Here is a 144,179-nt window from a genome sequence, read left to right as displayed (position 1 = left end):
TGGCCTAGGTAGGTATACCATTCTAGGTATGTCGTGGTCATGATTACTGAAAAATTCAGTGTCATGATTACTGAAAACTTCAGTGTCTTCTCCAAACAGTAGTGTTTATGGTTTGTTCACAAGATTACACATTATTTTTGACTGATTTGGGGCACCTACAACGTACATCTCTAAATGTTCAAGCTTTTATTTTATTCCCCAATTATCGAATGAATGGATTCAAAGATACAACTGTGAATCCAATCATTCTCGTTCCTGGTTCATTGATGAATTGAATGGGTTTTTTATATCCCCTTTTCTTCTTTGCAAATCCATTAACCTCGAATTTCTGTTCCATGTTCCAGGTTTCTTCACATGGCTTAGAATCAGCAATACCACACACCAGTTACAAAACATCATCCTGAACGCAATAGCAGCGATTAGTGCAATCAAACCAACAACCATACCAGAACAGCCTCGTACTTACCTATGCAGACCTATTACTTACCAATGTATGCAGCTCGGATTAGACCTTACCTTTGGCGTGGAGATTTCAAAGCATGGCTTACATGCAATCTACAGTGCATGTATAGGAGAGAGGGGGAGTTAGAGTGTAATGTGAGACCAGGGACGTATTCAAGATTATACCTAAGGATTTATTAGGAGATTGTGACCTCAAGATTTATACCTGATGTAGTTAAGATTCTTAGATTCATTACATGAGAGGAACCAGGCTAAAGGTGGAATTGAAACCGACAGGCCTTACTGTCCTCATGCAACAGGGTAACGAGTTACTTGCTCAAATCTAGACCTGTCATGCAAACTGTTGAGTAAACTCTTATCCGCTAATACCTAGTGTTCTCTCTTCATCTTTATTATTATTTCCCTCTTTATTCTTCTCTCCCTCCTCCCTCTATTTCTCTCTCTCTGCTCTTTTTCTCCCTATTTCTCTCTTTCTCTTGCCCTCCCTCTCTATATATCTCTTTCCTTCCCACCTTTACTCCCTATTTCTTCCCCTCTATTCTACTTCTCTCTTTCTCTTCCCCTTCTTTCGCCTCTCTCTCTCTCTCTTTCTCCTGTCTTCAAGAAAGAACCACTCTAGAAATGGTTAAGGGTTGAGGTCGCAAAGGTATTTATGGTGATAGAGAAAGGGAGCAGAGAGCACTCACTTATAAGGGAAGAGTGGCATTTAAATTCACTCACTTAATATTTATCTACAGTCCTAGTATTAGGAGAGAAAATTGTAATTGTGATGGACGTTCTATTCAAAATTCTGGATGTGACGTGGGATGGGTATGGGTACCACACCCATATGGGTCTATGGGTAACAGTAAGACGTTGGTATGTATTTACTATGAGACAAAAATCATAGCTACAGCGGTGATAGCACGTTGAATTCACCAGTTCCCGTCTCATAAATCACTGAAGTTAAGCAACGTTGTACGTGGTAGGTAACCAATTGAGTGACCATCTGGACAATCGAGTGACCAGTCCGGTCCCAATCAGACTGAGTGTGAGGAGCCTAGTAGCTTGTCGCCAAATGGATAGTTTCGCCTTTCACTAAACTCAAGGACACTCGCGGAGTGAAAAGGCCATTTTGAAAGCAAAGAGTTGAAAATTTCCCGAATTAGGAAAGCAATCAAGAATAATCCTTCGAGCGAACATTTCTTCAACTTTTCCCACTGGGTTTTGGGATTTCATTTTCAAATTCCCCACAGTTCAGAGATGCACCACATCATTGTCACAGGGTGCTAGGAAAAGTGAGTGCCAGTTGTATCAAAATCTAGGGATAGAGATCGTGCATACGATTAAAATTAAAAGAACGAAGGAAAATTCGTGTCTCACATAACTATAGTCAGATATGTGAAGAAGCTGAAGAGCTAAGTGAACCTGGGAAAATTTAGGCCTGTCTCAGATTGGAAGCGTGCAGTCGAGCAACTTTAAGTAGCGAGGAGTCTCGCGATATCACCTGAAAATCTAAACCTATGAAAATGATACGGTCAAATTAGGTAGGCGTCCACAACCCTAGCCGGCGGCGGTCGATGGTCAAGGGTCAATGGTCCATGGTCTAAGGTCCCCGTTGAAGACGCGCGCTAGGAGACCTAAGTGACGACTCCAGTGTGAGAGGTCTCTATCACTCATTGTCACAGGGTGCTAGGAAAAGTGAGTGCCAGTTGTATCAAAATCTAGGGATAGAGATCGTGCATACGATTAAAATTAAAAGAATGAAGGAAAATTCGTGTCTCACATAACTATAGTCAGATATGTGAAGAGGCTGAAGAGCTAAGTGAACCTGGGAAAATTTAGGCCTGTCTCATATTGGAAGCGTGCAGTCGAGCAACTTTAAGTAGCGAGGAGTCTCGCGATGTCACCTGAAAATCTAAACCTATGAAAATGATACGGTCAAATTAGGTAGGCGTCCACAACGCTAGCCGGCGGCGGTCGATGGTCAAGGGTCAATGGTCCATGGTCTAAGGTCCCCGTTGAAGACACGCGCTAGGAGACGTCACGACTCCAGTGTGAGAGGTCTCTATCATTTCCATAGATTTGGATTTTCAGGCGGCATCGGCATCGTGCGACCACGCTTCTAATGTGCGACAGGCCTAAATCCATTAACCTCGAATTTCTGTTCCATGTTCCAGGTTTCTTCACATGGCTTAGAATCAGCAATACCACACACCAGTTACAAAACACCATCCTGAACGCAATAGCAGCGATTAGTGCAATCAAACCAACAACCATGTACATTCCTGCTTTATTCGGGACGACACAACTTTGTGAACAATTTGTTGCCTGAGGGAGAAAGTCTAGAGACAGCAAACGTCAGACAAGCTGGAGAAATTTGAATATAAATGATGTTTGGAAGGGTTTCGAGAGAAAATTGATGGTAAGGACAAAGAAGGAACAGATAGGAGGAGAAGAAAGGAGGGACTTTTTAAAGATTCTTCGAATTGTCCTCTCTCCGAAGTTTTGGCAATGTTTTGTCCGAATTTAATTTTGGATTTGGAATGGCAAAGAAATCGACAGGACTTGGGCAATCATGCTACAGATTAGCAATAACCGGAGGCGCGTAGCGATAGCACGTTGAAATCACCATTTCTCAATTGATCACTGAAATTAAGCAACGTTTCGTGTGGTTGGTATCTGGATGTGTGGCTATCTGGCCAATAGAGCGCTGCTGGCTTTTCCCGACCTCACTCAGGCTGGGTGAGGTTAATATGAGTATACTGGAATTTATCCATAGGCGAGTATAGCTTGTCACCGAATGGTGGGTAAAACCCCCGCCAGTGACGAATAAGACGACAGTCAAGTTTTCTCACAGAGGGAACTATGACTGCTAAGGTCTTATCGTCCTGAAATCGAAGAGAAGGAAGATAGGATAGGAAAAAGTCAGCCATTCCGAGACCGAACATTATCCGTATATCCGTTCAGGATAAAATCCGCCCCGGACAGAAATGGAACCCGCTCTCAAGTCTCAAGTTAACATGTGGACCAGGCTTTACAATCATTTTGGAGCAGTATAAAATATAACCTTTTGCTAATTATTATCAGCACAATATTCTTATTTATTGTCTTTGCTACACCAGACCTATTACTTACCAATGTATGCAGCTCGGATTAGACCTTACCTTTGGCGTGGAGATTTCAAAGCATGGCTTACATGCAATCTACAATGCATGTATAGGAGAGAGGGGGAGTTAGAGTGTAATGTGAGACCAGGGACGTACTCAATATTATACCTAAGGATTTATTAGGAGATTGTGACCTCAAGATTTATACCTATGTAGTTAAGATTCTTAGATTCATTACATGAGAGGAACCAGGCTAAAGGTGGAATTGAAATAATTTACAATAATTTCAAGGAATTTCTCAATAACCTCAATAAGAAATTCCTGTGAAAACTAAATATTTGTTAAACTCGTACAGAATTGTCAGTCCTTATTAGAAACTATTTATTTTTCAAAAGACCCTATTCCTAACATCTGCATCAGAAGAAAAAATTTCACCCTTAGTTGGGGAATTTTTTAAAGTATATTTAAATTGTAGTTTACATAGGATTTCCAACAATCTTCTTTCGCGTAGGTATTTCCTTGATGGAAATCAATATGTGGTACCTAACAGTGAAGAATTTAAACCAGAACTTGAGCCTCTCTATAGAAGGTCCGGTTCGATCCTCCTGAAAGTCAGGCCTGCTGATTGAGAACTCAACCATTATGATGTGAACTGAACCGTAAAAAAAAACATGTAATCCTTACATAGAGCTATAGGTATAATACTCATAAGTGTATATTCTGAACATGAGTAATGTAATATGATATACGATAGATTACATTTTTATGTAAATAGTACATAGGTACATACTATGTGTTTTATGTAGATAGCATAGATATATTATGTACTGGGAGGCGGGGTTTATATTGAGAAATATTGCTGCCTGAAAGAATTAACGCCATAAGCACATCATTACAAAAGCTTCTTTGCTTGTTTCATGAATAGCAACTCAATCTGTCTCATTTTGCCGATGTTAATTTAGAAAATTACAATTTACAACCTTGGTAATCCTTGTTAATTATGTTAACTCTAAAAATCCATTGTAGCTGCATATTTTATAGTGAAAACTTGTAAGAAAAATACCTACCTTTCCATCTAGGTAGGTACAAGTTTATTTAAGTTTAGAATACATTACTTTGGACCTACCAAGTAGATAACAGTTGTAATCACAAAAAAATATTTGTTGTACTTTTTTAGTCGTCCGTTAATTGATGAAACAAGAAAATAGTAAAAAATTACCCTAGAAAAAAAAAGTTTTATTGTATCTAAATTCGCTTTAAATGAATACTTCACTTTATTCTGTCATGTTTTACCAGAACTTGTACAAGTTTTGGGGTCCTCCTTAGATAAATAAAGAAGAGAGAGAGAGAGAGAGAGAGAGAGAGAGAGAGAGAGAGAGAGAGAGGAAAAAAGAGATTTAGAAATATGTAATGATAATAATAAAAGAAGTGAATAGTCATCTCCACTAATAAAAGTTTTCTCTTTTGTAATAGGTGTTACATCAGATCGTCAAACAATGGGCCACGCTTGGTCTAGTGATAACGCCCTTCCTTGTCACCTTTTTGGTGCTCCTAGTGAGTGTGTCCAACGCTATCCAACTGTCCATACAATCTAATGAGGGACATATTACGGAACAGGCAAAAGTATGTGGCAAATTGACACAGACCTGTAAAGTCCAATATAGCAAAGGTTTCATTTCCACAAAATAAGCAACGAGAATAGTCAATTTTTATAGGAATTTAGCTAAAAAGGCATTAATCATTAATCAAGCTATTTTCTAATTATTTTAAACAGCATTCTGATACACCCTCTACAAGAGGTTGACTACAAGCAGATATATTATCTTTGTAGGTACCATGTACCTCATGTACCTTTCTATACTGACTGCAACTACTTATACCAAGACAACACATCAAGACAGGTGTCATAAAATAAACAACATGAAGAAATACCATCCCATGAACTACCAATGATGAGCCCTATCAAACTACTTGCTACTTTTTTTTACTACTTAGTAAGTAATTTTACTGAAATATTCAGGGTGGAGAAGAATATAGAACTCGGTCTCTTTTAGTGACACATTATTTTCTAGATATGACAAAAAATGTTTGGATGGGTACTTATGTCTTCAGGACCTTCTTTCAACTCATTAGGAATACATGACTCAAGCTACGAGTAACAAAGCTTGTAGGATAGCTCGTCTACCTTGTATGCGTGTGCGCTAGGTCGCAGGTTTGATTTGCGGATTTTATCCTCCTTACCTAAGGCTTTCTCGGAACGGCTGGCTTTCTCTTATCCTGTCTTCTTTCTCTTCGCTTTCGGGATGATAATAAGACCTTAGAAGTAATTTTACTGAAATATTCAGGGTGGAGAAGAATATAGAACTCGGTCTCTTTTAGTGACACATTATTTTCTAGATATGACAAAAACTGTTTGGATGGGTACTTATGTCTTCAGGACCTTCTTTCAACTCATTAGGAATTTATGACTCAAGCTACGAGTAACGAGTAACAAAGCTTGTAGGATAGCTCGTCTATCTTGTATGCGTATGCGCTAGGTCGCAGGTTTTTAAAGGTTTGGGGGATACCTTTTTTTTTTTTTTGGTTTTGGCGTGGGGGCGGGTTTTTTTTTTTTTTTTTTTTTTTTTTTTTTTTTTTAAGAGATTTGACAGAGGGAACTGTAACTGCTATGGTCCTATCGTCCCGAAATCGAAGAGAGAAGGAATACAGGATGATTTGCGGATTGTATCCTCCTTACCTAAGGCTTTCTCGGAACGACTGGCTTTCTCTTATCCTGTCTTCTTTCTCTTCGCTTTCGGGATGATAATATGACCTTAGCAGTTGAACGTAGGTTATAGTTCTCTCTATCAAACCTAAAAAAAAAAAAAAAAATGCCATCTATTATTCTTCATTAAGTTTTTTAAAATAAATTTTTACCAAGACAAGAAAAAGAAAATTCTTGTTAAGTCATCCTGTATACACCTGAGGTATAACTTTGATATTGGAGATATACTTTACTCATCTTGTTAAACACAGTTTACTTTTGCATTCAACAAACTTGTTGGAAATAATATTTCATTTTATTTGCCTGCTTTTATTACGGGTATTTTATTTTGAATAAATATTACGTTAATTTTATTTTAATTAAAGCTAGTGAGTTACGTCATACAGGGTGTTTAAACAGTAAACTGCATAGATAATATTCGGTTTTATCTTATTGCAAACTATTTTGGGTCACAGGCAAGTTATACATCAAAGATCCTGAAACAGATTTTTGTAAGACTGCGGAGCACCACGTGAAATATAAAACATGTTAAACAAATCAAAAAAGTACATGTTGCGATACATAATGTGGTGTACATTGGTACAAGTATGTTACGATATTATGTACAACATAGCCGGGACAATTTAGTACATGTGTAATAAACTAGGGAGTGACTTGTGGACTGCTTTAGGTGGATTTTCAAAGTAGAGAAACTAGTTCTGGACCTTGTCTCTTCTAATAAATTGATTTCGAAAATCAAATAAATATTATTGAAATTAACAAGATCGTTATTAAGGGACAGAAAATGAAAAGGAAAGACGACATGAACAGGCAAGGTATACATCAAAGATCCTGAAACAGATTTTTGTAAGACTGTGGAGCACCACGTGAAATATAAAACATGTTAAACAAATCAAAAATGTACATGTTGCGATACATAATGTGGTGTACATTGGTACAAGTATGTTACGATATTATGTACAAACATAGCCGGGACAATTTAGTACATGTGTAATAAACTAGGGAGTGACTTGTAAACTGCTTTAGGTGGATTTTCAAAGTTTTGCCAATGGTCAAGTTCAAAGTGACTCAGATTACAATGACGATGGTTTTAATCTTTCAATGAAGGAGTGAACACTTGAATGTGTACACTTTTCCGTATTTAAGATAATAAATTGAAAAATCTCATTGTCAGATTTTGGAAAATTCATATGTTGGTCAGTCTTGCAAACACTTTCCGGTCCAAAGTTTGATAATTAAGGTAATATATGTAGTTACCTAAATGTTGTAAATAAATAATAAATCAGCAGTAACTTTTTCGTTTTTTACTTTTTTCCATAATTTTGTTCAGCGTTCATTTCTTTATTTTTTTGGACTATGTTATAAGTGCCTAGGTCCTTTTTTTAGGCATAATGGTGTTTTGTCCCATTACATAAATGGTTTCAATAACTGTAGCTATAACATTTCACCTTTTCAATTGGAAGTAGTTTGCTGTTGTATTGTATTTACAAAATGTTCCTCGAAATTGTTCATATTAGTGGAGACGCCAAAATTCGTATGTGTTATTGGAGACGCCTATTTCCTATTCATTACTGGAGATGATTATTCGTTCTTCTTCTGCTGCGGTTTGAGCGGTTTTAGGTTACCATGTGGTCCGGGTGTTTTTCTTTTCTGTTGAACTCAATAATAATTCAATAATTGCCTATCTAATTAAAATCATAGTACATATTAGTAATATTTTGCAATGTTGTGTGGCTAATTGATAAGCAATTACCTAAATACCTAACAGTCAAATTTTATGAGTGGTGAAAATTCAGATCTCTTTTGGTACCAGGGAGTTTCAAAGTCATTAATTGCCAAGTACGTAGATATTAGTAGATAAATACAATTTAAAATAAATGAAGTCGTCATGTGAAAATAGTGTATTGTGTTTCATTTGATACGAAAACCGTAATCACTTCTATAAAATACCAACAACGAATATTAAAAACCAATTGTGCAAAATGTAGGTACTAATACTAACAACGAATTTCTAGTTGATTGTTCCTTAATTTTAAATTTCTGGATCTCATCATGACGTTGATGCCAATATTTCTGCATCCAGGAGATGATCACCGGGATTTAAAGGTAAGTAATGATCGCTGATTTATTATTTATTTACAACATTTAGGTAACTACATATATTACCTTATTATTAAACTTTGGACTAATTTTCCAGGCACCAGATGTTCCTAACGCTCTAAGGGACAGCCTATCAACCCTTTGCCAGTTAAATATTTGAATAATGTAAAGGGAACATTCCCAGTACCTATTGAACTTCTTATTAAATTTAATATTTTGAACGATTTATTATGCTTTTTCAACCCTTTGGATTTCTTCTGAAAATAATGTACCTTTTACAGGGTTCAAATTTGGGGGTAGATTTGCTGAAATCTTCACTTAACCTGTATCGAAATTTTCGTACGTGAAATAAATAAATTTATTGTTTAGCCTGATTTCTGAATACAGAGTCAGATTTTTGATCCGATAGTACTTTTCTGAATGGTCGAATATTGTAATTTTGTCTTTTACAATCGACAAATTAATAGGTATATTCCGTAACATATCGAATACTTACTAATGGAATGTTTATTGAAACTATCCGAATAGGGCCTGTGGCACAGGTTGTAGAGACTTCAACAAAATTCATTTACCTACCTACCTATACCTACTCACATGGGTAAAATACGAAATGTAAAAAAGTGCATGTGATATCTCCACTAACAAAGTTAAGTTCGTGATGTTTGATAGCAAAAACTTCTACTAGGACCAAAGGAAATCGATTAGGAATTTCTTAATTTCATCATCGATATATTTTATTCCCTCAAATTCCCTGATACTGACTCACACCACAGCACTGTTTTTCACACCATCACTGTCTCCCCACAGTCTTCTTCGTTTTCTCTTCAGGCTTTCATTCTCTCCTCCAAATTCTACTTATTCCTTCTTCATCTTCATCTCCTCCTCCTCCAGTTTTTCCTTCCCACTAAATTCTTCCTCTCTCCTTTCTTTTTTCATTCTATTCTCTCCTACACTTCCCAACAATACTTCCCCATTTCTTTCTCCTCTCCCCACAGTCTTCTTCGTTTTCTCTTCAGGCTTTCATTCTCTCCTCCAAATTCTACTTATTCCTTCTTCATCTTCATCTCCTCCTCCAGTTTTTCCTTCCCACTAAATTCTTTCTCTCTCCTTTCTTTTTTCATTCTATTCTCTCCTATACTTCCCAACAATACTTCCCCATTTCTTTCTCCTCTTCCCTCATTCTTCTCCTCCTGTTCCCTCCATTAAACGAGAAAATGTTGTATTAAACCGCCTTAAACGAAAAAATGAGCTGGTCCCTTGGATTCTCGTTTATCCAGGTGATGGACAACGGTGTTGAAAATTCAGATCTATCAGGAATTTTTTGTACCTACGTGCTCTCTTTTGAATTTTCCTATGCTCATGAACATACACATACACTGATAAAAAAAAGTAAAAAGTGAATTAACTTTGGTGTTTGGTGTTTACCTGTTTACAAATAATTTTGGCGCGGTTCGTTAAATTTTAACTATCGACTGGTCAATATACCAGATGGTTTTCATGGTTCACCTTCACCGCTGCTCTTTCATCCTTCCTCTTCTCCTCTTCCTCCATTTTTCAAATACTTTTAAGGTAGGAATTTTCTCAAACTAATCATGAAGCTTGAAAGCTTGAAACTTAAACTGAACAAGAGGTATAATTTAAGTGACATTTTTTGAAGTCTAAAATAGCAAATTTCACAAGAAAAGGAAAACAAATTTCCATCGCATGTTGGAAATTTTCCTCGGGAGTTCTAGATTGACTGAAATCATTTCCACCTCTTTGTGTCAGTGAACCAGGCAATTGGGCAAAGGTGCTCTTCTCACAAGTGTATCTAGTAAGATGACCACAGATTATTTGATTTCAAAGATTCCGTGTATTATGCTATTTCTAGCAAGTTGCCCGTGCTTCGTCACACAAAATTGATCATAACTCGAGACAGTTTTAAATTTCAGCAAAATTTCTCTCCTATGACACATCTACATATGTGAACATATATGTAGAACATATGTACATAGAACAGATAAGGAAAATTCCTACCAAATTTTAGATTTCTAGATGTTGGGGTTCTGGAGATAGAGCGATCAGTGTTGCCATCAAACACAGGACATTGAATTTCATTTTTCAGGTGTGTCCACACATAGGCGACCGACCATCGATCGATGTAGACTAAACCGTCCACACAGGCTCGATAACAGAGATTCACCCCGTCGATCGACGACTGGTCGACTGTGTTTGGACAGATGGACATACCTTTAGACTAATTGAAGGAACCCCAATGGTCAGCGAAGAGGTGATTTGAAGAGGAATGTGACCATTGGATGTAATAATTAGAGGAAAATTGCCGTTTCATTTCCATGCAAATAGTTTCTAATGGTTACTGATACCGTGTAGCATGTACATTGTCGTTATTAAACGATTGTCCTCCCCTTTTTAACAGAGACGAACTTCGAATTTACTGATAATGTAGAATCCAACTACTCATTCTAGTGAGCAAAATCGAACATTACTTATTGTTCCGAAAGAAGGACTCAAAATTGTAATAGCATGTTTGTGGAAGAATTATTCAATTATGTAAGTATCGGTATGATTCTAACGCGCCTCCCGGATCGTTTATATTGGTGCAATGGTCATATCCTCTACTGAAGTTAAAAATCTTTTACAGATACCTATCTACATTGGTATTTTATGTTGATCTTTCAAAGCGCTTGTGTGGGGTTTGCCTGACGGTTCCCGATGGGGCCCCTCACGCCATTTTCAACCCCGGGTTGCCTCCTGACCGTCCGCGTCTGTTTACTGATTTCGCTCAGATAAGGTACAAATAGAGAGTCGGTATGGCTCTCTCTCCCAGGCAACCAATGTCTGGGTTTACATTGTGTTCACCTAATAGGTTTCGTTGTGACAATTCGCGTGTTGTTCATCCCAAAGTAGTAGAACACGCGAACCGGAAGTTGTCATGGCGTTTTCTCTACTATTGCTTGATATGGGGCTTTTTGTATTGAAATTATCTGATGTTGGTTTTAATGTTGCTTTTTGTTGGTTTCGATGTTGCTCTTTAACCTCCAATAATCCATTGTTTCTTACGTGGTCTGTCTCTCAATCTGTCATATTGTATGTCTTATTGAACGTCAGCAAATCTGTCATCACCCTCAGCACCTTTCAAGTTTTTCTCAACCAATCATTCATTTCAAGTTCAAGGATTTTCAAGTACAACTTGTTGAGGTGACAATGGGCGCCATCATCATTCAAAACTCAACTCCTTTCTTGTAAAAAAAAAAAAAAAAAAAAGTTGTATTCGAAAACCTATAGAGAGTGATTTAACTGAGATTTGAACCTCAATGTTTACCTTACAATTCATTCAGGCAATCAGGCATGATTCTGTGAACAGAGGGACGTCTTCACTGCCCAAAGTCCATGGAATAGAATTGAATTAAATAAATAATTTCTTAAAAGTCCTCTTAGCCATAGTGACTTTGGTATGTTTGAGAAGGAGATGGTAAAGAAGCATCAAGACAAAAGATTCAGGAAATATTGGGGAGATAGATGAATTGTACCTTGAACATTTGATCTCTTCCAGGGGAACTTTAGAAATTTTAGGGAGTTCTCCTTCAAAGGGCAACTTTAGAATTTCAAGGAGTTCTCATTAAGAGCACATATGTTTTGAAAAGTGACTTTTTAAACGCAACTTTTTTCCTTTTTGTCGTGAACGTGGGTGATGTTTTTCTCTCCTTTTTTTATAATTTTAAATAGCTGTTCGCTTGACTTGTCAACCGTTGGAAACACATGTGATTGAAGGGAAAAAAAAGTTGCTATGCATGTTTTATTAAAATTTAATACTCTCCTACTTTTTCCTACATTATACTCCCCTTCATGCAAAGTTCTTCTTTGCTGAACTTTCTTCCCATACCTATTCATTCTCATTAAGGGGGGGCTTTAGAAACTGATCAGGATAACCGTTCTGATGTATCAAATAACACCGAAGACTCTGAAAAGAGAACGGATTTGAGTTTGAACTTATAAACCATCATGTCCCCTGAACCAGATAACATCTTCATCTTTCATTTGGAATTTAATTAACTTGCTCTTAATTATGGAAATGAGGCTTTGGATTGTTGTATGTTTGGTCGTTCAGAAAAACTATGAATGAAATAGTGAAGAAGAGGAAGAAGAAGGGGAAGAAGAAGAAGAAGCAGAAGAAGAAGAAGGAGAAGGAGGAGGAGGAGGAGAAGAAGAAGAAGAAGAAGAAGAAGAAGAAGAAGAAGAAGAAGAAGAAGAAAGAAGGCGTTGATTTTGAAGCAAACTTAAAAACACAGATCTTTTTTGGAAACAAAAATCGAATTAAAAACCCTTTAATCCATCATTGTATTGACAAGATAGGCAAGTCTGACGAAACAGGCGTCATGTCGCCAGATTTGTTGAACACGAAAGTCAAAGCCAAAAGTAAAATGCTCTAGAAGGGCAGTGATTTCACGACTTGACGCTAAGCTTGATAATAGTTGATAGAAATTTCATACCTATTCATATTTTTTTGGAGCATAATGTTTGGTATTTTCGATGGTCTAATTTGGTGATATCGTCTTGTCGTGGCTTTGGTTTGGTTCTGAAATTTCGAATAATTAGTGTTGGGATATTGTTCTTGATATTTTCTCCATTAACAGCATAATATTCTCTCTTGCTCTTCGTTTTAAATCACCGAAATATCCACACAAGATATGTATTTGCCTTTCATGTGGATGCTAACCAGATTTCATAGATGGCCAGAACATTACCATTACCAGCACAAGCGCTAACATGGCCGTGGCCAAAGCTATCATCTAAACATGAAAGTTAATTCCACTTTACTTAATATTGCATTTACCAGTTCATTAAAATACAAACAAACCATTTGAAATAATCACAATACCATTATAGAGACCAAATCGTATTTCCTGCAAGTACATTCCAGCGTCATGTTTGGCTCTCCAGGACCAGAATAGCACCAAACATCTCAGCACGGGGTTGCTCTTTATGGAGTGTAACCAAATGGTCGTAAAAAAACTGCGGGTTCTGAATAGGGACATTACATTTGGTACTGGGTCGTATATCAGAACTTGGCTGTAGTGAATCATGAGAAGCTCATCAAATATTGTAATGAGTTGTTTATTGAAGAGGAATATGCTTACCACAAGAATAACATGATATCCTTTTGTTTTCAGTTAGTAGACTGCCTTAAGACATCGGGAGGTTCGTCACTGGAAACTCGTCTTGGGGTTCACAATGATGTGGTGTCCCACAGGGAACTATGCTAGGTCCATTACACAGTTCACAATATTTATGTCGTCTCGAGTTTTCGTGAATCAATGAATAAGCAAAGAATGAATGAATCCTCATTGCTCTTAGATTTTAAGTTCAATTATTCAAGGTTGTGATTATTATACGTATACTGGTGGAGTAGGAAGGTGATACTCGGCTTTCAGCAAAGCGACTCGTATTTTGCTGGTAAAACAAAATAAATAGCTACATATTGTACAAATCCACTCTTTCCAAAGAGAATTAATTAAACCAGCATCATAATCCACAATGAGAGAAAAAGAACCTGTCAATCCCGTCATGGGTAAGTGTCATTATTTTGACATCGGATTTGCCAAATCAAATGACCATTTCATGTTACGAGTGTCAACTGCTTGTCATTATTTCAGTGGCTTAACTTTGCTAAGTCTTTATTTCAACTTTTGTTAATCTTTGTCAAGGATTCTTTGCTGTGTTGAACTTGTTAATTTGGATCCAATTAGGTAGGAATTAGGAAATGATTCACCTGTTTGGTGGATTAGTGAAATAGTGAGCTTTTCTTTGTCGACAGAAGGAATTAGTCGACTTCAAGAAATGAGATAATTTAATTTTTGAAGGATGTTGAGAAACGTCACACTATTTTTTTGAAATTGGTCTAATTTAAATATTTCTAGCTTCTAGGTAATTGATTCTAATTTTTAAAAACAAACAAAAAATAAGTAAGTGTGGTCAATATTCATAGTTCCAGAAAAGACCAAGAAGTCAAAAGCATTCTGAGAACAAACTATCTGTAGGTATCTTGAACATCAGCTGCTAAGGACCCAAGTTCAACTGGCGCCCAACTTTCAAACAAGACCTCCATTGAAGAATACATTAAGAATCGTAGCATAATTATTTCATGCAGAATACCTAATGGATTTCTAGTTTGTCATACTATCAAAACGACTGATCTAAATAAAGACAATCCAAAAAGTCCAAATGTGCAAATTATTCTTCGAATTCCCAATGGTAAACGTTTTACAAATTATCTGATGTTGGTTTTAATGTTGCTTTTTGTTGGTTTCGATGTTGCTCTTTAACCTCCAATAATCCATTGTTTCTTACGTGGTGTCTCTCAATCCGTCATATTGTATGTCTTATTGAACGTCAGCAAATCTGTCATCACCCTCAGCACATAAATATGTTTTGAAAAGTGACTTTTTAAACGCAACTTTTTTCCTTTTTGTCGTGAACGTGGGTGATGTTTTTCTCTCCTTTTTTTTATAATTTTAAATAGCTGTTCGCTTGACTTGTCAACCGTTGGAAACACATGTGATTGAAGGAAAAAAAGTTGCTATGCATGTTTTATTAAAATTTAATACTCTCCTACTTTTTCCTACATTATACTTCCCTTCATGCAAAGTTCTTCTTTGCTGAACTTTCTTCCCATACCTATTCATATTTTATTGGAGCATAATGTTTGGTATTTTTGATGGTCTAATTTGGTGATATCGTCTTGTCGTGGCTTTGGTTTGATTTGCTACTGAAATTTCGAATGATTAGTGCTGGGATATTGTTCTTGATATTTTCTCCATTAACAGCATAATATTCTCTCTAGCTCTTCGTTTTAAATCACCGAAATATCCACACAAGATATTTGTTTTTCATGTGGATATGTCAGGATATGTGAGATGCTAAATAGATTTCATAGATGGCCAGAACATTACCATTACCAGCACAAGCGCTAACATGGCCGTGGCCAAAGCTATCATCTAAACATAAAAGTTAATACCAACTTACTTAATATTGCATTTACCAGTTCATTAAAATACAAACAAACCATTTGAAATAATCACAATACCATTATAGAGACCAAATCAAAAAAATTTAAAAAAGGAAAAAAGGGTTTTTTTTTTTTTTTTTTTTTTTTTTTTTTTTTTTTTTCTGGAAACTCAAAGTGGGCCGACCGGAAATGTCTGATCAAATAGTCCCGAATCTGTTTGTTCATTTCACCTCATCAATTTTGTTCATTAAACAACAGGGGCGTAAGCATTTTGTAACTCGTCACAACTCTTTGAACTTTTTCTTTAGAACGGCAAATAAACATTGAATTTCCAACTTCTTAAAGTTACTTTTTCGCAGTTTCGACCTAAGTTTTGGATTTTTTACGACTTTTTACGTAGAAATCCACCTTTTCTTCATAATTTTTACCCAAATGCAACTGCTCCATTGTCACGAGGCTAAGTGAATCCCATTGAAAAATCGTTTTAGCGATATCCCTAAGATTCAGACTCGCACCTCTAGGTTGCTAGGGCAGTTTAAAACCAATTGGAAGCATGTAAGCTACAGAATTTAAATAAAGCACTTTACAAACACACAATCTAATGTCTGTTTGGCTAGCCTCTAAACCTCTAATACACTCTAATGCATTGGTCTTTGAAAACAAAGATGGCTGTATCTTATCAACTTAAAGAGCCATGTTCCTGCAACCCATTATCAGTAAGTACCTCTGAAATTAACGCGCAGGCAAAATAAATGTAGTGTAAATAAATAATTGTTACTTTTTTATACCTAATGCTTCTTGGTACCTCTTTAAATTGTACACCTTCCTTTGCAAATACGACATTTGTTTCCATTCAACTGTTTACAATCATTGGTCTTTTTCTCTAAACCATTTACCATATTGACAAATAAGATCCTCTTTGTTTTTTAAGTCACTTTCGATAGAGGATCTGAAAGAGATCCCCCAGTGTTATCCAGGATGGTTAAACATTATGTTGACTTTGTTTATGTCCAATATCTTTTTTAGGTGCCAGGATGCTAATTTCGGAGTTTTGGGATGTTTGTGTTGATGTTTGGTGCTACTTGGGAGGTGATGTGATCATTTGCTTCATTTTGTTCTTTTGTTGAGGTGCTCTTGACTTGTCATTGTTTGGAAATTGGTAGGCTTTGCTGGTTTTGTTTTCTCTTCCCTGTTTTTGTAGTTTGCAGTCATCCCAGTCTCAAATAATCATTTGTTACTCGTAATAACAATTACTCTTGGAGCTCACCTAAGTTCTAGTCACAAACTTAGGTAGATATATGGCGGATATTACAATTTTTAACTTACCTGTCTAACAAAAAATACTCGTAGGTATTCAACAAAACTTCTCAAATGTTACTTTAGGTTGTTCATGCTCTGGCCCTCGCTCTATTGGGTAAGTGTTGTGCTAGTAAATCCGTCATCCCATTTCCTCACATTGAACGGAAAATAGAAGAAGATTTATGTGGTTTTCTCGGATTTAATGTAATAATTAAGAACCTGCAACCCCCTGCATCTAATATTTTGGGTGGCACATCGATACATCATTTGTGTCAACATGGATTTCTATATCTCTCAGTGACCCAGAGTCTCTTAGTGGAATTATCAATCTGGAATCGTCTCTACAGTGTCCAGTTTATTGATTAAGATTGCAATTTTATTTGACATTTTAGTAGTTCGGTTTGAGTAGGGTTTATCAGGGGCTTGGCAACTCATTTTCCGAATTCAATTTAAGAGGCATCTTCCAAATTGATGAGATCTGTGAATTTAAATCACTTGTATGTTAGAATCGTTTTTTACAAGCAAAGCTATAAAACGCCATGCCTTACCTTGCACTTAACTGACTTAACGAACTTGACTGACAAATGAGTATCGACTGGATACACTCAGGAACTTATTTTCAATTTGAGTCTAATATAAAGTTATTCGAAACGATTATCTGGTTGTTTATGGTCCTTAGTTATCTTATTAAAAATACATTTGCACCGTCATAAAAGTCCGCTTTTTTTATGACACGTTTTGCTTTTATGCTTACTCTGACCGAACGATTTCGCCATGTCCAAGCTTACCTTGCTTCCATCAATCTAGGAATGCATCTTTATTTCATTCTAATAGAGCATGTTTTGCAAGCAAGAATGTCTCTTTCGAACTTGATAAAGAAATGGCTTTTCAGATAAAAAACACAACTTGCGCTGTTGATAGGATGATGTTCTTTTTATCTCATCTCCTGAACAACTTTAATCGACTTGAACTTAAAACTCTAGCCAGACATTTGACAATTATCACAAGGAGATGTTCTTTTTATCTCATCTCCTGAACAACTTTAATCGACTTGAACTTAAAACTCTAGCCAGACATTTGACAATTATCACAAGGAAAGACCTTGCCAATATGATGCTATTACTCGCATCATCAAAGACCTGAAATTCTGCAAAATGGCAGGGCTTCAAGAAACGCCACCATAAAATTGGAACCCTTAATGTGCTGAAAAGCCAATTGGAATAAGTATGTGACATATTTATGTGTTTGAAAATGACATAGAACATAAAGTCCATAATATGGAGTCCATATTCTTGTGGTCAACATGTGTAGTTGGGATGTTTTCCTTTTCACTTGGATTTTAAGAATATTTTAAGCTAGTTAGGGAAATGCTTACAGTAAATTGTAAATAATGGGTCCGGCCGTCAATATTGTTAAAATAAAATAAATAAATAAATAAGTTTACAAAATAAACGCCAAAAAAAAAAAAAATCACGTGTAATTCGGATTTTCAAATTCGGGAATTGAACAATATTTTGTTTATCCCTGAAACCCAGTAACAGTAACCCAAATCCACACCCAGGCAGTACACCAATGTCACCTACGCCGCTGAACGCTGGAAAAATCAAAGTTGCTACGCCGAGAGAGAGAGAGAGAGAGAGAGAGAGAGAGAGAGAGAGAGAGAGAGAGAGAGATTTGAATATTGTTTTATTGATGTTTCCCGTGTTAAAATTAATTTATTTTTTTCTTAATTTGGTACATGATTTTGCCATTAGGGGGCTTAAAGTTTGAATTCTTGGGATCAGTTCGATCCATTGATTTCTTCTTCTTTGGACTTGGCCGTCAGTGGCGAAGAGCTGGTATTATGGTGGTGTTCATGGGATGTACAGTGGCTATCTATAATATCGAAGATGGATGTAGCTACTGGTATTATGGTGGTGTTCATGGGATGTACAGTGGCTATCTATAATATCGAAGATGGATGTAGTACTTCTAATAGTTTCACAATGGGCTGGATAACTAATGTTATCTTTTGTCCTTCTTCTTTTTTTTTATTTTTAAATAAATAAATTTATGGATTAAATAAATGAATTGACCTTAGTGTTTATGTACGTACAGCATACGAATAGCTACGTAGGTATAAGGGAATTTTATTCTTTTGTGATCTGAACAGTTTTAATTTATTGTCGAAAATAAGAAAATTACAATTGGAACCCTGCGGTATTGCGGTATTCGCCACTGATAAGCTTTTATGTGATGTAATTAATTGAAATTTTCGGGATATGTTTTACTTCTACGTTCCTGAACGTAATAGCCCCGTATATTGATATCTGATAGGTATAATGAATCAGGGCCAGCTCCTATGGGATCTAATTATGAGGGGTATGCTCCGGGGTTATGAAAGAGTACCCGTGAATCACAGTGATGCGTTAGGGTAAGAAGGGTTGAGCCTTAAATGATCTTTTGAATCTGTTAGGCTGAATCAGGGCTAATTCGCCTTCACTTGAGCTAGTCACGGTCCATCAAAGCCCCTAGGCCCTTCTTCCTTTTTTTTTTTTTTTTTTTTTAATAAATGAGTAATTTTATGGATTAAATAAATGAATTAACCTTAGTTTTTATGTACTTACAGCATACGAGTAGCTACGTAGGTATAAGGGAATTTTATTTCTTTGTGATCTGAACAGTTTTAATTTATTGTCAAAAATTAAGAAAATTACTATTGGAACCCTGCGGTATTGCGGTATTCGCCACTGATAAGCTTTTATGTGATGTAATTAATTGAAATTTTCGGGATAGTTTTACTTCTACGTTCCTGAACGTAATAGCCCCGTATATTGATATCTGATAGGTATAATGAACCAGGGCCAGCTCCTATGGGATCTAATTATGAAGGGTATGCTCCGGGGTTATGAAAGAGTACCCGTGAATCACGGTAATGCGTTAGGGTAAGAAGGGTTGAGCCTTAAATGATCTTTTGAATCTGTTAGGCTGAATCGGGGCTAATTCGCCTTCATCTGAGCTGGTCACGGTCCATCAAAGCCCCTAGGCCCTGGGGAGTAAATTCCTTTATTTAAAGTTCCTAAAATCCCCCCTGCCACAATCCTCAGTTACTTAAGGGCCGAAGTTTGAATTCATTAATTTTTTATTGACAAATAATAATATTTATGTCTTCGAATGGAAATTAATGTTTAACAAATGGACATTTTGTAAAAGTATAAACACTTTTAATTTTCATTCCAGTTTTATTATCGTTGATTTAATGGAAATTAATGTTTAACAAATGGACATTTTGTAAAAGTATAAACACTTTTAATTTTCATTCCAGTTTTATTATCGTTGATTTTACGTACATCAGAAAATATATTGTGTAACTTTTTCGTTTTTTACTTTTTTCCATAATTTTGTTCAGCGTTCATTTCTTTATTTTTTTGGACTATGTTATAAGTGCCTAGGTCTTTTTTTTAGGCATAATGGTGTTTTGTCCCATTACATAAATGGTTTCAATAACTGTAGCTATAACATTTCACGTTTTCAATTGGAAGTAGTTTGCTGTTGTATTGTATTTACAAAATGTTCCTCGAAATTGTTCATATTAGTGGAGACGCCAAAATTCGTATGTGTTATTGGAGACGCCTATTTCCTATTCATTAGTGGAGATGATTATTCGTTCTTCTTCTGATGGGATTTGAGCGGTTCCCATTTCTCTCTCGTTCTTGCCAAATCCTTCCTACTCTGTCTTTCCCACCAGTTGCTTGACCTATGGGGTCTGTTTAGAAGATTTATTTACACTGAGTGAGAGACAGAGAGAGAGAGAGAGACTCTATCCCGCAGGATTGGGTAGGACATTTGAGTAGGACATAAGCTACTTATGTAATCAAAAGAAGACATCATCCTAGGGATATGACCTTACCAGTGTCCTGTATAACAAGGTGCCACGGTAAATCCTTATTTATAACGTCATAATGGCCTTTGCTTTTATGTTACGTAGGACTTTGCTTTTATGTTATACGTACGGGTTTGCTTTTATGTTACGTTTGAAAATGACATAAAACATAAAGTCCATAATATGGAGTCCATATTCTTGTGGTTAACATGCGTGTAGTTGGGATGTTTTCCTTTTCACTTGGATTTTAAGAACATTTTTAGCTAGTTAGGGAAATGCTTACAGTAAATTGTAAAATTTTATTGCTCACAGTAAATTGTAAATAATGGGTCCGGCCGTCAATATTGTTAAAATAAAATACCTAAATAAATAAGTTTACAAAATAAACGCCAAAAAAATCACGTGTAATTCGGATTTTCAAATTCGGGAATTGAACAATATTTTGTTTATCCCTGAAACCCAGTAACCCAAATCCACATACAGGCAGTAAGCCAATGTCACCTACGCCACTGAACGCTGGAAAAATCAAAGTCGCTACGCCGGAATATTTTTCATTATCAAAACAATATTTTATTCATAAAAACTCGGGGAAAAAATCTCCCAAGTAAGGAGAAAAAAGAATGAGAGTGAAAAAAGAAAATGCAAAGAGAAAAAAAGTAATTTCTTAATTCTACCTCACACTCACTTTCGCTTTCAAGCTGTAATCAAGCTTCGAACGGACGGACGAAAAAAGCTGTTTTTTTCTATTTTTCCTTTGATAACAATTTTCACGCAGGTTTTTAGTGAGTTTGTTTACATTTTTCAAAAGATAAGGATACAACTAGTGATCTAGTGCGTTTTTCACATGTAAATAAATAGGTTACCATGTGGTCCGGGTGTTTTTCTTTTCTGTTGAACTCAATAATAATTCAATAATTGCCTATCTAATTAAAATCATAGTACAATAGTGAAAAAAGAAAATGCAAAGAGAAAAAAAGTAATTTCTTAATTCTACCTCACACTCACTTTCGCTTTCAAGCTGTAATCAAGCTTCAAACGGACGGAGGAAAAAAAGCCGTTTTTTTTTTTTATTTTTCCTTTGATAACTATTTTCACGCAGGTTTTTAGTGAGTTTGTTTACATTTTTCAAAAGATAAGGATACAACTAGCTAAGGGAGAGGGAGAGAGATGAAGTTACAAGTGTTTCACAAGAGCTCTACAATAGATGAACTCTTGAAGAGACATTCGCTCTCTCTCTTTCTTTATTGAAACACTTCAATATTGAAGAGTGTGAGTGAGAAAGAGAGAGAGAGAGAGAGAGAGAGAGAGTGAGTGAGATTGGGAGAGAGAGAGAATGAAGATGATGAAAGTTATTTCGGTTAATGAATAAAAGTCCTCTTACATACCTAAATAACCATGATCGAGGAAGGTAATAACCTACATTATTATAGGTACGAGGTAAAATAGGTATAGGTATAATAATAATATAATTCTATTAATAAATAAAAACTCTTGACTTTTAGTTTAAATTTGTAAAACTAGTATTGAAAGTTTTACCAAGTGTTATTTTGGTCTTCACATAATATAAATAATATAATTATTATTACGAGGAGGTAAATATTGTTTATTATCAAATTTCTAATACATCAAACCTGTGTACAACAACAATAAAATTTGGAAATAAGAATTATTGGCATTTCATTAATGAACGGATTTCAAAGAAATTGAACACATCCACTAATATGTTGACTTTTGATCAAACCTATTGATACTTATTCTTTTACCAGCCGCCTCAGAGGTAAATTAGAGAGCAAGTTTATACTGTAAGTATTTTGGTAACTTCTTCAGATAGATAGACATTTTAAACTGCAAGTTCACACGTGTTAAAACTTTCAGTCCCGACATACACATCAGTTTTTGTGCACAATATAAGGGAGAGGGAGAGAGATGAAGTTACAAGTGTTTCACAAGAGCTCTACAATAGATGAACTCTTGAAGAGACATTCGCTCTCTCTCTCTTTCTTTATTGAAACACTTCAATATTGAAGAGTGTGAGTGAGATGGAAAGAGAGAGAGAGAGAGAGAGTGAGTGAGATTGGTTATTGGGTTCATTATTGTACAGGATGGTTTGGTTCACTAAGAGTTTCATCAGATCGACCAGAGTGCATTTTGAGGATGGGTTCATCGAGCCTCATTGGTCGAGTTCGATCCAGAGTGCATTTGGTGTCTCCACTAAAACTGGTTAGTGCAACAGAACAAGAACCAATCCCTACGAATCCTATTAACTGAGATCTTTTGGCTGGTGGGTAAATATTGACGATTAAATACTGACGCCATATTTGTTATGCCTTTGGTTGGGACTATGAAACCGGACATAAATCGATAGAAATCTCTCGTATTCAGAAGATGGGTGCAGGAACACGGAATGGGTGCCAACCCTAGTGCTTTGGAAAGCTTTCCTGAACCAAACCAATGGAGTTTGCTAGACTTCCAGAAAGCATTTGATATGGTCCAATATACCAAGTGGACATTTTCTTTTGTCGCCCCACCACCCTGTACTTCCCAGGGAACATCATACGCATTTGGTGTCTCCACTAAAACTGGTTAGTGCAACAGAACAAGAACCAATCCCTACGAATCCTATTAACTGAGATCTTTTGGCTGGTGAGTATAAATATTGACGTTTAAAGACTGATGCCATATTTGTTATCCCTTTGATTGGGACTATGAAACCGGACATAAAGCGATAGAAATCTCTCGTATTCAGAAGATGGGTGCAGGAACACGGAATGGGTCCCAACCCAAGTGCTTTGGAAAGCTTTCCTGAACCAAACCAATGGAGTTTGCTAGACTTCCAGAAAGCATTTGATATGGTCCAATATACCAAGTGGACATTTTCTTTTGTCGCCCACCACCCTGTACTTCCCAGGGAACATCATACAAGTAAACTCAAGTTCAGAAACTGTGGAGAACATGTTCCTCTCGAACATTTTATGTCCCGTGTATTTTATTTTGTCTCTTGTTCAGCAAGGAGGACATGTTTGTTTGAACTCTCCCGCCATTTTATAATTTATACGGCCTGATGAGCTCCGATATTAATTAAATTAAGAATTTTGAATGGGTTTTCTCTTGATGTGTGATCGAAACTGTGGGTTTTTATGTGAGGCCTGCGTGTACCTTGACATGTAATACAATATGAGATGGGAACATTTTAATGGGCTTTTCCAAACCAGTCCTGTCAAAAGGATGTTTGACATTTAGGCCTCTCGACTTTTGTCATTGTGTCGGGTTTAAAATTTTGGATGATGTGTGATAAAATGTTAGAGAGGAACATGATCATAATGCTATTATTTTATACGCAATTACATTAACTTGAATCTTTAAGTTTGATCTTGGGGGTTATGGGATTCTTGATTGAAGACTCTGTTATTCGCTTTTTTTCCCCTGGCGGCGGAAAGAGGGAGGCTGGCAGGGCAAACTGAGGGCGGTTATTGGATTTTTATTGACGGAATCAGCAGATTCTTTGCTACATAAATGAAATCAATATTAATAACATGACAATACTACGAAAACCTTTGGCAACCGACTGACCAACTCCTTTTAGAAACCTCACTCATGTTGTAAAGGTAGTAAACTAGATATGTATTAGGGACATTTAACTGATTTAATATCCACTGTACAGTGATTATGCAATATGCAACAACTAACTTTTAGCTGACTTTCTACTCTTTTTCATAAAACACTGACGAGGTGGAATCAAGTTCACAATCTCACCTTCATTTGAAACACCACTACGAGAGTATGTGAAAGAACAATATACTCCTCTTCCACAAAACACAAACAAAGACTCCCCCTCCCCAACTCTAATAGCGGCATCATATTGGAAGCTCGCCCAAGTGTTAAACCTAATTAATTCCATTAAACTCAGATATATTTCCATTTAACCCCGGAAAAGGGGAGAGATTTCGAGGGTGGAGGAGCTTTGGAAGTGAGAGGAGGGGAAAGGAAGAAGGAGATGGAGGAGCTTTGGAGGTGAGCGGACGGGGAAAGGGAAAATGAGATGAGAGGGGGAGAGATTTCCAAGGAGCTGGAGAAGGTTTAGAGGCGAGAGGAGGGGAAAGGGAGAAGGAGATGAGAGGGAAAGAGATTTCCAAGGAGTTGGAGGAGCTTTGGAGGTGAGGGGAGGTTGAAGGGGTAGAGAGGAGGAGGTTGCGGAAGGAGAGATTGGAAAAGAGAGAAGGTGAGATGGTGAGGATGGGGTAAAAAAAGACCACAGAGAGGAGGTGAGGAGAAGTTGAGGAGAGGGTAAAAAAGGAAAAGGAGAGGTTCAGGAGGGTAGAGATGAAAAGGTTTCCCCCGCCACGTACTTTTTTGATTTGTTTAACATGTTTTATATTTCACGTGGTGCTCCGCAGTCTTACAAAAATCTGTTTCAGGATCTTTGATGTATAACTTGCCTGTTCATGTCATCTTTCCTTTTCATTTTCCGTGAGCGGTTTGATCCAACGTTTTATCGTATACCTTTTCATGTTTTAGGGTTTGATCTACATTATCATGATCAATTAAATACAAGTACCTAGTCACCTAGAACAGATTTTGTTTTATATCCTAAACTTTAGAACTTATCAATGGCTTGTATCTTCCTATATCTTTTCTAAAGATTTGGGGCGGTCTCTACTTAGTATTTCTTTTAGAGGTATTTTTTATCTGTGTAAAACCAGATTTTTACCTTTTTCCCTTTTCTGTCCCTTAATAACGATCTTGTTAATTTCAATAATATTTATTTGATTTTCGAAATCAATTTATTAGAAGAGACAAGGTCCAGAACTAGTTTCTCTGTTCGTCTCATGTGTCTCGGATATTATTGGGTTCATTATTGTACAGGATGGTTTGGTTCACTAAGAGTTTCATCAGATCGACCAGAGTGCATTTTGAGGATGGGTTCATCGAGCCTCATTGGTCGAGTTCGATCCAGAGTGCATTTGGTGTCTCCACTAAAACTGGTTAGTGCAACAGAACAAGAACCAATCCCTACGAATCCTATTAACTGAGATCTTTTGGCTGGTGGGTAAATATTGACGATTAAATACTGACGCCATATTTGTTATGCCTTTGGTTGGGACTATGAAACCGGACATAAATCGATAGAAATCTCTCGTATTCAGAAGATGGGTGCAGGAACACGGAATGGGTGCCAACCCTAGTGCTTTGGAAAGCTTTCCTGAACCAAACCAATGGAGTTTGCTAGACTTCCAGAAAGCATTTGATATGGTCCAATATACCAAGTGGACATTTTCTTTTGTCGCCCCACCACCCTTTACTTCCCAGGGAACATCATACGAGTAAACTCAAGTTCAGAAACTGTGGAGAACATGTTCCTCTCGAACATTTTATGTCCCGTGTATTTTATTTTGTCTCTTGTTCAGCAAGGAGGACATGTTTGTTTGAACTCTCCCGCCATTTTATAATTTATACGGCCTGATGAGCTCCGATATTAATTAAATTAAGAATTTTGAATGGGTTTTCTCTTGATGTGTGATCGAAACTGTGGGTTTTTATGTGAGGCCTGCGTGTACCTTGACATGTAATACAATATGAGATGGGAACATTTTAATGGGCTTTTCCAAACCAGTCCTGTCAAAAGGATGTTTGACATTTAGGCCTCTCGACTTTTGTTATTTGTCGACACAAATGACAAAAGGTTTAAAATTTTGGATGATGTGTGATAAAATGTTAGAGAGGAACATGATCATAATGCTATTATTTTATACGCAATTAGATTAACTTGAATCTTCAAGTTTGATCTTGGGGGTTATGGGATTCTTGATTGAAGACTCTGTTATTCGCTTTTTTTCCCCTGGCGGCGGAAAGAGGGAGGCTGGCAGGGCAAACTGAGGGCGGTTATTGGATTTTTATTGACGGAATCAGCAGATTCTTTGCTACATAAATGAAATCAATATTAATAACATGACAATACTACGAAAACCTTTGGCAACCGACTGACCAACTCCTTTTAGAAACCTCACTCATGTTGTAAAGGTAGTAAACTAGATATGTATTAGGGACATTTAACTGATTTAATATCCACTGTACAGTGATTATGCAATATGCAACAACTAACTTTTAGCTGACTTTCTACTCTTTTTCATAAAACACTGACGAGGTGGAATCAAGTTCACAATCTCACCTTCATTTGAAACACCACTACGAGAGTATGTGAAAGAACAATATACTCCTCTTCCACAAAACACAAACAAAGACTCCCCCTCCCCAACTCTAATAGCGGCATCATATTGGAAGCTCGCCCAAGTGTTAAACCTAATTAATTCCATTAAACTCAGATATATTTCCATTTAACCCCGGAAAAGGGGAGAGATTTCGAGGGTGGAGGAGCTTTGGAAGCGAGAGGAGGGGAAAGGAAGAAGGAGATGGAGGAGCTTTAGAGGTGATAGGAGGGGAAAGAAAGAAGGAGATGAGAGGGGGAGAGATTTCCAAGGAGCTGGAGGAGGTTTGGAGATGACAGGAGGGGAAAGAGAGAAGGAGATGAGAGGGGGAGAGATTTCCAAGGAGCTGGAGGAGGTTTGGAGATGACAGGAGGGGAAAGAAAACCTAATTAATTCCATTAAACTCAGATATATTTCCATTTAACCCCGGAAAAGGGGAGAGATTTCGAGGGTGGAGGAGCTTTGGAAGTGAGAGGAGGGGAAAGGAAGAAGGAGATGGAGGAGCTTTGGAGGTGAGCGGACGGGGAAAGGGAAAATGAGATGAGAGGGGGAGAGATTTCCAAGGAGCTGGAGAAGGTTTAGAGGCGAGAGGAGGGGAAAGGGAGAAGGAGATGAGAGGGAAAGAGATTTCCAAGGAGTTGGAGGAGCTTTGGAGGTGAGGGGAGGTTGAAGGGGTAGAGAGGAGGAGGTTGCGGAAGGAGAGATTGGAAAAGAGAGAAGGTGAGATGGTGAGGATGGGGTAAAAAAGACCACAGAGAGGAGGTGAGGAGAAGTTGAGAAGAGGGTAAAAAAGGAAGAGGAGAGGTTCAGGAGGGTAGAGATGAAAAGGTTCCCCTCTTTCGAATAAGCTTTCCCCCGCCACTTTGAGATACCTAAACTGAGTTTTAATTCAATTTATCTTGATATGAACAAAACAATCGACACTGTAGTTACGGACCATCCTATCGTCTACGCTCCACTTCTAGCAATAATAAAAACTCTGAACTTACGATTAAGTACTTTTACAAAAACTGTCAGCATTCACCGCAGCGCAGCAGCACCTACCACGCCGAGGCAAATTATAACGAACGTATTTGAAAACAGCGTTCCACAAGGTTCTATACTGTTTACGCAAATGTGAGAAGTGAGCGGGGACTCACAAACTCGAAGAGCTGTTTAAACCTCGCTAAACACACACAATGGTCAATTTGTACAGCTTCTAGAGGTGTCAAAATTTGTTTAATTTGATCAAAATTTTCAGTTTTAACCATTTCTGTGACCAAAACGTCTGTTTTTTGACGGGAAACATGTCAAAATTATTAAATCTCTTCTCGGTTATTATAACAACGTTGACTTCTTTCTTCAATTCACCGTATAACATTACGTAGAGAGTGTTGAATGAAGAATAACTTGATTGGTGCCTCGTACTCAATCCAAGGCGGGGTTAAACAAGGAGATTTAACCAATCCTCGTTTGAAAAGCACGGGGCAACGTTTGTTTGTTTACGATTTTCTTTGCGTGAAAAGAGGGGAAATTATTTTCTCGTCTTTATCTACATGGAAGGGGAAAACAGAGACAATCAGTGACGTGGTTGAAGATGCGTTTTAATAATTTTATTATTTTCATATTGATAATGATTCAATTAATGTTGGTGAGATATTAATTGGAGTTATTAAGGACTATATTCCATGAAGAGTTTAATGACAACGAACAAAGTTTCTATCCGCTGTGAGGCGATTATTGAATCCATTAAAAACTGTGATAACTTATAGAGATCTCTAGTATTTACCTAATAGGTAGATAGAATGATAAATAATATTTGTGTATCAATATCAATGACTAGATTAATTAATGTTTATATTTTACCAATCGAACATTTTTAATTAATACACAAGCAGGTAGGACCTTTAGTTTAGAAAAAAGGAATGGTGAATTCAGCACATCCACTAATTTCCTAAAATTACAAATGTTAAAATATTTTATTGGATGTTTGTTAGATGTAGCGTGTAATTACTGTAATTTATTATGATTTCTTCAGTACTGGATGCAGCGATTGAAGCAATTTCAACTTTCAACCTCTTTCAGTCTTTCGAAGAAAGTTATCCATAGTTTAGCCGCTATGTAAGTATACCTATTCATGAGGCTCTTAAAATACAGGTATATCACACTGACGGCTAATTCACAGTCCTTTTTATCAGGCCTTATTAAAATATCTTTAATTATTTATTATTTCTCAATAATTAACTTTTTAAGTGTCGTATATTTTAAAAAGTTACACATTTTAATAATTAATTAAAAGAGGAAATTATTAAATTATTTACTTTATGTTTGTGTGTTTCAATAAGTTCAATGAGTTACAACATTGACAATTATTTACAATAATTTTATTAGTTAATAATAAAATTGATTCAAACAAATTTATCTGTCGATAATAATCAACTGGTGAGTGCTTTGAGTATAATTAAAAACATTTCTTTAATGTTATGTTTATTTTTTGACAATGTGTTTGTGAGTTTTCTAAGTAGTATCTAAGGTACCTTTATAACATTATCATCTTCAATCATGTCTTGTTTAGAATCCACTTTTATGTATTTTGTTATTGTAATGTAGATCAATTTCATATTTTGTTTGATAGATAGGTAGGTTTGGTGTGATGTTTTTGATTTTTTTAGAATCTTTTTCAACAAGACGTATTGTGTTTCAACAACTTATCTTGTTTCAACAACATTGGTATAAGTACCTAGGTACTAGCCTTTTCAGTATATTGATCATTAATTTGATCATTTGAATTGGAATTTATAGATTCATTCTAATACTTTATTTATTATTATGAACTTCATATGAGTTTAGATGTACAATTTATCATTAGAAGCATCATGGTTATGATTCTACTATCTAATGTCATTGATGAATACGAAACACTATTTGATGATGAACTTTCATTATATTATTTATTATTATGAACTTCATATGAGTTTAGATGTACAATTTATCATTAGAAGCATCATGGTTATGATTCTACTATCTAATGTCATGGATGAATACGAAACACTATTTGATGATGAACTCTCATTATTATTACAACTATTACAATAGTATTACAACTATTATAATATTATTACAAGGATTATCACTATTATTACAAGTAGGGGAAACTATTGAGGAGTTCTGCAAGGGGATCTGCCCAGCCATTCGTTAGAGAAGTGGGGACTAGCTCTATGCTACAGTGGCGTATAACTCGACTGTACAACAGATTTAGCTAATCTAGCTCTTCTGGCGTTACGGTGTTGAGCTGTTGAGTGGGCGACGTTAGACTGTGTAACTCAGGTGAATATGCGGCTACACTGGTAAGACTGATATTGGTTTAATGTCGTTGTATAACTGCTATAAGATTTTGATTTTGAATGACGGGGGTTCACCTTCCTTTCGGCTACAAGCTAGCCGTCTCCTCCTCACGGTATTGTGTTTCAACAACTTATCTTGTTTCAACAACATTGGTATAAGTACCTAGGTACTAGCCTTTTCAGTATATTGATCATTAATTTCATCATTTGAATTGGAATTTATAGATTCATTCTAATACTCAATTAGTTGTATGATATTTTCCAGTAAGAAGTGTGAAACTAATAATGTGAAGAAAATACTAGTGTGAAATCAAAGAAAGAGACCAACTTATACTGATAACGATAAGAAATTGGCAAACATGGTGTATCTAACCACATGTCAGGAACAGATAGCTAATTATAATGATCTGTAAGATTACTCCATATTTAATGGATAAACTCACACTACCTGTCAGCCTAAATACTCCATGTAAGTAGATAAGATAAGAGACCTCCTCACGTGAACCTAGCCTGAGTGGGCTCGGGAAAGGCCAGCAGCACCCGATTGCCCAGAAGGTCACCAATCCGGACACTAACCAATGTCAACTTTGCTCAACATCAGTAATTCCTCAGGAACTAGTGCAGTCAGCATGCTATCGCCGCGCCTCTGCGCTGGCTTCTGGATAAGACTATATCCAGAAGGCAGCGAAGCGGCGATTTTTAGGTCAGTCCCTTTCTAAAAATCTAATCTAATCTGCGCTCCAAGAAGTTGACGAGCACCACTTGAATATAATAGATGATATATAGACAAAGGAAAAGCTGACATCATCATTATTTCCTCTGTAAGCGCACACTTATTAGATCCACATTTAGATGATAAAAATTATTCCAATGACGTAGGAAGTGATCGAATCAAACTCAATTAACCACTAAATTAGATATTCATGTGGACTATAGTTACATACCTACCTAAAGCGAAAATACGAGCCTTTAAAAATATCTCCTGCCAAATCTTGGTAACAAAAGTGAGCATATTCAATAAACCACAGACGCAGATTTGTCTAAAATAATGGACAGACGAATCCAGATATTCCTTTTCCAAATCCAACACTGGCCGTCCTCCCACACTCTCATTAACAACCTGGACTAGCAGCTATCTATACCGATCATGTAACTTGGGTGCTGGTGTCGATATTGTGGAACTTCTGGAACAAGTTCAGAAAACAGAAATAATGTTCTCATTTCTAGCAATCTCCTTTGCTCAACTCACTCTCTAATCTATGTGTGAAATCTTTGTGGCGTTCTTGTTGCAATTGTAGAGTAGCTCAAAAGTACTAGTAATTAGATGGAACTCCGAATGAGGGTGTAATGTATGCGTGATTTTCAGATGGCTATATATTTTTTTTTATTTATTATTAATTGATTTTCCATTTTTTATATTAATTTACAATAAATATGTAAGTAGTAGATTATAGGTCTTGATGGAAGACTCAGTAACTTTGTGAAGTTCCTTAACAATAGATGTAAAATAAATAACTTATTGGGTTAACCCAGTGAAGAGTATAAGTTATTCTTTTTTACATCTATTAGTAGATAGGTATTACCTATTAGATATCTATTGATTATAATTATTGAAAAGGTCTCCACTAAATAGCCTTAATATCAGCAAAAACGCTCTAAAATCATTGGGAGTCCATAAGAATCGCTTTATTTTCCTTTTCTAGTGGAGATGTCAAATGCACTTTTCCATTCTGTACGCACTACACAACCAAAGTGATAATGCTGTTGCGATTAAAGTAAACAAATGAAGGTAAGTATGCACACTAATAAGGTATTTTTAATATTTAATTTTTACAAAGTTATTTTGGATTTAGGTAGGATTTAAATTCCTACAGCAAGCTTTGACCCAAATAGTTCTATGAGTGTAAAAACGTTTCTTTATTAAATTATTACTACAAAAATTATCTACATTACTGGTACTAGGTATGCAACAGCTTAGCACCAAAGTTCAAAAATAAAATGGAATTATTAGAGCTCGATCTCCTCCCTTAAAATTGAGGATGTGGTCATTTAAGGCATTCAACTGATGCTGTCGTCCAAATAAACGCATATAAAGCAATTAGTGGAGATGCCATGTACTCATCAGTGGAGATGTCATTTATTCACTAGTATATCATTGGTTAAACCCCTCATAAATTAACTCAGATTGCTTAATTTAATTAAACTCCATCTTGAAGTGCAGCCCTTGACATTAGTTATTAGTGGAGATGATACTAGGCAAAACCCCTCATAAATTAACTCAGATTGCTTAATTTAATTAAACTCCATCTTGAAGTGCAGCCCTTGACATTAGTTATTAGTGGAGATGACAAGTGCACAATGAATACATATTCTGACAAGTCCACATAAATTAAATAATTTAATTATAGCTTCACCTTTACAAATAATACAAGATATAGATTTTGTTAGATATAATTTGGTACGATTCGTACGATGAATGGTTCAGATTCAACACTGGTAAAATATAAAAATAAACTAGTAAATAAAAACAAAAATCAGCTCCCAAAAATAAATAAAATAAAAACAAATCAATCAAATATAAAATAATAAAAATCAATACATAGAATAATAAAGATTTTCTTTGGCTGTTAGGTATACCTACACGAAAAGAGACAAGTGTAAAAGTGTGACATTAGCAAAAGGGTATATACAGAGAGACGAGAACAGGGTATAAAGGAAAATGTAATAAACATTTGAGGTGACAAACATCTGAAAGACGGAAAAAATCATGGGAGGGGTGGAAAAATGAAATTAAAAAGAGGAGAAATAGGGAGGCAGGGAAAACGCTGTGAATGGAGGAGAAGAAAAAATGAGCGAAAGAAAAAAGAAGTGAATATTGTACATGAAGAAGTGACAAACAGCTGGGCAGAACATCGCACAATTCTTACCCTTATGAAGATGCTTCTGTAGGACAATATTGATAGGAAGGTTGATAGACAACTATAAAAAAATATAGGTATCATCTAACTTTAATTCCATTATAGGTACAAACAAATGAGGATCGGTAAGGAAAAGTGAAAAATAGTGGAGACGCCAAACGCACTTTTCTTAAAATCAGTTTCAAGGGTAGGAATCGTCGATGATATTTGTGTTGAAATCTCAACTAATAAGCCATTAGGCGGAAAACGACTTCAGCGAACAGCGAACGTTCAGATCAGTCATGGTTTTCATATTCCACACATGAAGCAATGTTCAGTTTGTTTTCGTTCTGAACTCGTGAAGTGAGCAACTGAATATCACAACTACTTTGTGCTAGAGAGAGGGGAAATGATCGTGTTTATTGTTACAATGTGAAGTCGGTAGTTTTTATACAATCTACCTTCAAGCGTAATATTACAGCGCAGCGATCGTAATTTCTCCCACCGTTACGGGGAAAAAATTACGGAAAGTTACGATTAAAAAAAACTTTTGATAACCCCGCTTTTTTCTGTCTTCTATAACCATTTTGTAAATATATTTTTCCCCTTACTTTTTTTCTCATTGTGATAAAAAGATTCCCCACACACAAAAATTTATATTTTTCTAACCCCCACTTTCGTACACTTCTTTTTGAAAAAATTCTCGTTATTACATGGCTACTGTGTTAGTTCCCACCCACTGAGTTTGGTAAAACACGCGACAATTTAACTTGTATCTTCTTGTATAGTTGCTACTGATTTGCAAAAATCACAACACGTTGTTTTTTCCGGATAAATTACAAAATAAAAAATAGTCAAAAATTTTATCTAAAAATTATAAAAAAATAACTATCAATTAATAAAAATATTATTTTTATTTATTTATTTTTTCTCAATAATTAACTTTTTAAGTGTCGTATATTTTAAAAAGTTACACATTTTAATAATTAATTAAAAGAGGAAATTATTAAATTATTTACTTTATGTTTGTGTGTTTCAATAAGTTCAATGAGTTACAACATTGACAATTATTTACAATAATTTTATTAGTTAATAATAAAATTGATTCAAACAAATTTATCTGTCGATAATAATCAACTGGTGAGTGCTTTGAGTATAATTAAAAACATTTCTTTAATGTTATGTTTATTTTTTGACAATGTGTTTGTGAGTTTTCTAAGTAGTATCTAAGGTACCTTTATAACATTATCATCTTCAATCATGTCTTGTTTAGAATCCACTTTTATGTATTTTGTTATTGTAATGTAGATCAATTTCATATTTTGTTTGATAGATAGGTAGGTAGGTTTCTCGCATTCTGATTGGTTCTTTCATTTTGGGTCGATGACTCCTTGCTGCCATATTCATCTGGATGAATCATAGTTGTATGATATTTTCCAGTAAGAAGTGTGAAACTAACCACCGTTACGGGGAAAAAATTACGGAAAGTTACGATTAAAAAAAACTTTTGATAACCCCGCTTTTTTCTGTCTTCTATAACCATTTTTGTAAATATATTTTTCCCCTTACTTTTTTTCTCATTGTGATAAAAAGATTCCCCACACACAAAAATTTATATTTTTCTAACCCCCACTTTCGTACACTTCTTTTTGAAAAAATTCTCGTTATTACATGGCTACTGTGTTAGTTCCCACCCACTGAGTTTGGTAAAACACGCGACAATTTAACTTGTATCTTCTTGTATAGTTGCTACTATCCAATTCTATCTTCTGAACTGTTCTCACGTGGTAGTAAAGACACAAATGTTACTAACTCTGAAACTTTCACCTCTGTAATTATGCACGTTGAACACCTCCTCTGCCAAATCCTGTTTTGTTTAGTCCGAGATTTATGTGGTCAAGCTTTGTCCACAGGTGGATAATTCAGTCAACAATCTAAATATTCTGAATGAATGTGTAAATCTGTCTGTCTTGTGATCTACAATATTCATTTCGGTGTTGATAAACTCTCTAGACAGTTGACACCAAACAACAGCATTTTCCTGTTGGAATAAACCTAATTGAAACAATGCATGCTTGCATAAACATGACCAAACAATTTTTGTTTAACATAGAAATGCTTTGAACTCTGGGCTCTACATTGTACCTAAAAATTGTCCGTTGTACCTATTTATCGTCTCATTAACACCAAACACAATACAGGTTGAAATTCAACAACAAAATGTATGTATATGTGTCTGTGAACAAACGGGGAATTAATTTCACATGTGCTGTGTTTTCTGTCTAGATTTAACCTTTGTCATGTACCTACTTTCCAAAATGAATTTTGAATCGGGATTTTGTGCTCATGTCTATTTTACATGTGAACAATTTGAATTACAAATTAGGTTAAACACATATTTCCCAACTATAGTTTTGTGTTACAATGCTCATTCACTTTGGTGTCACCTCAGGTGAATGTATGGCATTTAGTAGATATCAGGTACTTGTGTCAGGTGTGTTCGATTGTTATCATTATCAACATCCAAGAAACAAATTGAGTACCACCAAGAGATTGTCAAGGGAATTACAAGGTATATCAAGAATAGCATGGTGATTGTCTTGAAGGATTTCAGAAGTCATTGTGGTTAGTCCTTACACCAGAAGGAAAGGTCTTTGAAGAATACACATGTATGTACCTATTTAGGAGAATTTCCAAGTATACATAGAATTTCTTGCTTGGGTTAAACACATATTTCCCAACTATAGTTTTGTGTTACAATGCTCATTCACTTTGGTGTCACCTCAGGTGAATGTATGGCATTTAGTATCAGGTACTTGTGTCAGGTGTGTTCGATTGTTATCATTATCAACATCCAAGAAACAAATTGAGTACCACCAAGAGATTGTCAAGGGAATTACAAGGTATATCAAGAATAGCATGGTGATTGTCTTGAAGGATTTCAGAAGTCATTGTGGTTAGTCCTTACACCAGAAGGAAAGGTCTTTGAAGAATACACATGTATGTACCTATTTAGGAGAATTTCCAAGTATACATAGAATTTCTTGCTTGCAACTTGTAAAAAATATCTGTAAATTATCATTCCACATCTGAAAAGGAATCTATTCTGTTTCAAGGAACTCGTGCACTGTTACACACAAGTGATATAAGACTTGGGTATGGAATGGAAATTTTTCAACTGCCTCCTGTGGAATATGGATGGGTAAAGATAAAAAAATGACAAACGTTCATGTTCATAAAGTCCATAGGTTCTTGCTTGCAACTTGTAAAAAATATCTGTAAATTATCATTCCACATCTGAAAAGGAATCTATTCTGTTTCAAGGAACTCGTGCACTATTACACACAAGTGATATAAGACTTGGGTATGGAATGGAAATTTTTCAACTGCCTCCTGTGGAATATGGATGAGTAAAGATAAAAAAATGACAAACGTTCATGTTCATAAAGTCCATACTTTTATTTTATGACAAGCGAACTACATCCAAAGATAAAAATGGATGTCACTTGTGACCTCTTCAGCAATATTGATCTCGGTGCCTCTGCAATTGCTGTACTCTTTGCTGCAGGCTTTGTAACGGATGGGCACACAACAATAATATTGAAGCAAATACTATTCCAAAGATAAAAATGGATGTCACTTGTGACCTCTTCAGCAATATTGATCTCGGTGCCTCTGCAATTGCTGTACTCTTTGCTGCAGGCCTTGTAACGGATGGGCACACAACAATAATATTGAAGCAAATACTACGTTCTCGTACATGGCCAGTGGTTCTAGTTGTTTCCACCAGGTCAAATATTCCCTTGGTCCGGTAATAGTTTCGAAAGCTCTTCCTTTGTATAAGAACTCAGTAAAACTGTCACATCCACTAATAGAGGTTTACCATAAGGTAGTACTATTTTTACTCCAGATAATTTTTGAAAAGCCCCAGAATAAAAGAATTTAGTTAGTTTGAACCTAATAATCTTACAAACAATTCGTTCTTTCAGGTTTAGAAATTCAGAATTGGACTTAAAACATTTATTCTGGACACACAACCGAATATGCTAGAAAGGACAAATTTAGAATTTGAAACACTCCAAAAATAGCGTATTAAACCCATTTGAATCTGGTGTAAATTAGTTTGCATAATTTAAACAGCACAGAAATATTATTATAATTACATTTATTTAGGTTAGTTATGTTCAGCGTTACTGTAATATTGTTGTTTGATATTGATTCAATTTATTGAAATATACAGGATGTTCGAATAAAATGGGGTTTCAAAAGTTTTTCAAACAACTACTTGTTTCTTACTTACAACAATAATTTCATTTCACCAATAAAAACTGGAGGCTTAAAAGAATATTTAAAAACAATCAGGAGTGAGCACCTCAGTAGTTTAAAATAATTATGACACAGCTCATGATTTGGTGCGTTTATGAGACATGGAAAAAATTAAGGGAGAAAAAACAGATTAAGAATAGATTTCAATAGATAAACTATCCCAAACCTAGGGTCTTCATCCAGAAGTTCTTTATTGGTAGGTAACCAATGAAGAAAAGCTTACATTATTACTTTCTAGTTATATATTTCTCTGAAGTTTCTACTTATTATGAAGTGTGAACCTTATCCTGTACGTTTTGAATTTATCCCCAACTCTCTCCACCCTGTAGACAAAGTCTACTGAATGTGTTACCCATGTCGATGTCGGTATGTACACCTTTATTACCTGGAATGTCTTTTGTCTCCGCGTAAGTAGTCGGGTTAATTTGTCCCGCGTTGCGTCATATCTTGTAAATCTGGATCCATGTAAATTACGACAGAATATCTCGTTCATTAGGCATTACATTGGAATTTTATTGTGATGTGTGTTTTTTAATGCTATTTTAATTAATGTGTGTTACCCATGTCGATGTCGGTATGTACACCTTTATTACCTGGAATGTCTTTTGTCTCCGCGTAAGTAGTCGGGTTAATTTGTCCCACGTTGCGTCATATCTTGTAAATCTGGATCCATGTAAATTACGACAGAATATCTCGTTCATTAGGCATTACATCTGGAATTTTATTGTGATGTGTGTTTTTTAATGCTATTTTAATTAATTTTTTATGTTTGATTGTCTGCGCGACAAGTTTTAGGAACAGAATGGGTGCCAGTTTAGCAAGGTGGTGAATGTATAGCAGAATTCATGTCTTCAACTTTAGCAGTAGTAGAAACAAATTCTGAGATCAGACATCAAGTTCCTAGGTTGTGACGAAATATACAATATTCAGCTTGAACATTTTCAGATGAAGTGGGTAAATTCTCGTTGACGCTTTCCCTCCCCTTTATACAGGACTCGTCAATGTAACGATAAGTGATTAATTGTTACCAGATAAGAGGAATTGGTACAATCGAGGATAGAAACCATTCTATTGCAAAAGTGGTCCTAAATAACATCACTTAGTCACATTATACACTTTAGGAACCGAACTTAATTGTTCATATAATATTAGAATTTCGTTTTGAATTATATATTATCTATATCAATTAATTTATGTAAAATATTACTTATTTTCATTTCAATTCCTGTTCTGTTTTCTCAAGGTTTTATGTATAAATTGTTCGCTGAAATCTATATGTTAAATGATTTTGTAACTCTTAAAAAACGACTGATACCCAGTCATCAATCATTGTTGACAAACTATAAGTTTAAATCCACAAGTTTGAACTCGAGTCGTATTCCGGTTTGAAGCGAACTATTGTCAATATTTGAAGGAAAGAGAAATCGTTCCAATAAAGCTCTTGTATAAGATGCACCTATGTCTTCTTTGATACGATTTGAATATCATGTCAAACGTTGCTACAAGAGATACAGCCAGCAGTACTAATATAAACAATATATCACAGGTAAGACCTTTTCAATACTGTACTTTGGTATGACTTTTCTAACGTTTTGCATTTTTGGATCAGTAGATTTAAATAAAATTGGGCTTATGCAGTAGGTAGTTTCCAAACCATCCAAATTATAGGCAACATCTTAAACGTGATAAGTTAATTAAATAATATACCTACTTACCTGCTGGAAAGCTTGGAATAGACATAAGACAAGTATCTCTTAATATAGCAAAAAGACCTTTCCATAACCTGAAGTAGGTAGAATGTCATCAAGCCAATGTATAAGTTATACAGATATGTCATCACAATCATCTGAAAACTGATTGTAAAATCATCCTCAATTCATTGATTGTTCCCATTTCATCGATACTAACTTGATCCAATTCTAATTGTTACCTACCTACAAAAACATAGAAGTCAGTAGTGAAACCATTACAAATATACATTGGGTAGGCTTTAAAATTAGGAAATTACAACTTGTAAATACAGAAATGGCGGTCGGAAAAACCGGTTCTCGTAATAAAAGCACGTAACATTGGGTTTTATCCCTCCTTGAATGTAATTTTCGCCAGATCCCTTCCCTTTGTTACCCCCCTACCCGGGCTGTGAAAAATTCAAGTGTCAAAATAGAAACTTGAAAGTTAATAGTGCGCAAAGTCGGAATTGATTTCGGAGTTTTACAGCAGGATTATTTGAGTTTATAATTTTTTGTAAAAAATTTGAAGGAATACCTTTATGGAAATCCTCCGGCAAAAAGTTACGTTTTAGGATCCTCAGCAGAATTTTCAGCGGTTTGTAGGAAATGCCCTTCGAAGTCAGAAAATCGAACTTTGTTTATGACATATTAAAGTAAAAAAAAAAAAAAAATCGTCCCCTCTTTTCAAACATCTGCCGCCAGAGAGGAGAGGGGGGCAGCTCCTCTTAGTTCCCCCCTCTTTTTAATACACCATTGATAATTTTATTAGAAGAGATTAAATACACAAGACTCTGTCTTTATCCTCCCCTCTCTGCTTTAATGGTAAATAAAGCACTGGTAGAATTGATATTATATTTGAGTACTGGGGGACAGAAGTTGTGGCTCTTGTCACTCAGATTGGAAGAAAATTGGCTGCAAGTTGAGACCGTGATAGAAGTGAGTTGACCAGAAAAGGAAATCTGGAATATACATAGATGCCAAAAGTGAATTCGAAAATATGTACCTACATAATAACGTTTTTGTATGAATATGGATCTAAATACATAGATCAATAAACTACAACGTCTACAACTTACTTTTGTAAATCTGGTAGGAACTCCACTAAATCTGCAGAAAAATAAATCCTTGAGCCGCCCCATTTTTGTCAAACATTACACGAAATAGTTCTTCTGCTATATTGTCATTAGTATTGCCAGGATCCAGGATGATGTTGGCAAAAAGCTACAGGATTTGCAGGATGTGATTTGTTCTCAAGGGTTGTTTGATAACTTGTTTGGACAACAGATACTATTGTTTAGTAGGTCTATTAGGTTTGAGCTTTGAAAATTCAAGATGAGTTCTTTTAAATGTTTGGTATTTAGGTTCATCTTGAATTTTCATAAGTAGATAGTAATTGACAGTTCTTTGTATGAGGTACATCAACTAAATAGTCCTTTCAATTTAACGTTCATTGGTTTGAATTTACCATACCTTAGCTCTAGTAAAATTTCTTCATGAAATCGTCAGACTTGAAAAATACTAGAGGTAAGTATGCTAACATTGGTAACGGTAGTTGTTTTTACATTATTTAGTGATAAAACATTACAAGATGTTTCAACCAAAAGAACATTCTAACCACACACATACAGGTCCAACGATCATAAATATTGGAATTTGAAAAATATGGATAAAAATATCGTCTACTCTGGTTCGATCTGTTTGCCAGATAAAAACCTCGACTTTTGATGAAATAGTTGAGTTGACAAAGTTCCCAACGAATTTACCAAAGATTGGTATGTCATCTTTTTTGGTCCTACTGGAACTTTATGGAATTAGCTATTCCTCTCGTCGAGGTTTCAACGTGATACAAAATCTTAGTCCGAGCCTGTCTGATCCGCAAAATTCAAATACGAATATCAACGGAGATCGTAAAAAAATATTAGTAAAAATATTATTGAGCATGTTTTTTTCCCCTAGTTTTGGCCAAGATTGGTATCAACATAACATGAGAGACTAATGACGTGTCCACAGATCCGCTCTTTGAGATTTGGATTTGGGAACAAATTTGAAACATTTTGTGTCAATTATTATATTCATTTTTTGCCATCACTCAATTTTTTTATTGGTTTTGATTTAGAGACGTTAAACATTTAGTTTTGGGATATACAGAGGTAGAAGTATTTATCATATTCACCACTCAAAAGTATGATGGATACGTCAAGTTTTATTACTTGTTCAGGAGATGGTATCATCAAAGGAAAAAACAGTATGTCCGTCATTCTCTGTGACTTATGATCTTATGAATCTTGTAGGATATTCAGATGGAATGTGGGAACTTGTCTTTTATAATATGTATTTACGAAATGAACCACTGATTCTATTGTTCAAATGTTCACAGTATTGTAGATAACAACCACGATTTGTACTTTGGTATAATGAAATCGACAATGTTGTAAGTACGAAATATAACACGTTATTAGCAGAGTCAGGTCTCAGCACTCAATTTTTTTATTGGTTTTGATTTAGAGACGTTAAACATTTAGTTTTGGGATATACAGAGGTAGAAGTATTTATCATATTCACCGCTCAAAAGTATGATGGATACGTCAAGTTTTATTACTTGTTCAGGAGATGGTATCATCAAAGGACAAAACAGTATGTCCGTCATTCTCTGTGACTTATGATCTTATGAATCTTGTAGGATATTCAGATGGGAACTTGTCTTTTGTGATATGTATTTACAAAACGAACCACTGATTCTCTCTATTGTTTGCAGTATTGTAGATACAACCACGATTTGTACTTTGGTATAGTGAAATCCACAATGTTGTAAGTACGAAACATAACACGTTATTAGCAGAGTCAGGTCTCAAGTGTCTGAGGATATAAACACTAATCTTATCTGGCAACTCGCCCAGCGAATATCATCACGGCAATAACGAAGATATTCATCAAAGTCTCCACTAGACAGCCTAATGCTGTGACCAAGATATGAATATTCATGCTGAAAATCCATGCTTTGATAAGTAATTATTATTGTCCGTATATGATAATGCGAGGAGCTATCAGTCACAACACCAGAGATGTTGAGCTATTAGAAGACCACCCAATCTTATCTGGCAACTCGCCCAGCGAATATCATCACGGCAATAACGAAGATATTCATCAAAGTCTCCACTAGACAGCCTAATGCTGTAACCAAGATATGAATATTTATGCTGAAAATCCATGCTTTGATAAGTAATTATTATTGTCCGTATATGATAATGCGAGGAGCTATCAGTCACAACACTAGAGATATTGAGCTATTAGGAGACCACCTGAAGATAGTGAGGCACATGCCAGACGCATGTAATGTTGGAGACATGATAACATGATCTAAAACTATCTGGAGAGGAGTGAGGCACATGCCAGACGCATGTAATGTTGGAGACATGATAACATGATCTAAAACTATCTGGAGAGGCTCTTTTAAATGACACATTTTTGTCTCTTTTAAATGACACATTCCAGAAGACCAAAAGTTGTCCGTATTTCCTTTTGTGGGGATAATTTTCAAGCTGTCTGCGCAAGTTACACATAATTAACACGTAAATACAGGTTGTAAACAAATTTGTAAACCTATGTAATAAGCTCACTATCCTTCATTTGTTCAATATCATACATTTATATCAACTGGTAAGTGACAAGTTAGCTAATTAGATATTATACCTCTTACCTACCTTGTTTCTTATCTTAAAATCTACTCGGTGCAACTATTAATAATATAATTATCCACTTGATCAATAAAATTAATAAACCTACAATTACTATACGGAGATGTAAAGATAGCCTTGTTGGAATCGATTTCATATGAATAATTATCCACTTGATCAATAAAATTAATAAACCTACAATTACTATACGGAGATGTAAAGATAGCCTTGTTGGAATCGATTTCATATAATTTATATCACTGGGCAAAGTCCTTGATCAGCGTGTCCTAGTCCTAATGATATGTTGCTATCAGTAACCAAGTCCACACTTGATCTGAATGATAGCAGACTGCACCGTGTACAATTGTACCTTTGAGGACCGAAATCAGGAATATTGTAAGGAATTTGGAAATTGGTCAACAATCCAACACATGCTTTGTGGATTTTTAAGAGACCCTTTTGAACTTTTAAAGGGACAAACACTTATCGGTTTTTGTTTATTAAAAGTCTTTAGCTCTTTGGGTTGCTTGATCTCCATTCTATAGATTTTGTTCAGCATTTACTGATCGACATTCATTTGCTGATCCACTAATGTGAACAAGTCTACATTTTAGGCTGATTCAAAGGCATGCCTATTGCCTAGATTAAATTCAGTTAGATTGATGACTGATGAGTTGATGACATGCTCATGGCTGATAAATAATTATTGAATTCGGACCTGGCCTCATTTTTAATGATATGTATATTGGATATGTAATTTTGCACTTCTATTCCTGTTCGAATTAAACGTCTACGTAAGCGACATGCGTGTTGAATTACAATTCAATGATTTGTCTAAAACGATGGGTTGAATTTTTGAATCAATTATTCGACACATCTATTTGACTCAAGTGAGTCTTGCTATCAATTCAGTAAACACAGTGTGCTTTGCACTTCTATTCCTGTTCGAATTAAACGTCTACGTAAGCGACATGCGTGTTGAATTACAATTCAATGATTTGTCTAAAACAATGGTTTGAATATTTGAATCAATTATTCGACACATCTATTTGACTCAAGTGAGTCTTGCTATCAATTCAGTAAACACAGTGTGGATTGGACTTAAAACATTTATTCTGGACACACAACCGAATATGCTAGAAAGGACAAATTTAGAATTTGAAACACTCCAAAAATAGCGTAAACCCATTTGAATCTGGTGTAAATTAGTTTGCATAATTTAAACAGCACAGAAATATTATTGTAATTACATTTATTTAGGTTAGTTATGTTCAGAGTTATTGTTATATTGTTGTTTGATATTGATTCAATTTATTGAAATATACAGGATGTTCGAATAAAATGGGGTTTCAAAAGTTTTGCAAACAACTACTTGTTTCTTACTTACAACAATAATTTCATTTCACCAAAAAACTGGAGGCTTAAAAGAATATTTAAAAACAATCAGGAGTGAGCACCTCAGTAGTTTAAAATAATTATGACACAGCTCATGATTTGGTGCGTTTATGAGACATGGAAAAAATTAAGGGAGAAAAAACAGATTAAGAATAGATTTCAATAGATAAACTATCCCAAACCTAGGGTCTTCATCCAGAAGTTCTTTATTGGTAGGTAACCAATGAAGAAAAGCTTAGATTATTACTTTCTAGTTATATATTTCTCTGAAGTTTCTACTTATGCTTACAATACATTCCGTACTCATTGTGGCCGCAGGTATTTCCCAATGACCAAGTGTAAGCTATATCAACTACTGTTAGCTACATCAAATGTAAGCTACACTGGGTGAGTATTTATCTTGACTATGAATGGACAAATATTCTAATATGGAGGCTAGATATTCTCTCAACATGGTATTTTATTAATTACAACCTGGTTATTGTACATTGGAGTCCAATTAAGTAGCACATATTTATCACCAGGAAAGGAACTCGCTGCGATTCTGACAGTTATAGCACAGAAAGGTGCTGCGGAGAAGAATTATTGTTCGAACCTACCACAGTCACTGTGATAGCATGATCCATGGTAGCTGGAAATGATTGTATCTTCGATGAAGTTTTCATTGAATGTTGTCTCACGCGTGAACAACATTGAATTAAAACGGAATCCTAGTGGACTTCTTCTCTGAAACTGAAGATTTTCTGACTATTTTTGCCATAGACAAATTTAGTCGAACTGACAATGCTGGACAGTTGATGAAATTGTATACGTTAGGTAATAGGTACCCAAAGACCCAAATACTTTGAGGTTTAAAGAGACCATTTAGACCGGGAGGATATTGGAATGGTAAAGTTGAGCCCAGCCATTCTCGCATCAGGTAAACCCACTTCCTGATTGTCACCTTTAGCGCTCTCTGTAAGCTGGAAAAGAACAATGCGACAATTTTCCAAGATTTATTCCATGCCCGCATTTTAAATCGCATCTCTAAACTTCTCCTAAAGTTGCGTACTACAGGATTTATTACCCCATGAGTTTTCCGTACAAAACTGTTGTCTCTGGGAGCGTGTACTGTTGTTTCAGACTTTTGGTGCAATATTGATGGTACTTGTTAACTTCGGGGTAAGTTCTGTTTAAAATTCATTTGACAATTTCGAGAACTTTGTGATTTGTTTTATTGTTCAACTTGAGTGGAGTGTCCCAGAGGAATTTGCATGAGCTTCATCAGCAGTGCAGCAGCATTTGAGAATGATTTTGAAACACAATGCACTCCTACTGCTCTTTTAAATGACACATTCCAGAAGACCAAAAGTTGTCCGTATTTCCTTTTGTGGGGATAATTTTCAAGCTGTCTGCGCAAGTTACACATAATTAACACGTAAATACAGGTTGTAAACAAATTTGTAAACCTATGTAATAAGCTCACTATCCTTCATTTGTTCAATATCATACATTTATATCAACTGGTAAGTGACAAGTTAGCTAATTAGATATTATACCTCTTACCTACCTTGTTTCTTATCTTAAAATCTACTCGGTGCAACTATTAATAATATAATTATCCACTTGATCAATAAAATTAATAAACCTACAATTACTATACGGAGATGTAAAGATAGCCTTGTTGGAATCGATTTCATATGATCCTTGATCAGCGTGTCCTAGTCCTAATGATATGTTGCTATCAGTAACCAAGTCCACACTTGATCTGAATGATAGCAGACTGCACCGTGTACAATTGTACCTTTGAGGACCGAAATCAGGAATATTGTAAGGAATTTGGAAATTGGTCAACAATCCAACACATGCTTTGTGGATTTTTAAGAGACCCTTTTGAACTTTTAAAGGGACAAACACTTATCGGTTTTTGTTTATTAAAAGTCTTTAGCTCTTTGGGTTGCTTGATCTCCATTCTATAGATTTTGTTCAGCATTTACTGATCGACATTCATTTGCTGATCCACTAATGTGAACAAGTCTACATTTTAGGCTGATTCAAAGGCATGCCTATTGCCTAGATTAAATTCAGTTAGATTGATGACTGATGAGTTGATGACATGCTCATGGCTGATAAATAATTATTGAATTCGGACCTGGCCTCATTTTTAATGATATGTATATTGGATATGTAATTTTGCACTTCTATTCCTGTTCGAATTAAACGTCTACGTAAGCGACATGCGTGTTGAATTACAATTCAATGATTTGTCTAAAACGATGGGTTGAATTTTTGAATCAATTATTCGACACATCTATTTGACTCAAGTGAGTCTTGCTATCAATTCAGTAAACACAGTGTGGTTATTGTTGGCCAATTATGTATCTATTATAAGCGATCCGCAAACATGTCAGTCTTTGTCAAGTCTGGGATTTCCTCAAATTGGTGAAGAATGAGTGAGTTCGAATGAAAACTCACTGTTTTATTAAAATAAATGGAATTTTATTATTGTTTGTTACTCCTATAAAATCCATTCTATTCGTTTACATACATAAAATCCCTACTTGAGTCCATTGCAAGCACATTGCTGGTTGTATTTAGATATACGGATAGAGGCAGGTATGGGACTTGACAGCTTCCATTCTCATTACCATACCAGGAACATTCTCATAAAGTCCTCAATATTCTCAACACAGGCAAAACATACCAACGATTCATTGTACACAGGTCTACAATTAATTACCTTTTACAATACACTGTAGCTTACAATACATTCCGTACTCATTGTGGCCGCAGGTATTTCCCAATGACCAAGTGTAAGCTATATCAACTACTGTTAGCTACATCAACTGTAAGCTACACTGGGTGAGTATTTATCTTGACTATGAATGGACAAATATTCTAATATGGAGGCTAGATACGAGTATTCTCTCAACATGGTATTTTATTAATTACAACCTGGTTATTGTACATTGGAGTCCAATTAAGTAGCACATATTTATCACCAGGAAAGGAACTCGCTGCGATTCTGACAGTTGTAGCACAGAAAGGTGCTGCGGAGAAGAATTATTGTTCGAACCTACCACAGTCACTGTGATAGCATGATCCATGGTAGCTGGAAATGATTGTATCTTCGATGAAGTTTTCATTGAATGTTGTCTCACGCGTGAACAACATTGAATTAAAACGGAATCCTAGTTGACTTCTTCTCTGAAACTGAAGATTTTCTGACTATTTTTGCCATAGACAAATTTAGTCAAACTGACAATGCTGGACAGTTGATGAAATTGTATACGTTAGGTAATAGGTAGCCAAAGACCCAAATACTTTGAGGTTTAAAGAGACCATGTAGACCGGGAGGATATTGGAATGGTAAAGTTGAGCCCAGCCATTCTCGCATCAGGTAAACATAAGCGATCCGCAAACATGTCAGTCTTTGTCAAGTCTGGGATTTCCTCAAATTGGTGAAGAATGAGTGAGTTCGAATGAAAACTCACTTTTCATTAAAATAAATGGAATTTTATTATTGTTTGTTACTCCTATAAAATCTATTCTATTCGTTTACATACATAAAATCCCTACTTGAGTCCATTGCAAGCACATTGCTGGTTGAAATTCAGATCATCTCTGTAATTCTGGCTATAATTCTTTATTCTTCACCTGACTTGGATTTTTCCTGATAGAATGTTGAAGTTCACTATACATAGTTCATCTAGTTGCAGACCATCTCATAGGTCTTTATCTTTATTGGCTGTGAGATAGTAGGCAACACGTTGCATTGCATGAATTATGTTAAATAGGTATCTCCTTCACACATGAAAAGTTCTTTCAGTTTCCTCTCTACCAATCTACTTTCTGCTCTCCCAAAATTTCTCTCTCCCAAAATTTACTTAATTCTCTTCTTTTCCTGGTAAACAGGAGGGCGTGGGTTCAATCCCAGCTGAGGTATGGAATTTTATCCTCAATATAATTTGAGAATTTGACCACAATAATAGTAGTAGCCTACTGCTGGAGTAAAGGGACTTTTCAGTCCTATGCGAGCAGTATAAATAAGCACTATTATTACAATATTAGCATACACAGATCTTATATCTCCACAGCAGTTTAACACTTCATAATTTGTATACCAAGTGATACTCTGAATGGTAGAATATTAATTTTGAGATGTCCACTCACTTGGAAGTAATACCTGTTCAAATTTCACCTTTTTATTTTCGTTAGTTCTGCCTTCTTTTTTCTAGTTCAGTGGTGTTAGGAAGTTCTTTATATTTGACAAATCACCTTTGTGTTTGGTAAGGTTTAATTTCAAGCCACACTGAGAGTTGGAAGTATTTTTTTAACATTGGGTTTCATCCCTCCTTGAATGTAATTTTCGCCAGATCCCTTCCCTTTGTTACCCCCTACCCGGGCTGTGAAAAATTCAAGTGTCAAAATAGAAACTTGAAAGTTAATAGTGCGCAAAGTCCGAATTGATTTCGGAGTTTTACAGTAGGATTATTTGAGTTTATAATTTTTTGTCAAAATTTTGAAGGAATACCTAGGTATATGGAAATCCCCCGGAAAATAGTTACGTTCTAGGATCCTCAGCAGAATTTCCAGCGGTTTGTAGGAAATGCCCTTCAAAGTCGGAAAATCGAACTTTGTTTATGACATATTAAACTAAAAAAAAAAAATCGTCCCCTCTTTTCAAACATCTGCCGCCAGAGGGGAGAGGGGGGCAGCTCCTCTTAGCTCCCCCTCTTTTTAATACACCATTGATAATTTTATTAGAAGAGATTAAATACACAAGACTCTGTCTTTATCCTCCCCACTCTGCTTTAATGGTATAAAAAGCACTGGTAGAATTGATATTATATTTGAGTACTAGGGGACAGAATTTGTGGCTCTTGTCACTCAGATTGGAAGAAAATTAGCTGCAAGTTGAGACCGTGATAGAAGTGAGTTGACCAGAAAAGGAAATCTGGAAGATACATAGATGCCAAAAGTGAATTCGAAAATATGTACCTACATATAATAACGTTTTTGTTTGAATATGGATCTAAATACATAGATCAATAAACTACAACGTCTACAACTTACTTTGTAAATCTGCTAGGAACTCCACTAAATCTACAGAAAAATAAATCCTTGAGCCGCCCCATTTATGTCAAACATTACACGAAATAGTTCTTCTGCTATATTGTCATTACTGTTGCCAGGATCCAAGATGATGTTGGCAAAAAGCTACAGGATTTGTAGGACGTGATTTGTTCTCAAGGGTTTTTTGATAACTTGTTTGGACAACAGATAATATTGTTTAGTAGGTCTGTTAGGTTTGAGCTTTGAAAATTCAAGATGAGTTCTTTTAAATGTTTGGTATTTACGTTCATCTTGAATTTTTATAAGTATAGATAGGTAGTAATTGACAGTTCTTTGTATGAGGTACATCAATTGAGCACATTGATTGATAATGGTACTAATGGTCATTAAAGAGACTATTATACCTGCATGATCTGAAGAGCCATTCGAATAGTTCTAATATGAAACTAGTTACGTGTAATCTCTCAATAGACATCAATTTTTACTGGGTGTTGAGGACATTTCGGCTTACAGGGGAAATTTCTGAAGTTTGAAATTCTTCCGGATGTCTTTGGTCCCCTATTTGTAACCAAACAAGCTTTCAAAATCACGTTTGCAATCTCTTTTATTTGTGTATTTGTGTTTCTGAAATCATTGGTGAGCTTAGTTTGAAATTGTTTAAAGAAAAATCAATGTGCTTACCTGCATATTTAGACATAGGTACATAGTCACTTGATGGTATGTATGGTTCAATAAGATTAAATTCTTTCCGTGTGTATTCAATGTGGTTTTATCGGACAAAGTTATCTGTTTTTTTCAATACATCCAGGTAACCCTCAGTTTAGCGCTACTGCAATAAGAACGTTTTCAAAAACAATTTTGATTATTTTCGGGAGCAAGTATATTTTTAGCAACTTTCGAGCTTGCAAAGCTAAAGAAGGTTTAAGATAAGACTTTGGAACTTGTGTTCTTACAGATAAACTTTTATAAATGTATTTTGTGTTTTATGAAAAACATGTATTTACAATATACATTCTTACACATGTATACAATTGTACAATCTACATGCACAGAGCAATACATGTTAGTTTCGATGTAGTCTGTTTTACTCCAGAGCAAACTTTTAATCTTTTTTACTTCAGTTTTTGTTTCTTTAAAGTTTGTACTTGAAGCGTTATCCCAGGGAGTATTCGGTTTTTTCCCAACAACATGATAGTGCATGTGTTAAATTTTATTAACTTACATGTAGTTCTGAGTAACCTATTTACTGTTCGATTCAAGACAATTTGCTGGCTGACAATACAGTCCTGCTTTTCCTATTCGAACCACATAGGAATAGTGCAAAGAAAGAAGCGAAAATATGCTCCATCTACCAAAAGGGGGGTAAAGTTTCACCACTCAAAGAGAAAAGCTTCATTCCAAATATTATTTCATTGGCAATTTTATGTGTTAAATTTTATTAACTTACATGTAGTTCTGAGTAACCTATTTACTGTTCGATTCAAGACAATTTGCTGGCTGACAATACAGTCTTGCGTTTCCTATTCGAACCACATATGAATAGTGCAAAGAAAGAAGCGAAAATATGGTCCATCTACCAAAAGGGGGGTAAAGTTTCACCACTCAAAGAGAAAAGCTTCATCCCAAATATTATTTCATTGGCAATTTCATGACAATGATAGAACCAGAGAATTAGGCTAAAGAATTTTGTAGCAGAAGAGGAAGATGAAATACGATGAATGAGAAGTGAGCACATTGATTGATAATGGTACTAATGGTCATTAAAGAGACTATTATACCTGCATGATCTGAAGAGCCATTCGAATAGTTCTAATGTGAAACTAGTTACGTGTAATCTCTCAATAGACATCAATTTTTACTGGGTGTTGAGAACATTTCGGCTTACAGGGGAAATTTCTGAAGTTTGAAATTCTTCCGGATGTCTTTGGTCCCCTATTTGTAACCAAACAAGCTTTCAAAATCACGTTTGCAATCGCTTTTATTTGTGTTTCTGAAATCATTGGTGAACTTAGTTTGAAATTGTTTAAAGAAAAATCAATGTGCTTACCTGCAGATTTAGACATACATAGAAGAAGAGATGTTGAAAATACCGGAGGTAAATCTTATATTGGGATACAAAATTACAATTGTCAGTCATTTCTCCAGGATTTCACAGGTTTCACCCTGTAGGATCTACAGTGGACGCCTGGCTACTTCCTGTGCCAATGTATGGAGATAAAACGTGGCTTCAGCAAAATCTCCAAGCAGAGTCCTCTCTACCTGTAGACTGGAAGCTTATCAAGATATGCCACACACACTACCACTGTCAACAAAACCAACGACCAGGTCGTCAGGAAAGATGTTTATCATAAAATGAGACCTCAGCTGGATTCTTTATTGCACCTCTAGGTTCTAGGTATTTACTGGTAGGGGTTCTCTCATTCATTCTTTCATATCTAGTTCTGATAGTAATAGGTTTAGTTCTGGGTGCTAAAGCAAATGACCTGAACCTATAAACAAACATTGTTAACAACCAATTAATTAAGCATGTTCCATGGACTCATTTTAGGTTAGGTTAAAAGTTTCAAGGTATACTCTAATCTGCTCAATAGTTGTGAGGATATTACAGACAAGTTAGTCGAATCCTTTCGATTCTTTTCGCGAATTAAACATGATTCATATTGTTAAGAATTGACAGATCACTTCCAACTTCAGTTTTGTTCTTATGATTGCAGAATGATTCAACCTAACCTGCTTTTATAATTATGTGCGTGATTGTTAATTTGATTATCTCTTTATTAAATTTATGCAACACACACAACGATATGTCAATGAATTATTTCAGGTTGTATTACACGGAAAACAATGATTCAATATCGACAATGAGGCCAACAAGGATATTTAGCTTCTTGATTATGATAATTAAATCTTGAAACTTGCTTTATTTTTATTGAACATCAACATATGAACACACACATTGTCAAATGAAATTCAGATCATCTCTGTAATTCTGGCTATAATTCTTTATTCTTCACCTGACTTGGATTTTTCCTGATAGAATGTTGAAGTTCACTACATAGTTCATCTAGTTGCAGACCATCTCATAGGTCTTTATCTTTATTGGCTGTGAGATAGTAGGCAACACGTTACATTGCATGAATTATGTTAAATAGGTATCTCCTTCACACATGACTACAATATTAGCATACACAGATCTTATATCTCCACAGCAGTTTAACACTTCATAATTTGTATACCAAGTGATACTCTGAATGGTAGAATATTAATTTTGAGATATCCACTCACTTGGAAGTAATACCTGTTCAAATTTCACCTTTTTTATTTTCGTTAGTTCTGCCTTCTTTTTTCTAGTTCAGTGGTGTTAGGAAGTTCTTTATATTAATATATTTGACAAATCACCATTGTGTTTGGCAAGGTTTAATTTCAAGCCACACTGAGAGTTGGAAGTATTTTTTTGTTATTGTTATTCTAATTTCTGTTGGCTTCTTGACAAGTTTATGTCAAAAACGTATGATACCTATTTAGATTTGCAGAATTTTTTTGTTATTGTTATTCTAATTTCTGTTGGCTTCTTGACAAGTTTATGTCAAAAACGTATGATACCTATTTAGATTTGCAGAAATCGTACAATTTTTTCATTGTTATTTTAAATGGTTATAATTGTTTGCTTTGTTAGGGTTCCAAAGAAATTGAAATTGAAGTGTTGATTTTTAGTAATTTTGTCGTGAATTCATAATTTTATGTTTCATGTGACGACATTATACATCAAAAAGGTTTTTGAAATTCATCACACAAATCATCGTCCCAAAAAAACATTTGCTAGGTTTCAATGCAAAACGCACCAATTTGGTTCACTTTGAAGAATTTGTGTAACATTCTAACTGAGAGGGAACCAATTTCAACATGATTTGGATCAAAATTGACTATAAAATTTGGAATGTCGCTAAACATCAGAAATGAAAAGGAAATAAATTGGACAGAGAAACATGTACCTACTAACCTAGAATTTCTTACCTACTCTTCATCTCTAAAGCCTTTTGTACAGTGTATTAACTTGTCTTCCCCGTTCTGCTTCTCATTTTTTCAGTCAACAGTGGCGCCTTCATCCAGCCCCACCAGTTCCTCTCCTCCCCCCTCTTCCACCCGAGCCAGTAACACCTCCACTACGGCGGTCACCTCCACTCCCGCCGCCCCGCGGTCTACCAGCCCGGGGTCGCGGTGTTGCGACACAGGTCGGCCGATCTTCACAGATCCGATCTCCGGCCAGACGATATGTTCCTGTCAGTACGATCTTCTCAACTACCAAAGACTGGCGGCCGGTGGCGGGCCCGGCCTGCCGCTGAGTATGTACAGTGCACCGTACCCGGAGGGCATGGCCGCCTACTTCCCGGCCTTAGGCGCCGACCAAGCCCCGTTCTACAGTTCAGCGGTAAGTCACACCAGATTTTTCTCCTTCATTTTCAGGAAATTTGAAATGAAGGCCATTGAAGCAATACTTTATGAAGTATAGGCATACTTACCAAACATTCGACCAAGCCCCGTTCTACAGTTCAGCGGTAAGTCACACCAGATTTTTCTCCTTCATTTTCAGGAAATTTGAAATGAAGGCCATTGAAAAAAATACTTTATGAAGTATAGGCATACTTACCAAACATCTTTACCGTGTACGAGACAGGCTATATTTCCACCTGCAGTCACAAGGATATTATCCCAGGCAATACTTACTATTAGTTACATGACAGTTCTCCCGATCCGATCAACCAGACAAGATAGAATCCAATAAATTTCTCGTAAATCAAACTTTCCCTTATCCTCGGGAAACAATGAATTCATCGCGATAATTTCGTCCGGCCAAAGCTTTAATTTTGCCAACGAGCGACCAAACCGAGTTGACGTGATGTCAAAACAAGATCTTAATCTAGATAAACATGTCCATCAATCCCCAATGATGTCACTAATGTTCTCAAGCCCTACTACATCGTACACCAAGGCAAGGTAGAAAAACTACATCCAATTCTAGCAAAAAAACTCTAGATAAACATGTCCATCAATCCCCAATGATGTCACTAATGTTCTCAAGCCCTACTACATCGTACACCAAGGCAAGGTAGAAAAACAACATCCAATTCTAGCAAAAAAAATAATATGATAATACTCTCAGGAAACAATATCTACCTGGTCTACATGGAAAAAATCGATAGTAAGTTATCAATCATAATTGTTTGCAAAAAACAGCACTGAAAAAATCTGATATATCAGAGTCAGGTATGTCATTGATTTTGGTTCGATAAAATAAAGAACTGTAGGATCAATCTCTACAAGTTCTACATTGTGTTAGAAAGATATTGGTACAACTCAGAGAGGAGCCAGTTTTAAGGGTTTTGTCGCATTTCGGGTTTTGGTGGTTATCAGGAAAATATTAAGTTCAGATGACCTTTTCTTGTTCCTACTAAAATAAAACATTTATCAGAGATACCAAGTAAAACTTGCAAGTAGGTAGATATTGTTTTAAGTGATTTGGACCAAAGTTAAAACTCCTCATTTAATCGAAAAATTTCCTACTTCACGAAGAAAGGTTCTGTTCTAACTTCTGAACTTCATTATTTAGAATTTTTCGTACAAAGCTCAGCCTAAGTGAAATCTGCAAACGCAAAGCGGCTGTTTTACAAACTCCAAATAATAAAAAATAACAACTAGAGGTAGAACTAGAACTAAAACCAGCAGCACCAGACCAGATTTTCAAACACCCTACTCGTCTGAACCAATCTTCCAATCCAATAACTTATGATGAATGTATCTAACCGGGGGATCTCCATATTTCATTTTCTCCTCGGAGGGCTTTTTATTTCCATTATTTATATCCAACTTCTGAATACCCCGGTTGTTTTTTTTCGTTGCCAATCACAGAAAGTTGAAGTTGGTGACATTATTGGACAACCCTTCTTTCCTGTTTATGATTGATATGTCTGTAATTAAAATTAACCTGAATATAATATTAGAAATGAGATCTCAACACATGATGTCTTGTATTCGTTTTGAAGTCAGTCTAGAAGTCTAGTCTATTGTAAGATTTCATGAAGTAACCCTTTTTACAGACACTTTTGTGAAGTCCGAATTTGCTCCAGACAGAGAATTCCCCCTTTTGTTAAACCAGTTTACCTCAATAAATGCCTAGTAAAAGAAAGTAAAACATTAGACGCTATAATTACCTAAACATAGGACACGGCCTTCGCCGGATATCCTTTCAATGGGTAAGTTTCAATTCTTTTCGTATTTTCATTTGTATGTAAATTTTGGATTATGTTCAATAGTTCCTATCTGAATCATTTTGGTTCACAGGGAAAAGAAGAGCTTTTAACAAGATTATTGACACGGCCTTCGCCGGATATCCTTTCAATGGGTAAGTTTCAATTCTTTTCGTATTTTCATTTGTATGTAAATTTTGGATTATGTTCAGCAGTATCTGAATCATTTTGGATCACAGGGAAAAGAAGAGCTTTTAACAAGATTATGAAATAATAAGAGAGATGAGAATGAGAAGGATTTGAGTTTGAGTGAGTGGTGGCAGGGTGTAATAAGAGCTGTGAAGGCTTAACTTCAATCACCCCCAATTTTTTTGCTCCTTATTTAAACTCCTATTAAACTTGATTTTTCCAAAATACTCTCAATTGAAAACTTTTGGCAAAATGAAAAATTCAACAAGGGTGAGGGGAAACTCCTATTAAACTTGATTTTTCCAAAATACTCTCAATTGAAAACTTTTGGCAAAATGAAAAATTCAACAAGGGTGAGGGGAACTTTATCTTTAATGAAAATTCAATTCAGCTTTTCACAAACATTTTATTAGTTTAGACTCTCTTGCCTTTGGATTTAATTAGGCTTTGACCACCATCTATGTTTTTCTTATTGTCTAAGTTTGCATTGCTCGTTATTTATTTTGTCATTGCCATTATTTAACACCTACTTTACTTCCAAGTTAATTGCTTTACACTCGAGATAAACTATAGAAATAGATTTCTACTAACATCGATCACGCAAGGGTACATTTTATTTTGTGCCGACTCCTTCGTATCTTTTGCTGATAAAAGGGGTATTTTAATTGTTTGTGTTGAAGTAGATAATGGGAAAATTGGGAACCCAGTTACAAGTTGCTTTACACTCGAGATAAACTATAGAAATAGATTTCTACTAACATCGATCACGCAAGGGTACATTTTATTTTGTGCCGACTCCTTCATATCTTTTGCTGATAAAAGGGGTATTTTGATTGGTTGTGTTGAAGTAGATAATGGGAAAATTTGGAACCCAGTTACAATATTCATAGGTGGATTTATAGGTATCTACCTGATTTGAAGCACTATAACATTATTCAAGTCCTCATTTTTCAGTCGTATTAAATTATACGAATTTATAATTATTACTACCAATACGAGAGTAGGCATGTTCATATTTGGATTCCTCGGTACAAAGTCCACATTTGTATCTTGTCACTAATACTCAAGTACTTGTGTTGCTAACAGTAAGTAGCTATAAACAAACATTGTTAACAACCAATTAATTAAGCATGTTCCATGGACTCATTTTAGGTTAGGTTAAAAGTTTCAAGGTATACTCTGATCTGCTCAATAGTTGTGAGGATATTACAGACAAGTTAGTCGAATCCTTTCGATTCTTTTCGCGAATCAAACATGATTCATATTGTTAAGAATTGACAGATCACTTCCAACTTCAGTTTTGTTCTTATGATTGCAGAATGATTCAACCTAACCTGCTTTTATAAGTATGTGCGTGATTGTTAATTTGATTATCTCTTTATTAAATTTATGCAACACACACAACGATAAATGAATTATTTCAGGTTGTATTACACGGAAAACAATGATTCAATATCGACAATGAGGCCAACAACGATATTTAGCTTCTTGATTATGATAATTAAATCTTGAAACTTGCTTTATTTTTTATTGAACATCAACATATGAACACACATCTCCTGGTTGATTTAGTACACAATGTTTTTGTTAAGTAGATATCCAGATATTTTATCATTGTATAGGTAGATAATATATCCAATGTTGACAGAACTTATTTTACGATTATGGATTTTTAATAACGCTGCCTGCGAGCTATCTCATAATTTTATCATGTAAGGCTGTAAGTATTACTGGTATTGCACAAGTTGATATTGTGGCACTGTGAACAATGTCATTGTATTCTATATTTGGTATTAAATTATACGAATTTATAATTATTACTACCAATACGAGAGTAGGCATGTTCATATTTGGATTCCTCGGTACAAAGTCCACATTAAATTTGTATCTTGTCACTAATACTCAAGTACTTGTGTTGCTAACAGTAAGTACACTCTTTTTACCTTAATAGGTACAAAATTAATAAGTAGGTAGTGGATGTGCCAAATTGCTCGACGGGCAATTGCTAGACATGGACACTAAATGTCTGTAGTAGGCAAGTACCTTTTGGAACTTGGTTGTATTCATTGACTAACAACAATAAATAACTACATATTAGGTACAATTGCACATAGGTACAATAAATTTCAATATGTATCTATGTACTAGGTACACTCTTTTTACCTTAATAGGTACAAAATTAATAAGTAGGTAGTGGATGTGCCAAATTGCTCGACGGGCAATTGCTAGACATAGACACTAAATGTCTGTAGTAGGCAAGTACCTTTTGGAACTTGGTTGTATTCATTGACTAACAACAATAAATAGCTACATATTAGGTACAATTGCACATAGGTACAATAAATTTCAATATGTATCTACATATATGTATCTGGCACTGAAGTTAACGACCTTATCACACTCTTAATTAAATTCATACAATGTTCTTCTACTTTATAATATTATTAATAAGGCTGAGGAGCCCTGTCAAAATTATGTTCCACACAAAGGAATATTCAGATCTACATTGTAGTGAAAAAATAAATTCTAAAGATGTTAAAAGACATAATGAATATTATATTAGAAGACTTAAATTTGAAGAAGTAAGGTCCAAAACGTACCAAGGTGTCAAACAACTTGAACATCTTGATAGCGCTCTTTAGTCAATCAAATGTTATTAATGAACTTAGTATTGTTGAGGCACATGAACATATGAATGCAAAATCTTTTCTATTGAGAATAGATCAGCATCAAATGGTTGTAGAATGAGTTTGCAAGAATTAAAGAGGTAATTGTGTAAGTATAGTAGTTTTATTATTCAGATCTACATTGTAGTGAAAAAATAAATTCTAAAGATGTTAAAAGACATAATGAATATTATATTAGAAGACTTAAATTTGAAGATGTAAGGTCCAAAACGTACCAAGGTGTCAAACAACTTGAACATCTTGATAGCGCTCTTTAGTCAATCAAATGTTATTAATGAACTTAGTATTGTTGAGGCACATGAACATATGAATGCAAAATCTTTTCTATTGAGAATAGATCAGCATCAAATGGTTGTAGAATGAGTTTGCAAGAATTAAAGAGGTAATTGTGTAAGTATAGTAGTTTTATTAGGTATGTTAATCATGTTGAAGGCATAAGAAATGTATTAACAAAACTAATATTGTGGATATTCAAAAGAATTTTGACTCTAAAGCAGTTGCTCTAATATAAATGTGACTATCTTCAGTCCTAGAATGTTCCTATTGGAAGATTTTAGACTGCAAACGTGGTTCTAAGTTCCAATCTTTTCAAAGGAGAATTTTTTAAAAGTTTGTCGCTCCTGGGTTTGCTAGTAGAAACAAAGGGGCAATTTTTGAATGTTGCAAGTAGGTAATGTAGGATTCACAAGATTTGAGGAAGTAACATAATTTCCAGAACAATGTGAGTAAATAGAATGAACATTAGTACACAACTTTAATGCACAAAAAGTAAATTGTATTCCGACATTAAAAAAAAAGCAAAAAACAATTAAAAAAGAGAGCTTTGGAGTATAATTTTTTATTGTTTGAATTTTTATTATCATCACATTAAATTGTATTTCAGTTTGATTTTGCAGTATTCGTTAGTAATTAAAAAAATTAAAACACCAGTTTTATTTGAACAAATAAAAACAACATTAGGTGTACACTTACCTAGAACTAGAGCATTAATAGAGGTGAGTTTTGAAAACACTGAGAATAACTACCTGACTGCCTCCGAGGAAAATAATGTAAACATTACAAAACGCCAAATTACATACTTGTTAGGTCATATTAGACTGCAATTTTTGGCTATTTCCACAGTTCTGCTGAAATTCAAAATTACACATTGGATTATTGGTATTGTAACCACTGCTATATTCGACTATGGAGGCGGGATATATCCACATTATGTTGAACCCAATTTTATATCATTGGACATCTTGATCTTCAAATTTCTAAATATTTGTTTTATTGACCACCAAGTTTTACAATGAACCAAGTTGCTGATACTTGTAGGTCACACTTTATCTTCAGATGTTCACTTGCATAAAAATTCGCACCCAAACATTTTATTTCTGGTTTTTTAATGTTTGTGTACAAGGCAACGCATATGAAAAGAGTACAGAAGAATTAGAGATAAACACAAAAATGTACACAGAGAAACGAAACATAGTTTTATATGTTCCAAGTCATTAATAACGCTTTTTTATTTTGTTTGTAATGTAAATGTGCAATAAAAACAATTCATATAATGTACGAAAAGTATGATAATATTGTTTCTTCTACTTCATATTTAATTATGTTTGATGAATTAAAAATCCTACTTTTAAATGTTATGGATATAATAATTCAGCAGCCACTTTGATTGCCTAGATATTATGAAAAATAATACCTTGAAGGTTGTAAAAAACAGAGTAATTAAACACTAGTTTAACTACTTAATGACTTAATGGTAGATAATACAAGGCCCAGAACATTTGAAAGATTAGTGATGATAATATGAAAAGAATAGACCTATTTTAAAGTAGGTATGTTGTTTTTCTAAAACAGATAATACAGATCTGCTAAACTCACATATTTTTTGAAATAATGTCTGTTGATTTGAATGTTATGGATATAATAATTCAGCAGCCACTTTGATTGCCTAGATATTATGAAAAATAATACCTTGAAGGTTGTAAAAAACAGAGTAGGTAATTAAACACTAGTTTAACTACTTAATGACTTAATGGTAGATAATACAAGGCCCAGAACATTTGAAAGATTAGTGATGATATGTAATATGAAAAGAATAGACCTATTTTAAAGTAGGTATGTTGTTTTTCTAAAACAGATAATACCTACAGATCTGCTAAATTCACATATTTTTTTTAAATAATGTCTGTTAATTTGGACATTAGAGTTATTTTCATTTATTACCCATTTCTTTTACATTATTTTCGAAAAATTTGTCCAGGTCCAGGTGGAATGCAATTCCATTGTTTTTCGTGTATTTATTTCATCACATAATAAATTAGATAATTATTATTTTTTATGTTTAGTGCTTCTTAACCTTGCAAACCCGGAAGCCATTTATCATAGGCAGTGAAAATTTCATTTGGTACAATATAAAATAAATAATAAAAAAAATGTAGAGTTTGCTCAAGTACCTATACCTAATTGCTTATACTAAGTAGGTAGTAGGCATTTCAACAAGATTTTATTTGAAATCTTTATAGGATTATTTCAATTTTAGGTTTTCCTCTTTTTCATCATCAAAATAGAATTCTAGGAATAGAAAATCATTTTCAATATTAAACCAATTGTCTTTACCATAAAGTTTGGTAATGTTTCAAGAATATTATACACAGAATTCCAGAACAATGTGAGTAAATAGAATGAACATTAGTACACAACTTTAATGCACAAAAAGTAAATTGTATTCCGACATTGAAAATTTCATTTGGTCGAATATATAATAAATAATAATAAAAAAAATGTAGAGTTTGCTCAAGTACCTAGACCTATTTGCCTACTAAGTAGGTAGTAGGCATTTCAACAAGATTTTATTTGAAATCTTTATAGGATTATTTCAATTTTAGGTTTTCCTATTTTTCATCATCAAATTAGATTTCTAGGAATTGAAAATCATTTTCAATATTAAACCAATAGTCTTTACCATAAAGTTTGGTAATGTTTCAAGAATATTATACACAGATGACTTGAAAGATGAAGGGAAATGGACTTGTTTTATCAACTTGGCAGCAACCGTACCTGTGTCTAACATTAGTCTCCTGAATTCATGTAAATAATATTTCAAACATCAAAAAACCATGCTAAAATATACTTACACACATTGAAAAAAAAAAAGAGACCGTACCTGTGTCTAACATTAGTCTCCTGAATTCATGTAAATAATATTTCAAACATCAAAAAACCATGCTAAAATATACTTACACACGTTGAAAAAAAAGAGAAAAAAAAAAACAGTTACAGGGTCTCGAATTTCAAAATGGGCACAACATGTTTTTAATTTCTCGTCGAGGCGCCGATGTGGTAACTTTATACTTGGGTAAATATCTTGAAGAAGCCATGGGATATAGCCTCACGGAGAAAAACTGGATTTTGAGCGAAGAAAAGAGGGGAACTAGGACAGTTCGTGGTTGTTTAGCTCTTGTCTGATCCATGTGCGAGAAAAATGAGCCATTCAAAGTTTGAACTTTGCTGATAGCATGTATTCTGATTTAAATTCATAAATAACGTCTTTGTCTCATGTTGCAGGCCGGCCTTGAGCTGAAAGAAAATCTGGCCGCAGGGGCCGGAGCTTGGCCGTACCCTTCAGTCTATCATCCCTACGACACGGCCTGTAGTTACGTTACATTCTCAATCAGTGCCGGAGGATGAGCTTGGTGTCTTCTAGGTTCTAATCAATAGCTACTTGTGAAATTCATGGAGTACTATTCTCTCATCAGCTCTGCCAAATTTGAGGGTAAAAACGTCGAAAATTGAAAAAGGGCGATCAAGATTGTTGAGTGTCCACAATATTGAACGTCCTTGAAACAACGATATTTTATTGACTAACAATATTGGTAAGGTCCCGAATCATACTCCCACAACTGTAAGTTGGTCATTTGCAGTCGGAATTTAAGGAAAGGAAAACGGAATCTTTGGTTCTTGTCTCAGTATTGCCTGGTTTTTGTTTCGAGTGCATTTGGTGTCTCTACTAAAAATCATCCCGTTTTTCTTCCCTGCGCAGTTTTTTTGTCCCGAGTGCATTTGTCGTCTCCTCTGAAAACTATCCAGATTTTCTTCCCCTGTGCTACGCCCCTGATTTTATAAAACGGGACCTTTGGTTCTTCTTTCAGTATTATCTATAGTTTTTGTTTCGAGTGCATTTGCCTGGAAAACTAAGATGTCTTTGACTTCTTCATGCATTGGCATGCATTTCAGGCAAACAAATGGGAATTTGGCGTCTCCACTAAAAAATCACCCCGTTTTCCTGCGCTGCGCCCCTGATTTTTCTATTCTTTGTGTTGTACAAAGCACTCTCACATGTGTTACGGGTCGGGGGGCAAAAAGACTGGCAAGAGCTTTGCATTGTGCAAAAGCGGTGATGCTTCTAGATTTTCGAAATTTATGCTTGGTATCATTTTTCTCCGACGGGGAAATTCACAAAGAGCTTCAACTCCCACGATGATGGCATGGTAGTCAGCTGTAAGTGATACTAGTATGTTTCTGGACTTCAAAGTTGGACAATTACCTAGTTTTCATCTAAATTTGGCCATTGTGCAGTGTCCCATTTTGAGCCCTCTAGCCCATTGAAGTTAAGATTCATGACATAGAAGCATAAAAAAGTAAAAAACAGAAGGTTCAAACCATATTATTTATTACTAGAAATATTCCGTCAAAGTTTAATTCAGACGTGAATGCAAGCCAGCCTAGTTAGCTTAGTTGGTAGTGCGTCTGCCTTGTAAGCGCTAGGCCGCGGGTTCGATTCCCGCCCGGGGCGGATTTTATCCTGCTGGGATAATGTTCGTTCTCCTATCCTGTCTTCCTTCTCTCTTCGATTTCGGGACGATAAGACCATAGCAGTTACAGTTCCCTCTGGGAAACCTCTTGATCTGATGAATCTGATGACTGATGACTTTGGTGATGAAAAACATCCAATGTGTGCTGCATGTGGTATGTCGATTTGAAATTCAAATTACCAGGCGTTGACTTGTGATATTAAAACCTTCCATTACCGAGGCACTACATACATACGATAATTATGAGTATCTGGCTATCTATAGCTGCGATTTTCAACCGGGGGTACGCGTACCCCTGGGGATATGCGGGAGACACTCCAGGGGTACGCGAAAAAGAATAAAAAAACAAAGGTTGAATATTGACGGCTCATTAGTGCAGTACAGCCCAAAAAAGTACTGATTTTTTTTTAATGTATTGATTGTGTTTAGAACTGAGTAGTATCTAACACCTAATGGTACAGATTAAGTACGTGAGATTAAATCTGGGTACCCAAGGGGTACGCGAGTGAAAAAAGGTTGAAAACCGCTGATCTATTGGTTAGCGATTGGCTCACTTGGTAGGAATTTATCAAGTTCCCCCGAGCTCCTAGTCTATTTGCATTGAACAATGGTCATATACCGTGCTTTGCTGATGGCTCAGATGTTGGGAATTTGCTGACGAAGGTCTCTAGTTACTAGAGGTTGGCTGGCCTGTGCTATTTTTTATTCTTCGATTCTCCTGAAGCTGTGTCCACACATGGTTGACTTCGTCGATCGATGGTCAATCGACGCGGTCGACCTTGTGTGTGTGTGGGCTGGCTTTCTCCTATCCTGTCTTCCTTCTCTCTTCGATTTCGGGACGATAAGACCATAGCAGTTACAGTTCCCTCTGTCAAACCTCTTAAAAAAAAAAAGACGTGAATGCAGCCTTTGTTAATAGCAAATAAATAGGAAGTATCTGTTAGCCTGTTCTAGAAATACATCTCTATGGAAATCAACGTTCGAATAAAAATTAATTTTATTGATTTGAAGAACAACACTCATTATTGTCAAGGGAAATAATTAATATCAAAATGAACTTCTGTTTATCAGACGTACAATAAAAGTCTGTTTACTATTAGGTGCACATAACAAATCTTCAATTGTTAGCTCTCCTTACTAAGGACTTCTTATCAGGGAGTGTGTTTCCGATTTCCGCTAATGTTAGAAACAAATGAGCTCTTTTTCATTGATTTTTATTGCCGAACAGCTTGTGTGTTGATTTTCATAGGAAAAAAAAATAAAGCTTTCAGGCTCGAAAACATACAAAAATAGGAATTTGACAGGACAGGGGTAAGGTCGACAATTTGAGGACAAAAAAAAAATGTATTCTTTTTGTCTTTTATGGAACCGGAAATCCATTGAACACTCATTATTGTCAAGGGAAATAATTAATATCAAAATGAACTTCTGTTTATCAGACGTACAATAAAAGTCTGTTTACTATTAGGTTCACATAACAAATCTTCAATTGTTAGCTCTCCTTATTCGTGTACACCTTCTTGACTTGGCCAAGGCGTGTGATTATATAAACTGTTGTCTTAGCTCTTCAATGAGTTAACCCAAATCATGCAGGAAATTCTAAGTTTAGGTATCTGTTAATTTCGTCAGAGGGTAGCTTTTAATCGCCTGTTATGTGATATGTGTGACACAAGGAAGTTTTCTGGGACAATTAATATCACGTAAAGTTATTGGGTTACCACGTACCGTACGTCAAAAAACCACATAAAAAGCATAAAACAATAGAAGAAATGGAAAGCAAATTCGTTGGCCAAGCGAGGGCTAATGCAGCACCATTATCCTCAATAGTGTTCGAATACTTGAAGTGGTAGTACAACACTAAAGAGGAGTGATAGATAGCATCCACTAGTGTGTGTTAATTATTAATTAATGTTGTTTACACAACCTAATGCATTCTGAGAAGTGATATTTGAAAATCAATGCCTTGTGACTGGATAGATGTAGATGTGAGATGTGACTGGCTGAACAATTTCCGAGTATCCGAGTAATGGAACTTTTTAAAATAGGTGGTACTTGATGTACTAGTATATCGACATACCCATTCTGAGAAGTGATATTTGAAAATCAATGCCTTGTGACTGGATAGATGTAGATGTGAGATGTGACTGGCTGAACAATTTCCGAGTATTCGAGTAATGGAACTTTTTAAAATAGGTGGTACTTGATGTACTAGTATATCGATGTACCTCTCCATGCACATTGTACATGGCTGATGCATATGTACATATGTACTTCCTATGGTATTTGATGGATATATTATGTATGATGTACATACATATTCATATATTGATGATACAGCTGTAAATAATGGCGAGATAATGGGCGGTAATGTTAAATTGTCTACATTTATTTGCACAAACATCAACGAGTAACATATTGACGATGTTTGTGGGAATAGATAAAACATATGAGCCTCTAAAATATTATGCCTAGACACACAGGAAGTTTGCAATTTGAGATTGCAAAAATACGATTTGCAATTTGAAAACAAGTCTTACCGGTGACTTTCTAAAATCCTTTCAAAATAGGTGTAAGAAATAGATACATAGGTACTACCTAAATTTTATTGTGAAATGCTTACCGAATTAAATAAAAAATCGAGAATCTGGTGTCAGTTTGACGAAATTATTTATAGAATACTTATCTTACCAAACGAGATTTTCAAGTATACCTATAGATGTCAGATTAAATAATATCTAATTATTGAGTTTGAAAACTAATGTTACCAACCGATTCCTTACAATTTACAACAGTTGTTCATTCTACATTACCTATTCCCATCACAATCATTTACATAGTTTTATTAGGTATGTTAATCATGTTGAAGGCATAAGAAATGTATTAACAAAACTAATATTGTGGATATTCAAAAGAATTTTGACTCTAAAGCAGTTGCTCTAATATAAATGTGACTATCTTCAGTCCTAGAATGTTCCTATTGGAAGATTTTAGACTGCAAACGTGGTTCTAAGTTCCAATCTTTTCAAAGGAGAATTTTTTAAAAGTTTGTCGCTCCTGGGTTTGCTAGTAGAAACAAAGGGGCAATTTTTGAATGTTGCAAGTAGGTTAGTTTTATTAGGTATGTTAATCATGTTGAAGGCATAAGAAATGTATTAACAAAACTAATATTGTGGATATTCAAAAGAATTTTGACTTTAAAGCAGTTGCTCCTAGAATTTTGACTTTAAAGCAGTTGCTCCTTCAGTCCTAGAATGTTCCTATTGGAAGATTTTAGACTGCAAACGTGGTTCTAAGTTCGAATCTTTTCAAAGGAGAATTTTTTAAAGTTTATCGCTCCTGGTTTTGCTAGTAGAAACAAAGGGGCAATTTTTGAATGTTGCAAGTAGGGAATGTAGGATTCACAAGATTTGAGGAAGTAACATAATTTCCAGAACAATGTGAGTAAATAGAATGAACATTAGTACACAACTTTAATGCACAAAAAGTAAATTGTATTCCGACATTAAAAAAAAAAGCAAAAAACAATTAAAAAAGAGAGCTTTGGAGTATAATTTTTTATTGTTTGAATTTTTATTATCATCACATTAAATTGTATTTCAGTTTGATTTTGCAGTATTCGTTAGTAATTAAAAAAATTAAAACACCAGTTTTATTTGAACAAATAAAAACAACATTAGGTGTACACTTACCTAGAACTAGAGCATTAATAGAGGTGAGTTTTGAAAACACTGAGAATAACTACCTGACTGCCTCCGAGGAAAATAATGTAAACATTACAAAACGCCAAATTACATACTTGTTAGGTCATATTAGACTGCAATTTTTGGCGAGGTGAGTTTTGAAAACACTGAGAATAACTACCTGACTGCCTCCGAGGAAAATAATGTAAACATTACAAAACGCCAAATTACATACTACTTGTTAGGTCATATTAGACTGCAATTTTTGGGTATTTCCACAGTTCTGCTGAAATTCAAAATTACACATTGGATTATTGGTATTGTAACCACTGCTATATTCGACTATGGAGGCGGGATATATCCAAATTATGTTGAACCCAATTTTATATCAGTCAGTTGCACAAATTTGCTGACAAATTTCCTGCATAGCTAATCATCTTTAACAGTTAACCTGTTCAGGCCCTTTCATTAGGTATGTTTAGGACTTCCAAATCGCTCATGGTTTAGTCAATTTGTTTGGTTCAGCCTGTTAAAGTGTCGAGCTTCCTGATTCATGATATACATATTAAAGGTCCAGAACCCAGTAATTCGTTTATGTTTAGGCTTCCGGCACTCTAGTTCTTTTTTTTTCTTTCTTCTCAGTGCACTACAGGGCCATGTAACACGAGCTAAGAAACAATTTTCACAATCTGATGATGACCAATCATCAGATTTCAATTGTCTTTTCATCAGATCTTCCAATCAAACTCATTGGCAAACAATGGGTTAAACCTGTAGACACGCCATTGGCTAACCATTTCCTAGTGGCTGTCTATCGACCATTGCTCCCCTGACGTGTCACGGATGTTCTGGACATATTTGGACGATGATAGCCTCATCGTCAAATTGGCGACGTGACGAAATCAAATATGGACATAGATACTCACCATGACGTAATGTGAGTTTCACGCCACATCATGTCATAACTCCTATGACAAAATCGAAGAGAATATGTCGAATTGTCCATCACTGTAATGGAATACCGACAGGTTTTTTCTTCTTATATCCAGGTTTTTGGATTGAAAATGAAGGGCGCAGAAATTTTTCTCTTATAACCAGGATTCTCTTATATCCAGGTTTGACTGTATTATCAACCTAAATCCTGATTTGTGATGTTAGAGTCAAATCCACTAATCGGACATCTCTGGAAACTGACAATGAGCAGAGTTACATCTGTTTCCCTCAGATCCTATTTTGGGCAATTGTCTTCTATCTTGTACTAAATATTTAGCGAAGCATCACTGCTGGGTCCCTGGGTCGGCATAACATCTCTGGAAACTGACAATGAGCAGAGTTACATCTGTTTCCCTCAGATCCTATTTTGGGCAATTGTCTTCTATCTTGTACTAAATACTTAGCGAAGCATCACTGCTGGGTCCCTGGGTCGGCATAAAAAACAAGATAATTTGTGTGCGGAAAAAATCGTAAAAATCCGTACGCCATAAAATCACAGCAGCATTCAGTTCCACACACAAACTCACAACAAAAGACCCCCCTGCCGAAAAAATGGAAACACTAACCCCTTGTGAAGAGCATACGCGAAAAACGAAAAAAAGAGAAGAAGTTGAAAACACTCAAAATACTGGTGGGAGTACGCCATAAAATCACAGCAGCATTCAGTTCCACACACAAACTCACAACAAAAGACCCCCCTGCCGAAAAAATGGAAACACTAACCCGTTGTGAAGAGCATACGCGAAAAACGAAAAAAGAGAAGAAGTTGAAAACACTCAAAATACTGGTGGGGTGCGATGAGGGGGTTTAGAAAATAAATACATAGCCCCCCACTCTACCATTTCTACCCTCTGACGCTTTTCTCGTGATTTTTTTGCTCCTGAAAAAAGAGGGGAGTATATATTATGTTTTTTATTTGTTCAGCATAAGACGAGGGGAGGGGAAGAAGGAGTGGTGGGGAAGAGCTAATAATGTGTAACCACCATCTCTGTGTGTATCAACAATTCTGTGTGTATACTTCCCTTATTTTCCATTGCATGAGTTTTGGGATTACAGAGACGTCCCCCCTCTCCCCCATCTGGTTGCTCATCACCCTGTGAGACCCCCACTGATGTGCTCAAATATATTTCGTACTGTGTATGATCGTGTAGAGTTCGTTACATGTTACGTACACATGTAGTTACGTTAGGGTTTGAAAACTAATGTTACCAACCGATTCCTTACAATTTACAACAGTTGTTCATTCTACATTACCTATTCCCATCACAATCATTTACACTCTGTCTATCCAATACATTTTGGTATAAGTAGGGTATTAAAAAAAGCCATCTAATGTGCAAATGAGCTATTCCCTATCAATGATGATCAGAACGCTTTTATCTTTTATTGCTTATTAACGTTAATATGTTTACGCAATAAACTGAGACATTTATATTGGTCTCAGCCATTATTCCAATATCGAGAGGGGTTCAGACTTCACTACTTCAGAGATGAAGGGAAATCAATTGAGTTTTTCTTTTGCAATTTTGTTGCGAAAGTCATCATACCTAGATACGTGAATTGTAATCATAAGTAGCCCTACAAAAATATTAATAAACCCTGTTGCTGTAGACAGGAATATTATTGCTAAAATTAGCATAATTTTGATACGATTTTCATCTTCACTTCTGTCAACAAGAGCAGACGCCATCGGCCTCGTACAAGGTGATTTTCTTACCCAAAGATAAGCTCTTGGAGTCTTGAAAGCGGATATTGACTGGACTAAATTTATTTCACTGTCGCTGTTCTTTTAGTTACGGAAACGGACTGGACTAAAGTACCTAATGAATGATCATTTGCACAAATTTGCTGACAAATTTCCTGCATAGCTAATCATCTTTAACAGTTAACCTGTTCAGGCCCTTTCATTAGGTATGTTTGGGACTTCCAAATCGCTCATGGTTTAGTCAATTTGTTTGGTTCAGCCTGTTAAAGTGTCGAGCTTCCTGATTCCTGATATACATATTAAAGGTTCAGAACCCAGTAATTCGTTTATGTTTAGGCTTCCGGCACTCTAGTTCTTTTTTTTCTTCTTTCTTCTCAGTGCACTATCAGGGCCATGTAACACGAGCTAAGAAACAATTTTCACAATCTCTATCCAATACATTTTGGTATAAGTAGGGTATTAAAAAAAGCCATCTAATGTGCAAATGAGCTATTCCCTATCAATGATGATCAGAAAGCTTTTATCTTTTATTGCTTATTAACGTTAATATGTTTACGCAATAAACTGAGACATTTATAATGGTCTCAGCCATTATTCCAATATCGAGAGGGGTTCAGACTTCACTACTTCAGAGATGAAGGGAAATCAATTGAGTTTTTCTTTTGCAATTTTGTTGCGAAAGTCATCATACCTAGATACGTGAATTGTAATCATAAGTAGCTCTACAAAAATATTATTAAATAAACCCTGTTGCTGTAGACAGGAATATTATTGCTAAAATTAGCATAATTTTGATACGATTTTCATCTTCACTTCTGTCAACAAGAGCAAACGCCATCGGCCTCGTACAAGGTGATTTTCTTACCCTAAGATAAGCTCTTGGAGTCTTGAAAGCGGATATTGACTGGACTAAATTTATTTCACTGTCGCTGTTCTTTTAGTTACGGAAACGGACTGGACTAAAGTAATGAATGATCAGTTGCACAAATTTGCTGACAAATTTCCTGCATAGCTAATCATCTTTAACAGTTAACCTGTTCAGGCCCTTTCATTAGGTATGTTTAGGACTTCCAAATCGCTCATGGTTTAGTCAATTTGTTTGGTTCAGCCTGTTAAAGTGTCGAGCTTCCTGATTCATGATATACATATTAAAGGTCCAGAACCCAGTAATTCGTTTATGTTTAGGCTTCCGGCACTCTAGTTCTTTTTTTTTCTTTCTTCTCAGTGCACTACAGGGCCATGTAACACGAGCTAAGAAACAATTTTCACAATCTGATGATGACCAATCATCAGATTTCAATTGTCTTTTCATCAGATCTTCCAATCAAACTCATTGGCAAACAATGGGTTAAACCTGTAGACACGCCATTGGCTAACCATTTCCTAGTGGCTGTCTATCGACCATTGCTCCCCTGACGTGTCACGGATGTTCTGGACATATTTGGACGATGATAGCCTCATCGTCAAATTGGCGACGTGACGAAATCAAATATGGACATAGATACTCACCATGACGTAATGTGAGTTTCACGCCACATCATGTCATAACTCCTATGACAAAATCGAAGAGAATATGTCGAATTGTCCATCACTGTAATGGAATACCGACAGGTTTTTTCTTCTTATATCCAGGTTTTTGGATTGAAAATGAAGGGCGCAGAAATTTTTCTCTTATAACCAGGATTCTCTTATATCCAGGTTTGACTGTATTATCAACCTAAATCCTGATTTGTGATGTTAGAGTCAAATCCACTAATCGGACATCTCTGGAAACTGACAATGAGCAGAGTTACATCTGTTTCCCTCAGATCCTATTTTGGGCAATTGTCTTCTATCTTGTACTAAATATTTAGCGAAGCATCACTGCTGGGTCCCTGGGTCGGCATAAAAAAACAAGATAATTTGTGTGCGGAAAAAATCGTAAAAATCCGTACGCCATAAAATCACAGCAGCATTCAGTTCCACACACAAACTCACAACAAAAGACCCCCCTGCCGAAAAAATGGAAACACTAACCCGTTGTGAAGAGCATACGCGAAAAACGAAAAAAGAGAAGAAGTTGAAAACACTCAAAATACTGGTGGGGTGCGATGAGGGGGTTTAGAAAATAAATACATAGCCCCCCACTCTACCATTTCTACCCTCTGACGCTTTTCTCGTGATTTTTTTTGCTCCTGAAAAAAGAGGGGAGTATATGTTTTTTATTTGTTCAGCATAAGACGAGGGGAGGGGAAGAAGGAGTGGTGGGGAAGAGCTAATAATGTGTAACCACCATCTCTGTGTGTATCAACAATTCTGTGTGTACTTCCCTTATTTTCCATTGCATGAGTTTTGGGATTACAGAGACGTCCCCCCCTCTCCCCCATCTGGTTGCACATCACCCTGTGGGACCCCCACTGATGTGCTCAAATATATTTCGTACTGTGTATGATCGTGTAGAGTTCGTTACATGTTACGTACACATGTAGTTACGTTACATTCTCAATCAGTGCCGGAGGATGAGCTTGGTGTCTTCTAGGTTCTAATCAATAGCTACTTGTGAAATTCATGGAGTACTATTCTCTCATCAGCTCTGCCAAATTTGAGGGTAAAAACGTCGAAAATTGAAAAAGGGCGATCAAGATTGTTGAGTGTCCACAATATCGAACGTCCTTGAAACAACGATATTTTATTGACTAACAATATTGGTAAGGTCCCGAATCATATTCCAACAACTGTAAGTTGGTCATTTGCATTCGGAATTTAAGGAAAGGAAAACGGAATATTTGGTTCTTGTCTCAGTATTGCCTGGTTTTTGTCCCGAGTGCATTTGGCGTCTCCACTAAAAAATCACCCCGTTTTCCTGCGCTGCGCCCCTGATTTTTCTATTCTTTGTGTTGTACAAAGCACTCTCACATGTGTTACGGGTCGGGGGGCAAAAAGACTGGCAAGAGCTTTGCATTGTGCAAAAGCGGTGATGCTTCTAGATTTTCGAAATTTATGCTTGGTATCATTTTTTCTCCGACGGGGAAATTCACAAAGAGCTTCAACTCCCACGATGTTGGCATGGTAGTCAGCTATAAGTGATACTAGTATGTTTCTGGACTTCAAAGTTGAACAATTACCTAGTTTTCATCTAAATTTGGCCATTGTGCAGTGTCCCATTTTGAGCCCTCTAGCCCATTGAAGTTAAGATTCATGACATAGAAGCATAAAAAAATAAAAACAGAAGGTTCAAACCACATTTATTACTAGACATATTCCGTCAAAGTTTAATTCAGACGTGAATGCAAGCCAGCCTAGTTAGCTTAGTTGGTAGTGCGTCTGCCTTGTAAGCGCTAGGCAGCGGGTTCGATTCCCGCCCGGGGCGGATTTTATCCTGCTGGGATAATGTTCGTTCTCCTATCCTGTCTTCCTTCTCTCTTCGATTTCGGGACGATAAGACCATAGCAGTTACAGTTCCCTCTGGGAAACCTCTTAAAAAAAAAAGACGTGAATGCAGCCTTTGTTAATAGCAAATAAATAGGAAGTATCTGTTAGCCTGTTCTAGAAATACATCTCTATGGAAATCAACGTTCGAATAAAAATTAATTTTATTGATTTGAAGAACAACACTCATTATTGTCAAGGGAAATAATTAATATCAAAATGAACTTCTGTTTATCAGACGTACAATAAAAGTCTGTTTACTATTAGGTGCACATAACAAATCTTCAATTGTTAGCTCTCCTTACTAAGGACTTCTTATCAGGGAGTGTGTTTCCGATTTCCGCTAATGTTAGAAACAAATGAGCTCTTTTTCATTGATTTTTATTGCCGAACAGCTTGTGTGTTGATTTTCATAGGAAAAAAAAATAAAGCTTTCAGGCTCGAAAACATACAAAAATAGGAATTTGACAGGACAGGGGTAAGGTCGACAATTTGAGGACAAAAAAAAAATGTATTCTTTTTGTCTTTTATGGAACCGGAAATCCATTGGATATATTTACCCAGTATAGAAATTTGCATGCCAAGCTAAAATTTCTCCAGTCAAATGCAATTCATACTGTTTACATAGGTAAATACAAATACAATATGTTCGTACATTCGCAACACAGAACCAATGCTCGTGGGAAAAACCACCTAACAAGGTGTAGAAAACAAACACATTACAATAAATAGAGTAACAATAGAAACATATTGGGTATTTAGAGAATATGCCAATGTTGTGTGAAAAACAGTGCAGTTTACAACGAAGTGTGGTTTGGCTAGCCCCCATGAATGGTCAAATACCCTATGTCAAGCAAATAATACTTGTATCTTGAAAGTCCAAGTTCGAATTCCAACGCTTGACGAAAATTTTGACCATGGCTTTCGTTCTTGCTTAAACATTAAAATGAAAATTGACAGAACACAGTCATTTATCCTCAAGGAATTTTATCCTCAAAATAATTTGAGAATTTGACCACAATAATAGTAGTAGTCTACTGCTGGAGTAAAGGTACTTTTCAGTCCTATGCGAGCAGTATAAATAAGCACTATTATTATTATTATTTAAATGATCTCAAAAGCAAAAAAAAAGAGTAGTCACTGAAATATTGATTTGTTCGTCAATTTAGCAGAATGATCCACAAGAAAATCGATAAGAGCTCCTACTAACACCTTCTCCCTGATTCTTCAGTTGACTTTAATAGAAGAAATTTATTTTCCAAAGTCAGATATATGCTGGATTACCATGGCAACACAATACATGATAATAAACACACTCATAATGTCACCCAACTTGGAATATAGTCATAATAAAAATTTCGCTGACAATGCATTCAATATGAAATACCTGAGTGACATATTATACAGATATACATACATAACTAGACATATATATTATATGATATTATTATGTGTTATATCTAGTAAGAATTTAATGACTACAAAGTGACATTAACAGGAACACGTTGCTGTTTCACTAGGGGGATCTAATGTACCTGGTTATGGGAAAATGGTGCAAACAGAAAACACGGCGCAAAAACGCGTTATTGTAAACAATATTTTTATTTTATACATTTTGTATATTAATATCGGAATAATTTGCTCGACTATTAGTATTTCTATTTTTTATACAGGGTGACAAAAAAAGTCTTCTTTTGCTGTGACATTGAAATTGGCTTGCTACTTTATCGTTTACAAAAGGTGCCTCTTTCGTTTGATTTACAAGACTTGTAGCTGGATGTAGTTTATTCAAAGTTTGATAAATGTAATGATAGGTATTAAATTTAATACGTTGCGTCGGAAAAAGCAACAGAAAACACGTAAGTTTCTATCATAGTACCGGAATAAAACATGGAATCATTGGAAAGGGCCAAGCAAGTTCCTAGCGGTATTCCATAAGTCGGTTGTACCTCCTCATCTTGATTTACGTATCTCCTTGTTGAGATGAGAAGGCTTTTTTAAAATTTTTTTTTTTTTTTTTTTTTTTTTTTTGAGGCGCTTTAACTCTGGAATACCAGGTCGTTCACGCCGCTATTCAAAGTTTGATAAATAATGTAATGATAGGTATTAAATTTAATGCGTTGCGTCGGAAAAAGCAACAGAAAACACGTAAGTTACTATCATAGTACCGGAATAAAACATGGAATCATTGGAAAGGGCCATACAAGTTCCTAGCGGTATTCCATAAGTCGGTTGTACCTCCTCATCTTGATTTACGTATCTCCTTGTTGAAATGAGAAGGCAAAGAGATTTTCTCCATTCATCCCTCAACTTGACAACAAAATTTGGAACAAATTGGTGCTGGCCCTAGCCGTCTGATCCACCCAGTCTATCACACGCTCCCTCGTAGTCTGAATGTGTGGGTTTGCTGATGTCCTGTACGAAGTAACATCCGTACTATCCAATATCAGTGATAAAGAATAATTATAATAACCTGATAATAAGTCACACTGTCAGCGAGAAGTAGAACAGGAAAACCGATCCGGAGCATACCGGGTGTCTACGAAAAGGTGGAACAACAAAATCGAATGCCATAACGAAAATGGGAAGATTTTTTTTCTTTCTAATTTATACCTAAGCAGGTGAAAAACCCCCTTTGGTCATATCTTTATTTGTAGGAAGCTTTATAAGCTAGGTATTGAGTAAAATTTAATTTGGTAAGCAGACACCAATTTTGGTTAGTTTTTTCTGTTATCATGTATTTTGAACTTGATTCAGATAACAGTCTTAACAGATGGCCTTCCCTCAAAATCTTTTTTTTTTTTTTTAATCTCCGGATCCCGCACTTCCCCTCTCTTTATGGATCCAATATGCTAGCCAAATAATCAGGATACTTAGGTAATAGGTAGGAGGTACCTATTGTTTAAATAAAATTATTATTCATCGTTTATCTTCAACAACATGAGGATCATTATTGTGTTTTTCATCTACGTACGTAATATTTTTTATTACTTTGTGTAAGAGTGATGCCAAATTTTTCAAGGATGAACGTAATACATATACATGTTTAGGTGGTACTTACAATCTTTCAAGGATTTCATAAATTAGTTTCGACACTCCTAACAATGATGGATGTATGAACATATTTTTTTGTCTTACTATAATCCACAGCATCAATAAGTAATCTTATTAGGATGCCAATTCTGTTAATCTTAGGTTGTATAATTTTGATGATGAGGTATACTTCATTTCAAGTTCCTATTTATTTACTTTTATATTCTTTTATACACTCTAATATTATACTTATCATCATCATGTTTTAATGCTGTTCGAGACAATATAAATACATAGCCCCCCACTCTACCATTTCTACCCTCTGACGCTTTTCTCGTGATTTTTTTGCTCCTGAAAAAAGAGGGGAGTATATGTTTTTTATTTGTTCAGCATAAGACGAGGGGAGGGGAAGAAGGAGTGGTGGGGAAGAGCTAATAATGTGTAACCACCATCTCTGTGTGTATCAACAATTCTGTGTGTACTTCCCTTATTTTCCATTGCATGAGTTTTGGGATTACAGAGACGTCCCCCCCTCTCCCCCATCTGGTTGCACATCACCCTGTGGGACCCCCACTGTATACCACCTTTTCCCATTTTCCCATTTAAACCTGTGGTACACACATACATACATACATACATACATACATACGTACGTACGTACATACATAGGTACAGACCATGAGACAAACCGGTCTTGAGATATTTTGTATACAACCTTTTCCCATTTAAACCTGTGGTACATACATACGTACAGACCATGGGACAAAAACTACTTTTTTGTTCTACTTTTTCCCATTTAAACCTGTAGTACGTACGTACGTAACGTACAGACCATGGGCTAAAAACCACTTTTTTGAATCAGGGTCAAAACACGGATATTTCCAACCATTTCCCGATTTTGAAAATTTGGACCGATTGCAATACTTTCATTACTAGTATAGCTCCGCTATACTGTAGTAATAGAAAGTAAAAACTCCTAAGCAAAGTTTCTAGTTGTATGAGTATATTTTCTATCAAAACACGTGTCTAGTGAGTCAGTCACAACATGGATGCTTATCACCTTATCAGAGTTATCAGTTTGTCATGATCTTGGTGATTAGAAGAGCTTGTACAGGCATTATTCTGGGGTGAAAGATTTTATCTGAGAGAGATTTATGATCGGTATACTGAGGTGAGTGATTTTGTCTGAGTTATAAATAATTTATCTTGTGTTAATAAAAATTTAACACCATTTTAATTTGTTCAATATTACTGTAGAAGAGAAGCAGAAGAAGTATCACTGTAGAAGGAAGACCTGCTTAGGAAATGTCCCTCGTGAAATTGAGCATACCCTTATTGAAATTCAAATATTGTATGAGTAGATATTTTGGTACCTAGATATTAGCAACTTTTACAGATAGAGAATGGATAACAAAGAGAAACAGGCCAAGATTCCTTCAGCACTAAACTTCCAAAGCACTTCAAAAGCCCCGTTATCAACTCACACCAAGTAGCCTTTGAAATACCGTTCTTCAAACAATTTTCTTTTTCATGGAGAGGGATTTTGTTATGAATAACAATTTGGCCGAAGCAATTCTGTTCAAAAGGCAAAAAAAGGGCCGAAGCATATTTTTCCCTCCGAAAAAAAGGCCTCCTAAAACCCCTCTTACTTTTTATACTCGTGGATTTCTGATTTATAGTCTTCCGATAGCATAATAATAAAGTGCGTGACCTTTTTCTCTCTCCTCTTCGCCTTTTGCGCCAGCTTTTTCTTGTCTTTCCCAGGATTTTCCTCTATTTTATAAGATTTTTATTACACATCTCTCCTCTTCGCCTTTTGCGCCAGCTTTTTCTTGTCTTTCCCAGGATTTTCCTCTATTTTATAAGATTTTTATTACACATTTTTTTTGTGCTCTCGTTTTTTATATCGGCTATGATTTGTTTGAACCTTTTTGTTGTAAGTTCATCTTGGTACAAAATATGAGGATGCTGTTTTTTATACCGTGTTCTTTGTGGACAGAAGAGTTCTTACCTATTTGCATACCGTTTTTTATATCGGCTATGATTTGTTTGAACCTTTTTGTTGTAAGTTCATCTTGGTACAAAATATGAGGATGCTGTTTTTTATACCGAGCGAGTTCTTTGTGGACAGAAGAGTTCTTACCTATTTGCATATATGAGAAAGAGAGAATATTTGTATACTTTTTATCGTGCTGAATCAATAGATATTTCTTTGTACAAGTGTTGCCGCAAATACCTTTATTATTCTAACTTAGCTGAAAGCACTGACCATAGTAAAATAAAACATTGTGTGGACATTGGACAGTTACATTATGAGATTTTATAAGATAGACTACAAATCCCATATGAATTAGATTATAATTATTTTAATCAAATAAATATTCATTTACCATCATGGAATAAAAGAAGAAGTGTCAACCTGACCCACTTGTTTCTAAAACCTAAAAGCTCCTATAGGGTGATCGATTCTGAATTTAAGTATGCTCATCAGAATTTTACTGGAAAAAATCATCCCTGATATTTTATTTTATTGTTCAAATTATTCCACAGCACTTATTTTAACACCCCAAAGAACAAATTAAACTTAATTTTTCGCTGATTTTGAGAACGCAGTAATGGACTTTTTTCTCCCGGTTTTTTATTTTCCCATCGAATTTAATGGATATTGGTTCTCGTTTGTTGAATTGGAATGATTTTGTTCCCTCAAGAAGTCCGTAGTTGAAATAAGTTTTCCCTCTAGTTTCTACAGTAAAAAGAAAGTAAAAATCCCTTGGAATAAAACTCGTGTATTGAGCATTGTTATACTCGTATTAGTGGAGATGCTATATTTACTGAATTGTCATATTGCCAGTGGAGATGTCAAGTTTACTAAATTGTTCTGTTACCCATTTTATTGGTGGAGATGTCAAATTTACTTTTCTTATTATTAGACAAAATGTCCTTCTTTTCCTCCATCACCTTACCAAATTTAGGCCTCTAGTTTCTACAGTAAAAAGAAAGTAAAAATCCCTTGGAATAAAACTCGTGTATTGAGCATTGTTATACTCGTATTAGTGGAGATGTCAAGTTTACTGAATTGTTTTTGTGTATTATTATTGGTATATAGTATTATTAGTGGAGATGGTAAATTTACTGAATTGTTATATTGCCAGTGGAGATGTTAAGTTTACTAAATTGTTCTGTTACCCATTTTATTGGTGGAGATGTCAAATTTACATTTCTCATTATTGGACGAAATGTCCTTCTTTTCCTCCATCACCTTACCAAATTTAGAACTAACCCACTTTACTTTTCCTGTAATATTTCTCTCTATTTCCTTCCCTCGTTGATTCACTCTGACCCTTCTGTCTTTCTTCTTCCCTTCGTCTTTCGTTCACACATCCTCCACTCAAGGTTAACAACCGCCAGAAAGAGCTACTGTGTGCCAAATCCTCACGTACTTACCTGCGGTAATAACCATACTGATATTAATAAAATACATACATATCTCTTACATACGTTAGTAAATATAAAATACATATCTCACATACGTTAATAAAATATAAAATACATAGGTATCTCTGCACATAAGTTATAGTATTAGTACATGCCTCAGGAACATTCACTAGCATGCTACAAAATGTTGACATACTTGTACTTGGTATAATAACATAATTAGGGGGTGTGGTCCATCTAGGAATAAAACATGGGGGGCGGAGCTAACCTCGTCAATGGAAACGTCAGAAGCATAATATATGTCAATAATAATAATAATTACTACAGACCAAGAATATACAATATGTACGTCAGTAATAATTTATTACTTACTACTAGAATACATGTGATTCCATACTTACATAACTTAAGTTCTTGTGTATTCAAATGGGGAATGGTAAAATTATCTAATTATGAAGGTGCAAAGTACAATGATCGGTCTTGTAATAACATCACACTTTTTTTTTTAATTTGCGAGAGAAAATCCTAATGGCATTTCCATAAAAGTTTTTATTTTTAATCTCTCTCTTTTTTTTCAATTTTCATTTAGATTTTCTTTATTATGATTGCATCGATTCTAGCAACCACAGGAGAAAATGTAAATTCAGTAACCTAATACCTACAGACAGGCTCAGCATAATCCCGAAATTTCTTTATTAGATAATATTAGGTGCGGTCTTGTAGGCAATAAAATTTTCTTTGGCATCTCCATCTACCATTGATTTGTTTGTAGTGTGTGGATGAAAGGGGCCCAGAATTTCAAAATTATCTAATTATGAAGGTGCAAAGTACAATGATCGGTCTTGTAGGCAATAAAATTTTCTTTGGCATCTCCATCTACCATTGATTCGTTTGTAGTGTGTGGATGAAAGGGGTCCAGAATTTTCACAATCCCTCAAAAGTTTGCTTGCCAATCTGTCTGGAAAGTGGAGGAGAAGGAAAAAAGGGAGATACCTGTTTCAATAGAATTGAGGGATAGACAACGAGAGGCAGAAGAGAAGGAGGATGAAAGGACAGAACGAGCAAGAGAGGAAGAGAAGATTCAAAGGAAAATGAGGGAACGATAGAAGGGGAAGAGATGAAAGAAAGAGAAGGTGTCTGGAAAGTGGAGGAGAAGGAAAAAAGGGAGATACCTGTTTCAATAGAATTGAGGGATAGAGAACGAGAGGCAGAAGAGAAGGAGAATGAAAGGACAGAACGAGCAAGAGAGGAAGAGAAGATTCAAAGGAAAATGAGGGAACGATAGAAGGGGAAGAGCAAGAGATGAAAGAAGGAGAAGCAAGAGAGGAAGAGAAGATTCAAAGGAAAATGAGGGAACGATAGAAGGGGAAGAGCAAGAGATGAAAGAAGGAGAAGAAGAAGAAGTAAGAGGAGAAGATGGAAAAGGATAATGGTATGAAGATACGTGTTAGATAAAATGACGATGATGGGGGTTTGCTCGTCAGATGTCATTGGAAAGATTGCGAACATTAGTCAAATAATAAAATGTAAACAAGGTTTTCGGTTGTCATGGTGACAGTCAATAATGTACTTTGTCGGCAAATAGCGTGGAGGAGAGATGGATGCGAAAGATGACATGATAGTCGAAACTGATACAGGATGGCCCAGAATTTGGAATCATGGATTAAAAAAAATATTTTAATGAATTCCAATAATATACACCCTGTATTTGACAAAGTGTAAAATTAAAATGATAAAATAATATCAATCAATTTAGAAATAAGAAAATTTATTGATAGCTGTAACTATTACTCACAGTAGGTACTCACCCAAGATAACAATAACAAACTAAAGAAAGATGCATGTAAGTAAAGGCTTTTAAGAATTAACTACCAAGTTTTTTGGTGAATATTGCAAGCCTTGAAACAAAGCCAAATTTAACTGCACGCTACTGGCATCATACAGAAATATAGTTATGTTAAAAGTATACCTGGACAAGGACTCTGCTTGTTATAGTTTCCCTCTGTAAATATAACTGTCAAAAGTATTACCAAACCAGGCAAAACAAAACTAATCAATCAATACGAGCCATCTGATGAGCATGTTCAAACAATGTAAAGCGAAAGCACACACAACGAGAAGCCTCTCGTTGTAAAATGCATAAAATTAAAGCTCATAAAAGCATTCCCCATAAAATGTTGTATGGAACTCTATAGATGTATACCTAGTACATGAATACAGAACAATACAGCGCTATACATGAGTAGACAATATGAGGAACATGCAGAACATGCTCCTCAATATAATTTGGGGATGGTTAATAACACGCTGAGAACATCTAGTCGAAATAGCAGCCAAACACACACAGACAAAACAATGTTCGGGTGCTGAATGTTATTGCTCATACTGGGTTCAATGGAGGTTTTAGGCTACGAATACACAATTATACTGGGTTATTTCGTTATTAGTTTAGCACACAACGAGAAGCCTCTCGTTGTAAAATGCATAAAATTAAAGCTCATAAAAGCATTCCCCATAAAATGTTGTATGGAACTCTATAGCTGTATACCTAGTACATGAATACAGAACAATACAGCACTATACATGAGTAGACAATATGAGGAACATGCAGAACATGCTCCTCAATATAATTTGGGGATGGTTAACACGCTGAGAACATCTAGTCGAAATAGCAGCCAAACACACACAGACAAAACAATGTTCGGGGTGCTGAATGTTATTGCTCATACTGTGGGTTCGATGGAGGTTTTAGGCTACGAATATACACAATTATACTGGGTTATTTCGTTATTAGTTTAGGGTATAGGCTTTTTATTGTAAGACTCTTATAGCTGTGCTATATCCATAGAGACTTCTGTCACCGAGACAGAAAAGTGTTTAAGGCGCTTGTCTTTATTTGTGAATTGTGTGACCTAAAATTGGATTTCAACAGGGTAGAAGATACCTATACTTAATTATTAATCCACATAAGAGTACATATTATATGCCTACTTACTTCTTCTTTTAGAAGGCTCAAATTTAATAACCATGACAACAATATTTTTCTTGCTTTTTTATTCTTAATTTATTTATTTCTTTCTTTCAAATTTGGTTTAAATCTATTTTGAACGGACCCTGTAAAATATTATTTCTGAATAATGAGCGAATAAAATTGCATTGGGAGTAAAAACACAAACGAGCGGTGGGATAGGGCATTTATTTCGGGGAGAAGGAGGAGAAAATTTCCCTCCATTCCTCCCCCTTTTTCCCCCACCTCGCATTTCGATTGCCCTTTGTCCATCGTGTGGGCGGTGCGGTCGAATATTGTGGTCCGGGTAACATCTGTTTCGGCGGGACCGTTTTGAGAGCAAATTTCCCACAGTGGAGGGGGGAAATAGACGCGACAAATAGACCAGGGACTGTGTCCACAGGTCCGGGTAACATCTGTTTCGGCGGGACCGTTTTGAGAGCAAATTTCCCACAGTGGAGGGGGGAAATAGACGCGACAAATAGACCAGAGACTGTGTCCACGAATTCTGACGCTATAGTCCGCACTTATCGCGGAAAAAATATAACCTGTACGATGTTTTACTGTTCTCGGAGTAAGGCGAAGTGCGAAAAGAGGAGTTCATGATTTCCATGAAATACTCGTACTCCTCAGCTCTTTGAAAGTCTCTTATTGATACTGGTAGCCCTTTCCTCACGTAGCCTCAGCAAAGCGTTTAAGGCGCTAATTTAGACGAAATATAACCTGTACGATGTTTTACTGTTCTCGGACTAAGGCGAAGTGCGAAAAGAGGAGTTCATGATTTCCATGAAATACTCGTACTACTCAGCTCTTTGAAAGTCTCTTATTGATACTGGCAGCCCTTTCCTCACGTAGCCTCAGCAAAGCGTTTAAGGCGCTATTTTAGACGTATAATATTCTTCTTTTAGAGAAGTCTATGAAAGAATACCTATTTAAATAAAGGTAATAAGTATCATATAAAGGTAATAAGTTTTGTAGTTACCTATTTCATAACTTAATACCTATTTAAAGTTTTAAATGGGTATTCTTTCATAGACCTCTTCAAATGATTCAACTCTAATTTTAGTGCGCTTATCAGTATCGAACCCGCAACTTCTCAACCGTAAGTCAGACAGTACTAAAAGTAGCACCATTCGATTCGGCGTGAAAAATCACATGGGATTAATTATTCACTTGCTTATTTGGTAACGGTTCACGAATAAAGGGAAATTTGTTGACACAGGGAAGTATCGAACCCGCAACTTCTCAACCGTAAGTCAGACAGTAATAAAAGTAGCACCATTCGATTCGGCGTGAAAAATCACATTGATTAGAATATTCACATCCGAATGACCAAATGTTTTCGATGTCTCTTACCGTTTATACGAAATAAGGGTTAAGCAAAAATGACTTTGGTTAATATCAGGATGGGTGACAATCCGATTTTTACCAAATTGTTACAGTCGCGTTCTTGGACCATACCGGGATAGCATACCAAATTTCATCGCTTTACGACAAACCGTTCTTGAGATATTTTGTTCACAACTTTCTACTTTTTCCCATTTAAACCGTACGTACGTACGTACGTACGTACGTTACGTACGTACGTACGTTACGTACGTACGTACGTTACGTACGTACGTACGTTACGTACGTACGTACGTTACGTACGTACGTACGTTACGTACGTACGTACGTTACGTACGTACGTACGTTACGTACGTACGTACGTTACGTACGTACGTACGTTACGTACGTACGTACGTTACGTACGTACGTACGTTACGTACGTACGTACGTTACGTACGTACGTACGTTACGTACGTACGTACGTTACGTACGTACGTACGTTACGTACGTACGTACGTACGTTACGTACAGACCATGGGCTAAAAACCACTTTTTTGGAATCAGGGGACCCCAAAACGGATATTTCCACCCATTTCCCGATTTTGAAAATTTGGACCGATTGCAATACTTTCTCATTACCTTGTATAGGTTCCCTATACGTAAGGGTAATAGAAAGTAAAAAAATATAACAACATGAAATGGAAAGAGACATTTTTGGATTTTATACAAAGAAAATATCCAATAATTTGGTGGTTTCATCTTGGCAATCTTGGTTGATATCTTCTTGGAAAGGCTCTCAGAGGTGCAAATTTATTCCTTCTTTATTATTTTAAGTATTTTTAAATGTTCAAATATCCTTACCCTTTAGAAACAACTTTCAAAATTCCACCTGCTGAAAGTTGTCTCTGTGTCTCTCTCAGCAAAAGTCGCCAAACTTTTTCGCTCCAGCCTGCATCCCCATCGTGTCCCTTGTCGAAAGAAGACGCCATTTTGTTGTCTCTCTATCTCCTGATGTTTTCCACAGGAATTTGCATTCATTTCAATCATAAGTATTAGGGAATTCATTTTTTCTCCGTTTTTTTCCCCTCTCTAACACAGGAATTTTTTTCATTCCCACTTCATCTGACGACATTCACCACCTCAATCTCGCCAGTTAAAAGGTTTTTTCCCCGCCACTCTTCCATTGTCTTCTCCCTTGTCTTGATTATTTTCAGTCTAATCTTCAACAATTAACATCACACTTTTTTTTTTAATTTGCGAGAGAAAATCCTAATGGCATTTCCATAAAAGTTTTTATTTTTAATCTCTCTCTTTTTTTCCAATTTTCATTTAGATTTTCTTTATTATGATTGCATCGATTCTAGCAACCACCAGGAGAAAATGTAAATTCAGTAACCTAATATACCTATAGACAGGCTCAGCATAATCCCGAAATTTCGTTATTAGATAATATTAGGTGACCTAAAAATTGGTGACAACAGCTTTATTTCGTACCTATAGGTAATACTGACTTCTTTCAGAAATTTTATAATTTTATATGATGGGTAGGACTGTGTCGGTATTTTGATTACGCCTCCATCTGATGACATTATATACCCTAGCTACTTTTTTCAGTCCAAACAGAATTGCTCGAGTAATTACTTTCCAAGTTATTTATGCAGTGACAACAGCTTTATTTCGTACCTATAGGTAATACTGACTTCTTTCAGAAATTTTATAATTTTATATGATGGGTAGGACTGTGTCGGGATTTTGATTATGCCTCCATCTGATGACATTATATACCCTAGCTACTTTCAATCCAAACAGAATTGCTCGAGTAATTACTTTCCAAGTTATTTATGCTAGTCAAAGACACAATCACTTGCAACAATGTTAAAAATGTTACACTGACATTGAAAATACAACTGAAAACAGAAGTTTTCATGCTACAAAACCAATTTCGTAAAGCAATCCAAGGTTTCAGAATTATGTTTCTTTTAATAAGATGTTTTTTGATAATGTCAATCATCTCAAGCATGCTTTCAGTATTAATATAATTTTAATTAAAAAGCCTGCCTGATTTATGGCACGGATAAAATTAATTGCTAAGTTGCTTGTAAAGAAGTTATTTCGATCCACTTCGTTGTGATTTATTTATTGCCAGGTATATTTGCTACTTTTCCAAACACCTCTGTGGGTCAGTCGTGTTTCTCCAACAATGATTCTATTGTTGAAATATTGTTGGAGAAAAAATATATAGAAAATTCATTCCCTGCTGCTATTACCTTTTTCGAGTATGAATATGTACGTAACTTGGAGCAAATAGCAAAGACCTTGGCCAAAGTTTTGTTCAATTTCTGTATTATTGCTAATAGGTATTGCTCGTCAGTCGTGTTTCTCCAACAATGATTCTATTGTTGAAATATTGTTGGAGAAAAAATATATAGAAAATTCATTCCCTGCTGCTATTACAATTTTCGAGTATGAATATGTACGTAACTTGGAGCAAATAGCAAAGACTTTGGCCAAAGTTTTGTTCAATTTCTGTATTATTGCTAATAGGTATTGCTCGATAAGAGTACCTATTTGAATTTTGAATGTCAATTTCGATTGTTTCTGTAGATCTCTAAAGTTTGACCACTGTGTAACATTCACTGATTGATAATAACGCTATGAATGGAAGAGGTATCGGAGAAAAAATATATAGAAAATTCATTCCCTGCTGCTATTACCTTTTTCGAGTATGAATATGTACGTAACTTGGAGCAAATAGCAAAGACTTTGGTCAAAGTTTTGTTCAATTTCTGTATTATTGCTAATAGGTATTGCTGGATAAGAGTACCTATTTGAATTCTGAATGTCAATTTCGATTGTTTCTGTAGATCTCTAAAGTTTGACCACTGTGTAACATTCACTGATTGATAATAACACTATGAATGGAAGGGGTATCGAGTAAACCATTTTCATAACCTGGGAAAAGATTAAAATTTGATCTGCTTAGGGCTGCATCGGTTCTCTGTTGTGTCAACAAAGTCTGATTTTGATTTATGCTCTTTTAATTAGTTTGTTTACGTTCGTGTCGAATCGAAGCTTGAATTTTAAAACCCTTTTCCCTGATTATATCGGGTATTTTTCTCACCGAGATTTTGTCAGCGTACAAAATTTCATGGGGAGAGTTTATCTTTTTGTTTGAACGGTTACCGATCTCAGGAATTATATGAGGGAAGAATGGATTATCCCTTTTTCCTGATTATCTCGGGTATTTTTCTCACCGAGATTTTGTCAGCGTACAAAATTTCATGGGGAGAGTTTATCTTTTTGTTTGCACGGTTACCGATCTCATAATTATATGAGGGAAGAATGGATTATGAGTCTTGAGAGTAATGGAGATCCAATATCTTTTCTCTCTGATGTATACCTACGAGTATTTGGAGTACAATGTTAGTGGTACCGGAGATCAATATTCTGCTGTTAACATTTATGTATTAAATTATGTTATTAAACCAATAAAATACATGAGACGTTGATTAGACTGCTGGGGTAAAGAAACTTTTTAGTCTCATTTGAGCAGGATAAACAAGATATGTAGGTATTATATTCTATTCTGTTCTACCAAATATTAAAATTATTGGTTGGCGTAGTTCTAAAGGTTAGGTGGTAGAGAACCCCTCCTACGTTAACCTCACCTAGTTGACTTTTAATCAAGATATTATTTAATTATAATCATAACTATCCCATCTATCGTTCAGCATCAAATAACAACGTTGCCAATAGGTGCACCTTTAACATGACAACACTGCCTAATAGTGCAATCCATCATAATGATATAGATAACAACATAACGTACTTATTTCCCGATATTTTCCCATAACATTTAGGCCTAATAACACATATAGGAGTCGTGACACTGAAAATTTTACGAAAACTATACGGAGAGATGCATTTCCCCCCGTTGTTTTTTAAGCTGCACTGTAATTGAATGAAAAGAGGCCTTACGAGTGATACAAACAAACATGGGTTTATGTGTTTGAAGTCCGTCATGTAGGCTTCTTATACCAGGTGAAACAATATTGTGTAATGGGAATAGCACGTGGAGGAAGTTATACCTATTGGAGTAGGAAGAAGTATATTGGGCTAAAAACATGAAATGACGAAAATGACGATCTGCAAATGAGCTAGGTACCAACTGTGAAAACCTAAAAAAAGGTCAAATTGAAACTTTTGAGTTTTTGACCTAATAATTTTCCTGTAGATTCCCTATTCGTTAGAAGAAATAAAGGAACAGGTTAGTAATGGGTTTGTTTACAGTAAAGATATAGACAAAGCTAAAAAAGTAGTTTTCTCTTTTTATTGGTAATGGGTTATATATTTTACAAAAATGATAAACCATATTTTCCTGGAGAGACAATTTTGAAATTTTCTTGTTTAACGCTGTTTCTTCAATAGAATAACAACCATAACCAATATCTACATTTATGTTATTACGAGTAGCTCTTGCTACAGTAATTATGTCATCTTTGTTGTCATCTCTGAAACATGAGTAGGTCATATTATTTTACATTACATGTTGGATGATGTGGTAACTTTCCATCAGTCACTGGCAGTATAGTAACCACTGTAGTATGGTTTAGGTTCATCACTTCATTTTCCCATATTCAATTTTTTTCCACCGAGTGAAAAACAAGGGGATGTAGAGGTATTGTAGATAGAAATACACTCACATGCGAAACATTCGTGCCAAATCTGCTTTAAAATCATGTACGAGTATGTTCAACATCAACGTTACTTCCAAAATAGAGCCAACTAGAAAATCAAAGACGGTGTTTTGAGGTCAACCGTATAAGCTTTTAGGTGGTAGGTACCAAAAAATGTTTAGAAATGATTTTGGCTGGTACCAAAATATGTTGAGCAATATGTTCAAAACATTCACTCTAATTGTAGCCTCGGCCATAAAGGGATGGTAATTCAAATTGTCCCGAGCGATTTTTTTTTTTTTTTTTTTTTTACGTCCGAGTGTAAATATTAAGCTGTAAAGCGCATAATTCTAATCTCTTTAGTGACCTGAGTATAATCTTGCTCATGTATAGCTAAATGCCTATAGTCTTGGCTTACCGTCTTATTCTATTAGCTTACCAAGGACTTCCGGAATACTTTTCTAATGTGGTTATAATATTCCACTTGAAAGCTTTCGAAACTTGACCGAATGCCAGCGGTAAAGATCGTGGGTTTGTAGTGCGGAGACCGGAGACTGGAGCCCGGAGTAGTGATAAACAATATTGAACAAAGAATAATTATTATGTAGAAAAATGGATAGTTTTACCAAAGTGGACATACCTAGCACTAACCTCTAAAGATTACCACAGAAAACGGCAGCTTAGCTGTTGCCCATCTTTGAGACAACTTTTATCATGTAGATATTATATTATATGTAACCCACACAAAAAACATCAGTAGATATGTAGGTATATTCGATACAAGCTCTTATGAGGAACCCTTTTATGATTTCAAAATTTAGAGTGCCCTTTTTTTCTCCTCTTCAAATTTCGGAACGAAAACTCGAACTTGTTCCCCCGTCCTGTTAGAATGATGGCGGTGTTTTGTATGCACTGATGATATTTTGAACATGTTCTTGTCATTAGATGTTAGTGTTCACTTAATAAGCCGGATAGTCTAGGGCGAGTTGGAACATCACAAGTTTTCCTCTTGGTTTTTGGAAGATTCGGTGTATAAAAGCTGAAAATCTGTGTGCTTTTTCTGTAAGCTGCAAGACATAGAAATTTGGGCTACAGTTTTTCTTTCTTAGTAGATCATTTTCATTTCCCCATCTGCTTTGAAATAAGGCACCTAAGGCCGGCCCGCACGCCAGGTTTTGTTGACAAGCAATAGCTGACTAAGACTTTATTCCATTCTTGCTTCCAATTCTTTCAAGATGGTCATTACCATTACATTACAATCGTCTTTTATGGCTACTAACAATAATTATAATTTAAGAACAATTAAATGAGTGAATGCGTTCGATCTTGTCTGAGTAGTAACACTATTAGTCAAAATCACCCACGTTTCCAACGTTCGTACCACAATGCTCACGTATCGTTCAGCATCAAATAACAACGTTGCCAATAGGTGCACCTTTAACATGACAACACTGCCTAATAGTGCAATCCATCATAATGATATAGATAACAACATAACGTACTTATTTCCCGATATTTTCCCATAACATTTAGGCCTAATAACACATATAGGAGTCGTGACACTGAAAATTTTACGAAAACTATACGGAGAGATGCATTTCCCCCCGTTGTTTTTTAAGCTGCACTGTAATTGAATGAAAAGAGGCCTTACGAGTGATACAAACAAACATGGGTTTATGTGTTTGAAGTCCGTCATGTAGGCTTCTTATACCAGGTGAAACAAGATTGTGTAATGGGAATAGCACGTGGAGGAAGTTATACCTATTAGAGTAGGAGGAAGTACTCGTATATTGGACTAAAAACATGAAATGACGAAAATGACGATCTGCAAATGAGCTAGGTACCAACTGTGAAAACCGAAAAAAAAGGTCAAATTGAAACTTTTGAGTTTTTGACCTAATAATTTTCCTGTAGATTCCCTGTTCGTTAGAAGAATTAATAAAGGAACAGGTGAGAAATGGGTTTGTTTACAGTATCTAAAGATAGACAAAGCTAAAAAAGTAGTTTTCTCATTATTATTGGTAATGGGTTAGATATTTTACAAAAATGACAAACCATATTTTCCTGGAGAGACAATTTTGAAATTTTCTTGTTTAATAAAAAAGGTCAAATTGAAACTTTTGAGTTTTTGACCTAATAATTTTCCTGTAGATTCCCTATTCGTTAGAAGAAATAAAGGAACAGGTTAGTAATGGGTTTGTTTACAGTAAAGATATAGACAAAGCTAAAAAAGTAGTTTTCTCTTTTTATTGGTAATGGGTTATATATTTTACAAAAATGATAAACCATATTTTCCTGGAGAGACAATTTTGAAATTTTCTTGTTTAACGCTGTTTCTTCAATAGAATAACAACCATAACCAATATCTACATTTATGTTATTACGAGTAGCTCTTGCTACAGTAATTATGTCATCTTTGTTGTCATCTCTGAAACATGAGTAGGTCATATTATTTTACATTACATGTTGGATGATGTGGTAACTTTCCATCAGTCACTGGCAGTATAGTAACCACTGTAGTATGGTTTAGGTTCATCACTTCATTTTCCCATATTCCACTTTTTCCACTGAGTGAAAAATAAGGAGATGTAGGTATTGTAGATAGAAATACACTCACATGCGAAACATTCGTGCCAAATCTACTTTAAAATCATGTATGTTCAACATCAACGATAGGTACTTCCAAAATAGAGCCAACTAGAAAATCAAAGCGGTGTTTTGAGGTCAACCGTATAAGCTTTTAGGTGGTAGGTATACCGAAAAATGTTGTGTTAGAAATGATTTTGGCTGGTACCAAAATATGTTGAGCAATATGTTCAAAACATTCACTCTAATTGTAGCCTCGGCCATAAAGGGATGGAAATTCAAATTGTCCCGAGCGATTTTTTTTTTTTTTTGTTTTTTTACGTCCGAGTGTAAATATTAAGCTGTAAAGCGCATAATTCTAATCTCTTTAGTGACCTGAGTATAATCTTGCTCATGTATAGCTAAATGCCTAGTCTTGGCTTACCGTCTTATTCTATTAGCTTACCAAGGACTTCCGGAATGCTTTTCTAATGTGGTTATAATATTCCACTTGAAAGCTTTCGAAACTTGACCGAATGCCAGCGGTAAAGATCGTGGGTTTGTAGTGCGGAGACCGGAGACTGGAGCCCGGAGTAGTGATAAACAATATTGAACAAAGAATAATTATTATGTAGAAAAATGGATAGTTTTACCAAAGTGGACATACCTAGCACTAACCTCTAAAGATTACCACAGAAAACGGCAGCTTAGCTGTTGCCCATCTTTGAGACAACTTTTATCATGTAGATATTATATTATATGTAACCCACACAAAAAACATCAGTAGATATGTACGAAGTTCGAAGCAACATTGACTTTGGTTGATATCTGGATGGGTGACTATCCGTTTTTTACCAAGTTGTTACAGTCGCGTCCTTGGAACATATCGGTATATCATACCAAATTTCATCGCTTTACGACAAACCTTTCTTGAGATATTTTGTTCACAACCTTTTCAACATTTTCCACGAAATGAGGGTTAAGCAACAATTACTTTTGTTAATATCTGGATGGGTGATTATCCGATTTTTGCCAAATTGTTACAGTCGCGTCCTTGGACCATACCGGGATAGTATACCAAATTTCATTTCTCTACGACAAACCGTTTTTGAGATATTTTGTTCACAACTTTCTACTTTTTCCCATTTAAACCTGTAGTACGTACGTACGTTACGTACAGACCATGGGCTAAAAACCACTTTTTTGGAATCAGGGGACCCCAAAACGGATATTTCCACCCATTTCCCGATTTTGAAAATTTGGACCGATTGCAATACTTTCTCATTACCTTGTATAGGTTCCCTATACGTAAGGGTAATAGAAAGTAAAAAAATATAACAACATGAAATGGAAAGAGACATTTTTGGATTTTATACAAAGAAAATATCCAATAATTTGGTGGTTTCATCTTGGCAATCTTGGTTGATATCTTCTTGGAAAGGCTCTCAGAGGTGCAAATTTATTCCTTCTTTATTATTTTAAGTATTTTTAAATGTTCAAATATCCTTACCCTTTAGAAACAACTTTCAAAATTCCACCTGCTGAAAGTTGTCTCTGTGTCTCTCTCAGCAAAAGTCGCCAAACTTTTTCGCTCCAGCCTGCATCCCCATCGTGTCCCTTGTCGAAAGAAGACGCCATTTTGTTGTCTCTCTATCTCCTGATGTTTTCCACAGGAATTTGCATTCATTTCAATCATAAGTATTAGGGAATTCATTTTTTCTCCGTTTTTTTCCCCTCTCTAACACAGGAATTTTTTTCATTCCCACTTCATCTGACGACATTCACCACCTCAATCTCGCCAGTTAAAAGGTTTTTTCCCCGCCACTCTTCCATTGTCTTCTCCCTTGTCTTGATTATTTTCAGTCTAATCTTCAACAATTAACATCACAATGTATGGATAACATCGATAATCCATTAGGTCTTTCAATATTAATAAAAACGTTTTAATATTTCTCGATAAATCAACAGCTAAATGATCCTGCAAACTCCATTGATAAAAGTCAAAACCACAACCATCTGTTTCGGATTGAAAAAAAGTTATCTTTGAAATCTCCCGAAGATAGTGCTGTAGCAAGTGCTATAGGATAGTGCTTTAGGAAACGTTGAATCTTAATGGGAATTCAATTGGAAATGTGGCAATTTATTATGAGGTCGATAAAATACCGTATACTGACGATCTGTTGACATTTTCAGGTGTATGTCTTTTATTAGAAATAAAAATGTAAAATACAACCTACAGAATTTTCTATTTGAATTCTTTGCTGACTTGCCTGCCAGTATATCAAACAGTATCGGTTGAAATGTTGAAAAACATTTATTAGTTCTATTAGGTACCTTGCGAATCACCTTAGCACTTTAATCCACTTTTACTGGACCAGTTGCTTTGAAATTTGGCATTGTTTTGGGTTAGATCGTTGAATGGCAGTAGTTAAAAACATCTATGTACAAGTATGAGCATTTTGGACTTTCATTCATCTTTTTTGATTATTTTCCACATATAGATAAGTAGTAAATACAATCTTCTTATTGTATAACTTTTGATGTGACTAAATAATTTGAACATTGATCAAAGAGAAACTAATTTCCCTTTCCTCCGTTCCCTGTTTCAGCTACGGCATGGACATCAACGGAGCGCGTCGGAAAAACGCCACCCGAGAAACCACGAGCACACTCAAAGCCTGGCTCAACGAGCACAAGAAGAACCCCTACCCCACCAAAGGCGAGAAGATCATGCTCGCGATCATCACGAAAATGACGCTCACCCAAGTGTCGACGTGGTTCGCCAACGCGAGGAGGAGACTCAAGAAGGAGAACAAGATGACGTGGGAGCCCAGGAATCGGGTGGAAGACGAAGATAACAACAATGATGACCACTCGGACGGCAGGAAAAGTGCAGACCCCAAAGATCATTTAGGTGAGTTGAGAAAATTACCTACCTATTTATTAATTTTAAAACTATTTTGATTTAGTTTTTGGAGAGAGATAGGATCCAAGGATATTTCGGTTTTTGAAACTTTGGCTCTGGTTCCATTTGTTTTTCCCCCAAAAGACCTGCTCTCAAAGGTCACATGGTTGGTCCATATCTGCTAATTATTGTAGTCAATTGAAATCTAATACTATTTTGGATTCCATATTATTCGCTTCAGTGGCGTAGCGTGTATGTACGGCGTGTATGGCGGCCATACAACTCAAAAGTTCACTCTAATGCCCATAAATATTAATGGCATGTACTGTGATGGGACTTGGTAGACCTGTGCATGAGCCCAACACGCCCTACACTTGAATTTAGACCACGCTACGCCACTGATTCGCTTTAATTTTGCGCCATCATCTTCCTATATTTTTTATTTCATTTGAACTTTTCCAAGCAATAAACTTCTGTAAATTTCCTTGTTTATTTTTTACATTGAGGCATTTAGGTATTACCAATATTTATTGTAATAATTTATAAAAAAAGTAAAAAAAAAGTCAACCTTTAAGGGAAGATAGGGAGGGGACATTATCTCAAAGGTCACATGGTTGGTCCATATCTGCTAATTATTGTAGTCAATTGAAATCTAATACTATTTTGGATTCCATATTATTCGCTTTAATTTTGCGCCATCATCTTCCTATATTTTTTATTTCATTTGAACTTTTCCAAGCAATAAACTTCTGTAAATTTTCTTGTTTATTTTTTACATTAAGGCATTTAGGTATTACCAATATTTATTGTAATAATTTATAAAAAAAAGTCAACCTTTAGGGAAGATAGGGAGGGGACATTGGAGTCCGATTTAGAACAGGCTTAGGATACACATTGGCGTAGGGAAGAAGCAAAGGGAGAGAGTGTTGAATAATTAAATAAAATTGGCAGAATATTGTTCAATAAATTTTGGCTTCAATTCAACAGAATGGAGGTACATATGAGTAAATTGTAGGAAGTCGTACATTCAGTATTCTTTTACAGATTTACAGGGTATGAAAAAAGCTATTCTCTAATTTTTGTAAGTTCAAAATATGAGATAGTTGCATTTGTTGTTCTTAATGCTAACTCATTAAAAGTGTTGACTGGCAGATATAGGATGACACATGACATAGTTTTCTAAAAAGTAGTACCTATCTTTAGACAATGAGCAACCTCCAGATATATTTAGCAATCAAAGGGTTCAAAACTTCAAATGAAACATCAAAACTAAGCAATTTACAAGAGTATGCATGAAACAGAACGGAGGTACATATGAGCAAATTGTAGGAAGTCGTACATTCAGTATTCTTTTACAGATTTACAGGGTATGAAAAAAGCTATTATCTAATTTTTGTAAGTTCAAAATATGAGACATTTGCATTTGTTGTTCTTATTGCTAACTCATTAAAAGTGTTGACTGGCAGATATAGGATGACACATGACACAGTTTTCTAAAAAGTAGTACCTATCTCTAGACATTGAGCAACCTCTAGATATATTTAGCAATCAAAGGGTTCAAAACTTCAAATGAAACATCAAAACTAAGCAATTTACAAGAGTATGCATGATTATGATTATTTATGATCATTATTTGGAGAAATGGATTCTTCAGTACCATAAAAAGAAAGCTACCACACATACACAACAACACAACTCATTATTGCTTCAATAAGACCCTGTATTTACAAAACGTACATGTAAATGATACGTTTAAAACAGCGCATAAAAAAAGAGTAAAAAAAGGAACAACATTAAACCAATTTTAAAGTAGATTTAAACTTAAATAATAACGTATTAGGTATATTTACCAATAGGGGGAGTGGGGGAAGAATTGATGGGGAAAGATTTCAAGTATTACCCGCGTATGATTTGAATTCTGGGACGTAATGGTAGAGATGAGGAGGATATAACAACTTGATTTATTTCAAGTACTCCTCCATTACATTTTTAAAAAAATACAAAAATTTAAAATGTTTTTTTTTTTTTTTCTATACACGCTGGATTTTATGTACTCAAAGTACGGTTTTTATGTAGAAGGTATGCAAAAAAGTCCTGAATGTTTGTAGCAAAATTGTGTACATGCTGAGGTAAAAGCTTTCTATCAGGAAACATTTTTTGAATTGTGTTGATGTTCTGTTTCTCATTTATTTATTCCTCGTCATTATATGTTTGTAGACAATTTCTGGCATTTTTTGTCCTTCAGTTACCTCTGTACGTAAGGTACTAATGTTGGTTTATAAACTTGGTTCGTTCTAAAACCAACTAAAAAGGTTGGTTCAAGCTAAATATCTCAAAATAAATGTTATTTTCTCTGATCCTTATCCTTTCGTTTCTCTGATGATGTTCGTAACATTCATTCAACCTTCTCACAGGATTTCCAATCTTTTTCACCTCGTTTTTCCCTCTTATCACATTTTCTTATTTCTTATCTATTTTCTTTATACACATGTTGCTGTTGTGTTTCCGTGTTGGGAATAAATAATAAGCCAGTTTTGTGTGTCGTTCGTTTTGTCGTGAGTTTCATTTGTCATTATCTCTTCTCTTGAAACCTCTCTACGTTTTTTTTTCTTCAAGTCCTGAATGTTTGTAGCAAAATTGTGTACATGCTGAGGTAAAAGCTTTCTATCAGGAAACATTTTTTGAATTGTGTTGATGTTCTATTTCTCATTTATTTATTCCTCGTCATTATATGTATGTTTGTAGACAATATCGAGCATTTTTTGTCCTTCAGCTACCTCTGTACATAGTACCTTCTGTTGGTACCTTCTTGTGTACTATCTAACAGTCTATTATTAGGTAGGTAAACATTTGTGGTAGATATTCATTTTGTTTGCTACTTTATTCGCATAATACGCGTTAGGTTCAAGCTAAAAATTAAAATCCCAAATGTTATTTTCTCTGATCCTTATCCTTTTGTTTCTCTGATGATGTTCGTAACATTCATTCAACCTTCTCACAGGATTTCCAATCTTTTTCACCTCGTTTTTCCCTCTTATCACATTTTCTTCTTTCCTTCTTCTTTATCTACACATGTTGCTGTTGTGTTTCCGTGTTGGGAATAAATAATAAGCCAGTTTTGTGTGTCGTTCGTTTTGTCGTGAGTTTCATTTGTCATTATCTCAGAGAAACCTCTCTATACGTTTTTTTTTCTTTTTGATAAGCTCTCTTCTTTTCCCTGTATTCATCTTCTCCACACCCTTGAAAAGCTCACAATGTATTATTTGCTCCTCATTCTTCTCTCGTGACAACACTTCTGAATTTCAGTCAGGTCTTTCTACAACTTGGGGTTGATATCATTATATTGCCTGAACATTTCATCACCCAAATGAAGACGCTCGTCTCAATCATCACGTTTGTTCTTTACTTTTACTTTCCTTATCCTGGTAGGTGCGTATTCTAGGAAAGTGGTGTTTTCGGTCCGATTTTGTAATCTCTTTTTTTAACTTTTTATTAAAACTTTTTTTTAGCATAGGCACTGATAAAATGTCATTTAAATATCCAAATATTTCAATCTCTGTCAAAGAATGTGCAACAAAAGAGTAGGTAATCAAAACAAAGGGTGTGATTGTCGGATGGCTGTTTTCGGCCCGATTTTTTAATCTCTTTTTTGAACTTTTTATTAAAACTTTTTTTTTTAGCATCGGCACTGATAAAATGTCATTTAAATTTCCAAATATTTCAATCTCTGTCAAAGAATGTGCAACAAAAGATTAGGTAATCAAAACAAAGGGTGTGACTGTCGGATGGCTAAAAATATGTTTGGTATATTTCTTGATGCAAGCAGCCTATATCCAAATAATAATAAAATTTTGCCAGAACACATTCACAGACATTGATAACACGATGCTTCTTACCTACCACAATGAAAAAAAAAACGTGATTCTTGTCACCTATAAATCTTGAGATTTAATTATATCTCAATAGAGATAGCATTCAGAACATAGGTGCATAATTTAGACTAATTAACCTATCATCGTTGGAATAACAACCGCAACCTTATTATCTACAATATTTATGTTTTTACCTATGTTGTTTCTAACTTCTTCAGCCGCGTGGTGGGCGATAGGTTGAATATCTTGTAAAAATTCCTCCATATATTTCAACATAATAATTATTATATTTTTTCTTTAGAGTTTAGACTTTCTACAGTTTCATTGTAACCTCGCATTAGTTAAATTTGTAAATTATCCTATCAAAGATTTGGTTTCTTTGGGTGAAATTGTCCCTAAAAGTTTCCATCATTTTCGAGATTATCTGTTTTTTTTGCCATTCCTATTCCATGTCTATTTTTGGTATATTCTTCAGTCTTCCCAATATTTGCTCTCAAATTGTATTATTTTCTGCAATTTCTTCCCTGCTGCCAATATGTATTGGTTCTAAAAATGTTTCACTAGCTGCAATTTCTTCCGTTTATTCTGCATTCTCCACCACTGAGCTCTTCATTATGATATGTTCAATACGCTACCTGATAGATAAACAGCTTCTGTTGTGTTTGTTGCCAAATTACCTCGACCGTCGAGTTGATAGGAAATTTATATCCAATGTTCTACAAGATAATTAGTTGTCATCTTAATTTCTTATAGAGTCCCGTGTTCGTTTGGATGTAGCCTCTTGTCATAACATGTACTTGTATTTATTTTCTTGTTTACCTATGTTGTAAATTTCCTATGTGAAAGTAGGTACATCCATATACTTTTAACAAGAATACGAGATCTTCTAATACTTTTAACGAGAATAAGACATCTTCTTGTATAGCTTTTATTTCGACTTACCTGCCAATTTGAGATTTCTCACTTGTCTTGCTCCTAGCAGAAATGCAGAATCAATACGTATCCATTATAATCTGTTTGGTCCCTAAAAGTACACAAGTACTTAGAAGTACTTCAGGAATGATGAAGAGTATGTTAAGAATATTGTAAAGAATGAACGAATAAACTTATTATTATTATTATCCAATGAATCTAGAATAAATACTGCTACTTTTTATTAGTCTTTTGGAAAATAGGTAGGCATGCAGACAATGTCTTAAGAATTTAAGAATGAGACAAGTTTTTTATGAGTTGCCAAAACATTTCAATAACTCGATCACAAATTTTGCCAATGGTTATGTTGAAGAGATGTCCCAATCTTTCAAAGATAAACAATATTGAGAAAGAGGAACAGAAGTCTAATAAAAGTAAAGCAAATAAAAAAATGTGTGACATTGGAAAGAAGAGCTAGAGGTTATGAAAGCAATAACCCTGGACGTGGGTGACTTAGCACTCCTGATGTTAATCCAACAACGCGTTCATCTGTAAGATGACAAATGCGATGTCTTCTCGCAATTGACACTTCCTCCTTTATTCTTCCTTTTCCTTATATTTGTCTTCTTTTTCATTGGTTATTATGTGTAATTTTTTTTCTGGAGTATGTGTTGCGTATTCTCAAATGTTTCGGCATTTTACTCCTTCGCCACATGCTATCGTGCTTCGCAGGACAAAAGTTTCTACCTGATCTTTATTTTGTACGAGGAGATTTTCATCTATTTTTGTCGGTCTTTGTAATTTTCGTCTTACAACTTGATGTTTATTAGAAAGTTGGGTTTCTTCCTTACTAGTTTCATATTTCTTAGGAAAAAGTGTCCGTAAGCAAGGGTGTGGGTGGGACATCTCTTTTTGATTGCGCAAAGTAAACAGAGCCCGATGTTAGATTGGATGGAAGCGAAGTTACTTTGTAAGGGATCTCCTTCGGTACAAAGTTATGACACAAAATATCATGGCTGTACTAATGAGCTCATCAATCATGGCGTTAAGTGCCCTCTTCCCCACTCTGCTCACAGCTTCATCATCATTGTTTACAAAAGTTTTAATCAAAGTTTTCTGTAGAGAACAAAGCCCCGTACTTTGTTAACATCATCAAAATATTCTCTCCTGGCTCTCGTATACATTCCCTAATGAAACTTTATTGAGCCCCGTGTACAAAAAAATTGATCGAATATTGTTGTAAATCTTTGCTGGCGAACTTGAAATGGAAAGTCGTTGTAAAGACCATGAAATGTCATCGTTAGAAGGATCGTGGGTTTCTTTGTTCCTACAAGGGGTAATTTTGTCGGAAAATGTGAGAAAATGAAGAGTGAATCAGTATACCTACATACCTACCTAGTTAAAGTTAACCATGAAGATAGTAAAGCTGTGTTGTTATAGGTGATAACCACTAACATTCATGTTGAAGAGATGTCCCAATCTTTCAAAGATAAACAATATTGAGAAAGAGGAACAGAAGTCTAATAAAAGTAAAGCAAATAAAAAAATGTGTGACATTGGAAAGAAGAGCTAGAGGTTATGAAAGCAATAACCCTGGACGTGGGTGACGATAAACAATATTGAGAAAGAGGAACAGAAGTCTAATAAAAGTAAAGCAAATAAAAAAAATGTGTGACATTGGAAAGAAGAGCTAGAGTTTATGAAAGCAATAACCCTGGACGTGGGTGACTTTAGCCCTCCTGATGTTAATCAAACAACGCGTTCATCTGTAAGATGACAAATGCGATGTCTTCTCGCAATTGACACTTCCTCCTTTATTCTTCCTTTTCCTCATATTTGTCTTCTTTTTCATTGGTTATTATGTATAATTTTTGTCTGGAGTATGTGTTGCGTATTCTCAATTGTTTCGGCGTTTTACTCCTTCGCCACATGCTATCGTGCTTCGCAGGACAAAAGTTTCTAAATGATCTTTATTTTGTACGAGGAGATTTTCATCTATTTTTGTCAGTCTTTGTAATTTTCGTCTTACAACTTGATGTTTATTAGAAAGTTGGGTTTCTTCCTTACTAGTTTCATATTTCTTAGGAAAAAGTGTCCGTAAGCAAGGGTGTGGGTGGGACATCTCTTTTTGATTGCGCAAAGTAAACAGAGCCCGATGTTAGATTGGATGGAAGCGAAGTTACTTTGTAAGGGATCTCCTTCGGTACAAAGTTATGACACAAAATATCATGGCTGTACTAATGAGCTCATCAATCATGGCGTTAAGTGCCCTCTTCCCCACTCTGCTCACAGCTTCATCATCATTGTTTACAAAAGTTTTAATCAAAGTTTTCTGTAGAGAACAAAGCCCCGTACTTTGTTAACATCATCAAAATATTCTCTCCTGGCTCTCGTATACATTCCCTAATGAAACTTTATGGAGCTCCGTGTACAAAAAAATTGATGGAATATTGTTGTAAATCTTTGCTGGCGAACTTGAAATGGAAAGTTATTGTAACGACCATGAAATGTCATCGATAGAAGGATCGTGGGTTTCTTTGTTCCTACAAGGGGTAATTTTGTCGGAAAATGTGAGAAAATGAAGAGTGAATCAGTATACCTACATACCTAGTTAAAGTTAACCATGAAGATAGTAAAGCTGTGTTGTTGTAGGTGATAACCACTAACATTAGTGGGTACCCAAGTATTATCATAATCTCTCTTGTGTCAATAAAACAACGACTTGACATAGGTTAAACGATGGAACACAGAACACACCCCTGCTAAGCACATACTGATGATGTTCCTATCACAGAATATGGCACAATGGCGTTTTCAAAGCGATAAAAAAATATTTCCAACACCATACAAAGATACTTGACTCACTGAAAAAGGTGATACATTTTTTCAACGTGATCATAGGCACTTCATCAAACATAGTTTCTAATAATAAGATAGCAAGTGTGTGTTGTGTTATATTCATTAGTGGTTGATAAGATAATAACAATGCCTCTTATCAACATGGATATATTTTATGTTCCTTTGATGTTGTACGCCATATTTTTTCGTTATGATTATCTGTTCTAACATCGTTTATCAATACACTTAGCGTTAGATACACATTATTTTATCTTCCAATACACTATTAGTATTGTTCATTATACTTATAGGCAGATACCTACTTCCATTATTGATCAGCATGCGTCCAAGTGTTTTTCCTTCGCTATTTGTTGTAAACAGAATTTTATATGGATTTTTTCCTTCTTTGTTTCAGATTCCAAAGATTCGGGCACAGGTTCTAGTGAAGATGGTGATCGTCCTCCTAATCACAGGTTAGATCTATTAGATAGACCTGGTGGTGCAGTGGATACAGGTTCAGAATGGAGTGAGTCTCGGCCAGATAGTGGCCCTGATTCTCCCGAGTGTTTGTTTGAACGACCGCACCATTTCCTACATCCTGCTTACCATGGTCTCCATCATCCTCATGCAAGATTTCAATCATCTCCCCCTCCTAGTCACGGCCCTGGTGCCACCATAAGTCCCGTCAATGTAAACAAGCCAAGGATATGGTCTCTAGCAGATATGGCAAGTAAAGAGAACGACATTCGAAGTAGTTTACCATCTAGTGTATTTTCATCTGGGAAGATGATCTCTCCTCTAGCAGGTCGGCCCCACCATTTACCTCATCCTAATAGTTACAGACATGATCTTTATAGACTGTATGGATCACATCTGGGCGCCCACCCCGGTAGTACTGAGTTCCTAGAACAATACCAGCGTCACATCTCTAGTTTATCTTCTAATAATGCTAATAGTTCACCATTAAGTTCTGTGGGGGCTGTGGTTGCTGCTGCAGCTGCTGCTAGTTCTGGTGGCGGATCCTCTACAACTCCATTTGGTCTCGCAGTTACTGCAGGAGCTTCCTCAGCCTCCTCCTCTGGATCTTCAGTGTCAGAATCACCTGGTCTTCACAATAACAATAATAACAACAACAATAATAACGTAAATAATAAATCCGTGGATAATGCACAAAGAGCTTAAATAATGGATTTCTGAAAATTGATTAATTGGTCTTTCTTTAATTTGATGTTTAACGGGATTCAGAAATGTTGTTGGTGAGGCTCTTTGTCTATTCCTACTTCAGCCATCTTTTCCCTTAACGTCCCCACCTCTTTAGTTTAACTGATCATAATTATGTACCAAATTGTATACCTACCATACCATGTTGTCAATACAATGGCATTACAATATCTGTTATTGCATATTAATTTGGATTTAGTTTTTTCACAAATCAACTGATTTTTAATTTGGTCCTCTTGAACCTATTCAGTTGATGGTAGGTATACTTAAAATTTCTGTTGTTTAATTTCGTTTTTTTTTATGATGAAAGGAAATTTGTTGAAATGTAGAGTAGGTGCATCAATCAAAACCATATTTATCTAAAACAATTATTTGAAAGGTTTCCCTTTTCCACCAATTTTTATTAGGTATTGATTATTATTTTGTTGTGATATTTTTGTTTCTTGTACAACCACGGTATCCATGGAATTATGAATGAAACAGTAGGTAACAGTTTTCATGAATGACACCTTTTGATAAGGCAGTGATAAGATATTTCTCGTAAGTTAATCGACATTTGCAAAGGTTGTGTGGGCAAAATAATTTGAGAGATTATCACCAAAGTATGACGTCAGTTGTCATTCATTCTTTATCGGTAGATTCTCTTGAATGAAGCCTAGGATTTAATTTACTTTTGATACCCTTATTATCGATCACTATTGAAGCCAACAACCTTTCTGAGAGGGATTTTGGTTCAAAAATGTTTAATGTTGATAATTACCTTTCAGTGAAGGAGAATGCCAAAAGTCAAAAGTGTAGAGCTGTAGAGAAAGCAACATTTTCATTTTGCTTTACAGCAACGGTCAATAACCAGTCATAATTATTTTCATTTCTAAAAAAAAGACTTCCAATTTTAAAAATTTACGTCTTTCGAGTGATTGTCTTATCCATTTGTACTTTTTGTTCTAATGACCAAGGCAAGACTTTGAAACAGATTATCAAAGATACAAGTATTTAGTGCTCTCCGACGAATTCAACGTAGGTCAGAAAGAGCTCAGGAAACAAAGTGGTCAATTGGTCATCGTGGGAGTAGTCCTACTTGGGTAGGAATCTGTTCCGAGGACTACACAAGGTGAAAAATTTTAATTATCTTGCAAATAGGTACATATATCATAATGTATGGACATTGTGGACGAGATTATAGATCTTAAATTAGAAGTAGGTATCTGATCAAGATTGAAGGGATAATATGATCTTAGAATGAATGATCGCTGTAATCTCTTAAGCAAACTATAAGTTTTTACCTTTTTTATCACTCTTGAAATCTCTGAATGATCTATTGGTGGAGACGGAACCCAATGAACCCATTGATAAAGTCTTCAAAGACAAGTGAGAGCTGAGAGCTACTTTCAATGGTCATTAATTCATTATGGAAACAGTGAACTTATTGATGCCTATTTTGGCTGAACCAAAATCATTTAGCTTATTGAAAAGCTTGAAAAGTTTTGATGAGAAACAATGTTAATTCCAATACACTTCCCCCACATTTTCGTGTATACAGAGTGTTTCAACGGATTTCTGAAAAGAGAAGTAGTCATGGGGAATTAATGGAAATGTAGGTCTCTCTTAGTATAGTTGTCAAGAAGTCCAAATAATATTCGTTTTAATTCATGATGGGCTCAAAGAAGTTCTACTCAATTATGATTGTCATGTGTATTTTCTGGAATTTCTTTACTCCATTCAGGTTTCTTCTTAGGTTATCCTAGTTCGACATCCATCTCCCTTTTCTCTTTCATTCGTTTGTCTTCGTTCATCCTGTATGGCCAAAAGTTTTCCCCGAAAATAAATTGTAGAAGAGAATTTCAACTTTAGAATTTAGTTTCATTAAAACTAAAGTTACTTTTGAAATTTTAATTGCTGTTTTATACAGAGATTTCGGAAACAATGGGGTCGGGTAAGGGGGGGTAAATAATGTGGTACTCGTGCCATGATCTTCATTGAACCGGATGATAGGTTTGAAGATATCCAACGATATCATCCATGTAAAATTGAACTGGTCCTATTAACATTGACAAAGCTGGTACAGATAACTCCATTGATGAACCTGATGTGCATTTTATAAAATATTGTATGTACTTGGTTGAACTTCTCAAATACAGCTACCTAGCACATGAAAAATGAAAATAGTACCTACGATGGTGCCCAAGGAAACCTTTCTATCTTCAAGCAATGAGTTGACGTCTACATTTTGTCACTGTGTTGGTAGAGATATGGAGAATAAACAAAGTCTTCAAAACGGAACCGCTCCTGCGGTAGTTTACCGCTATAAATCAACAGAATGAGAACCAAAGTGTAGCAAACTCAGCGCTTGGTAGTTACTGTTCTAGACTTTGTACAATTTATTATTTAAGATCCCAAGCAAATAGTTCATTGCATTAGAACCTTCTACTTTGGTTACAGAACTCATAGTGAACTGTTTGCTGTGTGGAGAAAGAGAAAACACAATTCGAAGCAATCTCACGAAATAGGCGTCAAGGAGTATAAAATGTCAGTGCTGTTAGGTAAAAAGAAAACCAAAACATGCACTCGGTATAATCTAATTTTAATTAAGTTTATCATTTGAAATGAATTTATTTCAAACCATTTATCATAGTAAATAGTAATTGTAAATTGTAAACGTACAACTCTCAACTTGAAAAAGCTACAGAAAAACAAATCCCAAGTCTAATAAAGAATACAACAGAAATTATAAGAGAAATATACAAGAACGCTACAGAACAGACATGACTCCTGAAAGCACGAGTTTGAAGAAAGAGAAATACTTATGAAAGAATAAAAAGACAACCGAATTTATTCAATAGTCGACGTCAGTCGATCACACTCAATGGACTTCCTCTGAATTTTTTTAATGAGGTCCTATTAAACTTGCTGATCCAATAACCAAATTTCAACGAGAAGGAGTAGATATGAGTACAATTTGGTAGTTTGGTTCCAATGTTATGTACTATTTGGTTGAACTTTATGAGCTGGCTTAGGTAGGTACAAAGAATGTATACATTGTGAGATACTACAAAAAACAGCTTCTCCAAATCACTAGAACATCTACTTAGTTATCGGTAACAGAGCTCATCAATATCGCGGAGTAATGGGGAAGTATCGAAGTGTGGTTTTTTAATTAGACTTTCTATGCATTTCACTCCGAAGAACAAAACCCAACACATGTTCCAAAAAGAAATCAACATTGGGTCTAATGAGGAATACGTTAAAAAAAGAGACACACAAGGAGCACGAAAAAAACTCGTAACCACCCTTGAAAATTACAGCAAACAGATATTTATAAACATATTAGAATAATGACACTACAATGTCTATCATTGGGAAAGGCAAACAAGGATCGAGATATAAAAAAACTAGCAGCTAGCTCAAGTACTCCCTTGGATATTTTTTAAGTATTTCAATCTTTTCACACATGATTTAGATTTTTGGGTGAGGTAATTTAGAGATCCGAACATTTTTTTCTCACATAGATTGTCACAGAATTGTGTACAAACATTCTAGATGTCTTTTCAAATCTCTTAGATGGATAATGTTTTCTTTGTAATAATAGAGATGCTGGTGGTACTTCAAATCAATGGTACCATTACAGAGTAAGACAAGTAATTGTCAGATGAAAAGATTACTTAAATGATTTTTTTTTTTCGTACTTCGTTATCTATTCTGAACTTATTATTGAACCGGATCGATCACATCCAAGAAGCATAGACAAGAAAAAAATAGAAGGTAAAAAGAATGGCTGGCAGAACTAGAACCCTTTTGCTTTCCAATTTGGAACCTTGCTTGTGTAAGAGCTTTGAAGTTTTCCATTGTAGGAACACTATACATTTGTCGGTATTCACAGAGCCCATGTTGACGATGTTCACTGCACTTTAGTGAACACACAAAACTTATAAACGCGTGTGTAAACAAAGCTACAGGTACTCACAGATCCATAACCTCTCAATAGGCTGAACAGAAATTGTCTATTGTGTTAATTTCTCTAAAGATACCGACGTTTATCGTGTTCGTCCTGACAGATTTTGAAACTTAACAACTCGGATCTTTAGTCAAAGGATTCAAAGTACTGTATATCAACGAATCGGCGAAGTAGTGCAACGAAAGTTCTGAGAGTTACCATTGTTGAAAATGAAAAATCAATTCCATTAACAAACATCATAAATTTCTGATTAGGGAAAAAAAGGAACCGTAATAAAACGACGACCTGGCGTAGAATGACATGTTGATGTTGACATGTTGGTGACATGTTGCGTGCTACTTTGTTGTTAACATGTTTCCATGCCATGTTCTTTTCGAACATGTCTATTTTTGGGGAACATGGAAAAGAAGAAGAACTGATAGATAAGACCTCTGAGGTTTCCAATATGTCACGTTATCTGAAGGCAGAGGAAATTTATTACCGGTGCTGGAAACGAATTTTCTAATTCAATTACCTAGAAATCCGTGTTTGGTTCTTGACTTTTACCTAACTTTCCTCAAAAAAGGAAAAGAGGGAAGGGGGTTTGCTATTATTCTGTGCTTTTGTAGACATTTGTGATGAAAAGTATCGGAATGACGAAAACTACTATAGGCTATGGGGCAGTGATTATCATACAAGAAGACATCAATCACCAGTTTGAGTAACTGAACAAATAGGAATATCCTAGGTCTAATGTCTAATATAGTACATTGACCGAGCTAATAACAATACTGAGTCTGAAGCCCAACCGAATGACTCATAACAATTATGTAGTACCTATATGTGAGAAATGAAGAAGTGTTGAGAAGAGTTGGAGAAGAAAGGACCATTCTGAGAACAATAAAAAAGAGAAAAAGAAGCTGGCTGGGGCATATTTTAAGAAGAGACTGTATACAGAGAAGAATCATGGAAGGAAGAATTGAAGGAACGAGATCGAGAGGAAGGAAGAAATTCGGAATGCTGACTGACATATTGAAAGGAAGGACATTTGAAGAAATAAAGGACGAAGCACAAGATCGTGAGAGATGGAGAAGAGGAACCTAAATCAAGAAAACAGTTGAAGTTACGATGTTACCTGTTCTAGAACAGATTTACTAGTATATATATATATATATGGACACACGAATAAAAACAGAATGGTAAATCCTCTACGAGGTGTAAAACAAAGCCCGAGCTACACTCGGAGCACGTTCCCAACACAAGAACTGAATACTAAACTCTGGTAGCACGAGAGGAACTTAAGGAGACCTAGGACTTGACAATGAAACGGACAAAAACAATACAACAATATCACCAATATTGTAAGTCTATAAGGAGAACACAACGGAACACAGAGCGGAAACATTGGAAATGGACTTACTATCTACAATAGTGTTGCAGTTTGCTATTCAAATTTGTTAGAAGTTAATAGTCGTGTGCTCTGTATTTTGAATTTATTACTGCTTAGGTTGTTTAGGGTCTGCGCCAGAGCCTTCCGGTGACCTATAACGTTGCCTTAGTAGTACGGATACGTTTTGTGAATAATAGGAAACATGTCTAGTAAATAGCCATAAGTATAGGTCTAGCCAATCTTGGTATAATTGACGGTAGTATGATGAAATTGATATTTTCGTCACCTTCAAAGGCCTTTATGTAAGAGACCTACTTATCTGCTTGAAAATGTAGAAGATATTCGCCATAGATTTGATGAAAATTCAGACTTAGGTACAACGGAACTGAGCGAAATCCTTGTCAAAATATTAGTTCTATATTTGAAGTACAATCGTAGGCAAAAACAAACACACCGTGGCTCGTGAAATGACAAATAAAAGGAATAATAAAAGCAATAGTAAAAAGAAACATTGCTCGTCTCTTTGATTCCATGTTTATTTATGTTGATAATAATTATATTTATGATGCAGCTCATAATATTATGTACAATTATTATGTTGAGTGATTTATGACATGGATATGATGCTGTGACTTGAGTCACTTTCAGATGGCATTCGTATTCTGCAAGACTACACGAGAATAGCAAACACTGCATCAGGTTTGCTTAAAAGTACTTCAACCGCTTTCTAGAGGACTGGTACTACTGGTAGGACATTTTGTTTTATTGATATTATTTCCGCCTAGCATTTCAAAGTGACTATTGGATAGAACACTTATTAATAACACGGTCAATTTTTTACTGTGAACTTTTTAACATCTTGTGAGATGTGATGCTTCTACAATCAATAGAACAGGCTAACACGTCGTATAGATCTAGAAAGTGGGTAATCTCTTAAATCGGGTTGCTCTTTCATGCCAGTCAAGTCAAAGAAGCTATACTCTACCTAATGTAAAGAAGAGAGATACCTATGGCTACTTCTTAAAATAGGTAACTATACATTATACGAGTATCTGGACGAGGGGAGCTTGGAATTGTGAAAATGTACTCTTTCTAGAGGAAGAGAAAAGCTTGATGGGATTTTGCCACCCGTCCTGGTATTAACCACACTCAACGTTGCTTAGTAATGTACCTATTTATAGCAATTTCATAATAGGTCTCTCTCTATGCTCTATCTATTCCCTCAATCCGGGGATTGGTTGGCAATCTCTCTCCATTTGTCTCTGTCGTATGCCCATTCCTTCATTAAACAACAACAAAACAAACAAATGCAGTTTCTTTGTGTTATTATGTCGCATTGTAGGATTTTCCCAATATCTCAATAATCCTTAAATCCAATGTTTACGTACCATGCTGGCACCGGTCGCTATGCGCATTTAGGGGTTACCTACCATGCTGGCACCGGTCGCTATGCGCATTTATATGTCATAGCTACTCATTTTCCTCACGAGGCTGAGTGTGGGCCATTGTTCATACAACATTTGGACTGGCACCGGTCGCTATGCGCATTTACATGTCATAGCTACTCATTTTCCTCACGAGGCTGAGTGGGCCCCACGCAACAGCCAGTCACGGAATCAATCCTTTGCATGATACAAATTTCTTGACCCCGCCGGGAATCGAACCCGGGTCTCCCGCGTGCAAGGCAAGCGCAGTGACCACTACACCATGGGAGCTGATCATTCCTTCATTTCTTGATAGTTATTGCAGCCAGCGAAATCCATGATCTGATTGATATAGGTCATCCGGGGTATTCTTCTTCCTTGTGCTCCTACTCTTCGTCCTTCTAATATGATGTTAACATCAAACACCTACTAACACCTAACAAGAAACACCAAACATTATGGTAGGTAATGTAGGTATTTATGTCATCAGTTTGACATTGGTTCGTCCAAATTACAGGCAATACATTAGTACTAAGGAATACTATGCACATATGTTTAGGTACTGAGTACCTAACTAATATAACTTATCGGAAAACCTGTAATTCGAGAAAAACAAATTGTTGAACTAGATTTGAAGTGTCGAATGTTGTTGATGTTGTTTTGTTGTTCTACATGTTGCACCAAGGTATGACACAATAAACAACAACATCAGCACGACATTGTACCTACTTGTAGGTATAAATACTCCTAATGTATAAACTATTTGTTGTTTGAGATTTTCCGGGGTCTCCATGTAGAACAAGCAATCACCCCATTATCAATTAGCATGTACCCTTTTGGACACACTTCTAATAATCGAGAGTTTTTGCAACCAAAATTGGCGTCCCGTTAATTGAACTCTTGCACATGTTCAGCAACGAGATTTCGTCAAATACCGCTCAAGAGTTCAGTTATCAAAAGGACGCTAATTTTGGTTGCAAAAACTCCCTAATATCTCCACACAGTCACAATCAGCGACTAAAAAGGCATTCGTCGCTCTAATCACTAAAGCACCGAGGTTGGTTGCATACAACAAGCAACTATACGCAAAACACAGGTCACACAAGCAGAGATATTGATTGAGACCAGGCCGGACATTCCCTCTGCTTACACGGAGTCCACAGATTCGCAACCAAACAAATATTACTACAAGTTATCATTGAAAAGAGAGGCAAAAGGACAAGAATAGTCATGTCCTCATGTCAGAAGAAGACCCCCCAAACAGGTAGTGACCACCGATGGTATTGAAAAGAGAGGCAAAAGGACAAGAATAGTCATGTCCTCATGTCAGAAGAAGACCCCCCAAACAGTTAGTGACCACCGATGGTACCCCAGACAACAATACGCTTGTACTACTGACATGTTTTATGATTCTCGATTTATGTTTTCATGTTTCGAAAATATGTTCGAACAAGACTCAGAAATCATGTACGAAAGGTAAACTATCATGCCAGAGTACTAGGTAAACATTAGATGAGAAAGGAAGGAACGTTACCTACAATTTAATATTGATATTAAGGTTTTGCAACTTCTCCAGAACTTTCCCAGAAACATGGGAAAACATTAAATCTAAATCTAGAACATTAGAAATTGTTAATTTTATGCCGAAATACTTCAAATTCATTTTATGATTCTCGATTTATGTTTTCATGTTTCGAAAATATGTTCGAACAAGACTCAGAAATCATGTACGAAAGGTAAACTATCATGCGAGGGTACTAGTTAAACATTAGATGAGAAAAGAAGGAACGTTACCTACAGAATTAGGTATTATTGTTATTGCGGTTTTGCAACTTCTAAAGAGCTTTCCCAGAAACATGGAAAAACATTAAATCTAAATCTAGAACATTAGAAATTGTTAATTTTATGCCGAAATACTTCAAATTCAAGAGAATTGTTACTGTTGAAATTAAAACTGCAACAAAAATCACCAATTCAGGTCAAATTTCCAAACACGAACAGAATGGTCCCCGAATTAATTAGGGAATCTCAAATGCAAAAGTTAACATCGAAAGGTGTGATGATCAAGGCTGATGAGATTTATTGAACCATGCATACATATAAGGCGAAGAAGGAGATGATGAAGAAAAATAAGAAGAAGAAAAAGAAGAAGAATTTCAAATTCAAGAGAACTGTTACTGTTGAAATTAAAACTGCAACAAAAATCACCAATTCAGGTCAAATTTCCAAACACGAACAGAATGATGGTCCCCGAATTAATTAGGGAATCTCAAATGCAAAAGTTAACATCGAAAGGTGTGATGATCATGGCTGATGAGATTTATTGAACCATGCATACATATATAAGGCGAAGAAGGAGATGATGAAGGAAAATAAGAAGAAGAAAAAGCCTGCTTCCTCTTCAGCTTCCTGCAACTTGTGTCCATAATGAAGTAAGTCCAATTAGCACTTTACCTTTGTTAACCAGATACAGCCAAGGTATAGTTAGTTAAATCCAAATTATTGGAGGTACCTATAGGATAACAGCCACACCTAGTTAAGCAAAGGAAAAACCTACCTGCTTCCTCTTCAGCTTCCTGCAACTTGTGTCCATAATGAAGTAAGTCCAATTAGCACTTTACCTTTGTTAACCAGATACAGCCAAAGTATAGTTAGTTAAATCCAAATTATTGAAGGTATAGGATAACAACCGCACCTAGTTAAGCAAAGGAAAAACTTGCTTTGGCATCTTTCAACTCAACACGAGATAAAATCCAGCTTTTCAATTTTTCCATAGGCAAAACTTGGCAGCTAACGTGTTATGTTGTGTTTAATTTTATATTGTCTCTAATTGCCACTATTAATAAGAGCCAAAGTATGCCACAAACAGTATTCGTTGGCTCTTTTGTTAACTTTTTATTCTTCTTTAATTGCTTTGGAGAAAAAAAAAAAAATGTTTATCGCTTGCCACTATTAATAAGAGCCAAAGTATGCCACAAACAGTATTCGTTGGCTCTTTTGTTAACTTTTTATTCTTCTTTAATTGCTTTGGAGGAAAAAAAAAAATGTTTATCGCTCCACTGACGAAATGGACTAGGTTTTGGTCTAGGGACGGTAAAGAAGATTTATCACACATTGAGCTGATGCTAAGTAGAAAAGCATTACATAAAAAGTTATTCTATGTGTATTGTGCACACTTGGTGAAGTCAGAACTGACCATTAACAGGGAATGAAATAATGGTATCGTCTTTAATGAATGGAAGAGAACAAAAAGAGTTGGATAATGAATGAAATCTGAAACGTTGTACAAGTTAGACGGTAGAAGGACCTGGTAATCTAAATGTTGATCGACACCAAGCTCCAAGCTAGAGACCACACCTCGCTGTTTTCAACTTCCGATCATGTAAAATGTGAGAACTTTTGAATGTCAAACAAGACTGGAGAAGATGACTTTGCTTGTCCATCTCCTGGAATTGAGATTTGAATCTGTTTCATTAATGAATCACGAATATCATGTTCTGCACCAACATCATCCACAGATTCCACAGTGAGTTGTTTCAGTCGAAAGTGGGCGTTTGTGAAAAAGAACTATATTGAACGATCAGAAATATAAATATAGATGGGTTCGGATTGTGATGTATTCTACCTACTGGAAAGCTTGGGTAATTGTGATTGTTTTATCAGAATATTTACCATAATGATCGCGCCATGTTATCTTGTGCCTCTGCGTTGGGAACACTACCATCTGGATAAAATCACTGACAAGAAAACTCATTACAAAGCGCCCACACAATCTTTACGAAATGCCCTCCTCATACTCACACGTTGAACCTTTTCATTTTACTATCTGTATCATCATTACTGATTGAAATAAGTTGGATGTCAAACCCAGAACCCCATGACTTTTGTTTGGCGATTTTTGGACTGCATAAAGCCCAAGGGAGAGAAAGAATTCAGCTCTATCAAGCCACATTTCACGATTTTCACGGGGATATCCTCTAAAGTTTAAAACATTTGGAAATGTCCTTGTGAATTCCACTATCAAGCGAAACATACAACATCGTACTAATAAGCTTATAATAAAACCTATGCCAAGAGGATTCGTTTTATCTTTCCCCAACTGTGCTTAGTTCCACTTGTTCATAGCAAAGACATGGACGCAGAAGTGGCGGGTGTAAGTATTGTAATAAAAGCATAAAACAAGGAACAAAAGAGAGAAGAGAGGAAAGGATAAATTAATTCCCCACTACAATGGGAGATAAGGATTATGTTAAGGATATTAATTGTAAGGATGCGGAGAAGGGATAGGTGTGTAGGAGCTACAACTGTTTACATGCAAATAGTCTGCTAAAAACTTCTTATATAAATTTTAGTACTAATATATACCCCAGCTTTAATATTCTACCAAGAGCTTTTCTAAAACTGTATTCGTTGTTTTACAACGGTCATAATTCCAATACACTTCCCCCACATTTTCGTGTATACAGAGTGTTTCAACGGATTTCTGAAAAGAGAAGTAGTCATGGGGAATTAATGGAAATGTAGGTCTCTCTTAGTATAGTTGTCAAGAAGTCCAAATAATATTCGTTTTAATTCATGATGGGCTCAAAGAAGTTCTACTCAATTATGATTGTCATGTGTATTTTCTGGAATTTCTTTACTCCATTCAGGTTTCTTCTTAGGTTATCCTAGTTCGACATCCATCTCCCTTTTCTCTTTCATTCGTTTGTCTTCGTTCATCCTGTATGGCCAAAAGTTTTCCCCGAAAATAAATTGTAGAAGAGAATTTCAACTTTAGAATTTAGTTTCATTAAAACTAAAGTTACTTTTGAAATTTTAATTGCTGTTTTATACAGAGATTTCGGAAACAATGGGGTCGGGTAAGGGGGGGTAAATAATGTGGTACTCGTGCCATGATCTTCATTGAACCGGATGATAGGTTTGAAGATATCCAACGATATCATCCATGTAAAATTGAACTGGTCCTATTAACATTGACAAAGCTGGTACAGATAACTCCATTGATGAACCTGATGTGCATTTTATAAAATATTGTATGTACTTGGTTGAACTTCTCAAATACAGCTACCTAGCACATGAAAAATGAAAATAGTACCTACGATGGTGCCCAAGGAAACCTTTCTATCTTCAAGCAATGAGTTGACGTCTACATTTTGTCACTGTGTTGGTAGAGATATGGAGAATAAACAAAGTCTTCAAAACGGAACCGCTCCTGCGGTAGTTTACCGCTATAAATCAACAGAATGAGAACCAAAGTGTAGCAAACTCAGCGCTTGGTAGTTACTGTTCTAGACTTTGTACAATTTATTATTTAAGATCCCAAGCAAATAGTTCATTGCATTAGAACCTTCTACTTTGGTTACAGAACTCATAGTGAACTGTTTGCTGTGTGGAGAAAGAGAAAACACAATTCGAAGCAATCTCACGAAATAGGCGTCAAGGAGTATAAAATGTCAGTGCTGTTAGGTAAAAAGAAAACCAAAACATGCACTCGGTATAATCTAATTTTAATTAAGTTTATCATTTGAAATGAATTTATTTCAAACCATTTATCATAGTAAATAGTAATTGTAAATTGTAAACGTACAACTCTCAACTTGAAAAAGCTACAGAAAAACAAATCCCAAGTCTAATAAAGAACTAACGAGAATAAGACATCTTCTTGTATAGCTTTTATTTCGACTTACCTGCCAATTTGAGATTTCTCACTTGTCTTGCTCCTAGCAGAATCAATACGTATCCATTATAATCTGTTTGGTCCCTAAAAGTACACAAGTACTTAGAAGTACTTCAGGAATGATGAAGAGTATGTTAAGAATATTGTAAAGAATGAACGAATAAACTTATTATTATTATTATCCAATGAATCTAGAATAAATACTGCTACTTTTTATTAGTCTTTTGGAAAATAGGTAGGCATGCAGACAATGTCTTAAGAATTTAAGAATGAGACAAGTTTTTTATGAGTTGCCAAAACATTTCAATAACTCGATCACAAATTTTGCCAATGGTTATGTTGAAGAGATGTCCCAATCTTTCAAAGATAAACAATATTGAGAAAGAGGAACAGAAGTCTAATAAAAGTAAAGCAAATAAAAAAAATGTGTGACATTGGAAAGAAGAGCTAGAGGTTATGAAAGCAATAACCCTGGACGTGGGTGACTTAGCACTCCTGATGTTAATCCAACAACGCGTTCATCTGTAAGATGACAAATGCGATGTCTTCTCGCAATTGACACTTCCTCCTTTTCCTCATATTTGTCTTCTTTTTCATTGGTTATTATGTGTAATTTTTTTTCTGGAGTATGTGTTGCGTATTCTCAAATGTTTCGGCATTTTACTCCTTCGCCACATGCTATCGTGCTTCGCAGGACAAAAGTTTCTACCTGATCTTTATTTTGTACGAGGAGATTTTCATCTATTTTTGTCGGTCTTTGTAATTTTCGTCTTACAACTTGATGTTTATTAGAAAGTTGGGTTTCTTCCTTACTAGTTTCATATTTCTTAGGAAAAAGTGTCCGTAAGCAAGGGTGTGGGTGGGACATCTCTTTTTGATTGCGCAAAGTAAACAGAGCCCGATGTTAGATTGGATGGAAGCGAAGTTACTTTGTAAGGGATCTCCTTCGGTACAAAGTTATGACACAAAATATCATGGCTGTACTAATGAGCTCATCAATCATGGCGTTAAGTGCCCTCTTCCCCACTCTGCTCACAGCTTCATCATCATTGTTTACAAAAGTTTTAATCAAAGTTTTCTGTAGAGAACAAAGCCCCGTACTTTGTTAACATCATCAAAATATTCTCTCCTGGCTCTCGTATACATTCCCTAATGAAACTTTATTGAGCCCCGTGTACAAAAAAATTGATCGAATATTGTTGTAAATCTTTGCTGGCGAACTTGAAATGGAAAGTCGTTGTAAAGACCATGAAATGTCATCGTTAGAAGGATCGTGGGTTTCTTTGTTCCTACAAGGGGTAATTTTGTCGGAAAATGTGAGAAAATGAAGAGTGAATCAGTATACCTACATACCTAGTTAAAGTTAACCATGAAGATAGTAAAGCTGTGTTGTTATAGGTGATAACCACTAACATTCGTGGGTACCCAAGTATTATCATAATCTCTCTTGTGTCAATAAAACAACGACTTGACATAGGTTAAACGATGGAACACAGAACACACCCCTGCTAAGCACATACTGATGATGTTCCTATCACAGAATATGGCACAATGGCGTTTTCAAAGCGATAAAAAAATATTTCCAACACCATACAAAGATACTTGACTCACTGAAAAAGGTGATACATTTTTTCAACGTGATCATAGGCACTTCATCAAACATAGTTTCTAATAATGAGATAGCAAGTGTGTGTTGTGTTATATTCATTAGTGGTTGATAAGATAATAACAATGCCTCTTATCAACATGGATATATTTTATGTTCCTTTGATGTTGTACGCCATATTTTTTCGTTATGATTATCTGTTCTAACATCGTTTATCAATACACTTAGCGTTAGATACACATTACTTTATCTTCCAATACACTATTAGTATTGTTCATTATACTTATAGGCAGATTCCTTTGATGTTGTACGCCATATTTTTTCGTTATGATTATCTGTTCTAACATCGTTTATCAATACACTTAGCGTTAGATACACATTATTTTATCTTCCAATACACTATTAGTATTGTTCATTATACTTATAGGCAGATACCATGTTCCTTTGATGTTGTACGCCATATTTTTTCGTTATGATTATCTGTTCTAACATCGTTTATCAATACACTTAGCGTTAGATACACAATACTTTATCTTCCAATACACTATTAGTATTGTTCATTATACTTATAGGCAGATACTTCCATTATTGATCAGCATACGTCCAAGTGTTTTTCCTTCGCTATTTGTTGTAAACAGAATTTTATATGGATTTTTTCCTTCTTTGTTTCAGATTCCAAAGATTCGGGCACAGGTTCTAGTGAAGATGGTGATCGTCCTCCTAATCACAGGTTAGATCTATTAGATAGACCTGGTGGTGCAGTGGATACAGGTTCAGAATGGAGTGAGTCTCGGCCAGATAGTGGCCCTGATTCTCCCGAGTGTTTGTTTGAACGACCGCACCATTTCCTACATCCTGCTTACCATGGTCTCCATCATCCTCATGCAAGATTTCAATCATCTCCCCCTCCTAGTCACGGCCCTGGTGCCACCATAAGTCCCGTCAATGTAAACAAGCCAAGGATATGGTCTCTAGCAGATATGGCAAGTAAAGAGAACGACATTCGAAGTAGTTTACCATCTAGTGTATTTTCATCTGGGAAGATGATCTCTCCTCTAGCAGGTCGGCCCCACCATTTACCTCATCCTAATAGTTACAGACATGATCTTTATAGACTGTATGGATCACATCTGGGCGCCCACCCCGGTAGTACTGAGTTCCTAGAACAATACCAGCGTCACATCTCTAGTTTATCTTCTAATAATGCTAATAGTTCACCATTAAGTTCTGTGGCGGCTGTGGTTGCTGCTGCAGCTGCTGCTAGTTCTGGTGGCGGATCCTCTACAACTCCATTTGGTCTCGCAGTTACTGCAGGAGCTTCCTCAGCCTCCTCCTCTGGATCTTCAGTGTCAGAATCACCTGGTCTTCACAATAACAATAATAACAACAACAATAATAACGTAAATAATAAATCCGTGGATAATGCACAAAGAGCTTAAATAATGGATTTAAAGAAGAAGAAGGAGAAGACGAAGAAGAAACAAAGGAACGCGTCAGTGTTTTATTTGACAATATGAACCTCAACCGGTATTGTCCTTCATCCAATTTATTACGCGTTCATGGTTAGTCGGACAGTAATGATGGGCCCGTCTGACGAAGACTGGTCCCCCCAGTCCATGTGCCCTAGTCTTCGGCACTATGGCCCTACTACGACCAACTCTTTGTATTCCCTACTAATGGCTTTTTACTCCACACACAGAAAACATTGACAAACGGCTTTTTCTTTGGAATAAAAAATTGGAGCGCGAAGTCGTTTGTGGAATAAGGCCCAGTTTTTTCTTTAATTTGATGTTTAACGGGATTCAGAAATGTTGTTGGTGAGGCTCTTTGTCTATTCCTACTTCAGCCATCTTTTCCCTTAACGTCCCCACCTCTTTAGTTTAACTGATCATAATTATGTACCAAATTGTATACCTACCATACCATGTTGTCAATACAATGGCATTACAATATCTGTTATTGCATATTAATTTGGATTTAGTTTTTTCACAAATCAACTGATTTTTAATTTGGTCCTCTTGAACCTATTCAGTTGATGGTAGGTATACTTAAAATTTCTGTTGTTTAATTTCGTTTTTTTTTGATGAAAGGAAATTTGTTGAAATGTAGAGTAGGTGCATCAATCAAAACCATATTTATATTTATCTCAAACAATTATTTGAAAGGTTTCCCTTTTCCACCAATTTTTATTAGGTATTGATTATTATTTTGTTGTGATATTTTTGTTTCTTGTACAACCACTGTTTTGTTATAAGACTTGGTCCAATAAACATAATTAGGTCTTTATCATGGGTAGATCTGAATTTGTCAACAAATATGATGCATTATGGTTTACTTACTTTCTTCAGATTGATGATACAAGTTTGTGTCTAAATGGTAATTAGATCACCCATTGTTTTCCAAAATTCACAATTTTTAGACTTTTTGGACCAAGTTTTAAAACGTCCCTGAACATTTTTCTCATGCTAAATAGAAACTAGTAACTATTCATTTATATCTGTTAGACTATTATGTATTTGTGTGTATGTGTATGATTATATATTTATCTCTGTATTGTTTGTACATTGTAAATAATGAAAAAAATATAAATACTTAAATAAAAATAAAATTATCATAAAATAGATCCATTGAAACGAGAATAATAAATATTTCAGTTTTCATTATTTTTCCAATTCTCTTCACAGTTTACGAAGATCTTTTTTTTTTTTTTTTTTCCACGAAATTCTTAAAAGGTGGAAATTCAAAGGCATTTTCCCCCGCCGAATCAGGCGTTTTAACACTAGAATCAAAGGTATCCATGGAATTATGAATGAAACAGTAGGTAACAGTTTTCATGAATGACACCTTTTGATAAGGCATTGATAAGATATCTCTCGTAAGTTAATCGACATTTGCAAAGGTTGTGTGGGCAAAATAATTTGAGAGATTATCACCAAAGTATGACGTCAGTTGTCATTCATTCTTTATCGGTAGATTCTCTTGAATGAAGCCTAGGATTTAATTTACTTTTGATACCCTTATTATCGATCACTATTGAAGCCAACAACCTTTCTGAGAGGGATTTTGGTTCAAAAATGTCTAATCAATAATAAATCTAAATAAAAAAAATGTTGATTATGTTGATAATTATTAACTTTAAGTGAAGGAGAATGCCAAGAGTCAAATGTGTAGAGCTGTAGAGAAAGCAACATTTTCATTTTGCTTTACAGCAACGGTCAATAACCAGTCATAATGGAGCAGTTGCAAATGGGTAAAAATTATAAATAAATGGTCGATTCCTACGTAAAAAGTTGTGAAAAATTCGAATCTGAGGTCAAAACTCCAAAAAAGTAACTTTAAAAGGTCGAAAATTCAATTTTTAATTGCCCTTGTCTTATCCATTTGTACTTTTTGTTCTAATGACCAAGGCAAGACTTTGAAACAGATTATCAAAGATACAAGTATTTAGTGCTCTCCAGCGAATTCTACGTAGGTCAGAAAGAGCTCAGGAAACAAAGTGGTCAATTGGTCATCATGGGAGTCTAATAGTCCTACTTGGGTAGGAATCTGTTCCGAGGACTACACAAGGTGAAAAAATTTAATTATCTTGCAAATAGGTATATCATAATGTATGAACATTGTGGACGAGATTATAGATCTTAAATTAGAAGTATCTAATCAAGATTGAAGGGATAATATGATCTTACAATGAATGATCGCTGTAATCTCTTAAGGAAGCCATTTGACTATAAGTTTTTACCTTTTCTATCACTCTTGAAATCTCTGAATGATCTATTGGTGGAGACGGAACCCAATGAACCCATTGATAAAGTCTGCAAAGACAAGTGAGAGCTGAGAGTTACTTTCAATGGTCATTAATTCATAATGGAAACAATGAACTTATTGATGCCTATTTTGGCTGAACCAAAATCATTTAGCTCATTGAAAAGCTTGAAAAGTTTTGATGAGAAACAATGGTTCTACTGATTATACCTACTTATACTACTTGTAAGTTGGTAGTTTAATTTACTCTGAACCATATGTAGGAAGCTATCTATCCCATTCATTTGTCACTCCGGGACACTAAATTTTCAAACTCATCTATCTTCCTCCAGTTTGAATGGAAACAACAAGAGGGAACATAAATAAAATCATTATGTCAAACAAGTAAACGAGCCAAATAAACATGAACCAAATAAACATGTTAAGGAAAAGAAAAATGATAATTTTTGGGTGCTCAAATATAATTCAACAAAGACAATAGGGTTTGTATCCTACTCTTTGGAATAGACATAAATTGAAAAAAGCGTTCAGTCGTTATCAACCGCCATGAGAGACACCTGTTCTGAAAGTTATCGTGAGTTGTTCTATCATTTTATTTAAACTTCCATCTTTTCTAAACTCAGTTTTGTGGTAAATTTGTGTCCTGAAAGCTACCCCACAGGCTCCAACATTGAAAAAACATGGGTTTGACCACCCCATGTGACATTATATTTGTGAGGTCTCTATTTTCGTGCAGTAAAAAGTCAACCAGGACCCCAAAACAGTGGCTGGAAATTCATCCCGGTTTTACAATGAAGATCTAGAGATTTATTTTGATAAATTGAGTTATTAAATAGAAAAAATACCAAGTAGCTACGCCGGTACCAAATTTGAAAGACATTTCAGACAGGTCTACCTATTCAGCAAATAGAGAGATATACTCGTACAATACACAGAATACAAGGAACTCTACGAACAATTTAAATAATTTACTATGTATATGTAACCAAACCCAATCAAACCACACAAAAGGGAAAACATTCAGAGCATTTCAGAAGGACATTCAAGGGGAAAATGATGTCTTTACTCAATCTGCACAAAACATGACGAAATAAAATCAGAAGTTAGTATAAAATCAGTGGTCGGGTAGAAGAGCTCATTTAGGAGAATCCCTGTCACTAACATACCTAAAGCGGGAAAAACAGTATCACCCCCGATTATTGAAAAAACATGGGTTTGACCACCCCATGTGACATTATATTTGTGAGGTCTCTATTTTCGTGCAGTAAAAAGTCAACCAGGACCCCGAAACAGTGGCTGAAAATTCATCCCGGTTTTACAATGAAGATCTAGAGATTTATTTTGATAAATTGAGCTATCAAATAGAAAAAATACCAAGTAGCTACGCAGGTACCAAATTTGAAAGACATTTCAGACAGGTCTACCTATTCAGCAAACAGAGAGATATACTCGTACAATACACAGAGTACAAGGAACCCTACGAACAATTTAAATAATTTACTATGTAACCAAACCAAATCAAACCACACAAAAGGGAAAACATTCAGAGCATTTCAGAAGGACATTCAAGGGGAACAGGATTTCTTTACTCAATCTGCACAAAACATGAAGAAATAAAATCAGAAGTCAGGTTGGTTTAGGTACTGAGTACCTAACTAATATAACTTATCGGAAAACCTGTAATTCGAGAAAAACAAATTGTTGAACTAGATTTGAGGCGTTGAATGTTGTTGATGTTGTTTTGTTGTTCTACATGTTGCACCAAGGTATGAACCAATAAACAGCAACATCAGCACGACATTGTACCTATATACTTGTAGGTATAAATACTCCTAATGTATAAACTATTTGTTGTTTGAGATTTTCCGGGTGTCCCCATGTATGTGGAACAAGAAATCATCCATTATCAATCTGCACGTACCCTTTTGGACACACTTCCTAATAATAGAGAGTTTTTGCAACCAAAATTAGCGTCCCGTTAATTGAACTCTTGCACATGTTCAGCAACGAGATTTCGTCAAATACCGCTCAAGAGTTCAGTTATCAAAAGGACGCTAATTTTGGTTGCAAAAACTCCCTAATATCTCCACACAGTCACAATCAGCAACTAAAAAGGCATTCGTCGCTCTAATCACTAAAGCATCGACGTTATATCGATTCATAGATATAACCAAACTATTCAAAATACTAATAAGAACAATCTCAACATTAAATCTAATTTCTGAATATGATAACCACATTGTCACATTCTAACTGTGTACCGCACCAATTTGTAAGATGAAAATAAAACATATCTCCCCACCAGGGAGCAATATCGGAACCTGGAATCAGGAAGTTTAATAAAAAACAACCACTCCGATATAAATCATGCCACTAATTATTATTACACAAAAAGTATTTGTAATGTTTAACTCTCCCAATGTTATGCATCTTTGAAAAATTACAGGGTGTTTTCAAACAACGTTACCTATCCATCACTGATGTCACAAAATCTACTAAGAAGAACCTTATCTCCTTCGATGAAGATTTACATTAGAATTGATTAACCAGTAAGATTTCCGAAATTTCCCAGGCAAAAGGACACATTGAAATTTACATTTTTAAAAACTGCCCCGCTTTATAGTTGTCAAAGGACACAGGATACATTTAATCAAAATGCCGATTTTCTTCCTCCTATCACCCTCGATTCATAGATATAACCAAACTATTCAAAATACTAATAAGAACAATCTCAACATTAAATCTAATTTCTGAATATGACATTCTAACTGTGTACCGCACCAATTTGTAAGATGAAAATAAAATATATCTCCCCACCAGGGAGCAATATTGGAACCTGGAATCAGGAAGTTTAATAAAAAATAACCACTCCGATATAAATCATGCCACTAATTATTATTACACACAAAGTATTTGTAATGTTTAACTCTCCCAATGTTATGCATCTTTGAAAAATTACAGGGTGTTTTCAAACAACGTTACTTATCCATCACTGATGTCACTAAATCTACTAAGAAGAACCTTATGTCCTTCGATGAAGATTTACATTAGAATTTTGATTGACCAGTAAGATTTCCGAAATTTCCCAGGCAAAAAGACACATTGAAATTTACATTTTTAAAAACTGCCCCGCCTTATAGTTGTCAAAGGACACAGGATACATTTAATCAAAATGCCGATTTTCTTCCCCTTTTTCTTGTTATTAGCTTTCTGTATGGTTATTATTCGTGTTTAGCATGGATTTAAAGGGAACTCGATTGATACTCGGGCTGGTATCCAATGGATAGATACTCTCCATCCAGTAGATAATCGTATGCATTTCACTCCGAAGAACAAAACCCAACACATGTTCCAAAAAGAAATCAACATTGGGTCTAATGAGGAATACGTTAAAAAAAAGTAACAAGACACACAAGGAGCACGAAAAAAACTCGTAACCACCCTTGAAAATTACAGCAAACAGATATTTATAAACATATTAGAATAATGACACTACAATGTCTATCATTGGGAAAGGCAAACAAGGATCGAGATATAAAAAAACTAGCAGCTAGCTCAAGTACTCCCTTGGATATTTTTTAAGTATTTCAATCTTTTCACACATGATTTAGATTTTTGGGTGAGGTAATTTAGAGATCCGAACATTTTTTTCTCACATATATTGTCACAGAATTGTGTACAAACATTCTAGATGTCTTTTCAAATCTCTTAGATGGATAATGTTTTCTCTGTAATAATAGAGATGCTGGTGGTACTTCAAATCAATGGTACCACTACAGAGTAAGTAATTGTCAGATGAAAAGATTACTTAAATATATATTTTTTTTTTTTGGTTCGTACTTCGTTATCTATTCTGAACCTGTTATTGAACCGGATCGATCACATCCAAGAAGCATTAGACAAGAAAAAAATAGAAGGTAAAAAGAATGGCTGGCAGAACTAGAACCCTTTTGCTTTCCAATTTGGAACCTTGCTTGCGAAAGAGCTTTGAAGTTTTCCATTGTAGGAACACTATACATTTGGCGGTATTCACAGAGCCAATGTTGACGATGTTCACTGCACTTTAGTGAACACACAAAACTTATAAACGCGTGTGTAAACAAAGCTATAGGTACTCACAGATCCATAACCTCTCAATAGCTCCTCAATGAAAAGAAATTTATTTGAATCACGTAGGGATAATTGACCACAGGACTTTCTTCCTATTGAACTAACAGTATGAGTAGTTCCGAACCATGTCTAGATTGTCTATAGGTGTTCCTCTAGTACTTATTCTATTTCCTCTGATTCATCCTGGTTCCTGTTGAACTGAACATAGGAAATCCTCTGGTAACCTGTTCTCCATATGGGTGAAGAGGAACACATTATATCCTTGTGTTCATTGATTACCTTATTTTATTGATCATTATCGCTCGTAATCACAGGAGGGAAGTGCATTTATTGCATAATGTTGTTGGTCATCTAACAGTACTTTGGGGAGTTCAAATTTGTTGATACTAGTTTGCACAAAGATGTATTTTCGTATTTGGACTTCTAATATTTTTGTCGTCCACTGACGAAATGGACTAGGTTTTGGTCTAGGGACGGTAAAGAAGATTTATCACACATTGAGTTGATGCTAAGTAGAAAAGCATTACACAAAAAAGTTATTCCATGTGCATTGTGCACACTTGGTGAAGTCAGAACTGACCATTAACAGGGAATGAAATAATGGTATTGTCTTTAATGAATGGAAGAGAACAAAAAGAGTTGGATAATGAATGAAATCTGAAACGTTGTACAAGTTAGACGGTAGAAGGACCTGGTAATCTAAATGTTGATCGACACCAAGCTCCAAGCTAGAGACCACACCTCGCTGTTTTCAACTTCCGATCATGTAAAATGTGAGAACTTTTGAATGTCAAACAAGACTGGAGAAGATGACTTTGCTTGTCCATCTCCTGGAATTGAGATTTGAATCTGTTTCATTAATGAATCACGAATATCATGTTCTGCACCAACATCATCCACAGTGAGCTGTTTCAGTCGAAAGTGGGCGTTTGTGAAAAAGAACTATATTGAACGATCAGAAATATAAATATAGATGGCTTCGGATTGTGATGTATTCTACCTACTGGAAAGCTTGGGTAATTGTGATTGTTTTATCAGAATATTTACCATAATGATCGCGCCATGTTATCTTGTGCCTCTGCGTTGGGAACACTACCATCTGGATAAAATCACTGACAAGAAAACTCATTACAAAGCGCCCACACAATCTTTACGAAATGCCCTCCTCATACTCACACGTTGAACCTTTTCATTTTACTATCTGTATCATCATTACTGATTGAAATAAGTTGGATGTCAAACCCAGAACCCCATGACTTTTGTTTGGCGATTTTTGGACTGCATAAAGCCCAAGGGAGAGAAAGAATTCAGCTCTATCAAGCCACATTTCACGATTTTCACGGGGATATCCTCTAAAGTTTAAAACATTTGGAAATGTCCTTGTGAATTCCACTATCAAGCGAAACATACAACATCGTACTAATAAGCTTATAATAAAACCTATGCCAAGAGGATTCGTTTTATCTTTCCCCAACTGTGCTTAGTTCCACTTGTTCATAGCAAAGACATGGACGCAGAAGTGGCGGGTGTAAGTATTGTAATAAAAGCATAAAACAAGGAACAAAAGAGAGAAGAGAGGAAAGGATAAATTAATTCCCCACTACAATGGGAGATAAGGATTATGTTAAGGATATTAATTGTAAGGATGCGGAGAAGGGATAGGTGTGTAGGAGCTACAACTGTTTACATGCAAATAGTCTGCTAAAAACTTCTTATATAAATTTTAGTACTAATATATACCCCAGCTTTAATATTCTACCAAGAGCTTTTCTAAAACTGTATTCGTTGTTTTACAACGGTCATAATTCCAATACACTTCCCCCACATTTTCGTGTATACAGAGTGTTTCAACGGATTTCTGAAAAGAGAAGTAGTCATGGGGAATTAATGGAAATGTAGGTCTCTCTTAGTATAGTTGTCAAGAAGTCCAAATAATATTCGTTTTAATTCATGATGGGCTCAAAGAAGTTCTACTCAATTATGATTGTCATGTGTATTTTCTGGAATTTCTTTACTCCATTCAGGTTTCTTCTTAGGTTATCCTAGTTCGACATCCATCTCCCTTTTCTCTTTCATTCGTTTGTCTTCGTTCATCCTGTATGGCCAAAAGTTTTCCCCGAAAATAAATTGTAGAAGAGAATTTCAACTTTAGAATTTAGTTTCATTAAAACTAAAGTTACTTTTGAAATTTTAATTGCTGTTTTATACAGAGATTTCGGAAACAATGGGGTCGGGTAAGGGGGGGTAAATAATGTGGTACTCGTGCCATGATCTTCATTGAACCGGATGATAGGTTTGAAGATATCCAACGATATCATCCATGTAAAATTGAACTGGTCCTATTAACATTGACAAAGCTGGTACAGATAACTCCATTGATGAACCTGATGTGCATTTTATAAAATATTGTATGTACTTGGTTGAACTTCTCAAATACAGCTACCTAGCACATGAAAAATGAAAATAGTACCTACGATGGTGCCCAAGGAAACCTTTCTATCTTCAAGCAATGAGTTGACGTCTACATTTTGTCACTGTGTTGGTAGAGATATGGAGAATAAACAAAGTCTTCAAAACGGAACCGCTCCTGCGGTAGTTTACCGCTATAAATCAACAGAATGAGAACCAAAGTGTAGCAAACTCAGCGCTTGGTAGTTACTGTTCTAGACTTTGTACAATTTATTATTTAAGATCCCAAGCAAATAGTTCATTGCATTAGAACCTTCTACTTTGGTTACAGAACTCATAGTGAACTGTTTGCTGTGTGGAGAAAGAGAAAACACAATTCGAAGCAATCTCACGAAATAGGCGTCAAGGAGTATAAAATGTCAGTGCTGTTAGGTAAAAAGAAAACCAAAACATGCACTCGGTATAATCTAATTTTAATTAAGTTTATCATTTGAAATGAATTTATTTCAAACCATTTATCATAGTAAATAGTAATTGTAAATTGTAAACGTACAACTCTCAACTTGAAAAAGCTACAGAAAAACAAATCCCAAGTCTAATAAAGAACACAACAGAAATTATAAGAGAAATATACAAGAACGCTACAGAACAGACATGACTCCTGAAAGCACGAGTTTGAAGAAAGAGAAATACTTATGAAAGAATAAAAAGACAACCGAATTTATTCAATAGTCGACGTCAGTCGATCACACTCAATGGACTTCCTCTGAATGAGGTCCTATTAAACTTTTGAATTGAGGTCCTATTAAACTTGCTGATCCAATAACCAAATTTCAACGAGAAGGAGTAGATATGAGTACAATTTGGTAGTTTGGTTCCAATGTTATGTACTATTTGGTTGAACTTTATGAGCTGGCTTAGGTAGGTACAAAGAATGTATACATTGTGAGATACTACAAAAAACAGCTTCTCCAAATCACTAGAACATCTACTTAGTTATCGGTAACAGAGCTCATCAATATCGCGGAGTAATGGGGAAGTATCGAAGTGTGGTTTTTTAATTAGACTTTGTACAATATTTCATCATGACTCCAATAGCGCAGATATGATTTGAATAAATTTAATTAATGTCGATCCGGCGATTCTGAACAGAAATTGTCTATTGTGTTAATTTCTCTAAAGATACCGACGTTTATCGTGTTCGTCCTGACAGATTTTGAAACTTAACAACTTGGATCTTTAGTCAAAGAATTCAAAGTACCTACTGTATATCAACGAATCGGCGAACTACAACGAAAGTTCTAAGAGTCACCATTTTTGAAAATGAAAAATCAATTCCATTAACAAACATCATAAATTTCTGATTAGGGAAAAAAAGGAACCGTAATAAAACGACAACCTGGCGTAGAATGACATGTTGATATCTTGGTGACATGTTGCGTGCTACTTTGTTGTTAACATGTTTCCATGCCATGTTCTTTTCGAACATGTCTATTTTTGGGGAACATGGAAAAGAAGAAGAACTGATAGATAAGACCTCTGAGGTTTCCAATATGTCACGTTATCTGAAGGCAGAGGAAATTTATTACCGGTGCTGGAAACGAATTTTCTAATTCAATTACCTAGAAATCCGTGTTTGGTTCTTGACTTTTACCTAACTTTCCTCAAAAAAGGAAAAGAGGGAAGGGGGTTTGCTATTATTCTGTGCTTTTGTAGACATTTGTGATGAAAAGTATCGGAATGACGAAAACTACTATAGGCTATGGGGCAGTAATTCAATTACCTAGAAATCCGTGTTTGGTTCTTGACTTTTACCTAACTTTCCTCAAAAAAGGAAAAGAGGGAAGGGGGTTTGCTATAATTCTGTGCTTTTGTAGACATTTGTGATGAAAAGTATCGGAATGATGAAAACTACTATAGGCTATAGGGCAATGATTATCATACAAGAAGACATCAATCACCAGTTTGAGTAACTGAACAAATAGGAATATCCTAGGTCTAATGTCTAATATAGTACATTGACCGAGCTAATAACAATACTGAGTCTGAAGCCCAACCGAATGACTCATAACAATTATGTAGTACCTATATGTGAGAAATGAAGAAGTGTTGAGAAGAGTTGGAGAAGAAAGGACCATTCTGAGAACAATAAAAACAAGAAGACATCAATCACCAGTTTGAGTAACTGAACAAATAGGAATATCCTAGGTCTAATGTCTAATATAGTACATTGACCGAGCTACTAACAATACTGAGTCTGAAGCCCAACCGAATGACTCATAACAATTATGTAGTACCTATATGTGAGAAATGAAGAAGTGTTGAGAAGAGTTGGAGAAGAAAGGACCATTCTGAGAACAATAAAAAAGAGAAAAAGAAGCTGGCTGGGGCATATTTTAAGAAGAGACTGTATACAGAGAAGAATCATGGAAGGAAGAATTGAAGGAACGAGATCGAGAGGAAGGAAGAAATTCGGAATGCTGACGGACATATTGAAAGGAAGGACATTTGAAGAAATAAAGGACGAAGCACAAGATCGTGAGAGATGGAGAAGAGGAACCTAAATCAAGAAAACAGTTGAAGTTACGATGTTACCTGTTCTAGAACAGATTTACTAGTATATATATATATATATGGACACACGAATAAAAACAGAATGGTAAATCCTCTACGAGGTGTAAAACAAAGCCCGAGCTACACTCGGAGCACGTTCCCAACACAAGAACTGAATACTAAACTCTGGTAGCACGAGAGGAACTTCAGGAGACCTAGGTCTTAACAAGGAAACGGACAAAAACAATACAACAATATCACCAATATTGTAAGTCTATAAGGAGAACACAACGGAACACAGAGCGGAAACATTGGAAATGGACTTACTATCTACAATAGTGTTGCAGTTTGCTATTCAAATTTGTTAGAAGTTAATAGTCGTGTGCTCTGTATTTTGAATTTATTACTGCTTAGGTTGTTTAGGGTCTGCGCCAGAGCCTTCCGGTGACCTATAACGTTGCCTTAGTAGTACGGATACGTTTTGTGAATAATAGGAAACATGTCTAGTAAATAGCCATAAGTATAGGTCTAGCCAATCTTGGCACGTTGCCTTAGTAGTACGGATACGTTTTGTGAATAATAGGAAACATGTCTAGTAAATAGCCATAAGTATAGGTCTAGCCAATCTTGGTATAATTGACGGTAGTATGATGAAATTGATATTTTCGTCACCTTCAAAGGCCTTTATGTAAGAGACCTACTTATCTGCTTGAAAATGTAGAAGATATTCGCCATAGATTTGATGAAAATTCAGACTTAGGTACAACGGAACTGAGCGAAATCCTTGTCAAAATATTAGTTCTATATTTGAAGTACAATCGTAGGCAAAAACAAACACACCGTGGCTCGTGAAATGACAAATAAAAGGAATAATAAAAGCAATAGTAAAAAGAAACATTGCTCGTCTCTTTGATTCCATGTTTATTTATGTTGATAATAATTATATTTATGATGCAGCTCATAATATTATGTACAATTATTATGTTGAGTGATTTATGACATGGATATGATGCTGTGACTTGAGTCACTTTCAGATGGCATTCGTATTCTGCAAGACTACACGAGAATAGCAAACACTGCATCAGGTTTGCTTAAAAGTACTTCAACCGCTTTCTAGAGGACTGGTACTACTGGTAGGACATTTTGTTTTATTGATATTATTTCCGCCTAGCATTTCAAAGTGACTATTGGATAGAACACTTATTAATAACACGGTCAATTATTTACTGTGAACTTTTTAACATCTTGTGAGATGTGATGCTTCTACAATCAATAGAACAGGCTAACACATACATAGATCTAGAAAGTTGGTAAGCTCTTAAATCGGGTTGCTCTTTCATGCCAGTCAAGTCAAAGAAGCTATACTCTATCTAATGTAAAGAAGAGAGATACCTATAGCTACTTCTTAAAATAGGTAACTATACATTATACGAGTATCTGGACGAGGGGAGCTTGGAATTGTGAAAATGTACTCTATCTAGAGACATGGCTGAAGAATCTTCAGTGAAGATCCTATTTAGTATGGCACCAATATTGTCAAACCTACCAAATTCATTGGACATAAGTACATCTGACTTACTAAACATTATTACAGATTAATTTTCTCGAGCAAAATTTGGAGCCTTTTAGTTTCAAATTCAATAATTCCGGCTTTCCAAGAAGCAACACCACCACCGTGTGAAAACCCCGTGTCCCCCAAACATAAATACAAAGACGCAAATCTGACACAAATACTCAAAATGTGATAAAAACATAAATGACAACAACAAAAACACCATTAAATATTTCATTTGATGTTTTTTGTTTATCCTCTGTGTGTATTTTTTTTTTTATTATTATTATTGAAGCAAATATTAAAGAAATTATTCAAGACTTAAATAATATCCCAATGATGATGTCTGTGACACATGTTTGTATAAGCAAAGGAAGGAACTTGTGGTAAAGAAATCAAACTAGAGGAAGTTGTTACGAGTGTGGTTCATCTTTAAGTACCAACACGGGTAAATTTATTAGACCTTCCTCATAATAAGTTAGTACAAATGACACTGATACTAGGGTATGGGAATCTTGTAAGATTAAGTGCTATTGAAATAAGTAATGTTTTTTGGCGGAATATGTAGTTCCATGATGTATACGAGTAGATGCTTTTTTTTTTTTTTTTTGCTGTAGGTAGGTTGTAGGTTTCCTATATTAGGACAGAGTGATAGCTTTATTGTCGACCGTCATCAGTACTTACCTACTTTCCAGTTAACAGTCTCCAGCTAACGTTTAGCCCTTCATATAGAAAACAGTCATATCAGTGGTATCTAACTATACTGCCTACCTATACCTTTACTTTTTCGTGTTCATTTGTTCAACCATGTTTCCAAAATATGTACCTATACAGCTACAACTGAAAATTCTCATATCTACTTACGTAGTCATGTATTTCTTTTTCTTCAAGACATGCAAAAGTTAAATTAACATAGTAGAAAAATTCGTGTTGGAAATATTTATTTATTTCCTTGTCATATTTAAAATTTAGGAATATAAATCGTGCACAACAGAAATAATGTACACATTTCCACTTCGGGTGGGAGCTGATAAGACCATGAACTGTGAAAAAAGGAAGAAAAACGCTTTTCCAAAGTGGGAAATTTATAGTGTGTTAAACATTATTTTTCCTTCTCTAATCACAGGTTTTCAACACTATAATAATCTACATATTCAGGGTGTGGTGGTGAGAGAATAGTGTGCTTTAACATTTCTTTCTTGTAGTTTTCTCTTTTCTGTCAAATTAGAGGTTTTCAATAACAATACAATAATGATAATGTTTCATAATTATTTTTCTAATTTATGGTGGACAGTTCAGGGTATTTTGAACTCTTGACGTTCGCAAGCTTCCCGGCACATTTGATGCCAATAGAGAGTTTGGTGTCTCCACCAATTTCCAAGTTCTTCTACTTCCTTCTGTTCGCCTCGCCTATCTGTTGCAGATAGTAATAAGCAGGTCGTCATAGCGATATTATATGAACAATTTCCTCCACCAATTCAGGATTTGAGGATGTCCATATAACTGCTATATCTAAATTGTGCTATCATGAAATGAAATTTAATAGAAATAATAGAAAGTAAATAATAAATAGGGTGTTCCATGTTCCATTTTAGGAAAAATCATATATAAAGATTAGGGAAACCCGAAATGAATATTCATCTGTATGAAAAAGTCGTTACATTACAATCGTAAGAATTACATATGAATATTGTATAAACTTACAACATCATTGCGTAGGTATTAGGTCAAAGGAGACCTTTGAATTGCACTGCCAAAGTACAATCAGAACAAATTAGAACAAACTTCTACAGAACTATAAGCTATTCTGAATTGACATCCGATAGAAATAGGTAAGATACGAGTACAAATTGTTTTCTATAACTATTTCAAAAATTCGATGTGAATTCCGCAAACCAAAAATTTTGTTGTTCAAAGAACTTGGAAAGCAAGAAACGTCCATGCCATGTAACAATTTTATTTATGAGACACAAAATCGGACAGTACAAAAACAAACAAATGTAACTACATACGATTTACATTAGGGGTTCACACATAGTGCTAAGCATGCATTAAAAACTAGCAGAAAAGTTAATTGAAAAGAAAGAATAAAGTCAAACCACAAAACAAAAAGTAAACAAAATAGAAAAAAAATAGACGAAAAAAGATGCTTTTGTATTATGACTCTGACATACACATGGAAAACATGTTTAACAATGTGACAAATTGTACATTGGAAGGATTAAAATCAAAAATTGTTTGTACAGGACTTTCAAAGAGCGTTTGACTCAGGAGGGAATGTGACAGGGATGTTGGAATATCTGGTTTAATGGATATCGAAACAACATCTGCTAAATCCTCTAGGCGTGATTTATTGCACGCAATGTTTGCCTTCCAAACAAAGTGAGAAGATGATACAAAGAAGGCGCAAAAAATCCTTTTTTCGATAGAACAAAATATTGCTTTGACAATCAATTACTGTTGTACAACTGTTATTGAGTGATTAGAGCGGCAAACTTCTAGAGAGAAAGACTTGGTTTCTTCAACGAAAAATTGAAGATTTCCATGTATTACATTGGGATTGAACATGTTTCATGCGTTTGTAGGGCAGAACATGCCGACTTTTGTCAAGAATTTTACCAATTCTATCGACATAATCCCAGGTAGAATCAAACGATTGTAAATGAATCTGATACTTATGAAAGAATAAAAAGACAACCGAATTTATTCAATAGTCGACGTCAGTCGATCACACTCAATGGACTTCCTCTGAATTTTTTGAATGAAGTCCTATTAAACTTGCTGATCCAATAACCAAATTTCAACGAGAAGGAGTAGATGTGAGTACAATTTGGTAGTTTGGTTCCAATGTTATGTAGGTACTATTTGGGTTGAACTTTATGAACTGGCTTAGGTAGGTACACAGAATGTATACATTGTGAGATACTACAAAAAACAGCTTCTCCAAATCACTAGAACATCTACTTAGTTATCGGTAACAGAGCTCATCAATATCATGGAGTAATGGGGAAGTATCGAAGTGTGGTTTTTTAATTAGACTCCGTGATTTATTGCACGCAATGTTTGCCTTCCAAACAAAGTGAGAAGATGATACAAAGAAGGCGCAAAAAATCCTTTTTTTGATAGAACTAATATTGCTTTGACAATCAATTACTGTTGTACAACTGTTATTGAGTGATTAGAGCGGCAAACTTTTAGAGAGAAAGACTTGGTTTCTTCAACAAAATTTGAAGATTTCCATGTATTACATTGGGATTTAACATGTTTCATACGTTTGTAGGGCAGAACATGCCGACTTTTGTCAAGAATTGTACCAATTCTATCGACACAATCCCAGGTAGAATCAAATGATTGTGAATGAATCTGATCAACTCGTAGGAAACATAAGGCACATAAGCCCTTGTAACGAAAGAGGGTGACTATGTTACCCATTGATGTATTGAATCTAGAACCTACCCAATTTTATGAAAGTTGAACTCCAAATAGAACAGAAGCATGCCGAAGATATTGTTCAAGCTTTGCTAACACAGGAACCCAACCGTCCACTTAATCCTAATCTAAAACCAAATAAAGTAGCGTGTGGCATGCGGATTAAAGACCACAATTTTATGAAAGTTGAACTCCAAATAGAACAGAAGCATGCCAAAGATATTGTTCAAGCTTTGCTAACACAGGAACCCAACCGTCCATTTAATCCTAATCTAAAACCAAATAAATTAGCGTGTGGCATGCGGATTAAAGACCAAACAGAACAATCAAATCTCATGTTCAAGCTATTGTTTTTATTTAAATCAAGATAAGTTTAATAATTTTCATTCACTCTCTATTTGAGAGTGGTGTAATAATTCCATAATATTTCGAAGATCATTGTTCTAAGATTTGATAGAGATGGATTTACCACTGGCAGATGACTATTCTCAAATGAATATAATCGTTTTGAAGTTTCCAGCGTAATCCCAAGTGCACCAAAGTGAAAGATTCTATTTCAAATAGTGTAACCTAGGTAATTCTTTAGCAATAACCTACTGTACTTTGATATGTCTGAGTTCAATGTGATTTTGAAGCAACATTGTGAGGAGAAAAAGAATAGTGAACTTGGCGTCTCCACTAGAAACTATGTACAAATAAAATAAATAATGTCGCAGACTTTAGTCTCACTTACCACTTAACCAGTTTCTACGGAAGACGTTTCTTATGCTGTGTGCGTATATCGCATCATTAAGGAATAAGGGGTGGACGGTGATAGATTTTCTTTCAAAAGGACTCTCAATTAACGCCAAATGAATATAATCGTTTTGAAGTTTCCAGCGTAATCCCAAGTGCACCAAAGTGAAAGATTCTATTTCAAATAGTGTAACCTAGGTATTTATTTAACAATAACCTACTGTATTTTGATATGCCCGAGTTCAATGTGATTTTGAAGCAACATTGTGAGGAAAAAAAGAATAGTGAACTTGGCGTCTCCACTAGAAACTATGTACAAATAAAATAAATAATGTCGCAGACTTTAACTTAACCAGTTTCTACGGAAGACGTTTCTTATGCTGTGTGCGTATATCGCATCGGAATAAAGGGTGGACGGTGATAGATTTTCTTTCAAAAGGACTCCTAATTAACGTAACTATTTCTTCTAAAAAACTAACTTATAAAAGACGAAAATATGATTTCACTTTACAATAACTAGAATTTCCAATTCGCGTTTGTTGTGATTCCCCTTCAAGACTTGAACTTTTAGATTGGCCCAGTGTAGGAGATATTGTAATCGCTTTGTGCACCGAATAGTCGCCCATTGTTTTAATTTCAATGGAATGTTGAGCAGATCTTCGAAATTTCGGCTTACAGAACCTACATAGAAGCAAGTTGTAGGTATTGTGTGCGGGACTCTCGGAGATTTGACTAAAGATAAGACCAAGAAACACCTTAGGAACCCAAATAACTTGGTCAAATAGTTTCGTCCGGTGATTTCGAAAGTGTGTGCAGCAAGTTCGGAGGATCAAATCATTATTTGATTGTAGTAAAGATAGATAGTCAGGTATTAGGTAAATTTTTAATGTTAGAGAAAGAAAAAGTAAATGTGAAATAATTATTTCACAAATTAATGGAGATCATCAGGTGTTTCTTGCAGAATTTAAAAATCTATTTCTTGGTTAATCTAACTTGGCGAATTAGTGAAATGATTAACTTATTTTAGCAAGTTGTATTGTGTGCGGGACTCTCGGAGATTTGACTAAAGATAAGACCAAGAAACACCTTAGGAACCCAAATAACTTGGTCAAAAAGTTTCGTCCGGTGATTTCGAAAGTGTGTGCAGCAAGTTCGGAGGATCAAATCATTATTTGGCTGAAATAAAGATACCTAGATAGTAAGGTAAATATTAGGTGAATTTTTTATGTTCTAGAAAAGAAAAAGTAAATGTTAAATAACTATATCAGGAGATCATCAGGTGTTTCTTGCAGCATTTGAGAATCTCTTTCTTGCTTAAGCTAACTTAAAGATTGTCACCAAAATTTTATTAGGGAAACAAATAAAGTAGATATGCCTACTATAATTTATTATTGAATGCAAATTCGAAAAAGTCCCATTACCGAATTCGAGAAAAAGAGACTGTCTTCCTTCAGACCATCAGACCCATGGTGAATTTTCCCCCGTCTTTTCTCATTTTCCCACTTTTTTCTCAAAGGTTCCGCATCAAATGCCATAATTAAAAACGAAGAACCTCTGCGAGTGACTTGAACAATATCCTAAAAGCTCCCAAGTATTTTTAATCCGGAGTTTTTTTCTCTACAACCAAACTAAAAAGGGAATGTGGTGTTTTATTTTTTCCCAAAGCTTTTCTTTTTCTGTAGGCTTCTATTTTCACAACGGGTCCTTCGAAGGATTTTCTCTTTTTTGCCTGCTATTCATAAATTAGTTGTTAGTTATTTTTATTTGGTCAACCTGTTGTTTTCTGATCCATAAAAATACTTAGGTACCTTATACTCGTAATACAGAGTAGTATTTCAAAATTTAATTTGTAATGGACTCTGGGACGGTTTACATAGCACTGGAGATTGATGGCATCTCGGATATTTTAATTTTAGGCACTGTTCTTCATAATATATACGTATATAGGTAGGTAATTTGCAGTATTTCTGGGATTGTTCGTATAAAATTTTACATTCTGGTTCAAATTCTTCCTATTTATTACTTTCTATTCTTTATATTAACTATAATTTCCTCGCCAAAAGCATCCAAGGAAAATTTTGATCACAAACTTTGGGCAAGTAAAATACCAGGGAGAGAGAAAAAATAGAAGAGATTTTTTTCCTGTTCTGTTCACATAATTATAATTATGTAGTTAGCAGTTAGCACAATGGACGCTGTTTATTATATTGTGTGCACTTGTTTATATTCAAGTAAAATATATTTTCCATTTTTTTCTTTTTTTTTTTGTAAAAAACATCAGAAGGGAGGAGACCAAAGTCTCCAAAGTACTCCACAGCTTTTTCCAGAGAGCTTGGAGAGAGAAACTTGAGAAATTTATATTCGAGAGCCATAATTGTGGTAATATTCTGGGTATAGAAATAATCAAAACAAAGAGACTTCGTATTGTGACTAAAACTGGGACTATACGAGTAACTACATTGTGGCTAAACTATTCATCTAACACTCCCTTTGCAGCGCCGTCAGCAAAATGTACCTGTTAGGTACCAAGATCCTAAATTGGCACTTTTCACCCTTATTTCCGAAGATAAGTTTGTATTTAGGCGCCTGGCTGTAGCAAAACCAAACTGAGATAACTGAGATCGAAAAACAAGGGTATACAATCATGTGTGTCAAATCAATCCTTCTGGAGTTCTTGGTTTATTTCGGCAGTGATGTGATCCCTATTTCACACAAGGAGTCGGTTATTAGAAGAATTTCCCTCTACTTCAAAAATTCCAAACATACTGAGAAAAACCCCTAAATCTTTCCAACTTCCCCGCAACGCTCAACTTTGTCCTTAGAAAATTTTCCGCTTTGTTTCCGAGCATTTTTATGATTTTAACCCGAGTGTTAATTGCAAACGTCAGTGGGCCCCGCCCACAAACTCCAAGTTTTTGTCACCAAGAGCCAAGTTCTCATTCTTCACATATATGTGTGTGAAGAATATATATAATATATTCTCGTAATTCCGTTTTTATTTTCACACATTGTACTGGTGGACAGTTCAGGGTATTTTGAACTCTTGACGTTCGCAAGCTTCCCGGCACATTTGATGCCAATAGAGAGTTTGGTGTCTCCACCAGTTTCCAAGTTCTTCTACTTCTTTCTGTTCGCCTCGCCTATCTGTTGCAGATAGTAGGAATAAGCAGGTCGTTATAGCGATATTATATGAACAATTTCCTCTACCAATTCAGGATCTGAGGATGTCCATAACTGCTATATCCAAATAGTGCTATCATGAGATGAAATAGAAATAATAGAAAGTACATAATAAATAGGGTGTTCCATGTTCCATTTTAGGAAAAATCATAAATAAAGATTAGGGAAACCCGAAATTAATATTCATCTGTATGAAAAAGTCGTTACATTACAATCGTAAGAATTACATATGTATGAATATTGTATAAACTTACAACATCATTGCGTATTAGGTCAAAGGAGACCTTTGAATTGCACTGCCAAAGTACAACTAACAGTTAACATTAGAACAAAATACAACCTATTCTTAATCTAGATCTAGACCATGAATAGAAATAGTATACAAATTGTTTTCTATAACTATTTCAAGAATTCGGTATGCATTTTACAAACCAACAAAAATTCTGTTCTTCAAAGAACTTGGAAACCAAGAAACGTCCATGCCACGTAACAATTTTGTATATGACATACAAATTCGGACAGTACAAAAACAAACAAATGTAACAACATACGATTTACATTAGGAGTTCACACATAGTATTAAGCATGCATTGAAACCTAGCAGAAAAGTTAATTGAAAAGAAAGAATAAAGTCAAACCACAAAACAAAAAGTAAACAAAATAGAAAAAAAAAAATAGATGAAAAAAAGATGCTTTTGTGCCATTTTACATCACGTATGGCCGACCTACTCGAGGAATTAAGAAAATGTTCTGAAGACATCTCCACTAATATCACATTATCACACACACAGCACACAGAAAAGGTAAGGTTATATGGTACGATTTTGATTTTTGGTTGTCTTGATTTCTAAAGAATTAACGAGTAAATTAAACACATCTTGGTTTTATGTTTTTATTTATTCAATAAATAATATATCATTTTTATTTTTTTTTTCTATGTAGTTACCGAACAGAGGGAAAAAGTTACAAGTATTTATCATAAAAAGACTTTAATGTTACAAAAACATTACAAAAATGTGAGCACACTTTTCCAAGCAGCTCTTCTTCAATTCGTCATGTGTCGTGAACATGTCACTTACATTCAAGAGTTGTGAATGTTGTGATGAACAACGAGGCAATAATTCACCACAAAAACTTTCAGATGCAATGTTGTGAAACAATATTCTCTGGAACAGATACATAATTTTCACTCCCTCTGAAATTGGCGAAGAATTTAAAGAATTTGAAACTCCGCTCGTTTTACACTACCTATGTATCTATGTAACTATCTGTATCACCGATGGGTGGATTTCACCAATGACTTAATGAGAGATTTTACTAATGGGAGAATTTTAATTGTCCAAAAAGGAGTTTTTAATAAACAAAAAGGACGGGTCTTTAAAAGCTCCTGTTTGGATCATTAAAAACTCCTTTTAGGATCATTAAAAATTCTCCCATTAGTGAATTTGAAACTCCGCACTTTTTACACTATGTACCTAACTATTTTTATCACCTAAGGTTTTTAGACTTTTTAGTGACGGGAGTTAGTTTTACCATCCATTCGGCGGTAACTCGATAAGCTAGGCAAGTTAGTTAGCCTTTAATTTTACCATCCTATAACATGAAACCGGATGGATATTTCCATCATTACAGAACCTATGGTGCTGTATTACGCTGTAAAATATTCTGTCCAGCTTTCTTCTTCTTTTTTTTTTCGCTGACGATCATTGACAAATGTGCCGCTGTTTGGTGCAGGATTTTGATTAATTAGTCACACGTTGATGGATTTAGTCTCCTTTGTTTACAATCTATTAACTCTGACAAATTAATGATGATCATTTTTAGCCTTTTTTTTTTCACTCCACCCTCCCCTTCTTCCCCTGGTCTTTTTTCCGCTGAAAAAATAATAATTTTGTATCATTAAAAAATGTTACAAAAAATTATCATGCATTACTCACATTACTCTATTTTCATGCATAATATCTCTCACTCCCACCATTTTTTTTTTCGCTCCTTTTTCCTCCCTTTCCAACTTCCATGACGAGCAGTTCTCTCTCCCTCCCTCCCTCCCTCCCTCTAATTTGCTGATATTTAAAAAATTACTAGTCTGAATTTTTCAGCATCCTGAAAAATGTAGCATCCTTGCATACGAACCTCCTCGTACTACTCATCAAATCATCTACCGTGCTGTTTTCAGAATCCAGAGTCAATCTGAGCTATGTCAGATAAGTAGCTTTAACATCGTGGATGCTCCTACGATATCCTACATATTGCCTTTGAAAGGGAAATTCATGCTGACGAAAGAACGTACAGTCTCAACTTTAACGCCTCATCCCCGGAGTATAAACAAGAGGTTGAACACAAAAAAATCGAGATTAAAAGCTCGGAAGAATGCACAAGGGGTTGCCCAGGTATATCGTAGAGGTATCAGAAAGGAAATTTTAATAAAGAATATGCGAAAAGTTCCTTTTTGAACATTTATTAAACACAGGCAAAACAAATATTGGCGTTTGTAGTCAAAGGAATCTTTTTTCGAAAAATGTAGGATAGAAAAAGCGAAAACGGTGTATGACTCTCGAAAAGAGTAAACGAAACATCAGAGGAGGTGGAAATTTTACGAAATGAACTCGACTCTCTCACATGACTTGGATGTAGGAGATAGAGGGGGGATGCCCAGTGGGGGATTTGGGTATCTTGCAGGCAAGCTGTCAGAAATTCTACAACAACTTGTAGGAAAATTTCTATAAAAACCTATAGGAAAAACCTAAACATTTTCAACAACCAAAAACCTGCCGCACCTCAAGAAACACTTGATCAAAATGTAAATGTTATATCTCACATTGTTGTTTGTTTCTCTACAGTAAAATTAGTTACACAGAGGTAGGAACACAAACATCGAGGAAATATCCAAAAGGATAATAAAACTTGAGCCTTACATCCAACATGCTTTTGATATGGTCATTACTGAATATTGAACTTAGATTGAATGCGGACGAAAATGAGTTCATTGTTACAAGATCAAGCTTTGATTCTGAAGTGTTCTGATTTAGATTCAAGTGAAAGTAAAAAAAAAAAGGCAAATTTGGCAACCAATTGGTCTCAAAAATGGAGCATAATGGGGAGATGTATACTTTTCTATAATTATTCTACGGATGGAAATTGGAAAGCGAACAAGATTCTAAAATGGATTTCCTCTCAACAGTCTCAATTTCTACAGCACTAGTCGTCAAAATGTTGAGCACACAAAAAACTAGAAGAGGAGGAGAAAGAGCACAAACAGAACAAAGTTTAATTTCGAAAATGGTAAATAAAAGTAAATAATTGTAAAACTGCTTCAAAAACATGAACCCTGTCGAAAATATACTCCGAAATATACAGGGGGCGTGAGTGTAATGAAAATGGTTTCGATGATTTTACATTCCATACATTTTGGATTCGAAGCTCTACAAATACAACAAACTTGTACTAGTTATGCACAAATGTTTCTGGAATGAATAAATTTAGGAGTTTCAGCTTTTTTGTAAGAATACTACCAATAACCTTCAAATATACAGGGGGCGTGAGTGTAATGAAAATGGTTTCGATGATTTTACATTCCATACATTTTGGATTCGAAGCTCTACAAATACAACGAACTTGTACTAGATATGCACAAATGTTTCTGGAATGAATAAATTTAGGAGTTTCAGCTTTTTTGTAAGAATACCATCAATAACCTTTTGATATATCAGCAGCACTACACAAAGAAACAAACCAAGTATTCAAATATTTCAAATGCTGGCAAGTGCTCTGTTGTAGGTGTAGTAAGTACTGGGATAATTGTTAAGTTATAAGTAATCTGATACTATTGCACGAAATTTTGAAAATATAAAACTAGAAAATATGAAACTAAAATAAAAAAGGAAAAAACAATAACGTCAGTTCTTAACCTCCATTAAAAAAAGTACTTGAAAGAATAATATCCAACAAAAAGATTAAACAAAACACAACAGAATGCCAAAAAATTTACATTTTTGGCTGAAGAAGACACAGAAATTAATTGTGAGACACATGTATCTATTCTGTGAAAATGGAGGGGGAGGGGGAATCTGCAAATGTCAAAAACACTCGAGGATTTTTTTATCCACGCCCCCCCCCCCTTCAGTATGTAAAATAACGGCCATGGACTGTAGGTAAGTATAATTACGGAAGAAGTGTGTTACGTTGGAAAAAAATGGAAATGTTTTGAGCAAAAAAAAAAAAAAAACGATGTCAGCATGTTTCTATGACAACATCAGGAACATATTTCATAGGTGAAAAGGGTTCTGAAGTATTTCTAGTGAAGATGAATAATTGAAACCGTTGTGTTTATTCTCCGAAATGTTACTGAAGTTGTAGGTACCTAATTCTTCTACTCATTTCTGGAAATTTGTGATTATCCATATTTTCTTTTTCTCCGCACTCTCTGACTTAGAGTTGAGAAGTTGCGGGTTCGATACTCAAATGTAATAGAAAGTCGTGTGATGTTCACACCAGATTTTTCTTTTTCTTATATCTTTTATCGAAAAAGTCATTAGTTGGTCATTCTCGAACATCAAGTACCTAAGTCATGAGTTGATCTAACATCAAGTAAAACAATAAACCGTGGATGATCAATTCTTTGAACTCTTTGAAGTATAAAGGAAACATAGCTCAAGCTCTACTTTGTTAAAAGCTATCTAGTGATCATGATGCCTATGAAACTCTAGTTCTAGCACTTAGAGGAAATATTGGGAGAGCTCCACTCCGGTAAATTCCGATGAAATGTTACATGGAGAGACAAGCTATAAAACATATTAATTTTGTATTGATTACGAGTCACTCTATCTGGTCCTCTAATGAATAGAAGAGAGTCCAAGCGTAGTATTTTGTCATAAAAATTGTGATTCTTCGTGGTGGAAACAACGAGGATATTATCAATAAAATAAGTGACCACATCCATATGACAGTGTGCAATCAAAGTACTACCCGTTTCGTTCAGTTTTTCTTTATTCGTTTAGTTTATTTGGAAATCATGTAGTGCTTGTGCTTTTGTCTCTTATTGATAGTGTTAGTGTTGCCTATTTGGGCTTTACACAGTCTCTTACGTGGCGGTTCACACTCCAGTCACGGTCAAAATATTATCGGTGGTAAAATGGCAGAATTCACTTTTGCCATTCAAATAGGAGGCTTCAAAAAACTACAGTATGTTCACTAGCATCTGATCGTCTGTAAAAATACATACTTCACACTCCCCGGTAGTCCAGGCATACCCAAAATACACTCTGTTAAGTTATTGTCTATCGTGATTTAATTTAGTATTAGTAGGTATTACATGGTAGGGTAAGTATTCTATTTGATACTCTCTCACAACCATTATTATAGGATGTTGTTTAATCTATATTAAACCTTTTCCAAAAAGTTCTACATTTTATTAACATGAAAATTTAATTAAAAATATTATATAAAAAAAGTTGTATGAGTAATAAAAACAAGATACAAAAACACACGCTCAAAAAACATTGGTGATAGTGTGACCAGGTATCTATCACATAACTTCCCAACTTTTCTGCCAGGTAAATTTTGGTACTTTGAAGTTGGAACTTATGCAGTTTTTTGATTTTTGAGGTTTGAAAAACATGGAAAATAACCTCAAAAATGATCAACAGGAGAATGTAAACTTGGAGAAAAGACACAAATGATTTGAAAATTTTCAGACTTCAAAGGCGATAGTTTGTAGGTGGATAAGTAG

The 144,179-nt window shown here is 35.3% G+C and overlaps 1 protein-coding gene across 1 annotated transcript; it reads left to right on the top strand.

Annotated features, from left to right (window-relative positions):
* The first annotated feature begins 42,092 nt into the window (after positions 1-42,092).
* Positions 42,093-102,832, top strand: LOC103509300 (iroquois-class homeodomain protein IRX-6). The gene is made up of 7 exons (XM_017444136.2): positions 42,093-42,210; positions 46,803-46,971; positions 51,341-51,446; positions 53,273-53,614; positions 55,497-55,585; positions 93,555-93,859; positions 101,888-102,832. Exons 1-7 carry the CDS (start codon positions 42,093-42,095, stop codon positions 102,652-102,654), a joined length of 1,896 nt encoding a protein of 631 aa, XP_017299625.2. The 3' UTR covers positions 102,655-102,832.
* Positions 102,833-144,179: the final 41,347 nt, after the last annotated feature.

The sequence above is a fragment of the Diaphorina citri genome, unplaced genomic scaffold (genome assembly GCF_000475195.1).
Source record: "Diaphorina citri unplaced genomic scaffold, Diaci psyllid genome assembly version 1.1 scaffold485, whole genome shotgun sequence".
Classification (NCBI taxonomy): domain Eukaryota; kingdom Metazoa; phylum Arthropoda; class Insecta; order Hemiptera; family Psyllidae; genus Diaphorina; species Diaphorina citri.
The sequence above is the reverse complement of the archived record's forward strand: the minus strand, read 5'-3'. Positions and strand labels throughout refer to the sequence as shown.

Bases quoted from the DNA above. Each gene is read 5' to 3' on its own strand.
- LOC103509300 (XM_017444136.2), top strand. From the start codon at position 42,093: ATGCGAGGAGCTATCAGTCACAACACCAGAGATGTTGAGCTATTAGAA. The intron at 46,972-51,340 runs GTGAGTATTTAT...AGGATTTCACAG, and splicing joins TCAACTGTAAGCTACACTGG to GTTTCACCCTGTAGGATCTA. The intron at 93,860-101,887 runs GTGAGTTGAGAA...TCTTTGTTTCAG, and splicing joins AGACCCCAAAGATCATTTAG to ATTCCAAAGATTCGGGCACA.